General features: G+C 44.5%; 2 protein-coding genes and 1 long non-coding RNA gene across 3 annotated transcripts; 1 reads left to right on the forward strand and 2 right to left on the reverse strand.

The window, feature by feature from the left end:
* Window positions 1-29,407: 29,407 nt before the first annotated feature.
* LOC141089015 (uncharacterized) lies at window positions 29,408-31,411 on the reverse strand. The gene is made up of 2 exons (XM_073575293.1): window positions 31,114-31,411; window positions 29,408-31,011 (listed from the first exon to the last, which is right to left on the reverse strand). Exons 1-2 carry the CDS (start codon window positions 31,368-31,370, stop codon window positions 30,033-30,035), a joined length of 1,236 nt encoding a protein of 411 aa, XP_073431394.1. The 5' UTR covers window positions 31,371-31,411; the 3' UTR covers window positions 29,408-30,032.
* A 1,112-nt stretch (window positions 31,412-32,523) lies between these two features.
* Window positions 32,524-108,955, forward strand: UBTD2 (ubiquitin domain containing 2). The gene is made up of 3 exons (XM_073575219.1): window positions 32,524-32,795; window positions 78,698-78,934; window positions 108,160-108,955. The coding sequence occupies exons 1-3, from the start codon at window positions 32,726-32,728 to the stop codon at window positions 108,555-108,557; spliced, it is 705 nt and encodes a 234-aa protein (XP_073431320.1). The 5' UTR covers window positions 32,524-32,725; the 3' UTR covers window positions 108,558-108,955.
* On the reverse strand, window positions 89,114-89,440 carry LOC141088958 (uncharacterized). The gene is made up of 2 exons (XR_012232108.1): window positions 89,368-89,440; window positions 89,114-89,290 (listed from the first exon to the last, which is right to left on the reverse strand). It is a non-coding gene; the product is annotated as an uncharacterized lncRNA (long non-coding RNA).
* Window positions 108,956-144,179: the final 35,224 nt, after the last annotated feature.

Consider the following 144,179-nt stretch of genomic DNA (forward strand, 5'->3'; position numbering starts at 1 on the left):
TCTCTCCCAGGAAAAGGCCCAGCGGTTTTCCAACCAACATAGGACCATTGGTCCCCAGTTTAAGGTTGGTGATATGGTTTGGTTATCATCAAAAAATATCGCTATAAAGGTGGCTTCTCCTAAGTTTAAGCCTAGATTTATTGGACCTTACAAGATTTTGGAGATTATTAATTCGGTCTCTTTTCGTTTGGCTCTTCCTGTCACATTTAAAATTCATAATGTGTTTCCTTGTTGAAGAGGTTTGTTGAACCAGTTGTTCCTGGGGTGGCACCTCCGGACCCTGTATTAGTTGAAGGTAACATGGAATATGAGGTAGAGAAGATACTGGATTCCCGTCTGGCTAGATGGAGACTCCAGTATTTGGTTATGTGGAAGGGTTATGGTCAGGAGGATAATTCCTGGGTCTCTGCCTCTGATATTCATGCCAAAAGATTGGTGCGTGCCTTTCATCGGGCTCACCCTGATCGCCCTGGTGGCCTGGATGATGGTTCGGTGACCCCTCCTCAAGGGGGAGGTACTGTTGTGAGTTCATTTTCCCCATCACCATTGAGGTCTGATGAACTCCCTCTTCTGGTGAAGGAAGGTAGTGAGGCTGATTACAAAGCACCTGAGCAGAATGATGATGACTGGGTGACTGGGATTGCTGACTGGATATAAGGCAGCCGACGCCCTTCTGCCTTGCGGGTGATTACTCTGAGGGATTCTTGGAGACCAGTCTGATTCCTGCTCCTCAAAAGCTAAGTTTTCTGCTCTACTTTTTGCATTTGTGTTTTGGTTTTGTTTTGCCTTGGTTTTCTGGATTTCTGCCTTTCCCTGCTGGGTGAGCTGAATTCCTTTTTGCTCTGTCTTCAGATAATACCTGAGTACTGATATAGTCTTTTTGAAGCCTAGCGTCTCCAGGGCTTTTTTCCCTATCAGTCTGTTGGCTCTTGTTTTTGAGAGGGTTTTGGCGGATTGCAGACAGCAGCTTTTCTTTTCTGTCCTATTTAGTTAGCTTGGGCTCCATCATTTGCTCAGCCTATCTTTCTATCTGTGTGAGTGTTTTTTCATCTTGCTTCACCGTCATTATATGTTGGGGGCTGCCTATTGCTTTGGGGTCTGCTCTGGGGCAGTTTAGATTTCCCTTTCTGTCTTTAGGCTATGTAGTTCTCCGGCTGTGATCGAGGGGTCTAGGGCACCGTAGGAACCCCCCACGGCTACTGCTAGTTGTTGTTAGGTTCAGGGGTCTGCAATCCGATAGCTGCCAACTTCTCTGGTTTTCTGGACTTAGCTAGTATTTCTGTTTTTGCCTCCTACGGTGACTCATTCATAACAGAAAGCCTGAGGAACTTCCGGATGCTCCTGGAGTATCGAGTGACATACCTGCAGGAGATGGAGCAGTTGAGACTGGACCGACTGCAGATTAATAAAGAGGTGCGGAACATCAGATGGCGGCCGCCTTCAACCCAAGATGTAAGGACCCGAAGGGTCCTTCCAAGTAGTGACATGGCAGGGGGCCGAAGACTGTCAGCAGGGCAAGGACATCAAAAATCTGCAAGGGGCAGTTCTACTGGCGGTACGGAACTGAGAGACCGTAGCTCCTGTGACATACTAAATGGGTCAGACTCAGGTCAGACAGTTGACGCGTCTGAAAGTGGGACTTCTGACTGTACCCACCGGGAAAATGGGCCAGTGAGAGAAAGGTCAGGGGTCGGACAGCACTGCAGAAATATGGAGACAAAGCAGGGTCTAGTGACACGGTTGGACGCTGACTTAAGGCCCAGAGCTCAACGCTGACATAAGAACCGCTGAGGGTGGGGGAGGCCTACTAGTTTAACCCTGAAATGGGAAAATCCAATAATGTATTGTTCACAGAGAGGGACTACGTCTCAGGTGCTGATGCTCACAGACGACTGGTAGGGCAAGGTGACAGGGGTGCCCGGTCTCGAGACCCCTGCGTGAGATCAAGTGTTCAACCCCACAAGTTTGAACAGAGGGGGGGGGAAGTATGTGGTGCAGCGACTGCTGTGACAGCTAGGGGGCGCTGTATGGGTCATGCACACAGGCATATCCATTGTGGTAATGGATATAGGATGAATGCCAGGATGGTAAATGACCGTTATGAATCCCAGAGGGGGTGGCCCTGGGATGGAGGCTTGGTCATGTGCTAATCAGCAGAGGTACTGCTGAGGTTTTGTTATAGTGTCAGGGAGAGACTCCAGGTGGCTGGTGAGACAGGTGGGACCAGTCACCTACAAACCCGCCCAGGGGCGTGTGGCTAAACGCTGTAGTAAGCATGTATGTGTATGGCTGGGTTAGGACCTGCGATGAGGTCATAGCCATGTGATCCGGTGGGCGTGGCTACCGACCATATAAGGTGACCAGAGTACGTCATATGAGAGCTTGCCTGGATCTGATTGGAGCATGTGTGGAAGGTCCCAGAAGGCTGACGTGCTAGTGGGTCTGCTGCCCTCCTGAACAGCACTTGCTGAGGCCACGGACCTGGTGAGGCCTGTGTATATTGGCCTGTTTGTGGGGGACAGTCCCCAGGAAGGAATGGACGTCCTGAATAAAAAAACAGCTAAGAAGGTAACCCGGACAGGGTGAGCTGTGTTTTAGGTGAGAGCCTGCATACCGGACATAGCACAGCCTGTGTGACCACAGGTTTAACAGAGCGGAGCTCTGTCATGAACATTATGCTGTTTGATATAAGCCTGTTGCTGGTTATGGTTTATGCTGCCTAATAAACCACTTGGACTGATTTATGTTGAAAAACCCGTGTCGGCCCTGGTTAATCGGCTGCCAAGCGAGTGTCCCCAACATGAATACTGGGCGCTACCTTACAACGCTATCATATAATTTTCATAATGTTGCTAGTTTAATACTGCCAGGATTGATAGTCCTATATATTGGTCAGTGTGTCTATATGTAAATTTATGATCAATTTTTTGTTGTGTTGCTGTGTCTCTGCACTTTAAGTCCAGCTGGATTACACTTTTCTATGGCTTTTTTTATTACCAGAATTTATATTTAGAGATTAAAAGTTAAGTTTTATATGACTGCATACTGCTATAGCAATACTTATCTTCAGTGGCTACTACATATTTATCTTTTGACCCATTGCTGTTCCTGTACCCTGTGACTCCAACTAAAAGAAAAACACCACGTCTCCTAATAATGACCTTGTGCCTCCTTATAATAGCAATAATAATATTATAATAAGAAGCCGGCATGGGGAGGATTATTGCTATAAGCAGGCATAGGGGTTTATTATTACTATGTGGTGGCACAAGAGGGTATAAGGAGGCACAAAGGCATACTATTACAATGTGGGGGCACAGGGGTTTATTATTACTATGTGGAAGCACAGGAGGATATTATTACGATGTGGAGGCACAGGGGTTTATTACTATGTGGTGGCACAGGAGGGTATTATTACTATGCGGAGGCACAGGGGTGTTAGGAACCCTGAAGGTGAACCCACTGGAACACGGCAACGAACCTCTCCTGGGCGAACGGACCAGGTGGACCACCCCCTATACAGGGAGTGTTAGGGACAGGCCCAGGGGAAACTATTACCGCGGCAGCTGGTACCTAGGGCAGAAGCACAGAAGACTGGACCGGGGTAGAACGGCAGGAACACAAGAGACTGGACCGGGGTAGAACGGCAGGAACACATGAGACTGGACCGGGGTAGAGCGGCAGGAACACATGAGACTGGACCAGGGTAGAGAGGCAGGAACACAGGAGACTGGACCGGGGTAGAGCGGCAGGAACCCAGGAAATTGGACCAGGGTAGAGTGGCAGGAACTCAGGAGATTGGACCAGGGTAGAGCGGCAGGAACTCAGGAGATTGGACCAGGGTAGAGGGGCAGGAACACAGGAGACTGGACCAGGGTAGAGCGGCAGGAACTCAGGAGACTGGACCAGGGTAGAGCGGCAGGAACTCAGGAGACTGGACCAGGGTAGAGCGGCAGGAACTCAGGAGACTGGTCCAGGGTAGAGCGGCGGGAGAACAGGAGACTGGAGCTGTGGGCTGGCAAGGCAGGAACACTGGAACATAGAAGAGAACAGGTAACAAATGTGAGAGAGCAAGCCAGGGGACGAGACGTGGAGGTAGCGGCGGCGAACGTCGGCAAGAGGGGCCAAAATCACAAGGGAAGGCAAGTGACGATCAGGCAGCGTCACTAGGGAGCTCCCGGGTCAGGGTCCTCCTGACCATAGAGAGGACCAGGAAAAGTCACCGGCTCAGAGAGGAGGAAGTGCTCGTGCATGGAGAGAGCTGCGGGGAGCGCGCGCCCGGGAGGAAGCAAGCGCTGTCGTCAGAGCAGGGGAACAGACGGGGACGCGCCGGGAAGCTGCAATCTGGTGAGTCTGACGGGGCACAGGGAGCGGTGGCAAGGCAGAAGGAAGCGGTGACGTGACAGTACCCCCCTCCTTACGCGCCCCCCTCCCAAGGCTGGAGAGAAATCTTGCCAAAATCCGGGGAGCTTGAATGTTCTCCCGAGGCTCCCAGGATCTCTCCTCAGGGCCAAAACCTTCCCAATAGACCAGAAACAAGGTCTTTCCCCTTAGCCTTTTCATGGCGAGAATGTCTGTAACCTCAAAGACATCATCGGCGGAAACAGGCTGGGGGGTGCGGGTGGTAGTGGCATGGAATTGGTTGAGGACCACAGGTTTCAGAAGAGAAACATGAAACGAATTGGGGATGCGAAGCGAGGCAGGGAGCTTTAACTTGTAAGAGATGTCGTTGATGCGAAACAAGAACTCGAAGGGTCCAACATACCGGGGACCCAATTTGTGCGAAGGAATCCTAAGGTGGATGAACTTGGAGGATAACCACACTCTGTCGCCAGGATGATAGAGAGGTGGGTCCAAGCGCCTTTTGTCTGCGTGTCTCTTCATCTGAACCTGCGCTTGTTCGAGAGCGGTTTTGGTCACCTGCCAGATCCTGGAGAACTCCCCAGACAGAAGATCAGCGGCCGGCACACCCGAGACAGGAGGAACTGGTAGAGGCTCGCCTGGATGTAGCCCGTAGACGATAAAGAAAGGAGACTTGGCAGAAGATTCGTTGGCATGGTTGTTATACGCAAATTCGGCCCATGGAAGCAAGTCAGACCAGTCATTCTGGTGAGCGTTGGAGAAGTGACGGAGGTAATTAACCAAAATTTGATTAGTACGCTCTGCTTGACCGTTGGTCTGAGGGTGATAAGTGGAGGAGAAATCCAGCGTGATGTTCATAAACTTGCAGAGCGCTTTCCAAAATCAGGAGGTGAACTGGACTCCTCTATCAGAGACAGTACGTTGAGGGAAGCCATGGAGACGAAAAATATGGTGGATAAAAATCTTCGCCAATTCAGGAGCCAAAGGGAGTCCAGACAGGGGGTGAAAATGGGCCATCTTGGAGAATCTATCCACAACGACCAAAATGACAGTACATCCAGAAGAGCGAGGTAGGTCAGTGATAAAGTCCATAGCAATGTACTGCCAGGGGGCCGAAGGAACTGGAAGCGGGTGCAAGAGTCCAGAAGGTAATTGCCTGGGAACCTTGTTTTTGGCACAGGATGGACACGAGGCTAAAAAGCTACGAACATCCTGGGGAAGAGTAGGCCACCAATAGTAGCGTGAGACCAAACGAAGGGTCTTTTTCAACCCAGCATGGCCTGCAATCTTGGAAGCATGACCCCAATGCAGGACTCGTTTCCGGTTGGTCACTGGGACGAAGGTCTTACCCGGTGGTAGGGTAGACAACCAGAGGGGTGCCACTGTGATGATCTTGGAGGGATCCAGGATGTGCGTAGGGTCTTCCTCGGCATCGGTCGCAAGAAAGGATCTGGACAACGCATCAGCCTTGAGGTTCTTACTACCCGGGCAAAAGTGCAATTCAAAATCGAACTGAGCGAAAAACAAAGACCATCTTGCTTGTCGTGGATTTAGTCTCTGTGCCGATCGGATGTAAGCCAAGTTCTTATGGTCCGTGTAGATCTTAAAAGGATGCACAGCTCCTTCCAAAAGGTACCGCCACTCCTGCAACGCCATTTTGATGGCCAAAAGCTCCCTGTCACCAATGGAGTAATTGCGTTCCGGAGAGGAGAACGCCTTCAAGAAGAAGCCGCAGGTGACCAGTCGCCCGGATGGGGATCTCTGGGAGAGTACGGCTCCGGCCCCGATGGCAGAAGCATCCACCTCCAAAACAAAAGGATTGTTAGTCTCCGGGCGGTGAAGAACTGGAGCAGAAGCAAAGGCTTGCTTCAGGGCAAGGAAGGATTCTTCGGCCTCTGAGGTCCAAACATGCGGGTTTGCCCCCTTAAGAATCAGAGAGGAGATGGGTGCGGTCAAGGACGAAAAATGAGGGATGAATTGCCGGTAGTAATTGGCAAAACCCAGGAATCGTTGAATTGCCTTGACTCCATGAGGTTGCGGCCAGTTGAGCACGGCTGACACTTTCTCTGGATCCATGCTTAAGCCTGAATCAGAAACAATGTACCCCAGGAACGGAAGAGAGGTTTGTTCAAAGGAGCATTTCTCCAGTTTCGCATACAAGCGATTCTCCCTCAGGTGTGAGAGAACTAGACGAACACTCTTCCTATGGGTAGCCAAATCCGAGGAAAAGACAAGAATGTTGACCAGATACACTACCACATAAGAGTACAGGAGATCTCGGAAAATGTCATTCACGAATTCCTGGAACACTGCGGGAGCATTGCACAAGCCGAAGGGCATGACCAAATACTCGTAGTGGCCATCCTGTCATGTCGGACACTGTTCACACCAGGGCGTCCGGCAGACAGCGGTAATACCCTATTCCACTACAGTATTGTCATGTCGGACACTGTTCACACCAGGGTGTCCGGCAGACAGCGGTAATACCCTATTCCACTACAGTATGCTCAGGGACTTTGTTGGGTATTCTGTTCCAGTCGGGATAGGGTTAACCAGGTTGTCATGCTGGCTGAGGGCTGGGCCACACCCTTGGTCTTTAAATAGTCCGTCCTGACTATGGGCGTCGCCGACTATAGCTTTTGCCTAGTGCTAGCAATACCGGTCAGCAGTGGTGGTTTTGGAGCGTCTGATATCTGGTGCAGTATATCTCTCAGTTGTTCTTTCTCCTATCTGTTATATATATATATTTGGTTGCCCTTGCACATTATTGTATTCCCTTGTGTATTAACGGTGTGGTGTTTCTTTTACCCCTGTCCATACGTATTTGTGGGGTCTGGTGTCTGGTCCCCTCACTGGGTGGAGGGTGGTGGGTTCAGCTTAGGGCTGGACAGGAGACAGGGACAGGGTGGAGGCCCAGGCAGGCACACCTTCAGTGTAAACCCTGGGTTGAGGGACAGACAGGGTTTTCCCTAGTCTGAGGGACACTGCAGGGGTCCCGGGGTTTTAGCCTAAAGTAACCTAGGCATACCATGACATTATAGTCGGCCCAAATACTAAAGTAAAAAAAAAAAAAAAAGTATAGATAGGGAATATAGGGGTTACTTACTAAGGATCCTATACTTTCCCTAACCAAGCAGCTGGAGGCTCTATCCATACAGGTCACTGAACTTAGGGGGGCGGTCCAGCAACAAGGCCTGTCAGCTCCTGCGGTACCTGCTGAGGCTGCAGCCAGGGCAGCTGAACCCAAGTTTCCCCTTCCTGAACGATTTGCTGGTGATCATGGTAAGTTCACGGTTTTTCGTGAATCATGCAAATTGTATTTCCGTATGCGTCCACATTCCTCAGGTAATGAGGCTCAACGCGTGGGCTTGGTGATTTCTTTGCTGAGTGGTGATCCACAGGCTTGGGCCTTTTCACTCCCTTCTGACTCACCGGCATTTGAGTCTGTAGATTTTTTTTTCTCTGCTCTGGGTTTGATCTATGACGATCCGGATAGATTAAACTTAGCAGAGTCTAAGATACGCTCACTACTACAGGGTGAGCGACCAGCTGAGGATTACTGCACGGAATTCCGGCGCTGGGCGGTGGACACGCAGTGGAATGACCCTGCGCTTAGAAGTCAATTTTTGCATGGGGTTTCTGGAAGGGTTAAACAGACTCTCCTAATGTACGAGACTCCCGCCTCTCTGGAGGCTGCGATGGCACTTGTAGTACGCATAGACCGCCGTCTCCGTCAGGGGGCGCTGGTTTCGTTGCCTCCGGGAGGTGGGAGAGTTGTAGGTGAGGTTGCCTCGGGTGAATCCGTGGAACCCATGCAGATCGCTGGTATAGCACAGTCACCGAGTAACAAGCCTAAACGTCCTTGGCACAGAAGGCAGGGGGTTTGTTTTTTTTGTGGCAAAGGAGGACATTTTATTAACGCTTGCCCCCTGGTATCTAAGAAGGGCGCGCCGGCGGAAAACTGATAGGCTCAGAGGGTTTGGAGGAGTCTAGTCTGAGCCTTTGTTTATCCTCCGTCATGGTTTCCCAGTGTAAGCTCCCTGCTAGGGTAGCACTTGGGGGGCAAATGCTCTCTATTACAGTGTTTGTTGATAGTGGCTCAGCTGCCAATCTCATTGATGAGAAGTTCGCGCATACAGCGGGATTTCCGGTGGAGAAATTGCCGAACCCCATCCGGGTGGTTACCATCAATGCTTCCCCGTTGTCTCAAGGGGAGATCACAGAGTGTATGTTGGATATACAACTGCACATTGGAGTATTACACTCAGAGCGGGTAACTTGTAAGGTGCTTAGTAACTTACCGGCTCAGATGGTTCTGGGCTTTCCATGGTTGTCAATGCATAATCCTGTTATTGATTGGAAGACCCAGGACATAATTCAGTGGAGCAGGGAGTGTCAGGAGAGGTGCCTGGCTACATGTATTTCCGCTTTGACTCCCAGTATCCCGGAGCCGTTGCTGGACTATGCGGATGTATTTTCTGAGAAAGGTTGTTCAGAACTACCACCGCATCGCCCCTATGACTGTGCTATTAGGTTGAAACCAGGGGCCAAGTTACCTAAAGCTAGAATGTTTAATATCTCAGGTCCCGAGAGGCTAGCTCTCAAGGAGTACATTGCGGATAGTCTGAGCAAGGGTCATATTAGACCTTCCTCTTCTCCTCTGGCTGCTGGCTTCTTCTTTGTTAAAAAGAAGGATGGCGGTTTCCGCCCGTGTCTGGATTTCAGAGAACTCAACCAGATTACGGTTCGTGATCCTTACCCTATGCCACTTATACCCGATTTGTTCAACCAAGTGGTTGATGCCAAGTGGTTCTCCAAACTGGACCTCAGGGGGGGCGTGCAATCTTATAAGAGTCCGTCAGGGGGATGAGTGGAAGACGGCATTCAATACCCCTGAGGGTCACTTTGAGAGTTTGGTAATGCCGTTTGGGTTGACTATGGCACCGGCGGTCTTTCAACATTTCATAAATGATGTCTTCTCTCATTTGTTGGGGAGATTTGTTATAATTTATCTAGACGACATCCTCATTTTCTCTCGCGACCATGATACACATATAGAGCATGTTAGACAGGTCCTGCAGTTGCTCAGAGAGAACAGGCTCTATGTCAAGCTTGAAAAATGTGTGTTTGTCGTACAGGAGCTACCGTTCTTGGGTTATATAATCTCCGCCTCAGGGTTTAAGATGGACACCGCAAAGGTGCAGGCGGTACTACATTGGGATCGGCCTGATAATCTTAAGGCGCTTCAGCGATTTCTTGGCTTCTCCAATTACTATAGGAAATTTATTAAGAATTTCTCTATGATTGCCAAACCACTTACTGACATGACTAAGAAGGGTACCGACTTTTCTGACTGGTCTGAGCCTGCGGTACAGGCGTTGAATTCCTCAAGAATAGTTTTGCCTCAGCGCCCATTCTGGTGCAGCCCGATGTCTCCTTACCGTTTGTCGTGGAGGTGGATGCGTCGGAGGTTGGAGTGGGGGCTGTACTGTCTCAGGGCCCATCTTGGGCCAAGTTGCATCCGTGTGCCTACTTCTCCAAGAAGCTGTCGCCTGCGGAGCGTAATTATGATATTGGCAACAGGGAATTGTTGGCCATCAAATTGGCATTTGAGGAGTGGCGACACTTCTTGGAGGGGGCTGTTCATCAGATTACTGTGATAACCGACCATAAGAATTTGCTTTATTTAGAATCTGCTAAGCGCCTGTCCTCCAGACAGGCTCGCTGGGCATTATTCTTCACCCGGTTCAACTTCATTGTTACCTATCGACCTGGTTCGAAGAATATTAAGGCAGACGCTTTATCCAGGTGTTTTCCTGGTGGAGAGTTATGTGAAGAGCCGGTGCCTATTCTCCAAAAGGGTGTGGTGGTATCTGCCATCACAACAGAAATTGAGGCAGAGATTGCGGAGGCTCAGGAGGAGGTACCGCCGGGGTTGCCTGCTAATAAATCTTTTGTGCCACTACATCTACGCTCTAGAGTGTTAGGCAAACATCACGACACGGTACTGGCAGGTCATCCAGGGGTTAAGAGCACTCTGGAACTGGTATCGCGTTGTTTTTGGTGGCCTAAAATCCGGCAGGATGTGGCCTCATATGTGTCTGCCTGTACCACGTGCGCACGGGCCAAGACTCCTCGTTCCCGTCCCGCTGGTAGGTTGCAGCCTCTCGGGGTGCCCAGTAAGCCATGGACTGAGATTTCCATGGATTTTATTACAGGTCATTTTGGTACCTTGCGTCAGGGGTGCTCGGTTGGCGTCCCTGAGGAGGACCAGTTGGGAGCTCAATTGTCGTCTGTTTGGAGGAGAGTCAAGCAACGCTTGTTGAAGGTGGGTTCCAGGTACAAACGGGTGGCTGACTGCAGACGTGTGCCAGGTCCGGACCTGTGTGTGGGTGATTGGGTGTGGTTATCTACAAGGAACATCAAGCTCAAGATACCGTCACTTAAGTTGGGTCCCAGGTTCATTGGCCCATTTAGGATCTCCGCAGTGATCAACCCCGTGGCATTTCGTTTGGAGTTGCCGGCTGTGTATAAGATTCATAATGTGTTTCACAAAGCATTGCTAAAAAAGGTTGTGGGTTTGGTGGAGGGTTCTCCCGGGCCACCACCTCCCGTCTTGGTGGATGGCGCGTTGGAATTTGAGGTGTCCAAAGTGGTGGACTCTAGGGTTGTGCGTCGCACTCTACAGTACCTGGTCCACTGGCGTGGCTATGGTCCTGAGGAGAGGACATGGGTGCCGGCCTCGGACATTCATGCTGATCGACTGGTTACTATGTTCCATCGTCGCCATCCGGACAAGCCAGGTCCTTGACATGGTGAGGTTCCGGAGGTCCCTCGTAGAAGGCGGGGTACTGTCATGTCGGACACTGTTCACACCAGGGTGTCCGGCAGACAGCGGTAATACCCTATTCCACTACAGTATTGTCATGTCGGACACTGTTCACACCAGGGTGTCCGGCAGACAGCGGTAATACCCTATTCCACTACAGTATGCTCAGGGACTTTGTTGGGTATTCTGTTCCAGTCGGGATAGGGTTAACCAGGTTGTCATGCTGGCTGAGGGCTGGGCCACGCCCTTGGTCTTTAAATAGTCCGTCCTGACTATGGGCGTCGCCGACTATAGCTTTTGCCTAGTGCTAGCAATACCGGTCAGCAGTGGTGGTTTTGGAGCGTCTGATATCTGGTGCAGTATATCTCTCAGTTGTTCTTTCTCCTATCTGTTATATATATATATATTTGGTTGCCCTTGCACATTATTGTATTCCCTTGTGTATTAACGGTGTGGTGTTTCTTTTACCCCTGTCCATACGTATTTGTGGGGTCTGGTGTCTGGTCCCCTCACTGGGTGGAGGGTGGTGGGTTCAGCTTAGGACTGGACAGGAGACAGGGACAGGGTGGAGGCCCAGGCAGGCACACCTTCAGTGTAAACCCTGGGTTGAGGGACAGACAGGGTTTTCCCTAGTCTGAGGGACACTGCAGGGGTCCCGGGGTTTTAGCCTAAAGTAACCTAGGCATACCATGACACATCCCTGGTGTTGAACGCGGTCTTCCATTCATCACCAGGGCGAATGCGGATGAGATACCCCATGGAGATCCAGTTTGGTGAAAATTCGTGCCCCCCGCAATCGATCGAACAGCTCAGGAATAAGGGAAGCGGGTACTTGTTCTTGATAGTGATATCATTGAGGCCCCAGTAGTCGATGCACGGACAAAGAGCCCCATCCTTCTTCACGAAAAAGAAGCCCGCACCTGCGGATGTGGAAGACTTCCGGATAAAGCCTCTAGCCAGATTTTCCTGGACGTACTCGGACATGGCTCAAGATTCGAGAGGATTCAAGGGATAAATTCGGCCCCGGGGTGGTGTAGAACCTGGCACGAGATCGATGGGGCAGTCATAAGGACGATGCAGGGGGCAGGTACTCTGCCTCCTTTTTGTTGAAAACGTCCGCGAAGGACCAAGAGGCTGAAGGCAAACCCACGGGCACCGCTGGAATCCTAGGCGACTTGATTGGTTGAGCGGGAAGAAGACACAAAGAGTGGCACGACTGACCCCAACGAAGAATGTCCCCAGATCACCAATCGAGGACGGGCTCATGGGTCCTTACCCACGGAAGACCTAAGAGGAGCGTGTGGGATAGCGAGGGCAATACCAAGAAGGCTATCTTCTCCCGATGTAGGGCTCCGACTTGTAATTCCACCTCTTCGGTGACCAGGGTAACGACCTCCTGCAGGGGAGCGCCGTCGACAGAAGCTAACTGCTGAGGAGACTCCAAGGATCTGACAGGTATCCACAACTTTTTGACCGCCTCGAGCTGGATGAAATTCCCGGCAGCCCCTGAATCAATATAGGCCAGCTCAGAGACACGGGAGGAACGAAGATTCAATAGGACAGAAAGGGTCAAGGGGGGAGAGGTATCACTAACACCTAGGGAGGCCTCTCTTACCTGTCCTAGGCGGAGGCGTTTCCCGGCCTCACTGGACTGGAGCGCAGAAGATGGGAGGAACTGCTGCAGTACAGAGTCCCTTGTCAAACCTCTCCTGGCGGCGCTGCTCTGCCGGTTTGAGGCGATCTACCTGCATAGTTTCCGACGCCGGGACAGCGGAGGTAGAGCCAAATTGCGGACCGGAGGGGCTGCGGGTTGCTAGGGAAACACGAGGAAGTCTTTTCTCCCTGGCAGACTCGCGGGAGGGCTCCTGGAATCGCAGGTCAATGCGAGTCGCCAGGGAAATGAGATCCTCCAGGGACGTGGAAGTATCCCGACCCGCCAGCTCGTCCTTGATACGAGCAGACAAGCCCCGCCAAAATGCTCCCACCAAAGCCTTGTTATTCCACCCGAGCTCAGAGGCCAGGGTGCGAAACTGAATGGCATATTGGCCCACCGAGAGAGTACCCTGGCGGAGGTTAAAGAGGGACTCCGTAGTTGAGGCCAGGCGTCCCGGTTCATCAAAGACCTTGCGAAAGGTCTCGAGGAACGTGGAAAGCTGAGAAACCAACGGATCGTCTCGCTCCCAGAGGGGGTTTACCAAGGCCAATGCCTCGCCCTCCAAGTGAGATACCATAAAAGCCACCTTGGCACGATCCGTGGGATATTGCTGAGGTAGCAACTCAAAGTGCAATTGGCACTGGTTAATGAACCCCTTGCACAATCGGGGGTCTCCGCCATACCGCGGAGGCTTAGCTAAACGGGGCGGTGGGTGTGGAAGTGGCGCCTGAACGGGCGCAGCCGCGGCAGACTGGAGAGAGAGGAGTCGATTGTCCACCGAGGCCATATAATTTAAATTATGGCCCTGAGTATCGCGTTGCTGGATCAGTTCCTGCTGGAGACTGGCCAGCTGAGAGGCACTACCGGGATCAGAGGGCTGTAGTGCCGATAGCTGGGATTCCATAGACTTTAAGAAAGTCATAATGCGGGCCTGGTTGTCTCGTAGAGTCGCCAGTTCCTTTTGGGTGGCTGCTGAGGCACCAGCGGGATTCATGGCCTGATCGTACTCTTAGGAACCCTGAAGGTGAACCCACTGGACCACGGCAACGAACCTCCCCTGGGCGAGCGGACCAGGTGGACCACCCCCTTTACAGGGAGTGTTAGGGACAGGCCCAGGGGAAACTATTACCGCGGCAGCTGGTACCTAGGGCAGAAGCACAGAAGACTGGACCGGGGTAGAACGGCAGGAACACAAGAGACTGGACCGGGGTAGAACGGCAGGAACACAATAGACTGGACCGGGGTAGAACGGCAGGAACACAGGAGACTGGACCGGGGTAGAGCGGCAGGAACACATGAGACTGGACCAGGGTAGAGAGGCAGGAACACAGGAGACTGGACCAGGGTAGAGCGGCAGGAACACAGGAGACTGGACCAGGGTAGAGCGGCAGGAACACAGGAGATTGGACCAGGGTAGAGCGGCAGGAACACAGGAGACTGGACCAGGGTAGAGAGGCAGGAACACAAGAGACTGGACCAGGGTAGAGCGGCAGGAACACAGGAGACTGGACCAGGGTAGAGCGGCAGGAACACAGGAGATTGGACCAGGGTAGAGCGGCAGGAACACAGGAGATTGGACCAGAGTAGAGCGGCAGGAACACAGGAGACTGGACCAGGGTAGAGCGGCAGGAACACAGGAGACTGGACCAGGGTAGATCGGCAGGAACACATGAGATTGGACCAGGGTAGAGCGGCAGGAACACAGGAGATTGGACCAGGGTAGAGCGGCAGGAACACAGGAGACTGGACCAGGGTAGAGCGGCAGGAACTCAGGAGACTGGACCAGGGTAGAGCGGCAGGAACTCAGGAGACTGGACCAGGGTAGAGCGGCAGGAACTCAGGACTGGACCAGGGTAGAGAGGCAGGAACACAGGAGACTGGACCAGGGTAGAGCGGCAGGAACTCAGGAGACTGGACCAGGGTAGAGCGGCAGGAACACAGGAGACTGGACCAGGGTAGAGCGGTGGGAGAACAGGAGACTGGAGCTGTGGGCTGGCAAGGCAGGAACACTGGAACATAGAAGAGTACAAAGAATTCCAGTACAAAGAATTAAAAAAAAGATTTGAAGAGGTTGGAGATGTGTTTGACAAGCCCAGGTCCGGCAGACCCCACAAGACAACTGCTCAGGAGGAACATTTGTTGGTTAGAAAATCCAAAGCAAGCCCCTCTTCCACTGCAGCAGAGCTCCAACAGGCCTGGTCACCTCAAGTCCCTGTGTCAACTAGAAGAGTTTGTAAGATTCTGTCTCGAAATGGCCTCCATGGTCGAAACAGTGCCCAGAAGCCAGCACTAAACAAAAGGCAAATAAAAAACTGTGTGGCATTTGCAAAGTCCCATAGCCTGCTAAACAGATGGACGCTGGAAAAGTGTCAGAAGGTGGATTTCTCTGATGAATCTTCAATAGAATTACACCACAGACGCTGCAAATACTGCAGGAGACCTACTGGAGCCCCTATGGATCCAAAATACACCCAGAAAACAGTTAAATTTGGTGGTGGAAAGATCATAGTTTGGTGTTACATTCAGTATGGGAGTGTGCGAAACATTTGCAAGGTGGAAGGCAATATCAATAGCCTAAAATATCAAGAAGTATTAGCTACCTCTTATATTCCAAATCATAAAAGGGGTCAAATTCTGCAGCAGGATGGTGCTCTATCTCATGCATCCATCTCTACAACAAAGTTCCTCCAAGCAAAAAAGATCAAGGTGCTCAAGGACTGGCCAGCCCAGTCACCAGACATGAACATCATTGAGCAGGTTTGGGGTAGGATGAAAGAGGAAGCTTGGAAGACAAAACCAAAGAATCTACATGAACTCTGGGAGGCATGTAAGGCTGCATTCTTTGCTATTCCTGATGACTTCATTAATAAATTGTATGAATCATTGTTGAACCGCATGGATGCAGTCCTTCAAGCTCATGGAAGTCACACAAAATATTAAATATGACTCTAATAGCACCACAACTTCATTCACCAATGTTATGCAACATATATTTGTATTTTAAGTTAATTATTTGTTTGAATATCACATTACTTTCTGTGGGCAACAAAACTTTTGTCTTACCAAAATCTGACTATTCAGTGTCCATTAAATGATCAATATTTCTGCATTGATGGCAATTTATTTTCTTAACATAAACCACATTTCGGAGAGTTTCAGCTTTCAAAAGAATAATTTATACAACCAATGGATGAATTTAATGTCAGGTTATAAGCTTTTATTTACATAACATGGATAAGCGACATAACTTCTGTCAGGGAGTGTATATGGCGGTATAATAGCGGAACACATGGGGTTAACTTCACCCAGTGTGCAGAGACGCCTGTTTATGCTCACAGAGCTCGGCAATGTGAGCGCTAGTGTTTAGTCTCAGGACTCTGTCCCAAAGGCACAAGGTTAGAGTCCCTCTAGACCACTAGCGCTCGGCGCTGCAGCTGTGGTGCCAGAGAGAGCAACTGAAAAATAGGCACACTAGGTGCGCGCTGCACGGCTCTGGCGGACGACACTAACCTCCCTGATAAGGGCAAGGAAAGCGCACAACTTGCGCATGGCGCCACTACTGCGGTTGCAGCTGCTTGAGGCGGTACAAGGTGCCTTGTGCTGAATTGCACAATATGGCGCTCAGTAAGGTGCTGTGAGTAGGAAGCACTGGTGCGCAAAGGCTATGCCACTGATAGGCGCTGACTCAACTACAGTTCCCTGTCACATGCCTATCCAAGGCAGGGGAGTCATAATGAGTCAGTCACCAGTTCCATGCATCCATCATCACTCACACATATAACAAGAGTGTATATTAGCGCATGGCAAACCTTTTATAGCAGCGTCCTTTCGGGACCTTCCTGATGGGCCAATCCGAGCTGTTTAAGGACCTGAGCATGTGACCTCCGACCTGCAATGAGAGGTCGTCCCACGGGCATGCTCAGTAGGCTGCAAAAAGGACTTAGACTCTGGAGCTGCTCGCTGCTGGCTAGTGTGGATTGCTAAAGCTGAACCAGAGGTGACAGCAGCAACCAACCTGACAGCACTTGCCTAAGCAAGTCGCCAGGAATGACACCTTTGCTGAACAGCCTCCTCTGCGGCCGGAACCGAATGGAAGACCGCAGAAGGCAAGGCTCTGGATTTCCCCAGTGCAGAGGCAGGAACCCAATGCCTAGCAATGTGGAGGCAAAGGAGGATATTATTACTATGTGGCGGCACAGGAGGATATTATTACTATGTGGGGGCACAGGGGTTTATTATTACTATGTGGAGGCACAGGAGGGTATTATTACTATGTAGAGGCACAGGGGTTTATTATTACTATATGGAGGCACAGGAGGGTATTATTACTATGTGAAGGCACAGGAGGGTATTATTACTATGTGGCGGCACAGTAGGGTATTATTACTATGTGGAGGCACAGGAGGGTAATGTTACTATGTGGAGGCACAGGAGGGTATTATTACTATGTGGAGTCACAGGAGGGTATTATTACTATGTGGAGGCACAGGAGGGTATTATTACTATGTGGCGGCACAGGAGGATATTATTACTATGTGGGGGCACAGGGGTTTATTATTACTATGTGGAGGCACAGGAGGATATTATTACTATGTAGAGGCACAGGGGTTTATTATTACTATATGGAGGCACAGGAGGGTATTATTACTATGTGGAGTCACAGGAGGGTATTATTACTATGTGAAGGCACAGGAGGGTATTATTACTATGTGGCGGCACAGTAGGGTATTGTTACTATGTGGAGGCACAGGGGTTTATTATTACTATATGGAGGCACAGGAGGGTATTATTACTATGTAGAGTCACAGGAGGGTATTATTACTATGTGGCGGCACAGGAGGGTATTATTACTATGTGGAGGCACAGGGGTTTATTATTACTATATGGAGGCACAGGAGGGTATTATTACTATGTGGAGTCACAGGAGGGTATTATTACTATGTGGAGACACAGGAGGGTATTATTACTATGTGGCGGCACAGGAGGGTATTATTACTATGTGGAGGCACAGGGGTTTATTATTACTATGTGGCGGCACAGGAGGGTATTATTACTATGTGGAGGCACAGGAGGGTAATGTTACTATGTGGAGGCACAGGAAGGTATTATTACTATGTGGAGGCACAGGGGTTTATTACTATGTGGAGGCACAGGAGGGTATTATTACTATGTGGAGGCACAGGGGTTTATTATTACTATGTGGAGGCACAGAAGGGTATTATTACTATGTGGAGGCACAGAAGGGTATTATTATTACTATGTGGAGGCACAGGGGTTTATTATTACTATGTGAAGGCACGGGAGGGTATTATTACTATGTGGAGGCACAGGAGGGTATTATTACTATGTAGAGGCACAGGAGGGTATTATTACTATGTGGTGGCACGGGAGGGTATTATTACTATGTAGAGGCACAGGAGGGTAATGTTACTATGTGGAGGCACAGGAGGGTATTACTACTATGTGGAGGCACAGGAGGGTATTACTACTATGTGGAGGCACAGGAGGGTATTATTACTATGTGCAGGCACAGGAGGGTAATGTTACTATGTGGCGGCACAGGAGGGTATTATTACTATGTGGAGGCACAGGTGTTTATTACTATGTGGAGGCACAGGGGTTTATTATTACTATGTGGCGGCACAGGAGGGTATTATTACTATGTGGAGGCACAGGAGGGTAATGTTACTATGTGGCGGCACAGGAGGGTATTATTACTATATGGCGGCACAGGAGGGTGTTATTACTATGTGGAGGCACAGGGGTTTATTATTACTATGTGGAGGCACAGGAGGGTATTATTACTATGTGCCGGCACAGGAGGGTATTATTACTATGTGGAGGCACAGGGGTTTATTATTGCTATGTGGAGGCACAGGAGGGTATTATTACTATGTGGAGGCACAGGAGGGTAATGTTACTATGTGGAGGCACAGGAGGGTATTATTACTATGTGGAGGCACAGGAGGGTATTATTACTATGTGGAGTCACAGGGGTTTATTATTACTATGTGGAGGCACAGATGGGTATTATTACTATGTGGAGGCACAGAAGGGTATTACTACTATGTGGAGGCACAGAAGGGTATTATTATTACTATGTGGAGGCACAGGGGTTTATTATTACTATGTGAAGGCACGGGAGGGTATTATTACTATGTGGAGGCACAGGAGGGTATTATTACTATGTGGAGGCACAGGAGGGTATTATTACTATGTGGAGACACAGGGGTTTATTATTACTATGTGGTGGCACGGGAGGGTATTATTACTATGTAGAGGCACAGGAGGGTAATGTTACTATGTGGAGGCACAGGAGGGTATTACTACTATGTGGAGGCACAGGAGGGTATTATTACTATGTGGAGGCACAGGAGGGTAATGTTACTATGTGGCGGCACAGGAGGGTATTATTACTATGTGGCGGCACAGGAGGGTATTATTACTATGTGGAGGCACAGGAGGGTAATGTTACTATGTGGCGGCACAGGAGGGTATTATTACTATGTGGAGGCACAGGGGTTTATTACTATGTGGAGGCACAGGGGTTTATTATTACTATGTGGCGGCACAGGAGGGTATTATTACTATGTGGAGGCACAGGAGGGTATTATTACTATGTGCCGGCACAGGAGGGTATTATTGCTATGTGGAGGCACAGGGGTTTATTATTACTATGTGGAGGCACAGGGGTTTAAGATAAGATAATCCTTTAATCGTCCCACCATGGGGAAATTCAGAGCATTACAGCAGCAAGGCAGGAACAAGTACAGATACAGATGCATAAAGGCATTACATTGACAGTAGGTAGGTACATATGCGAAAAAAAAAAAAGAGATAACCGGACTATCACAACTTTGGATCTATCAGTTCACTGTTTGGGTCGTTCTCCGTTTAGGACAGTGCTGGTTATACAGCCTAACCGCAGCAGGAAGGAAGGACTTTCGATAGCGCTCCCTCTCACATTTAGGATGAAGTAGCCGGTCACTGACAGTACTGCACATCTTTGTCACGGTCTCATGCATGGGATGGGAATCATTCTGCACCATGTAGCTCACCTTGGCCAGTATCCTCCTGTCGCCTACTTCCTGAACTGTATCAAGGGGGCATCCCAGGACAGAGCTGGCCCTTCTAATCAGTTTGTCCAGCCTATTCCTGTCCCTGGTTGATATGCCACTACTTCAGCACGCCACACCAAAGAAGATGACTGATGCCACAACAGAGTTGAAGAAGGATGCAAGGAGTGCCCCCCTAACTCCGAAGGCTCTCAGCCTTCTGAGCAGATAAAGCCTACTGTGGCCCTTCCTGTACACTGCATCCAAGTGATGGGCCCAGGAGCTCATCAGCTCAAGCTTATTATTGAGGATCACACCAAGGTACTTATAGGTGTCGACTATCTCAATGTCATTTCCCTGAATGTTCACCACTACTGGTGGATTTTTTCCCTTGCGAAAGTCCACCACCAATTCCTTGGTCTTCCCGGAATTAATCCTAAGGTGATTCCTCTGACACCACTCCACAAAAGCTTGGTTAGTATCTCTGTATGCTCTTTCATCTCCTTCTGTGATGAGGCCTACTATTGCAGAGTCATCAGAATACTTCTGCAAGTAGCAGCTAGATGAGTTGCACTTAAAATCCGCCGTGTACAGTGTGAAAAGGGGCAAGAACTGTACCTTGAGGTGCCCCAGTATTGCAGATTACCGTGTCTGACACACTGTCCCGAACCTTTACAAACTGAGGTCGGTTTGTGAGGTAGTTAAGGATCCAAGTGGAGAGTTGGAGGTCCACGCCAACAAGGCCCAGCTTGTCTCTCAGTAGACCTGGCTGTATGGTTTTAAAAGCACTAGAGAAATCGAAGAACATTATTCTCACAGTGTTCCCAGGTTTCTCCAGGTGAGAGAGAGTCCTATCTAGAAGGTGGATAATGGCATCATCCACACCAATCACCAATGCCCGGCCTGTAGGCAAACTGGAGAGGGTCCATATCCTCACTAGAGGACGGAGACGTGTGAGAACCAATCTCTCTAGTACCTTCATCAGGTGTGATGTTAATGCTACAGGTCTATAGTCATTAAGGTCTTTCGGATAAGGTTTCTTCGGAACTGGTACCACACACGATAATTTCCACAGTTGTGGTACTATACCTATTCTCAGGCTCATATTGAACAGATATGTAATGATCTCACTCAGCTGGTGCCCGCAGGTTTTGATTAGCCTTGCACTGATGCAGTCAGGACCTGCAGCCTTCAAAACTTTGATCTTATCCAGTTCTTTTGCAACCTGGGTACTTGTGAAGAACAGACCCTGGCTCAGTTGACAAGTTGCAGCAGGGGGTGAGGTTATTGTAGCAGAGAGGTGTGAATGGTATGCAGGGGCAGGAGCAGCCAGTGTGTGATTAAATCTGTTAAAGAATAGATTAAGTTCATTAAGCCCCTCTTTATCTACAACCATCCTGGAGACAGTCTGTCTATGCCCAGATATAGACTTTAGACCCTCCCAGACTTCATGAATCCTTTTCTGTGACAATTTCAGTTCAATCTTTCTCTTATAATTAGCATTTCCCTGCCTGATTAGATTCTTCAGATCTTTCTGCACCTCTCTCAGCCTGCCCTTGTCACCTGATCTGAAGGCCAACTTCTCTTTGAGAAGAGCCTTTATTCCGGGGCTGATCCATGGTTTATTGTTAGAGAAGCACCTCACTACTTTTGTGGTTACAGTGTTGTCTACACAGAAATTAATGTAGTCCGTTATACAGTGTGTGAGACCATCCATGTCATCACCATAGGAATCTTGCAGCACATCCCAAGTGGTTGTTTCAAAGCAGTCTCTCAGAGCATCATCACTCTCCTCAGTCCATATCCTCACTGTGCGAGTGACAGCAGGTTCTCTCTGTACAAGTGGCTTGTACACGGGTTGGAGGTGCACTAGGTTGTGATCCGATCTTCCAAGGGGCGGTAGGGCTGACTAGGCATATGCCCCTCTCACATTGGCAAAGAACAAGTCCAATATTTTGTTGTCTCTAGTGAGGCAGGTAACATACTGTGTGCAACTGGGTAGTATGGATGCTGGAGACACATGATTGAAGTCTCCCGAAACCAGGAGTGCTTGGGGGTGAAGGGACTGCATCATGCTCACTGTGGATTGTAGGACCTCAGTGGCGGCATCAGCTTTCGCAGAAGGGGGGACATATGCAGCTATCATGATTACATGCGATAGTTCCCTCGGTAAATAAAAAGGTCTCATGCCCACAGCTAATAGCTCAATGTCCTTACAGCATGTTTGCTCTTTGACCACGATATGCCTAGAGTCACACCATCTATTATTCACAAATATCGCCAGCCCTCCGCCTTTCCTCTTACCGCTCTCCCTTGTCCTGTCCGCGCGAATGAGTTTAAAGCCATCCGAGACAACAGTGTCCGGAGTACCTTCGGTGAGCCAGGTCTCTGTAAACAGCAACATACTGCACTCCCTTAATTTCCGATGTCTGGTCAGCGCCGAAATTATTATTACTGTGTGGCGGCACGGGAGGGTATTATTACTATGTGGCGGCACGGGAGGATATTATTACTATGTGGCGGCACGGGAGGGTATTATTACTATGTGGCGGCACGAGAAGGTATTATTACTATGTGGAGGCATAGGAGGGTAATGTTACTATGTGGAGGCACAGGAGGGTATTATTACTGTGGCGGCACAGGAGGGTATTACTACTATGTGGAGACACAGGAGGGTATTGTTACTATGTGGCGGCACAGGAGGGTATTATTACTATGTGAAGGCACAGGAGGGTAATGTTACTATGTGGTGGCACAGGAGGGTATTGTTACTATGTGGCGGCACGGGAGGGTATTATTACTATGTGAAGGCACAGGAGGGTAATGTTACTATGTGGTGGCACAGGAGGGTATTATTACTATGTGAAGGCACAGGAGGATATTGTTACTATGTGGCGGCACAGGAGGGTATTATTACTATGTGGTGGCACAGGAGGGTATTACTACTATGTGGAGGCACGGGAGGATATTATTACTATGTGGCGGCACAGGAGGGTATTATTACTATGTGGAGGCACAGGGGTTTATTATTACTATGTGGCGGCATAGGAGGGTATTATTACTATGTGGAGGCACAGGAGGGTATTATTACTATTTGGCAGCACAGGAGGGTATTATTACTATGTGGAGGCACAGGAGGGTATTATTACTATGTGGAGGCACAGGGGTTTATTATTACTATGTGGAGGCACGGGAGGGTATTATTACTATGTGGCGGCATAGGAGGGTATTACTATGTGGAGGCACAGGGGTTTATTATTACTATGTGGCGGCATAGGAGGGTATTATTACTATGTGGAGGCACAGGAGGGTATTATTACTATGTGGAGGCACAGGAGGGTATTATTACTATGTGGAGGCACAGGAGGGTATTATTACTATGTGGCGGCACGGGAGGGCATTATTACTATGTGGAGGCACAGGAGGGTATTATTACTATGTGGCGGCACGGGAGGGTATTGTTACTATGTGGCGGCACGGGAGGGTATTATTACTATTTGGCGGCACAGGAGGGTATTATTACTATGTGGAGGCACGGGAGGGTATTATTACTATGTGGCGGCATAGGAGGGTATTACTATGTGGAGGCACAGGGGTTTATTATTACTATGTGGCGGCATAGGAGGGTATTATTACTATGTGGAGGCACAGGAGGGTATTATTACTATGTGGAGGCACAGGAGGGTATTATTACTATGTGGAGGCACAGGAGGGTATTATTACTATGTGGCGGCACGGGAGGGCATTATTACTATGTGGAGGCACAGGAGGGTATTATTACTATGTGGCGGCACGGGAGGGTATTGTTACTATGTGGCGGCATAGGAGGGTATTATTACTATGTGGCGGCACGGGAGGGTATTATTACTATGTGGAGGCACGGGAGGGTATTATTACTATGTGGAGGCACAGGAGGGTATTATTACTATGTGGCGGCACGGGAGGGTATTGTTACTATGTGGCGGCATAGGAGGGTATTATTACTATGTGGCGGCACAGGAGGGTATTATTACTATGTGGAGGCACGGGAGGGTATTATTACTATGTGGCGGCATAGGAGGGTATTATTACTATGTGGAGGCACAGGGGTTTATTATTACTATGTGGCGGCATAGGAGGGTATTATTACTATGTGGAGGCACAGGAGGGTATTATTACTATGTGGAGGCACAGGAGGGTATTATTACTATGTGGAGGCACAGGAGGGTATTATTACTATGTGGCGGCACGGGAGGGCATTATTACTATGTGGAGGCACAGGAGGGTATTATTACTATGTGGCGGCACGGGAGGGTATTGTTACTATGTGGCGGCATAGGAGGGTATTATTACTATGTGGCGGCACGGGAGGGTATTATTACTATGTGGAGGCACGGGAGGGTATTATTACTATGTGGCGGCATAGGAGGGTATTATTACTATGTGGAGGCACAGGGGTTTATTATTACTATGTGGCGGCATAGGAGGGTATTATTACTATGTGGCGGCACGGGAGGGCATTATTACTATGTGGAGGCACAGGAGGGTATTATTACTATGTGGAGGCACAGGAGGGTATTATTACTATGTGCCGGCACGGGAGGGCATTATTACTATGTGGAGGCACAGGAGGGTATTATTACTATGTGGCGGCACGGGAGGGTATTGTTACTATGTGGCGGCATAGGAGGGTATTATTACTATGTGGCGGCACGGGAGGGTATTATTACTATGTGGAGGCACGGGAGGGTATTATTACTATGTGGCGGCATAGGAGGGTATTATTACTATGTGGAGGCACAGGGGTTTATTATTACTATGTGGCGGCATAGGAGGGTATTATTACTATGTGGCGGCACGGGAGGGCATTATTACTATGTGGAGGCACAGAAGGGTATTATTACTATGTGGAGGCACAGGAGGGTATTATTACTATGTGCCGGCACGGGAGGGTATTATTACTATGTGGCGGCACAGGAGGGTATTATTACTACCGTGTATCCCCGAAAGTAGGACCCCCCCGAATGTAAGGCAGGGTTGGGGGCCGCTGTGAAATGTAAGGCCCTTACCTTTGGGCCGCCGCTGTCCCCCATTGGGTCCCCAGGCTCCAGAGGTGTCCTCAGGTGCAGCTGGGCGGGTCCAGCGCTCATGGGGTTAACTCACCGTGTTAACCTTGCAATCCGCCCAGCTCAACAGCTCATTGGCCGCCCCTGTTCCCCACGTCACCGCCGGCCCCCGGCTCGAGCACTGATTGGTCCAGCAGCTCGGGCTGTAATTGGCCGCCCCAGCCCCACGTCACTGCTGTTTCCCTGCTGATTGGCACAGCGTTCCCTGCAGCACCGGCCTTCCGCACCCACAGCCGCACCGCAGAGGAAAACGTCCAGCATTTAAAAACCAAGTAGGGAAACATATACTGTATAGGGTATGGGGCTGTGTGCAGTGGGATACGGCACTGTTATGGGGTGTGGGGCTGTGTGCAGTTGGATACGGCACTGTTATGGGGTGTGGGGCTGTGTGCAGTGGGATACGGCACTGTTATGGGGTATAACAGCATGTTAATAAATGTTAATTTATTGGTTAAAAAGAAATTGTCATTTTTTTTCGGCTAATGGTAAGACCTCCCCCGAAAGTAAGACAGGGTGGGACTTTTTGGGGTAAAATTAATGTAAGACAGGGTCTTACTTTCGGGGAAACACGGTATGTGGAGGCACAGGAGGGTATTATTACTATGTGGCGGCACGGGAGGGTATTATTACTATGTGGCGGCACAGGAGGGTATTATTACTATGTGGCGGCACAAGAGGGTATTATTACTATGTGGCGGCACAGGAGGGTATTATTACTATGTGGAGGCACAGGAGGGTATTATTACTATGTGGCGGCACGGGAGGGTATTATTACTATGTGGCGGCACGGGAGGGTATTATTACTATGTGGAGGCACGGGAGGGTATTATTACTATGTGGAGGCACAGGAGGGTATTATTACTATGTGGCGGCACGGGAGGGTATTATTACTATGTGGCGGCACAGGAGGGTATTATTACTATGTGGCGGCACAGGAGGGTATTATTACTATGTGGCGGCACAGGAGGGTATTATTACTATGTGGAGGCACAGGAGGGTATTATTACTATGTGGCGGCACGGGAGGGTATTATTACTATGTGGAGGCACGGGAGGGTATTATTACTATGTGGCGGCACAGGAGGGTATTATTACTATGTGGAGGCACAGGAGGGTATTATTACTATGTGGCGGCACGGGAGGGTATCATTACTATGTGGCGGCACAGGAGGGTATTATTACTATGTGGCGGCACAGGAGGGTATTATTACTATGTGGCGGCATAGGAGGGTATTATTACTATGTGGAGGCACAGGAGGGTATTATTACTATGTGCCGGCACAAAGTCTCATGCTTGTGAACACTCCTGATCCCGCCGGCCTACAATCATTCGGGCGCAGGCCGCACGCATCGGACCGCAGTACTCGGACTGGCTGCGGCTCTCCCGCCCCGATTGTCACAGCCGCATAGAAATAAATGAAGCGGTCGCGCTCGGGCCTTCTGTTACAGCAGCCGCCATTACTAACAGGACCATCTAGTTTCCCGCAGCGCAGCCATAAATCCCAGGTGCTGTACTGCGCCTCCGTATGGCTTCCCATTTCTTTTTACACAGCTACGCACGTGAATGAGCGAGTGTCACCGGCAGACCCTTGTGCACCCTGTGATTTTTTTCGCAAGTAGATTTAGTCTAAGGCTGGAGTCACACTAACCTGCGCAAAATACGGTCAGTATTTTACATGCGTAATACGGATCAATGACCACTAAATAGTGGTCCGCAGGTCATCCGTAAGCAAGGTGAGGTCGCGTATTTTGCGCATGTGTGTCTCCGTATGTAATCCGTATGCAATCCGTATGGCGAGATTTTCTCGCAGCCTTGCAAAATGGACATTTAACGGTTTTGAGGCCTGCAAACAATTTAAATCATTAGCCTGCACCCTATTTAGACACTCAGAAACAGGTGGCTGCCTACATTCTGTACATTTCTCACCTTGCTTTCACGAGGTGTGTTGGTGTTCTTTGTGCAGCATGGCAGAGGGTCTGACATTCAATACAACCGAGCAGGTTCTCTTTACCTGGCTTTTTTCACGGCGCTTTGGCCAACCATATCCTGTGATAGTGGATCCGCGGAGGAGGAGACGCATGTGGGTACATCCACTTTTGAGGCAACGACTCACAAGAGGGCATTTTCACCGCCTCTATTCGTCTCTGCGGGAGCATCCGGACAAATTTTACCAGTACTGTCGAATGAGCATTTCCACATTTGATCGCCTCTTGGAGACAGTGCGCCCTGGGATCACCTTTCAGGACACTAGGATGCGCAAAGCCATATCTGCAGAGGAGCGACTTCTACTCACAATACGGTATGTACTCCACGACCACATTCTCTATGTTCATAATGTGTGTGTTAATTTATGTTTTTTGGCCTTCTTGGACAATGTTTAATACCCTCATCTTACTCAAAATATGTTTCACCTGACACAGCAGAATGTTACATCTAATATGTCCTGCATATCACTTAGTCATTGTGCCACCACATATGTGTGTGTTGTTATCTCTCATTTCCTACCAAGTTTGGTCGGCATGTAACTGATTTTTTTTTACTTTAGCCATTCTAACCTGTACTATTTCTGTTGTTCTACAGCTTCCTGTCCACTGGCCTGTCTTATGCCGCCCTCCACCATGAGTTTCTCATTGGAAAGTCCACCATTTCAGGCATAGTGAGGTCTACATGTGCAGAAATCTGGACAAGACTCCATCAGGTGGTCCTACCCGAGCCCAGGATGGAAGACTGGTTAAGGATTTCAAGGGACTTTGAGGAGGACTGCCAGTTTCCAAATTGTATTGGGGCCCTGGATGGCAAACATATCAGGGTGCGTAAGCCGCCGAACTCAGGGTACCAATTCTTCAATTATAAGCAATACTTTTCTGTTGTATTGTTGGCTCTGGTAGACCCTCAATATAAGTTTATAATTGTTGACATTGGGGCCTATGGAAGGACGGGAGACTCTAGAGTCTTCAATACTTCCATAATGGGTCGGCGGCTACGCACCAACCAGTTGGATCTCCCACCACCACGCCAGCTACCAGGCTCCCCCGAACAATCAGTCCCTTATGTCCTTGTGGCAGATGAGGCCTTTCAGTTATCACGTAATGTCATGAGGCCATATCCCCGGCGCAACCTTGACCACAGGCGCACAATTTTTAACTTGCGCCTATCACATGCTAGGCGACTGGTGGAATGTTCCTTTGGGATTCTTTGTGCCAAATGGCGGGTACTCCAGTCTGCCATTCAGTTGAGTGAGCAAATTTTTAGTTTTGCCTTTTTTTTGTTTGTTTTGCTTAAAGGCAAACATAATTTTGCCAGAACACAAATTTGGCAATGGCCAAAAAGACCTTTTGGGCCTTCTTTAACTTGGTGTAACATTAACATTACGGCAAAAAAATGCACCAAACATTATGCAATTACAACATTGCTGCATGCCTACATTAACCTTGATTAGGCAACAAAGGGTGAGCTCCATCACCAAAATAAAGTGAATAAGATAACACTCACATTTCCTCATAATGTTTTCCAATCATAGAAAGATTCCACCATGACAGGCAAGGCTACCTCACATCTTTCACACAGATATTACCTGTCTGTAGAACAGACAATATTTAAGCATGCTATACTGGAAAGGATGAAAATACAAAACTCACTTGTTAAGACATAGAGAGAGCGTGATATTGAGAATGCTGGTCGCCTCAAATTGCTTTGCTAGACAATGCTAATAACAAAGTTGACTACTTACCGTATTTTCCGCTTTGTAAGACGCACTTTTTTTCCCCCAAAATTGAGGGGAAAAAGGGGGTGCGTCTTACAAAGAGGATATACATTTGCGCTGCCACTGAGGGTACTTGCCGCGGCACTCTGTGCCCTGATGCTGCCGCTGCGCTGTCCGCCACCGCCGCGCTCCTGTCCCCCGGTGGTTTCTTCCGCCCCACCGCCGCCCTCTGTCCCGTTCAGCGTGGGGGGGTCTCTGTCGCTCCATGCCTGCTTTCTTCCTGGAAAATGGCCGCCGCGCATGCGCAGACGGACATCTCGGCACTGAAATCTCGGGAGATGAGATTTCAGCGCTGAAATCTCATCTCCCGAGATTTCAGTGCCGAGATGTCCGTCTGCGCATGCGCGGCGGCCATTTTCCAGGAAGAAAGCAGGCATGGAGCGACAGAGACCCCCCCACGCTGAACGGGACAGAGCGCGGCGGCGGCGGTAGAAACCACCGGGGGACAGGAGCGCGGCGGTGGCGGACAGCGCAGCGGCAGCATCAGGGCACAGAGTGCCGCGGCAAGTACCCTCAGAACGGGACAGAGCGCGGCGATGGCGGCAAACACCGGGGGGACAGAGCGCGGTGGTGGCGGTAAGAACCGGGGGAGAGCGCGGCGGTGGTGGCAAGCAGGCACCGGGGGACAGCGTGGCGGTGGTGGCAAGCACTGGGGGACAGAGTGCGGCGGTGGTGGCAAGCAGGCACCGGGGGACAGAGCGTGGCGGTGGTGGCAAGCATCAGGGGACAGAGGGCGGCGGCAGTAACAGACACCGGCAGCGGCACGCTGCACATCAAAACACCCCCTCATCCCAGCAGCAATGTTCCACTCCGGCCTCCTCCATCACCACCCCTGGAAAGCAATAAGACGCATGGATTATAAGATGCACCACCATTTTATTAAAAATAAAGTTTTTTTCCTATTTTTCTCCTCAAAATTTGGGGTGCGTCTTATAATCCGGAGCGTCTTATAAAGCGAAAAATACGGTAACTAAAGGCAAGCACGCCTTTCCTATGCATTAGCAAGTGATTACTGTATTTTCAGCCTTTCAGGTAACAGTATAGCGCATTTAAATATTCTCTTTTATACACACATGTAATATCTGTGTGAAAGGCGTGAGGTAGCGTTGCCTGTTATGATGGATTGTTTCATATGTTTGGAAAACATTGTTTAAAAATGTGAGTGTTAAATTATGTTCTAAATGTTGGTGAAGGAGAACACCTGTTTTTTTGACTAGATTAGAAGCACCAGTTACATGTCACTGGACATCTCCAAATTTTTGATTCATAAATCCTCATATGTAGGGGAAGGGGATCGGGGAGGAACAGCCTGTGGGTGCTGCTGGACATTGTGGCCAACATCGCCCTGTGTGGGGCCATACTGTTGCCCATGATGCTGTTGTTGTCCAGCCTCCTGGGCCTGTTGGTGATACTGCCCAGAGTAATAATGATGATGGTGAGGGGCTTCTTGTTGGCTCTGGTAGGCCCGTGGCTCATACCCACCAAGATAGCCAGATCGTCCCCAACCAGGTTGGGACCAGCCTCCAACACTGGGTGGGTACAAGTGGCCATATTGGTGGGGTTGGCTTGATGAAGACATTTGGGGCTGCGGAATAGAAGGATGGGTAGGGGGAGGAAGGGGTTGAGGTGTTGGCCCACGTATTAGGGGCTGTTCAGACCCTGCTTGAGCAAGCATCTGTGTGGATGGTCTCATGCGCATTAAATTTCTTCGTGAGAGCTGCCACCTCTCCAGAAATTCAAACACCTCATATGGGGTATTGGGGGGGGTGCTTGCATCAAGCAGGATCTGAATACACCCCCTAATACGGAGCCTGACCTCACGGGTAAGGGCACGGAGATAAAGGGTGAGGCTACGTGCATGGGCCTCCTCACCATCATCTGTAGTGACTCTGGACAAGTAATTCAGCACCCCAGTGTCCACATGGGTCCGGCTCTCTTGAATGGCGACCTGCCGCCTTCTTCTTATTCGCCGTGATGCAAGAGCAGCCTTTGGGGAGGGCCTGATCTGGGCAGTTGGGCTGCTGCTCAAGTTGCCCATCTCTTCCAGGATGGGTGAGGTTGCAGAGGCAGACCGTCCTGGTGGTGTGTTGTGTCGGGCACCCATTGTGTGGTCTTGTGATGCCTCCTCTTCAGACATCCTTCTTGTAGGGGGAGAAGATGGGCCAGCCACCTCATCCCCTACAGGATCAATAATGGGCTCTGCCTCTGAGGCCGTTCCTCGATCCGTAAGGTTGGATTGAGTTCTGTTATGAAATAGAACAGAGGCAAAAATACATCAATATTTTTGTCCCTGTAAAGTATTTGTGTAATGTTTTTGTGTCATGTGGTGTGAGGTATGTACTTACGGTCTCAGAGCCAGAATTGGGGTGAGGAAGTTCAGCCGGTCATAGTAGATATATTTGCGCTTGACATGGCCAGCATCCCCACTCCTGGACCGCTGCTGGCGTTCCCGGCGGTACTGGTCCCGGATGCTTCTCCACCGTTTCATCACATCTTCCACTGCAATGTGACAGGAAAGATTGTCAAAATCACATATTTGAGAGGTCACATTTTCAAACAGTAGTCTAGGCATGGGGCCTTCTGGGGTGTGCGTTCTACCCATGGTGGCATATGTAATTGGGCCGATACCCAGGGTCTCATTAGCTCCCCTGAAACTAATTTTAGTGGCTAGGAGGATGAGGAGCTTGTGGCCTAACCCCTAATTATGGCTGTGTGAAGCCACGTGTCACATCCTAATGTAACGGCCTCATGAGGCTAATAAAAGTACATGCACAGGAAGGGGGGGGGGGCTGATTGTAGATTCATTTTATAGCGCGCGCTAAGGTTAATTATATTTTTATGGTTGCACTTACGAATTTTATGCTGCTCATCACGTGGTCTGTCACCGAACTCATGGTACATCTGGCGACAGATGCGCCCCCATGACGCCTCCTTTCTTGTGCGGTTCGCATAGTTTGCGTCGCGTGGGTCCCATATTTCGGGACGCTCCTGCACCAGCACAATGAGCATCTCTACATTAATATATGTGGACGCCATGCTGCTGCTGTACTCCGTGGAGGCTGACTTCCTGGATGTCTGGAGCGCTTTTTGAGCTCATTTGCATGTCTACGCTTCCTGATGATGGATTGGCCCATTTCCTGTTCACCAGCCAAAAGACCTGCGTATTGCTCGCAGGTCACACGTGTGTTCCGTGTGTAATGCGTATTTTTTGCGCACCCATAGACTTGCATTGGCGTATTACGGGCGTAGTACGCTGACAATCGCAGCATGCTGCGAGTGGCACGGAGCGTAGGATACGGAGGAGAAATATACGGCTGGTGCGAGTGACCCCATAGAGAATCATTGGTCCGTGTCTAATGCGTGCTTTTAGCGCCTCTCACTCCCCCGTATTCCTCGCCAGTGTGACTCCGGCCTATGAAAAAAAATCACTCATCTGCCCATAGAGCAACATTGGTCTGAGCATGGTCTGTTTTTACGGACAGTACTTAGACAAAAATACAGTGGTGTGAACAAGCACTTAGAAGGTGCGGTTTCTCTGCAGTAAGAGTGCATTACATAGGGTTCTGTACACACACGCTTCCTGATTATAGGCCTGATGCTATGTCTGTGGCGCAGAGACTGAGGGAAGCTGCTGACAAGCTCTCGGAAGGCCGGAAACCCCTGGCTCAGGGAATAGCGGCGGCGAACTGCGCCGTTATATAGGCACATGCCGGCTCCCGTCCTCCCCGCACACAGCCAATGAGAGCGGCTGTATGGACCCAGCTCAGTGACGTCATCAGCACGGTACAACGGGGCCGACAGAGAGGGGGTGTGGAGAACAGTGACGTCAGAGGCGCGCGCTCGCGACGTTCTCATCTCTCTTCCTCGTCCCCGCCTTCGGTGACGCGCAGCGTGAGCGCGCCCGCCCGTGAGAAGGCAAGAGGGAGATAACGGCCGAGGCTGCCCCCGCCGGCACCCATGGGAGGGTGTGTGGGCACTCACCACGACTCCTCGGGCAGCTTGAACGAGAACTCGGACGGGACCGGAGGTGAGAAAAGAAGGAAGGATGGTGGGGAAGAGGAGGAGAGCATGAGAGAGGGGGAGGAGGGGAGATGAAAAGAGATTCGCTGCTCTTTTGTCTGTTACTGGCCCGGTGCAGATAATGCCCCCTGAGGGTGCCCAGCATGGCCCCCAGCCCATGAGCAGAGTGGGGGTCTGCACTGGCAGCCGGTACACAGGGCAGCGCCCCCCACACTGCTCACTTGGGGATGGGTCCCTGTCATTCTGGGATGGAGGCTGCTCACCAGGGACAATGGAGGTACTCCTACAACTCCTGATAGCCCACCTGGGTGCCCACCTGGCACTGGCCTGTGCTGGGCTTGTGCCCTACTGCCCAGAATGCGCCGCCTGGGTCAGAGAACCTGTTCGTGTTTCCATAACACTATTTCCACCATAATTGTATCCATGATTTATCCTGGGGGTGAGCGCTGCTCTGCTACCTCTGTGGATGGAGCCCTGCCAATTGCTCCCAAAAGTTTTCCACTTGTGTAGTTAAAAATAGTCATTATGGGTCTGGCTGGTTTGTAAGGCCGGGTACCGCAATGGGGGTGCACAACAGGCCATCTGTCCCGGATCATGAAAGAAATTGGTAGTATTGATATTAGTTTTGTCACGTTTTTCCCCTGGGCCCCAGAATCTTAGGTTACGTTCCCACCATGTGTTTTTGGTGAGTTTTTATGCTGCATATTTTCCCAGAAATGCAATTAACTTAATGGGTGCAGAACATCCGCAATATATCAAAAACTCCTGGTGCGAACGTTGCCTTACAGGTCGGCTTCTGAGATCATTTTTACTTTCACCTAGTAATGCATTTGCAATTAAAGGGGTTTTCCCAAAGTTGACACCGTATCTAATCATAGGATAGGTGAAAAGTAGATGACTGCCAGGGGTCTCACTGCTGGGACCCCACTGATTATGAGAGCTGGTCTACTGTCTCTCCTTTGAATCAAGTGGTAGTCACATTTGTTTAATTTTATATTTCTTGATGCCAAGGTGACTCGACCACCTCTGCTGGCTTGGAGTGGTGGCTGAACCAAAAAAACGCGCTTACAAGCTCTCTCTCCTAATTAGCTGCTGAGCTCTGCTGTTCCGTGGCTGCATAGATCAGCATAAGGAGAGTGTTGTCCAAGCCAGCTTTTGGGCAGGAGCACCCCTCAACAACCAGAAAGTCAGGTGGCCTGGAAACGGAGGCCTGCATGACCGCCAGTATCCTCATACAGGAGACTGATTGCATCACTGGGTGGGGTCAGGCCACGTTCACACGTTCAGTATTTGGTCAGTTTTTTACATCAGTATGTGTAAGCCAAAACCAGAAGTGGGTGATAAATCCAGAACCGGTGACGTGTTTCTATTATTCTCTTCTTCTGATTGTTCCACTCTTGGTTTTGGCTTACACATACTGACCATGTGAAAATGGCCTTATAGTAATGACTCACAATTCTCGGGAGAGATTAAAAATGTCACCAGAAGTTTTATTGCTTGCCCCTCTTATTCCAGCTGTCAAGTGAAGCCTCAGTTCCCTATAAAAACTGACTTTTTGCAAGTTTTGTGAAAGTTGAATATTTATTTTTTTGACTCTTAAGGTACTGTCACACTAAGCAATATCGCTAGCAATATCGCTATAACTTGTGACGTTATAGTGATATTGCTAGCGATATCGCTGTGTGTGATATTTACCTCCGACCGCTCCCCCGCTGATCGCGCGAGAACGTCCAGGACTGTTTCTCGTCGTCAGCTTCCTGCGGCGCTTCTTGTGGAGAGACGAGCGTGGACGCGGGCGGGAGGACATCAGGATCTCCTGGTGTGACAGGTAAGTAGCGACCCCCGTCCCCAGCGATGTCGCTGGTGAGATCTGCCTGTGTGGTGGCTCACTAGCGACCACTTAGCGATGTACCAGCGATCCTGACCGCGTCATATCGCTGGTCGGGATCGCTGGTACATCGCTAAGTGTGACAGTACCTTTAAAGAGGGTATCTGGGACTTTGCAAAAATCCAAAAAACTATGTAAGCAGTAACAGGCGGGTAAATGCAGCTTACCTGCCTCTTGTGCCTGGTGCCATTCTTCCCCAGCACAGAGCGGTAACAGGCCGAATAGCCAAAATCCGGAGCGCCTTGTATACTGTTAACACTTTGGTTAATACATAATGTCTTGTGAAAGTGCTGCTGTCTGTCAGTCCATATTCTAGTCTAAGGCCAGGGTCACACTTGCGAGAAAGTCGCACGAGTCTCTCGCCTCAATACCCAACACTCGGACCGGAGTGTGCGGCTCCATGTATTTCTATGCAGCTGAGTGCTCCTGTCAGAGTGCCGGGTATTGAGACGCGAGACTCGTGCAAGTTTCTCACAAGTGTGACCCCGGCCTAAGGCTGTGTGCACACGCTGCGGATTGTCCTGCGGAATTTTCCGCGCGGATTTGTGTAAAACCACAGGTCAAAAGACCTGCGGTTTATCTGCAGATTTTCTGCGGTTTAGCCTGCGGTTTTCCCCTGCAGTTTGACACCTGTCATGGAGCAGGTGCTAAACCGCAGCGGAATCCGCACAAAGAATTGACATGCTGCGGTTTTGAAACTGCAGCAAATCCGCGCGGAAAATTCCGCACAGTGTGCACTGCGGATTTCTGTTTCCATAGGTTATAATGGTACTGTACACCGCAGCAGAAATTGCTGCGGATCCGCAGGACCAAAACCGCTGCGGATCCGCAGCAGAATACGCAGCGTGGGCACAGACCCTAAGGGTTTGTACCCACTGCATCATTCAGACCCTGGTGTATCCGTATATATATATATATATATATATATATATATATACACTCACTGGCCACTTTATTAGGTACACCATGCTAGTAACGGGTTGGACCCCCTTTTGCCTTCAGAACTGCCTCAATTCTTCGTGGCAGAGATTCAACAAGGTGCTGGAAGCATTCCTCAGAGATTTTGGACCATATTGACATGATGGCATCACACAGTTGGCGCAGATTTGTCGGCTGCACATCCCTGATGCGAATCTCCCGTTCCACCACATCCCAAAGATGCTCTATTGGATTGAGATCTGGTGACTGAGGAGGCCATTTGAGTACAGTGAACTCATTGTCATGTTCAAGAAACCAATCTGAGATGATTCGAGCTTTATGACATGGCGCATTATCCTGCTGAAAGTAGCCATCAGATGCCTGTTCTTAGCTGAGAGGAGTGGTACCCAGTGTGGTCTTCTGCTGCTGTAGCCCATCTGCCTCAAAGTTCGACGCACTGTGCGTTCAGAGATGCTCTTCTGCCTACCTTGGTTGTAACGGGTGGCAATTTGAGTCACTGTTGCCTTTCTATCAGCTCGAACCAGTCTGCCCATTCTCCTCTGACCTCTGGCATCAACAAGGCATTTCCGGCCACAGAACTGCCGCTCACTGGATTTTTTTTCTTTTTCGGACCATTCTCTGTAAACCCTAGAGATGGTTGTGCGTGAAAATCCCAGTAGATCAGCAGTTTCTGAAATACTCAGACCAGCCCTTCTGGCACCAACAATCATGCCACGTTCAAAGGCACTCAAATCACCTTTCTTCCCCATACTGATGCTCGGTTTGAACTGCAGGAGATTGTCTTGACCATGTCTACATGCCTAAATGCACTGAGTTGCCGCCATGTGATTGGCTGATTAGAAATTAAGTCTTAACACACAGTTGGACAGGTGTACCTAATAAAGTGGCCAGTGAGTATATAATTTTTTTTTTTTTTTTTTCTGACTTATTTTTGGACCGCTTTTGGGGCGGTTCTGCAACTGGTCCTTCTTATTCCTTTCCATATATAACATACTGATGGGTTCCAAACGGAAGCTGCTAGATGAATGGACCAGTCACTTCTTTTAGCCGTTGCAGTGCGTGTGTTCAGTCCTTTTTGCGTTTGCTTTTTTGGTTTGCACTTTTTCAGGTGGGTTCCAGGTGTATTCTACCTGAAAATGATGTTGAGTGCCCATACTTTAAATGTTAACTTTTTTTGCATTGCATATTTGTGGCCAAAAAGTATAATTTTTCTCCTAAATTTTGTGACTTTCAGCCAAAGGCTCTCTTTCCATAGCTTAGAGCAGGAGTCCCAAACCAGTAGCTCGAGAGCCACAACGTGGCTTGCGGAACCATTGATGTGTGTCTTGTGGCTGTCTGCCAGCTTGGTGCATTAGCATCGTGACTTGTGTGTAGCCTTGCACAGAAGAGCAGATCCGATTCGAAACCCTGGAGCTTGGCATACTGCCTTGGTGTCATTTTAGTGGAAAAGCTTTTGCTGTCATTACCAGTAATGGGAGCTTTGGGTGTCACTAATGTGAGTGGTGCCGGAGCTGGATGTGGCTTGCGACCCTCTCTGAGTTGGATTTGTCTCGCGGCTCTGTTTCATAGCTGATTGTGGCTTCCAAGGTCAGAACTTCGGGTTGGGAACCTCTGGCTTAGAGTAACCATTGTTTTAATATTTTGTTTTATACATAAATAGTATACAATAAGATGAGAAACATTGTAGTTTGTTTTATTTGATAAATCTCCTTCTCTCTTTCTCTGGATTGTTCCGTTGCTCTCAATTCAGAGTTGAAATCTGTGTTCCGTTATTATAGATTTTCACATTACTGAGAAAGCAAATTATAGTCACTGCCAGTTTTGGACTGGAGAACATTTGGCCCACCAGAGGACTTGATTCTGAGAGCCAACCTTTCATCTATACAAAACCATTGCATTATTTTTTTTAAAGGTTTTTTTTTTTCGACCAGGGCTAACATTTGTCACTGTATCTAAAGCTATTACCATAACTTGCACAATGTTAGGATTTGGCTCTGCTTGTCAGTTTGCTCTGTCATCACTTGATCGCTTACATGCGATAATTGTGATGTCGCCTGTGTGCAGTATGTCGGCCCTCGCAGCCGCCTGGGTGCAGTATGTCGGCCCTCGCAGTCGCCTGTGTGCAGTATGTCGGCCCTCGCAGTCGCCTGTGTGCAGTATGTCGGCCCTCGCAGTCGCCTGTGTGCAGTATGTCGGCCCTCGCAGTCGCCTGTGTGCAGTATGTCGGCCCTCGCAGTCGCCTGTGTGCAGTATGTCGGCCCTCGCAGTCGCCTGTGTGCAGTATGTCGGCCCTCGCAGTCGCCTGTGTGCAGTATGTCGGCCCTCGCAGTCGCCTGTGTGCAGTATGTCGGCCCTCGCAGTCGCCTGTGTGCAGTATGTCGGCCCTCGCAGTCGCCTGTGTGCAGTATGTCGGCCCTCGCAGTCGCCTGTGTGCAGTATGTCAGCCCTCGCAGTCGCCTGTGTGCAGTATGTCGGCCCTCGCAGTCGCCTGTGTGCAGTATGTCGGCCCTCGCAGTCGCCTGTGTGCAGTATGTCGGCCCTCGCAGTCGCCTGTGTGCAGTATGTCGGCCCTCGCAGTCGCCTGTGTGCAGTATGTCGGCCCTCGCAGCCGCCTGTGTGCAGTATGTCGGCCCTCGCAGCCGCCTGTGTGCAGTATGTCGGCCCTCGCAGCCGCCTGTGTGCAGTATGTCGGCCCTCGCAGCCGCCTGGGTGCAGTATGTCGGCCCTCGCAGCCGCCTGGGTGCAGTATGTCGGCCCTCGCAGCCGCCTGGGTGCAGTATGTCGGCCCTCGCAGCCGCCTGGGTGCAGTATGTCGGCCCTCGCAGCCGCCTGGGTGCAGTATGTCGGCCCTCGCAAGTCACGACTGGTAAAATAATGTAGAAAGAGACTACACTCCCCACTACGTTTCCACGACTTGTTTCTGTATCTGTAGCATGTGGAGTTTTTTGTGTGACTATCTGGTTGAAGGGCATAAAAATTCAAAGTTAGAAAATTGAAAATGTTTTAAAATTTTCCGAATTTTCATAAATGCAAAAGGCTACATTCAGACATATACTTTGACACAGACACATCCTAGTGCTGTCCGTTTTGTTCTTTTCGACAGCACACTGACCCATAGTTTCATTGAGTTATAGATGCAGCAGGTTAAAAAAACTGTCTCTCCAGTCTCAGAGACTCGGAGCATGTCTTATTTTCATCACCTTTCATGGCCCAGACTTGGACATTAAAGTCTAATTTTGAGAATGCAAGAAACACATTTAACACACTGGAACATTAAATTCAACAAGAATCAGTAGATGGGACGGGTGAGGCAAAATAGATTAACAGTAAAGTAATGGCTAGATTAGCTATTTTATTTATTTATTTTTTTTAAATTCCGCTCACATAGGAATGCATTGATCCACTTTCTTTCCGCATGTGGCCATGCGCAAAGTAAGCCAAAAATGTGCGGATGGTACCCAGGGTCTGGAGGAGAAGAGACTCTCCTTCAGGACTGGGTACCATATCCCTGTTAAAAAAATAAAAAATCGTGATATTCTCACCTTCCAGCATCCCTCGCAGCCTTCCCAGGCCTTAGCGATGCTCCCTCCAACTCCCGTTCCCAGTGATGCCTTGCGACAATGACCTGTGATGACGTAGCGGTCTCGCATGATGCTACGTCATTTGATGTCATTGTTGCAAGGCATCACTGGGAACAGGACTTGCTGGGAGCCGCCGGAAGGTGAGAATATCACGATTTTTAAATTTTTTTTTCATCATTTTTAACATTATATCTATTTACTATTGATGCCGCATAGGCAGCATCAATAGTAAAAAGTTGGTCACTCTCGTCAAACACTATGTTTGACAAGTGTGACCAACCTGTCAATCAGTTCTCCAAGCGATGCTACAGATCGCTTGGAAAACGCTAGCATTCTGCAAGCTAATTACGCTTGCAAAACGTTAGTTTTTCGCGGGAATCCGCATGCGTATTTCCCGGGGCAGGGAGTTGCGGAATTGCCACGGCAATTCCGCAGGTGTACACATAGCCTAAGAAGCATTTTCTGCAGTTCCAGTTGTAACACAGCCCACAGCTGCTTGGTATGAAGCAGGCTCCGCTCTTGAGTCTGCTTCATACAACTGTTTGTAATGCTTAACAAAAATAAAATGCGGTCATCATTGGGGTGCTTGGGTACACTTTACTTGATCAAGCATGGCAGGTGCTCAATCACCGCTCCACTTGTTGGGGCTGGTAGACAGCTAATAAACATGCTGGGATTGCCTGCCATAACTGTAATGCCATAGCCACGTTGGCTACTGGCATTACAGTGGCATGTAAGAGTTTGGGCATAGGGTTATGGCTTGTTAACTATAATCATTAGGAAAGACCAGGTGATGAAAATTTCCAAGCTTTATAAAAACCCAGCCTCCTCTAACCTTGCAAAAGAACATCTAAACAAGCTGAGGCTAAAAAAGGAATATTGAGAAAAAAGGACACAGAATTTCAGGAACAGACAGTCTTGCCAACCACGAGGGTGGACCTCACACTTTGTGGTTGGGTTGCAGCCAATGGCATGGGGACAATTCAAGGATAGAGGGAAGAATGGATTCAATGACATTTCAACATATTCTTAATGCAAACAGAACACCATTTGTAAAAATCTGAAGTTGATTGGCTTCTATAATGGATAATTGTAAACGCACATCAAAATCCACAATATACTACCTCAAAAGGCACAAGCTGAAGGTTTTACAATGGCCCTCACAGTCCTCTGATCTGAACATCATTGAAAATCTGTGACTAGACCTTAAAATGGCAGTGCATGCAAGACAACCCAGGAATCTCACAGAACTGGAAGAATTTTCCAAGGGAAAATGGATGAAAATCCCTCGAACTGAAAGACTATTGGCTGGGTACAAAAAGAAATTACAACCTGTGATACTTGCTAAAAGGGGTGCTAATAGGTACTAACTGTGCAGGGTGTCCAAACTTTTGCATTGGCCTACTTTTGCTTAAAATACATTGAAATTGTCATTTTTAACTTTAGGCCTTTTAGAGATCATTTTATCTTCAACTTGCTTAACTGTTCACAGTAACAGTAATTTTGACCAGGTGTGCCTAAACTTTTACATTATAAGAAAACATTCTAAATAATGTTGTAGATAAGCCCCCGATCCGACCTGAAAGATAAGAAAAATAAGTCTTATTATACACACTCGAGGGGGCGGTCCGATGGGTGCTCTCAGGTCCGGGTCTGGCGCCTCCAATCTTCTTGCGACGCCGCCCTCCTGTTGCTTCATCGCTCCCCAGCATCGTGCTTCTGTGCAGGCGTACTTGTCTGCCCTGTTGACACCAATCTATGTGTCCCACTCCTTAAAAATTGGGGGGAAAAAAAGTTTTTTGAGGCCCTCCTCTACGTGTCTTCCAGGGTCTATTGCAGTCTCTCCTTCTAATTTTTGGCATCCCTTTCACTTGAGGCATAGCCTCTTTGAATCTAGGAGTCTAACAATTTGAACAGAATGTGTATATGGCCCTCTTTTATGTCTAAGGCCGGGATCACACTACCGTGTGTGATGCGAGAAGCTCGCACGAGTCTCTCGCATCAATACTCGGCGCTGCTGCCGGCACTCGGGGCCGGATCTGCATGTATTTCTATGCAGCCGCAGCTCCGGTCCCAAATGCCAGCGTTAGTGCCGGGTGTTGATGTGAGAGACTTGTGCGAGTTTCTCGCATCACACACGGTAGTGTGATCTCGGCCTAACACAGGGCGTATTGGAGTCTCCCTTTATTTATAATTTTTGGTAGTTCTTTCATTGTTCGCATAGCCTTTGTGTGTTTCAGAATATTTCCTAATGTTGTTTTTCCTGTAAAATCCATTTTTCTTTGGTTTTGTATGTTGTTGTATTGTCAGTCTGTAAAAGTGGGGTAATACTCTGACACCATTGTTACCTGGGAGTCTCAGATTCGTACAGGAATCTTCCCCTTGTGCTCATTCCAATTGAGCACTATTTTTCAGTCCATTTCAGCGATTTTCCTGCCTCTCCAGCCCTCCTTTTAGGGTCCTCCGGAAAAGTGCTCCAGTTTCCCATTGACTTCCATTATACTCGCTTCTCATATCGAGCCCGTCCAACCTGCTTGCCCGTCCACTCGTGCATTTTAGTGCTGAATCGTCACTAGTCGTCATTTCTGACATGCCTAATACTTTCGTTATTTCTAATGTAAAAATTCTGGAGCATCTTTTCTCCCTAAGCAGTGTCCTGTTCCTATGTAATCCCTACTAGGAATTTAGGAAGAATTTCAGGTCATTGCTACTCTTTGTTGGGCTGCCACCTTTTATTTTTGCTCAGCCTAATCCGTTGCTCACTGTATTTAGAAACACTCCTTTTGAAAAGAGGAGAGATGACACCAAACTGTCAGGCTGAGTTCACACGTTGCATTTTTTTCGCTTTTCCGCGGCAGTTTTAACCGCGTGATTTTGCCGCGAAAAATAAGCATTCCATGCGTTCCTGTGGGATTCCGCAATGCTGTGCTAATGCTGCGGTTTTTACCGCGGCGGAATCGCTTCGCGGTAAAAACCGCAGCATGCTCATTAATTTTGCGGAATCGCAGCGATCCCGCACCCATAGGAATGCATTGTTCCGCTTTCTTCCCGCATGTGGCTGTGCACACCATTCGAAAAGTAAGCAGAACAATTGAGAATGGTACCCACGGTCCGGAGGAGAGGAGACTGTCCTCCGGGCTCTGGGTACCATATCCCTGTAAAAAATAGAATTTAAAATAAAAAATATTGTTATTCTCACCTTCCGACGTCCCGCGCAGCCTTCCCGCCTCTCTCCATGCTCTCGTTCCCAGTAATCCTTTGCAAAAATGCCCGCTATGGCGTCCGTTCTCGCGGGATCGCGAAGTCTCGCGGTCATTCGCACGACGTCATCGCGAATGACCGCGAGACGTCGCGATCCCGCTACAACGTACGTCATCGCGGTAATTGTCGCAAAGGATTACTGGGAACGGCTGCGCGGGACGTCGGAAGGTAAGAATAACACCATTTTTAATTTTTTTTAAACATTTTATCTTTTACTACTGATGCCGCATAGGCAGCCTCAATAGTAAAAAGTTGGTCACACTTGTCAAACACTGTGTTTGACGAGTGTGACCAACCTGTCAATCAGTTCTTTAAGCGATGCTACAGATCGCTTGGAAAACGCTAGCATTTTGCAAGCTAATTACGCTTGCAAAATGCTAGTTTTTCCGCGGGAAAATCGCGGGAATTTAAAATTCGATTTTTCCCGCGAAATGGAATTCCGGAATTCTCGCGGTAATTTCCGCAAGAGTTCCGCTACGTGTGAACTTAGCCTCAATGTGATATTTTTTAGGAAGAATAATAGAGGAACAGAGCAATGCCGGAAGTCTGGAGAAGCACTACAAAATTAATATTCACTAAAACAAATATGGCAGGAGAGCCGACTCACCTATATTAACTGCTTCACGACCTATGATGTTACATGTATGTCATATGTTGTGTCCCTGCCTTTGATGTGGGCTTGCACGCTTAGCCAGCATCTTTCCCGGCAGATGATGGTTGATCGCAGCTTCAAGTCCCCTAGAGGGACTACTAAGTTTACGACTTGTTTTTTATACAAATTTCCCAATTTTTTTTTTCTTTCACATCGTATATAAAAAAACACAAACCTAACAAGCTAGACATGTTTGGTATCTTGTAGATTGTAAGCTTGCGAGCAGGGACCTCACTCCTAATGTCACTGTTTGAATTGTCTTAACTTGTATTGAATTTATTGTCTGTACATGTCCCCGCTTAATTGTAAAGTGCTGCGGAATATGTTGGCGCTATATAAATAAAAATTATTATAATTATTATTATCTGCATAATCCTACCGACCCGAAGATAGGTCAGTTTCACTGTTTAGTGAACATGGTAAATAAATATTTCTCAAATTGCAATTTTAGCACATCTGGAATTTTTTTTTTTTTTTTCTGCTTTCCAGTGCGTCACATAATAAAAATAAATGGTGTCATTCAAAAGTACAGCTTTTCCTGCAAGGCCCTCAATTGGTTGTGTCCAGAAAAAAAAAAGTTATGGCTACTAGAAGAGGGGGAGTAAAACGAAAAAATTGGAAAATGGCGTGAAGAGGCTAAAACTTAGTGGCGTAAATGTTGAGAGAATTAAAAACATTAGAATTCAAAACACTAGATATTCCACAACCAAAGAATTCAATGAGATGAATGTGTATTCGGAGGATGATCATGTCCTTAAGTTGTGTAATGTGAATGGGCTCCTGTGTGGCAGGAGCTTTGTGACTTTGTTGGAACTTGCCAAAAATGGAATCCCTTATGTGCGTTACTCACACAATCTTTTATTATTCCCTGTGGTGACCACAAATCTGTTCATCTTAGCATACCTAGTAACAGTACCTTACTAATATTTACATATAATGTGTTGAATTCTGGATGAAAATGCTGGTTAATACTTTTAAATCATGGTTGTTATGTATGGCTGGTGACCTAATAAACCATTTTGAGAAATACATTTATTGGGAACCCATTAGGAAATGGTTACATTGTATTTGGTGAATTTCATAATGCATGTCTTTGGCTCAGTTTTATGAGGAGGAGAGTGGATATGGTTAAAAATGCTGCTTTTAAAGGGAATCTGTCACCCATATTTAGTGATATTATGTAACGATATCACTAAATTGTGCGTCCCATAAGGATTCTATTTGGGCTTTTGACTCCCCCCGACCCCGCACCTTTGAGGCATAAATACCTTTTTAGCTTGTTGGGGATGCATGCAAATCGCCGCGGTCCGGTCCGATGGGCGTGACTTAGTGGTCTTCTCTCCCCTCCCCCCCCCACCTCCTCGGCTTGCTTCACGTAATCTTCTGCGAATACCACAGACGCCATTGGTTTCTGCACTTACGCAGTGTAAAGGCCCCCGGCGCCTGTGCAGTATGCTTTGCCCAACTGTGGGCGAAGCATAAAATTGTTACTGCGCAAGCGCCGGTATTTTCCAGTGCGGTCTATGCCCCGGAAGTCTTCACATGTAGGACACACTTCCGGGGCATAGACCAATTTTACCCCTTTGAATGCTCTCCACTCTATCTGGGCAACAGAATCCGTCCACATCACCCTTCTATTTGTAGCGGTGATGTCTCAAGCCCATTATCAAGCCCTAATAAGAATCTTTCATTTTAGTGATAATCCTCCGGACCGTCCTCAACCAAGAAATAATTAACAATATTACTAATGGCAGGGAATTTGCATTAGTGACACCATTCCGGCGGTAAAATTAAAAAAACACTTTGAGGCCACCCTATAGTCCATGCACAAGAATTTGCCATGGGTAGAAGTTCTTATCTATGCTCCAGTAGTTTAGCCAGCCAAGAACTCTGGGGTTCAGAGTAGCGTTTTCCTTCGTAGTATGGTGCTGCCTTCGTGCCTTTAGTGAAAATTGGCCCACACTCTCCTCAGCACTTCAGTCATCAGAAAATGTGTCCTATATTTGTGAGGAAAGCTGCACGTAATAAATGGCCTTCAGACTGTTAAGTGATGGCAGCAAGTAAAGTACTCTACTTTAACTTGTCCGCCCACTCATGTTGTTACTAAGGATACTACAGTATTTTTTTTATCTAGCGTTAATGCAATGGTGATTGATTACAGAGTAGAGGTCAGATTTTTGCATGATGCAAGAATTATTGCAATTATTAAGGCTAAGTTCATATTCTGCTTGCCTGTTCTTTATTAGCCCTCGTTCAGTATTTGGTCAGTATTTTACATCAGTATGTGTAAGCCAAAACCAGGAGTGGGTGATAAATCCAGAAGCGGTGACGGGTTTCTATAAGACTTTTCCGCTGACTGTTCCGCTCCTGGTTTTGGCTTACACATACTGAGGTAAAATACTGACCAAATACTGAACGTGAGAACGTGGCCTTAGGAACAGACGACTGGGATACATGTGCAAAAGTGATCAGTACCATCAATTATTCAAATTGAAGCAGAGCGGTTCCATTGATGATTATGATGGCCATTTAGGGTCAGTTTTTTTAGAACCGAAGTTGTTCTGCATGCGTGACTTCAAGAAGGAACTGAAGGACCTCTGTAGTGGTGGGGATTTACTAAGTCTGTAGAAGGCCTCACCCGGACGGCCATGTTGCATATAAGTGTTCTATCTGTGTTTTTCACAGATGCAATACGTACCCATTGCAGTCTATGTAGCTGTTCACATGTCTGTCTATTTTTTCACAGTTTGTGCAAAATGTGACTGGGTTTGTGAAAAACATGTACAGCAAACAGATGGCCTCAGTGTACCAGAAAGACTCACCAAAACCGATTACGCACTGATCCAAAATATTGATGACCATCGGTAGTACTAGATTTGTGTCTTGCGTACGTGACGTCTGGATGAGGCTTAAGTTGGCATATTATTTCAATGTGTTCCTCCTTCAACTACACCTTTTTAAAGCTTTCTGTCCTGTGTACTCTGTTGGACATCATGGTCAAGTCTTGGATATAATTTTTGTCTGTATACGCTTTATATGATGTAGACATTGACTCCGTCTGCATCATTACGGTCAATGAGCCTAAAACACTATTTGAACATAGCCTCAAACAATATAGACATGAAGCGGTTAAAGACCCAAGTGTGTGGTCCCACAGTAGGGAAATATCTCCAATGTTAAAAAAAGATTTTTTTAATTAAAAACGTAACGCGTTTTGGCTAAGTTTTTACACGTCAAATTCTTCAAAACTAAATAAATCTTTATATTTGTTTTCAACCTTTTTGCAACTTTTTAGTGCAAAAAGTCATGCTTTGTAAAGTTGTCCAAAAATTGCGCTGACAATTTCTGTTATATATAAAATCGGTTCAGAGGAGAACAGAATCAAGGGAACACATCTAGAAACTCTAAACTTCGCATGTTTGTTTGTTGTTTTTTTTTTTGTTTTGTTTTTTTTTTAATGTTGGCTTGCCATTGTGGGCGAACACGAAGAAAAAATGTCTGATAAGATGACCTCAAATTTTTTGCTCCTACTGTTTTTTTTAGGCAAAGTGTGTTGAAACAAGTGACCATTTAACTTTATCAGAAAGTGCAAGAAACAATACCTTTTTTTTTTTTTCCTACAAATTTTAGAATTGTGTCATTGGATTACTGCCTTGGAAGTTGCAAGACAAACTAAAAATTGATGTAGAAAGCATTTAAAGAATTATAAAGTTAATTTAGGAACAGCTCTGCCAAAGTAGCTGACACAAAGGTCTTTCATCGGTGCAGAGCATCAAATATTAATTGCAAGGTAGAGACTTGGGTGCAATTATTAATTTAGCATGACTAGCTGATTAGGGAGTTCTTCCCAAGTGAATAATTTTAAAAGCTGAAATCTATTCGGCCTGTTGTATAACTAGATGCCTCCAAAAAGCTGCTGACAATGTCAGAGCTCCTTACTATTGCGGAGCTCCATTGAGTAAACCTCTAACCAGTGCATTTCAGTTCTATGTAACCAAACATTTTTTTAAAGACTTTTGCACATTCTGTAGTTTAACTTCCCAACCATTTTTATTGACCTAAGGCTGGTTTCACATTTGCGTTTTTTTTCGCGGTAATTTAGCGCTAAATAGCGCATGCGGTTTTTTTTCCTATACTTTGCATGGGATGCGCTTATGTGCGCATACACATGCGTTTGTACGCGTTTTACCGCGCATGCGTTTTTTTGCGGTATGCGCTCGGGCGCACAAAATGCAACTTGTTGCATTTTTTGTGCGTCCGATTTGCCTCAAAAAAACGCATGCGCGCGCAATGCGTTTTTTTACAGCAAGACACCCATTATAAGTCTGTGGTGAGCATATGTGCGCATTGGCATGCTTATGTATGCGTTTTTTTGCACATGCATTTTTTTTTTACCATTAGTTTAGACAATGGAATTTAGGGGTTTGGGTAAAGTTAGGGTTAGTTAAGGGGGTTTAGGGTCAGGGTTAGGGTCAGGGTTAGGGTTAAGTATGGTTTGGTTAAGGGTTAGGGTCAGGGTTAGGGTTAAGTATGGTTTGGTTAAGGGTTAGGGTCAGGGTTAGGGTTAAGGTTAGTTAGGGTTTGGGTTAGGGTTAAGTATGGTTTGGTTAAGGGTCAGGGTTAGGGTTAAGTATGGTTTGGTTAAGGGTTAGGGTCAGGGTTAGGGTCAGGGTTAGGGTTAGTAAAGTCATGGTTTGGGTTAGTGTGAGGGGCCACCTAATGTTGGAAAAAAACGCAAACGCGGTAAAAACGCACTAAAAACGCATACAAACGCATAAAAACGCTGCGTTTTTTTCATGCATGCTCATAAAAATGCTTGAAAAAAACGCAGCAGTTGTATGCTTTTGTATGCGTTTTTCAATGCGTTTTTTTGCGGGAAAAACGCGCTGCAAAAAAAAGCAAGTGTGAAACAGGCCTTAGCACAGTCCCCATACAAGCAAGCAGAACAAGTGTTGACGGGGAGTTGAAATCTGTTATACTTTTGCCTAAAATTGATTAAAAAGGGTGCCTACAATTTTAAAGGAATACCTGACAGAGAAAAAGTTAAACAAAAAATAAAACAAAAACAGCAATTTCCTAATAATTTCCACCTTTAAACTTATTTTGTCTCATTTTACAATTAAAACAGAAATCCTCTGCGTCTCAGATCATTCATGACCCCCTTCATCCTTAATGCCCAGGTGTAAAGCTCCGGATACTCGGTGGCTCAGTGGTTAGCACTGCAGCCTTGCAGCACTGGGGTCCTGGGCTCAAATCCCACCAAGGAGTCTGTATGTTCTCCCCGTGTTTGCGTGGGTTTCTCTTGGATATGGCCAAACCCGCTGACAACGACTGGTTTGGTCAACAGTAATGAGTATGGGAGCATGTGTGATTTTGGTCTGCAGATTCGGCTTTTGCTCGCCCTCTGATGAGTCAAAGATGTCTTTGCAGTGGCTCTATCATGGGGAACACACATGCGCTCATGTGTAGCGGACAGACAGCACAGAGCGCTGCTGGACAAATCATCAGGGATGGCTCAGTCACCAAAGGAACTCGTGAGCAGGAAATTATCCTACACGTACACAGCAACATTTAGACATGACTGATTTAGGATGATGATAAAAAATACTTCAGAATAAAGCAATTTCTAGACTGTGTTCCTATAAGGAAGGGGTCAAAGAGCAAAAAAAAAAAAAAAAAAAAGGATTGACTTTTTTAAAATAATGCTCTTACAACATTTTTTTAAAATTTTAAACAACTACTTTAAATTCCTAGAAATAAAAGTTTGCTACATACATTTAATGAAGCAATTGTGGTTTCTCGATTCTAAAAACTACTAAATCTGTTAAAGGGCCTCTGTCAGCCAGGATGACTGTTCAAACCAAGTACCGGTGCTCAGTGCACCCTTGGTGTGGCCAAACGTTTAAATACACCCTCCCACCTGCTTGGTTTCCATCTATCGCCACTAGTGTTGATTGAATCGCTTATTTGAATAGCTATAGCGCTAACCTGATTCCTGGTGTGCTCCAGATAATCAGCTGTCCGGCTCCGCAGCTGCATGTGTCGCGGCTGTGTGACAGGCACAATGCATGCACGGAGAGCCTGTGTGTTATGACTGTCACACAGCCGCGACACAAGCAGCTGCGGAGCAGAACAGCTGATTATCGGGAGCGCTCAGGCATCCGGGTTCCCGATGCAGCTATTCAGATCAGGACTTATCCAAAGCTATTCGATCAACCCAAATCTCCGCCCTTCTCTGGCTCTATGAAGTCTCTGCTGTCAAAGAAGAGGGGCGTGGAGATGCAGAGATAACAAGAAGGTGGGAAGGTGCACTATTTTGCCCTGCCACGATGTAACGAGTGCCTGTACTTGTTTTGAACAATCATTCTGTGCCAACAAAGTCCCTCTAATGTCACTTTATGATTGGTAAGGAAGGGGTTGGGGATAACCCAAGGGACACTTACAAACCCTGAAAATGAATGGGGGTGCGGCACACAGCCATGCGCTGTGCAGGGAAACTGCAACAAAACTATTCAAATGAATGCATCTGGTTACAGTTGCCTGATCGGCCCGATTGCTGTCAGCACCACTGTGCAGGGAAAAATGGTAAGGCTCTGTGCACACGGTGCGGTTTCTACTGAGGATCCGGAGCGGATTTGGCCCTCCGGATCCGCAGCAGAACTGCAGGTGATGTACAGTACCATTATAGCCCATGTAAAAAAAAAAACAAAAAAAACCGCTGTGCACATGCTGCGGATTTTTCCGCGTGGTTTTTGTGCGGAAAAAAAAAAAAAAGCAGCATGTCGCTTCTTTTGTGCGGTGTTGCTGCAGTTTTCCACCAGCTCCATTCTACAAATCCGCAGGTGGAAAACCGCACAAAAAAGGATGAAATCCGTAGGAAAAATGCTGGTCATTTGACCAGCGGATTTAGTAAAATCCGCGGGAGGATCCGCACTGTGTGCACTTAGGCTAAAGGGTCTGCAGCAGTCCGTGATATTTTAGCAAATATGCTTATTACTTTATGGATTGGGAAAATGACTCCAAAAAAACAAATTGAGCAGATCACTGGTAAAATACTAGCGAGGAGATGGCCTCTCTCAGGACATTAGCCTCAGTGATATGAACCTGGAAAAATGCCCCAGCATACTGAGTGCTGAGAGGGGTTAATCAGCCACATTAAGGGCTGAGATTTTGTGAACAGCTGAAGAGTGGGTGGGAGGTTGTTCACCATATCTCCACCCCAGGGTGAGGTGCACAAGTTAAATGTGGAGCCTTTGAAATCAGTGTCCGGTATCTATGGAGATGAGACTACCAAAGCTGTGCTCATGTTAGGCTACTTTCACACTAGCATCGTGCGACGCACGTCGCCCTGCATCGGGGCGACGTAGCGTCGCACGTTGTGAAAGTTTTGCCCAACGGGGGCAGCGGATGCAGTTTTTCAACGCATCCGCTGCCCCATTGTAATGTCCGGGGAGGAGGGGGCGGAGTTTCGGCCGCGCATGCGCGGTCGAAAATGGCGTACACGACGCACCAAAAAACGTTACATGTAACGTTTTTGTGTGCGTCGCGGCCGCCAAAACACGACGCATCCATCGCACGACGGATGCGACGTGTGGCAATGCGTTGCTAATGTAAGTCAATGGAGAAAAAACGCATCCTGCGGGCAACTTTGCAGGATGCGTTTTTTCGCCAAAATGACGCATTGCGACGTGCGTCGCACGACGCTAGTGTGAAAGTAGCCTTACACTCAGCAGTCAATATTAACAAAGACCAGCAGTGTAAAGCATAAGGGAAAGGAGAGCAGCAGACTGTAACAAGACAAGTGCCGTAGATGTCAGATCTGCTCTTTCTATTCATATGGAACAGCTTATACAGAAGAAAATAAATATCTGTAATTACCCAACTATACATCTGCCAGAAACGTCCCGCAATTTGCACATTCTAGAGCAACCAAATGTAAGATGTGACCATGAATGTTTTTCCTTCCAATATGTCGTCATTAAAATCTCAATAAAATGTGATGGCGGCTGGAGAAACCATAGTTTGTGAAGCTACTGGCTTTTTTTTTTTTCTGTGTAATGTCTTCTAAAGTCAGGCTTCCATTAACTACTTAACGATATTTGTTGTTATTTCATATTAATGGCCAAGACGTCGATAAATGTGAAGGCTCCACCACCACTGTCTGTTTATTTTCATTGATCATTTATGCATCGATTTGCCAGGCACCAAAATATGATCCTGAAAAACATCTGTTTTAGAATCTGCTAGACAATAGTAAATGTGCAGCTTTTTATGCTGATTCAGCACAGGAACACGATAATTTACAGGCTGTGCCAAACCAAATATGCGGATGAGAGGGTTCTTGAAGAGATGAGAGCACAGAAAGTTATATTGCTGCTTGTCCAGTCCCCCCATAGTGACTACATTCACAATACATTGGCCAACATGACACATTGATTGTTATTCTCAATGTATCCACATAGCAACAGGACGTTTTATCTAGGTCATGGGGCTAGCAGCGAGATGTGTGATGAATCAAAACCTGCTGTTTGATGGCAAAACATAGATGACACACCATACAATACTCTAGTTTCTGCAGATGTTCTCTGCAAGTCTCAGGGTTCACTTTCAGGACACATCTATAAAGGATTTATGTGTATATACTGCGTGTGTGTATATGTAATATATGTGGTGTTACTGGGAGGTATATCACTCTGGTGCACGAGCGCTAATATGTCGTTTGGTGCACCTGTGTCTGGGTTGTGGGTAGCTATGAGAGATGGGAGGGTCTGGCTACCCATATTACCTCACCTCTGGGTGAGGGTGCTCACTGTACCCCTGTTTTCTTTCAGGACCTGCAGGTGTTTGAGGACCTGCAGTGAGGTCATGACCATGTGACCAGCCCATGTGATCCATACATCACCTGTGGGTGTGGCTTCAGGATGCCTAATGGAGCCTGTGTGTTTGGCGGCACATGGTGCAGTGCTGGCTAGTATGAGCCAGAGGAAGGAGGCCTGTGAGACACCTCCAAAGTGGACGGTCTGTTAACCGTGACTGACACTGACCGGGGTCAGTGAGAGACGTTGTGGGATACCTCTGAGGAAAAGAGGTATCCGGGAACTTGTGTGGCTGACGCCAACAGGTAACGGACAGGAATCCGTGGTATGCTGACCGGGGTCAGAAAGACTGTGTTTAGTCTAGAGCATGCGTGCTGGACATGGCACAGCTTGTGTGCCAACAGGCCTGCCGGAGCCAAGCCCTGTCTATAGACAGTTATTTTGTTTTGCCGGATCTAAAGGCTGTTTTACGTTGTGTTTGTGCTGCTGGGGATATGGAGCAGTAAACCCAGGTGAACTTTTAAAGGGAATCTGTCACCTCATTTTTGCCCTATGAGATTCGCCCACCGCCATCAGGGGCTTATTTTCAGCATTCTGTAATGCTGTAGATAAGCCCCCGATTAAACCTGAAAGAGAAGAAAAATTAGTTATATTATACTCACCGGGGGGTGCGGTGGGTGTCGCGGTCCGGCGCCTTCCATCTTCTAGCGATGACGTCCTCCTTCTTACTTCTGCCACAGCTCCTGCGCAGGCGTACTTTATCTGCCCAGTTGAGGGCAAAGTGATCAGCAGACTGAAATCAGTCATGCCCAACTAACATCTCCCCTGACCATCAGTTGGCCGACGACCCATACCAATTGGAGTGGTGGCCGCACCCATCAATATCAGAGGGTGCAGCCAACATTATTCTAATAAGTATTGGGGAGCTGAAGTTTACACCAGCTACTAGTTGGCCTACTCATTGTGCAGACAGTGTCTTAAAAGGGTGTTACCAGGAGAAAAAGAGCCAAAAGTGTCTTTTAAAAAAGTACCAAATTTTATTTTTAAATATATCATAGTAATTAAATATTAATACACCAATACCAGTAGAAATGCAGAGAGAGAATATCCCCGGGTGCCGCAATACCTCTCAGAAATAATTATCAATGACCTAGCATATAAATGCTGTCAGCATGGTGAACTGAGGTAAGCCAGAACAGTAAGTGTTAACTGTGAAAGAGTCACAATAAAAATAGCGCTGCCTGCGCTGAACTTTCAAAGTAACAAAATGAAATCCAATGCTCAAATGAGCCATTAAAGGACTGTAAGACTTACCAGAGAGAGAGGACACCAAGAGGGGAGGTGAGGCACCCCGCCGCGCGTTTCGCGGCCACGCAGAGCCGCTTTCTCAAGGGGAAGTGAAACTGTCTGAGCAGGACCTTCAAATAACCCTGTGACCTAGGTCACCTGATGTCTTAAAAGGGGTTGTCCACTACTAGAACACCCCTTCTTAAATGTTCGGCCCCAATAAAATAAATCTATACTCACTTCCCGTGCCGGCTCCATTCCCGCGCTGTCAGCACTTGCAGTCCTGGGGCTGAGATGTGATGAAATGACACGTGATGCCCGATGCTGAATCAGAGCTGGCGTAACTGTCTACGCCTCATAACGAAATGAAGAGAAAATCAGATCACTTGTAGCCCAGACTTCTGCTTCATGTTCAGTTTGTCTGAAGGAAGAGACAGTGCCGCCAGCGCTGATTGGGCAGCGCGTCACAAAGATTGCTAGGATTACCCCTAGTGCTGAAACCTCAGTGATGAGATGCAGCAGTAAAGAGTGTGGACACCACAATCACTACAGTAAAGAAAATCCAGCAGGAATCCTCAAGGCAGGGGGAGTAAAGGAGCGTTTTATTGTAATCAATTCTTGACTTTCCTTTTATCTTAGAAAACACCTTAATCTCTTATTTTTTTTATCTGGACTACTGAAGAACTAAACCAAATCCGAAATGAACCAAAAGTTCTGGGATAGCAGTAGTAATGCTGGAAAAAGCAGACGCTACTGTTCAAACACATCCTTATGTGCATATTGGCTTCGGTCACACTCATTTGCCGGCAAAATAAATCTGAGGCTTCAATGTCACAGCACGATTGCCTGAAAACTGTCTGGCAATATCGGGCAAAGCAAACACATTAAAATCCTCTGTTTGCAGTGAATGCAATTAATATAAGCCAAGTCAGAGCCTTAAAAGTCGCTGCCTGACATGTAAGGCTACTTTCACACATCAGGTTTTCGGCGTCAGGCGCGATCCGGCGTCGTGCCGGAATGCCGGATCCGGCAAATGTTTTGTAAAACCTGATGTGCCGGATCCGGTTTTCTGCCGGATCCGTCTTGTTCTTGACAGCCAAAACCGGATCCGTCTCATCCGGTTCATCCGTTTTTCTATCCGTTTTTCGACGGATTACGCCGGATCTGGTTTTTAAAATTGACCCTTGTGGCCTTCCGAACGGGATTGGCTACTGGAAAACTATATATAGCATGTTCCTACAGCCCTTCTTTGACAGGTTGTAGTGGGCAGAGCTACTGAGCATGCTCAGACCAAAAAAACCGGATCCGGCTTTCGCCGGATCAGGCGCATTGCGGCGCTCATAGGCTTTCATTGTGTGAAAAAGCCGGATGCGCCGGATCCGGCGTGTCCGGCTTTTTCGCCGGAGACAAAAAACGTTACAGTAGCCGTTTTTTCCAGACGCCGGATCGCGACACATTGCCGGATCCGGCGAAAACCGGATGAAACGCATGGCCATCCTGCGCGATCCGGCGCAAATGCAAGTCAATGGGGGGGAAACCGGATCCAGCATTGCATTTCGCCGGATCCGGTTTCTGTCAAAAGCGCCGGATCGCGCCTGACGGCGAAAACCTGATGTGTGAAAGAGGCCTTACAGAGAATCAAACTAAAGGCAAAAGGTGTGCCGGTTTTGTTTTCAATCAATAGTAGAAGGGGAATGCTTTGGATAATCTTGGAAGCAGACTCCAATACTATGACAATTAACTACACAATGAGGACGTTCATTTTCATGAAACCATCAACGCAACTAAAGGTATTCCCAATGTCAAATCCTTATCTTCTACTTTCACATGTATGATGACACAACTAGGTAGCATGATGAACTCAGAGGCAGAAAGGTGCCAATTAGCACACAGAAACTAGAAAAAAAACTCAAGCTCCATGAAATACATAGAAAATAGGAGAACCACAGGAGCATATAAATATGCAAAATTTATTCGCATCATATAAATGTCATATTTCAAATACAGTCATATGTTAAAGTTTGGGAACCCCTATTAATGTTAACCTTTTTTCTTTATAACAATTTTGGTTTTTGTAACAGCTATTTCAGTTTCATATATCTAATAACTGATGGACAGTTATATTTCTGGATTCAAATGAGGTTTATTGTACTAACAGAAAATGTGCAATCTGCATTTAAACAAAATTTGACCGGTGCAAAGTATGGGCACCCTTATCATTTTCTTGATTTGAACACTCCTAACTACTTTTTACTGACTTCCTGAAGCACTAAATTGGTTTTGTAACCTCATTGAGCTTTGAACTTCATATCCAGGTGTATCAAATCATGAGAAAAGGTATTTAAGGTGGCCACTTGCAAGTAGTTCTCCTATTTGATTCTCCCATGAAGAGTGGCATCATGGGCTCCTCAAAACAACTCTCAAATGATCTGAAAACAAAGATTATTCAACATAGCTTTTCAGGGGAAGGCTACAAAAAGTTGTCTCAGAGATGTAACCTGTCAGTTTCCACTGTGAGGAACATAGTAAGGAAATGGAAGAACACAGGTACAGTTCTTGTTAAGCCCAGAAGTGGCAGGCCAAGAAAAATATCAGAAAGGCAGAGAAGAAGAATGGTGAGAACAGTCAAGGACAATCCACAGACCACCTCCAAAGACCTGCAGCATCATCTTGCTGCAGATGGTGTCACTGGGCATCGGTCAACAATACAGCGCACTTTGCACAAGGAGAAGCTGTATGGGAGAGTGATGCGAAAGAAGCCGTTTCTGCAAGCACGCCACAAACAGAGTCGCCTGAGGTATGCAAAAGCACATTTGGACAAGCCAGTTACATTTTGGAAGAAGGTCCTGTGGACTGATGAAACAAAGATTGAGTTGTTTGGATATACAAAAAGGCGTTATGCATGAAGGCTAAAAAACACAGCATTCTAAGAAAAACACTTGCTACCCACAGTAAAATTTGGTGGAGGTTCCATCATGCTTTGGGTCTGTGTGGCCAATGCCGGCACCGGGAATCTTGTTAAAGTTGAGGGTCGCATGGATTCAACTCAGTATCAGCAGATTCTTGACATTAATGTGCAAGAATCAGTGACGAAGTTGAAGTTACGCAGGGGATGGATATTTCAGCAAGACAATGATCCAAAACACCGCTCCAAATCTACTCAGGCATTCATGCAGAGGAACAATTACAGTGTTCTGGAATGGCCATCCCAGTCCCCAGACCTGAATATCATTGAACATCTGTGGAATGATTTGAAGCGGGCTGTCCATGTTCGGCGACCATCAAACTTAACTGAACTTGAATTCTTTTGTAAACAGGAATGGTGACACATACCTTCATCCAGGATCCAGGTACTCATTAATAGCTACAGGAAGCGACTAGAGGCTGTAATTTTTTGTAAAAGGAGGATCTACGAAATATTAATGTCACTTTTATGTTGAGGTGCCCATACTTTTGCACCGGTCAAATTTTGTTAAAATGCGGATTGCACATTTTCTGTTAGTACAATAAACCTCATTTGAATCCAGAAATATAACGGAATCCATCAGTTATTAGATATATGAAACTGAAATAGCTGTTGCAAAAACCAAAATTGTTATAAAGAAAAAAGGTTAACATTAATAGGGGTGCCCAAACTTGAACATATGACTGTATGTATGCACATAGTGTGCATTTTTATTTGTCTTGGTGTTGTACACAAACGAAGCCTCTTCTGAAACCCATGCACAAAAAAAGCTCGCCTTCAGTTGTGATGAGACCAAGATAAATTTTTCTAAAACTTATGGTTCAAATCTGTAGGGCATTGCAAAAGTGAGGAGTACAAAGAAAAATGTATGGTGCCTAAAGTGAAACATGGTGGTGGCAGTCTCCTTATTTTGGGCTGCATGAGAGCTGCTGGTGTCTGGGAGCTACGTTTAATTGATGGTATCATGAATGCACAGATGTACTGCTCTATATTGAAAGAGAAGTTGCTACCATCACTCCATGCTCCTGGTAGACATGCAGTTTTTTCTAAATACATGGTGGCTACATTGAAACATGGTGGCAGTGTCCTTATGTGGGCCTGGATGAGAGCTGCTGGTGTCCAGGAGCTCCATTTCATTGATGATATAATTTCACAGATGTACTGCTCTACATTGAAAAACAAGTGTCATCACTCCATGCCCTTTGTCATGTTGGAAAAGTGCATATCTACACAATGATCCAAACCACATATCTAAGGCCGAGTTTTGATTTTCTGAATAACCGGGTAAGTGTCACTCAGTAGCTAAGCATGTCTCCTGATCTGAACCCAATTGAACACCTATGGATAATTTTGAAGAGACAAATTGAGCCTCACTCTCCATCCAGCATCCAGGCTCTAACAGAGGTTGCTGCTAAAGAATGGGAAAAGATGAATGATGCTATAATTTTGCAACTTGTTCGTTCCATGCCTAGGTGACTTTGTGCAGTCCTTTAAAAATCATGGCGGTCATACAAAAATACTAGATATAAGAACAGAGTGTACATCCAAGATAGGTAAAAATTACAAAATTTTATTCAAATGTAAATATCATCACATATAACTTACCAATACATAAATGGTTTATAGAAAAAGGGGAAGAGACAAGCATTATAAATATATAAAGCCAGGCCTGACACTAAGCATGTACAGATGTGGGAGAGTGGCAACCTAAATCCATCATGATAAAATACATCATGGCTGCCACAAAAGATACAAGTAACAATATTGACAATAGATGCTACACCCCTAAAGGTTAATCAAATGCAATTGTAATAAAGATTTTAATCCTAAAATCACTAAGACCAATGTTGTTAATTGCAAAAGAGTCCTAATGGGTACAGCAAGCCACTAGCAGCTGTCTGGGATGTCAGCAGTTACATAAAGTAATAGTAAAGCCACTCTTACCCATAGTCCCTCTTTAAAGAATCCCGGAACACGCAGCTTCCCCGAGGATGCCAACGCGAAACGCACGTTGGGGCTGCGTGTTCCGGAACTTGTGAGCACACTGTGGGGTGCTGAGGTGTTGACAGAGGGAGTGATCAACCGTGTGTGTATGTATGTATGTATGTATGTATGTATGTATGTATGTATGTGTGTGTATATATATATATATATATATATATATATCTCCAACAATGTAGACCAGCTTACTCCTGTGAACCACCTGGAACCTCAGCTGACCTGCTTAACTCCGTTGTGCCCGGATCTGGATGTAGGAGTCCATCCATACAAATGTGAACAACGACAAAGCAAAGTCCAGCAATGACGTGAGCAATCCAGGATGCTGTTAAAAAAAATTTTCTTTCTATTCATAAATCCATTAAAATGCAATGGTCCAAGCAGTTCAAAACAGCAATAACGCAGGAAAGTCGTGCAGATAGGACTACGCGTTTCAGCGGTAGAACCCGCCTTCTTCACGGTCCAGAATCTAATCTGCTTTCCAAACATGGAACCTTATATACATCCCACTCCCATCAGGGTAATTATAAACATATGTGAGAGACTTAAAAACATGAGCTATAAAAGCAGATCAAACATATAAACTATCCACATATTGATCAGTATACAACATGCATAAAGATTATAAGGAAAGAATTCAACATATTGGAGAGAAGTACATTAGGGATGTCCGATAACCTGACCATAAGATTTAAGGCCCTGTGCACACAGTGCAGACTCCGTGCAGTTCCGCAGCAGATTTGGCCCTGCAGAACCGCAGCAGAAAAGCAACAGAACAGCACGTAATGCACAGTACCATTTAAGGCTATGTAAAACAAAAAAGGCTGTGCACATGCTGCAGATTTTTCTGCGCAGATCTGGTGCAGAATAAAAGAAGCAGCATATCGCTTCTCCTGTGCGGCTCTGCTGCAGCTCTCCACCTGCTCCATTATAGAAATCTGCAGGCGGAAACTGCAGGGGAAATCCGCACAAAAACTGCACCAAATCTGCAGGCAAAACGCAGATCATCTTACCTAAAGATTTAGCAAAATCTAAGCGGAAAATTCCACAGCAGAATCGGCACCGTGTGCACATAACCCCAGTGGTACAAAAACATAGAATAATAATATTAACCAGCATTATATAATACAAATATATCAATAGTGCATAATGATATCCAGGCGGTTATTAAAGCCCTGTGGCATGCGAGTCCCCAACTCAAATATCCACCTACTTTCTCTTGCAAGCACTTTTTTATGAAAATCTCCCCCTCTCAATGGTTTTTTTACATGCTCTATGCCCATAAAGGAGAAACCGCGTAAGGCCATGTGCACACGATGCAGACTTGCAGCGTTTCCGCAGCGGATTTTACCGCGCAGAAACGTTGCATATCCGCATTGTGATGTACAGTACCTTTAAAATGAATGAAAAAAAAAAAAACGCTGTGCAGACGCTGCGGATTTTTCCGCGCGGTTTTCCTGCGGTACAAAATCCGCAGCATGTTACTTTTGTGCAGTTTTCTATCTCCCCTGTTACCAAATCCGCAGGGGGAAGACCGCAATGGAAAACCGCACAAAAACCGCGTGAAAAATGGAAGAAATCCGCAGGAAAAATGCAGGTCATTTGACCTGCGGTTTTCTTCCATTCTGCACGGAAAAATCCGCAGGGCTCAAAACTCCGTCTGCACTCAGCCTAAATCCCCATTATGTTTTTTTGAAAAATGTCGGGATACTACTGATGCACCAACCATAGGCAGATTACTAGCGTCTGATAGGTGTTTGCGGATTCTAGTTTTAAGGGGGTTCATCGTGCAACCTACATATTGCATACGGCATATATTGCAATTAATTAGATACACTACATTCTCCGTATTACAGTTTATAAGAGAACAAACATTAAACTGTTTTTTATTGGAGATAGATGTAAATATTTTGGATTTATTTACAAAACTGCAGCACTTACAGATATTGGCACCGCATTTAAAAAATCCTGTTGTTTTTAACCAATTGCTAGGGGAAATTTTATCCGGATCTTTGAACATGCTGGGTGATAATAATGTAGCTAAAGTCGGGGCTCTTCTTGCCACAAAGGCAATATCATTATTTTCCACAATATTTTTCAAAATATCATTCTGAGACAACAAAGGAAGATATTTTTTTGATGATTTTAACAATAGAATTAAACTGAGGACTATAATTGGTACTGAAAACCACCCTAGATTTTTTTAGAGTCAAACTGTCTTTTTTTTTTTTTTCCTCAGGAGATTCCAACAGCTTAACCCTATCCATGCCTGCTACCATTTTCCTGGCTCTGTCCAAGGACCAATTAGGATACCCCCTTTTTTTTTAAATTATTACAGGTCATTTCAATTCCTTCCTCCAATTTGTCACTAGATGTAGTATTCCTTTTTAGTCTAATAAGCTCCCCCACACGGTGCCGATTCTGCTGTGGAATTTTCCGCTTAGATTTTGCTAAATCTTTAGGTAAGATGATCTGCGTTTTGCCTGCAGATTTGTCGCAGATTTGGTGCAGTTTTTGTGCGGATTTCCCCTGCAGTTTCCGCCTGCAGATTTCTATAATGGAGCAGGTGGAGAGCTGCAGCAGAGCCGCACAGGAGAAGCGATATGCTGCTTCTTTTATTCTGCGCAGAAAAATCTGCAGCATGTGCACAGCCTTTTTTGTTTTACATAGCCTTAAATGGTACTGTGCATCACGTGCTGTTCTGTTGCTTTTCTGCTGCGGTTCTGCAGGGCCAAATCTGCTGCAGAACTGCACGGAGTCTGCACTGTGTGCACAGGGCCTTAAATCTTATGGTCAGGTTATTGGACATTCCTAATGTACTTTTCTCCAATATGTTGAATTCTTTCCTTATCTTCCTGCATGTTGTATACTGATCAATATGTGGATAGTTTATATGTTTGATCTGCTTTTATAGCTCATGTTTTTAAGTCTCTCACATATGTTTATAATTACCCTGATGGGAGTGGGATGTATATAAGGTTCCATGTTTGGAAAGCAGATTAGATTCTGGACCGGGAAGAAGGCGGGTTCTACCGCTGAAACGCGTAGTCCTATCTGCACGACTTTCCTGCGTTATTGCTGTTTTGAACTGCTTGGACCATTGCATTTTAATGGATTTATGAATAAAAAGAAAAAAAAATTTAACAGCATCCTGGATTGCTCACGTTATTGCTGGACTTTGCTTTGTCGTTGTATGTATGTATGTGTGTGTGTGTGTGTGTGTGTGTGTATATATATATAATATTTTATTTTATTTTATTTTATTTTTTTGATTGCTTGAGGTTACAGGCCCAAAGAATAGGCCTACCAGCTTGTGATTGATGACATTTTTCACCCCATTTATTACATTATTCACACATCAGTATTTGGTCAGTAATTTGCATCAGTGTTTTTAGACCAAAACCAGGAGCAGAACTTATGTCTGAAAGATTGACACCTGTTTTGGAGACGCTCCTGGTTTTGGCATACAAATACTGATCAAAATCACTGTGTGAATAAAGCCCAACACTGGGAGTGGAATTTGTTATACAGAGATCAAAACTAATGTCAAAGATGAGTCTAGAATGGGATTGAAATGGGTTTAATGGCTCTTAAATCTGTGTGTAACCACACTTTAGACCCTCTCACAAATCCCTGGTTAGACCGCACATGGAGTACTGTGTACAGTTTTGGGCACTGGTGCTCAGGAAGGATATAATGGAACTAGAGCGGGTACAAAGGAGGGCAACAAAATTAATAAAGGGGATGGGGGAACTACAATACCCAGAGAGATTAGCAAAATTAGGATTATTTAGTCTAGAAAAAAGACGACTGAGGGGCGAAATAATAACCATGTACAAGTATATAAGGGGACAATACAAATATCCGAGGATCTGTTTACACCAAGGAAGGTGACGGTCACAAGGGGGCATTCTCTGCATCTGGAGGAGAAAAGGTTTTTCCACCAACATAGAAGAGGACTCTTTACAGTTATGGCAGTGAGAATCTGAAATTCCCTGCCTGAGGAGGTGGTGATGGCGAACTAAGTCGAGGGGTTCAAGAGAGGCCTGGATGTCTTCCTGGAGCGTAACAATATTGTATCTTACAGTGATTAGGTTCTTTAGAAGGACATAGATCTGGGGGATTTATTCTAATATAGGCTGATCTGGATGGACAAATGTCTTTTTTAGGCCTTGCTAACTAGAACTATGTTACGAATTTGTAGCGTCAAAATCTTTTTTTCTAAGTACTGACCCCAAGAATTGGCTACTTTCAGACAGCCATAATACTATAGCCTTGCAGCATGTGTATTATAGCCGCAATACTAGGAGCTCCTGCCGTCTTTTTGAAGTATTATATACTATGTATAGTATGTCAAGGGTTCATTAGGGCCTTAAGGGCTACAGACATTGAGCGGGGGCGCCATCACGTCAACAACAAGGGTGCCAACCTCCGCTGATAGGGTGACTCTCGGGGCATTCTAGGGAGAGATTAGTTTATATCTCACATTGGGTCACTGTATTAAGAATGTTGACATATTTCTATTTTGCCTGATGGCCCATGTCTCGAGCACCTTTTTAAGTACAAATTGTTTTTTTCACTTTTAATATATAATTAAAAGTTAAATTTTAGGTATCTATTTTGTTTCAAACATTGTTCTAATATTGATTATGATAGATTAATGTCTTCCAGCTGTTTTTTTTTTTTTTTTTTGAGCGCAAAATGAAAAATCCAGGCTTCTCCTTTCCTTTTGTAGCTATTAGGAAGCACACGACCCCGAATGGGAATGACTAGTTTGGAAACGTTTACTCTGCCAAGGGCTCTGACTCTCATAATGTTAATATAGCAAGAACAATGTAAATTGGTCTCATAAGGCTATGGCGTTCTTTGGGTGCATATTTGAAAAATTCCAGCCCTAAACCATGATGTTTTATAAATCTTGTCGATATTTAATGGGTATAGATTGTTTGTTTGACAGGGTCGATGTGTTTGTTGTATATGTTTCTATCAGGCTGTGTTCACACGTAGCATTTTTTTTGCGCTTTCAAACGTGCGATTTTGCCACGAAAACGCACACAAAAAAAAGCATCCCATGCAATCCTATGGGATTCTGCAATGCTGTGCTAATGCTGCGGATTTTTCCGTGGCAGAGTCACATCGTAGAAAAATACGCGGCATGCTCATTAATTTTGGGGAATCGCGGCGATTCCGCCCACATAGGAATGCATTGTTCTGCTTACGCATGTGGCTGTGCCCACCATGCGAAAAGTAAGCAGAACATTTGCAGATGGTACCCAGGGGGTGGAGGAGAGGAAACTGTCCTCCGGGCTGTGGGTACCATATCCCTGTAAAAAAGAATAAAAAATCGGGTTATATTCACCTTCCGGCGTCCTGCGCAGCCTTACCGATGCTCCCGCCAACTCCCGTTCCCAGTAATGCCTTGCGGCAAGGACCTGTGATGACATAGCGGTCTTGCAAGACCTCTACGTCATCAAAGGTCTCGCAAGGCATCGCTGGGAATGCTGCGCGGGACGCCAGACGGTGAGAAAAACACCATTTTTTCTTTTTTTTATTTTAACATTCTATCTTTTACTATTGATGCCGCATAGGCAGCCTCAGTAGTAAAAAGTTGGTCACACTCGACAAACACTGTTTGACGAGTGTGACCAACCTGTCAATCATTTCTCCAAGCGATGCTCCAGATCGCTTGGAAAACGCTAGCAATTCTGCGAGCTAATTACGCTTGCAAATCGGTAGTTTTTCCGCGGGAAATAGACGGAAATTAAAATGCGATTTGCTCGCATATTTCCCGCGGAATGGAATTCCCACCGGAATTCTGCAACGTGTGCACATAGCCTTAACGTTCCTATAAATAATGACGGGAAAAAGAGAGTAATTTAGATGGCTAAAGCACTCCTAAACATTGAAAGTAACACCAAGAAAGGAAGTGTGGCATTATGGAAATCTAAGGATTGATACACATTAATGACATGCATATGATGAAACAGTGGAAACAAAATTTTCAAAACATCTCGGATGCTTTTTTCAGTCTGAGCGCCACAGGCAGAAATACACACTTGCACACAATGGCATACTGTCAAGGGGGTTAATAATTTTTTTTTTTTTTGTGATTTCCATAATTTCATGACTTTTCCTTCCTGGCTCTTCAATTTCAGGAGTATGTACAGTGCCTACAAGTAGTATTCAACCCCCTGCAGATTTAGCAGGTTTACACATTCGGAATTAACTTGGCATTGTGACATTTGGACTGTAGATCAGCCTGGAAGTGTGAAATGCACTGCAGCAAAAAAGAATGTTATTTCTTTGTTTAATTTTTTTTTAAATTGTCAAAAGTTTATTCAGAGGGTCATTTATTATTCAACCCCTCAAACCACCAGAATTCTGTTTGGTTCCCCTGAAGCATTAAGAAGTATTTCATGCACAAAGAACAATGAGCTTCACGTGTTTGGATTAATTATTTCTTTTTCCAGCCTTTTCTGACTATTTAAGACCCTCCCCAAACTTGTGAACAGCACTCATACATGGTCAACATGGGAAAGACAAAGGAGCATTCCAAGGCCATCAGAGACAAGATCGTGGAGGGTCACAAGTCTGGCAAGGGGTACAAAACCCTTTCCAAGGAGTTGGGCCTACCTGTCTCCACTGTTGGGAGCATCATCCGGAAGTGGAAGGCTTATGGAACTACTGTTAGCCTTCCACGGCCTGGACCGCCTTTGAAAGTTTCCTCCCGTGCCGAGGCCAGGCCTGTCCGAAGAGTCAAGGCTAACCCAAGGACAACAAGGAAGGAGCTCCGGGAAGATCTCATGGCAGTGGGGACATTGGTTTCAGTCAATACCATAAGTAACGTACTCCACCGCAATGGTCTCCGTTCCAGACGAGCCCGTAAGGTACCTTTACTTTCAAAGCGTCATGTCAAGGCTCGTCTACAGTTTGCTCATGATCACTTGGAGGACTCTGAGACAGACTGGTTCAAGGTTCTCTGGTCTGATGAGACCAAGATCGAGATCTTTGGTGCCAACCACACACGTGACGTTTGGAGACTGGATGGCACTGCATACGACCCCAAGAATACCAGCCCTACAGTCAAGCATGGTGGTGGCAGCATCATGCTGTGGGGCTGTTTCTCAGCCAAGGGGCCTGGCCATCTGGTCCGCATCCATGGGAAGATGGATAGCACGGCCTACCTGGAGATTTTGACCAAGAACCTCCGCTCCTCCATCAAGGATCTTAAGATGGGTCGTCATTTCATCTTCCAACAAGACAATGACCCAAAGCACACAGCCAAGAAAACCAAGGCCTGGTTCAAGAGGCAAAAAAATCAAGGTGTTGGAGTGGCCTAGTCAGTCTCCTGACCTTAACCCAATTGAAAACTTGTGGAAGGAGCTCAAGATTAAAGTCCACATGAGACACCCAAAGAACCTAGATAACTTGGAGAAGATCTGCATGGAGGAGTGGGCCAAGATAACTCCAGAGACCTGTGCCAGCCTGATCAGGTCTTATAAAAGACGATTATTAGCTATAATTGCAAACAAGGGTTATTCCACAAAATATTAAACCTAGGGGTTGAATAATAATTGACCCACACTTTTATGTTTAAAATTTATTAAAATTTAACTGAGCAACATAACTTTTTGGTTTGTAAGATTTATGCATCTGTTAATAAATCCTGCTCTTGTGTGAAGTTTGAAAGCTCTAACTTATTTGCATCTTATCAAACCTGCTAAATCTGCAGGGGGTTGAATACTACTTGTAGGCACTGTATATAGAAGTACTTGACGAAACTGAGATGTCTAAAAGGATGAAACGTAATGGTTAAACATTGTAATGGAATATCCTTTTAAAGGGAAACTATAATCAGAAAATGCTATTTAAACCAGGGCTGTGGAGTCGGTAAGCCAAACCTGCAACTCCGACTCCTCAATTTCCCTTACACCGACTCCAACTCCGACTCCACGACTCCGACTCCGACTCCCACACATATTGCTTATATTTAAGTGAAAAATTTATTGTAGTACAATGTGAACCTCAGACATTTAATCATTTCTATGATACAATAATCAAGACATTTAGATAGAACAGAATATATATTGGTGTACTACCCGGTTTTCATTCTTTTTGGTACAGATACGATATGGATAGACAGATATGGATAAATGGATAGATAGAGCAGATTTCTAATCTGCTTTTGCTATTGAAAACATTATCTATGAGCTCAAAAACCTTTCAGGTGATGCAGTTTTTTAAAAAGATGATCAGCTTTTGCAGCTGAAAAACGTATCCTCAAAAAACACAGGAAAAACGCTGTGTGTGAATGTAGCCTTAGATCAGGAATAGAACAGCCATTTATAGGACATTTCATAACTTTCCCAAACTCCTATGAAAAAATATTCAGCACATCCTGCATTGAATTACTGTACCCAATTTATTATATATTTTAGGAGTCGGAGTCGGTCCATTTTATACCGACTCCAACTCCGACTCCACCAAAATGAGCTCCGACTCCACGACTCCGACTCCGACTCCACAGCCCTGATTTAAAGGCAACCTGTCATGGTTCATCCCATATTTGCAGGTTAATAGCACTTTTACATGACAGGTTCCCTTTAAATCTTAGGTTTGTGTGTTGTTGTATTTCATATTTTGGCTTTTTTCATATCATCTGTATTAAAAATAGGAAATAGAAATCTTGCAATTTTCACACTGGTCACTTGGAGCTAATTTTACGCTCCCTGTTTCAGGAAAACATATGTATACTTTAACCACAATGCACAGCCTCTGATGCTATCTTCTGTATCAAAGCATCTAATGAGCATGTGCAAAGGTCATTATGAGAAGGAAGGTTGGGGAAGCTGTGATCTCGCCTATTGTGAATGGTGGATCCTATGTTATCGGCTGTGTATAAGTGTTACCTGTCATTGTAATATGCTGAAAAAGAGAATGCACAGCACCTCCAAAAATCATACATTGATCTAATGCCGCTAGGCAAAAATATATATAACTGAACATGAGGCTCTTAGTTTAGCATTCTGTATGAAGCCCACTGCCACGAAACAGCAAACCTCATAGTTTCACACAGGGCTGTGGAGTCGGTAAGCCAAACTTGCGACTCCGACTCCTCAATTTCCCTTACACCGACTCCAACTCCGACTCCACGACTCCGACTCCCACACATATTGCTTATATTTAAGTGAAAAATTTATTGTAGTACAATGTGAACCTCAGACATTTAATCATTTTTATGATCCAATAATCAAGATATTTAGATAGAACAGAATATATATTGGTGTACTACCCGGTTTTCATTCTTTTTGGTACAGATACGATATGGATAGACAGATATGGATAAATGGATAGATAGAGCAGATTTCTAATCTGCTTTTGCTATTGAAAACATTATCTATGAGCTCAAAAACCTTTCAGGTGATGCAGTTTTTTAAAAAGATGATCAGCTTTTGCAGCTGAAAAACGTATCCTCAAAAAACACAGGAAAAACGCTGTGTGTGAATGTAGCCTTAGATCAGGAATATAACAGCCATTTATAGGACATTTCATAACTTTCCCAAACTCCTATGAAAAAATATTCAGTACATCCTGCATTGAACTACTGTACCCAATTTATTATATATTTTAGGAGTCGGAGTCGGTCCATTTTATACCGACTCCGACTCCGACTCCACCAAAATGAGCACCGACTCCACGACTCCGACTCCGACTCCACAGCCCTGGTTTCACATTTCAGTTATTTGACGTCAGTCAAAATCCGCCAGGTTGTGAAAAACGGATCCGTTACCATTGTGACACAAACTGATGCCACCGGATCCGTTTTTTGACTGATTCGCTTTAGCAGGTAGTGACCGAAATTTAAAGGAAAACGAGTCTGGGGGAGAGAGAGAATTTTCCGCCGCCAGAACGGCATTCGGGGTTTAATTTCGGGCAAGGAAATCATTCCGGGCATGCTCAGTGTAAAAAAGCGGATCCGTTGCCGGATTCCGTCAATTAACGTTTGGCAACGGATCCGCCGCCCATAGGCGACCATGATAACGAATGGTTGATAGTGGCGGATCCATTGCTATCTGCTGTTTTGACGCAGACAAAAAAACGTTTAGTTGTCCATCAACTCAAGACAGCGGACACCAAAATTATGGCGAATCCGTCAAAAAATGGATCCAACGGATGACCATCCGTCAAAATTCGCTGCTAATGCCAGTCAATGGGAAAAAAATGGATCCGTCAGGAAAAAATGACGGATCCATTTTTTTGGCAAAATGACGGGTTTTGACTGACGTCAAAAAACTGAAGTGTGAAACAGGCTTAACGGAGCGGAGCTGTGCGCCGACCACCGCCACAGCGACAATGCATCGGCAGGTCAGACGGCTGCCATACAGCACCAACACCAAATGGAAGGAGTCCCCATCACCCCAAATTAATTTTGTGTTCTACTAAAGATTGTGATATAAAAAGAAAATTGCTGCAAAATTTTAAGACATACATGCAACACCAAAACCTGATTTAAACAATAGATAATTCTCACATGTTCAGTAATTGGTCAGTATTTTACCTCCGTATGTCTAAGCCAAAACCAGGAGTGGAGCAATCTGAGGAAAAGTCTAATAGAATTTTATTGAACTGGACCAATTGTGTATATTTGGCTCAGCGTTAGGCCTCTTTCACACTTCAGTTTTTTACAATCCGTCACAATCCGCCAGGTTTTGAAAAAAACGGATCCTCAATTTTCTTTTGAGAATCCGTTTTTTTTCCCCATTGACTTCCATTAATGGCGGATTGTGACGGATTGCCGTCCGTTGCATCTGTTTTTTTTGAGCATCCGCCAAAAGTTGCTGTCCGTCACCATCCTCAAAGATTTCAAAACGGAGCTTGCAACGTTTTTTTTCTCTGGCGGATCCTCCACACACAGATTTAACCCGAAAAATATATATATATATATATATATATATATATATATATATATATATATATATATATCTCTCTCTCTCGAAAACGGATCCTGTGCCATCCGTTCACATCAGTTGAGAACGGATCCGCTTGTCTGACTTTTTGGCGGATTTGAACTGATGCAAAAAAAACTGAAGTGTGAAAGAGGCCTTAGACAGTTTTGGAGTACTTTAGTTGGCAAATCTTCCCCAATGAACTGTGAGCTTCGGAAGTGGGTTTTTCTTTTTAAAGAGCATTTATTTTCTGTAAATGGACCCTTCAGATTTCGACACTGAAGTGGCGCACAGCCGATTGTTGTGTATGATTATTGGACTGTCATAGCGCATAATTATGCTTAAAAAGCTGTAATTTTTAGTAACCTCTACTCTAACATACCGTGATTGTATGTTTGTATTTCCACTATGATAAACCAAAACACAGGCTTTATTCTCTAAGCACTTTTAGGTGCAGCCACAGCTTGATCACTCCCAGACAAGCGTAGTATTGGATACGTGCACTTAGGGTATTATAGAAATAATTATGGAATCTTTACAATTCTTAATTTTTATTACTGGAATGTTTTGTCACTTCTTTGAGCCTAGCGTCTGGACATTTTTTTTTCAGTTGTAATTTTCTGCTACATTTAGGCTATGTGCCCACGTAGCGTTTTAATCCGGACACTCAAAACCGGACTCCTTCCCTGAAATCGCGCGGTTTTACCGCGATTATGTTCGCGACTTTGCCGCGATTTTCGCGTGCGAAATTCAAGCACTTTCCTAGCGATTTGAAGCATCGCTTGGAAAGTGATTGACAGGTTGGTCACACTCGTCAAACATAGTGTTTGACAAGTGTGACCAGCTTTTTACTATTGAGGCCGCCTATGCGACATCAATAGTAAAAGAATATTAAAAATGATAAAAAAAATAATAAAAAATCGGGGTATATTTACCTTCCGACGTCCCGCGCAGTCTCAGCGACGCTCCCGTTCCCAGTAATGCCTTGCGAGACCTGTGATGACATTGGTCTCGCGTTGCTATAGTGATCTCACGAGACCACGTCATCACAGGACCTTGCCGCAAGGCATTACTGGGAACGCTTAGGCCGGGAATGCAGCGCGGGACGCCAGAAGGTAAATATACCCCAATTTTTTATTTATTTTTTTTACAGGGGTATGGTACCCATGGCCTGGAGGACAGTCTCCTCTCCTCCACACCGTGGGTACCAATCGCACATGAGACGCTTAACTTCCCGCATGGTGGGCATAGCCACATGCGGGAAGTAAGCGGTTCTCATGCATTCCTATGGGTGCGGAATTGCGGCAATTCTTTGCGATTCCGCAAAAAAGAATGAGCATGCTGCGATTTTTTCCACGATGCGATTCCACCGTGGAAAAAAGCACAGCATGTGCGGAATGCCATAGGAATGCATGGGGGGCGTTCTGTACGAGTTTTTTTAAACGTTTTCGCGCCGAAAATCGCAGCAAAAACGATTAAAAATCGCATCGTGGGCACACAGCCTTAGAAGTGATTTTGAAAGTGGTTACCTTCATGTATTTTCTTATACGTTGCTGAGGCTCTGTGCCACATGTGAATGTAATAAAAGAAAATATAAATAACCTTAGTCTCTTCCCTTGTTTCACTTCTTGATTAGCCAATGTTATTTTTGTTACATTTTCTATGCCCTGGATTCCCCAATGTATTCTTCAGTTCAATTTTATTAACTTTGGTTCCTCTTCTTCTTTTTTTTTTTTTTTTTTTTTTCTTTCTCTCGCATACATAATTTTAGTTTGACTCCCTTACCGTATATTTTGGACTTTAAGACGCACCCCAAGTTTTGAGAGGAAAATGGGTGCAAAAATTTTTTTTTTTAATAAGATGTAAGTCCGTCTTCTATAGTCTGAATTTGACGTATCTTACCTGGCGGGTGTTGGTGGTGAAATGGGGTCATAGGAGGCATGGTCCTTTCCTCAGGAAGCCAGTGGCGGGAGAAGTGGGACAGTGCTGCAGGCCATGAGTGGGAGAAGTGGGTGCTACAGTGCAATGCTGCAGGCCTGGTGTCTGCGGTGAGGGGAGAGTGGAGTGCATTGTAAAAACTGGGATCTCAATCCAATGGAGATGTCAATCTGTGCAAGCACTGCCTCCGACGGCCATGTTCCTGAAGCTGTGAGCTTTAGGGAAATGTCCGTTGGAGGTGGCGCTTGCACGCTTTGAGGTCTCAGCTGGGCCGAGATCCCAGTCTCCGCGAGCCGTGGGCCGCCAGGAAAGCAATGCACTCTGCTGTGCCTCATCGTCGACACCAGGCCCGCAGCAACGCAGCCACCTGAAGAAGGCACGATGCCACCTGTGATCTCGTTCCACCAATGCCGCACCCCCCCGGTAAGCTACATTTGGACTATAAGACGGGTGGGGCAGTGTGTTTTATATTCCGAAAAGTACAGCATATAGCGCCATTAACTTCCCAACGCTTTACAGACATTATCAACACTGTCCCCACTGGGGCTCTCAATCCCTGTTAGCAGGGCTGTGGAGTCGGTAAGCCAAACCTGCGTCTCCGACTCCTCAATTTCCCTTACACCGACTCCGACTCTGACTCCCACATGTATTGCTTATATTTAAGTGAAAAATTTATTGTAGTACAATGTAAACATAAGACATTTAATAATTTCTTTGATCCAGTAATCAAGATATCTAGATATAATATATATTTATTGGAATACAACTTCAGAACACAAACTGTAATAAATTGTAAATATGTAATACACAATGTTGTATCGATTACTATGTGTATATATATATATATATATATATATATATATATATATATATATATATATATATATATATATATATATATATATATATATATATACACACACGCCTTATCGTGTCTGTCTGTAACTGAAATCGCGGGCCGCTGATTGGTCGCGGACTGGCGGTCCCGACCAATCAGCGGCAGGCGCTGGCCTTAATCTGTAAAAAAGAAAATTAAAATAAAAAAAGTTATTCTCACCTTCCGACGGCCTCCTGTCGTCTTTCCACGCGCCCGGCCTCGCGTTCCCAGTAATGCTTTGCGGCTTAATTTTTTTTTATTTTTGTACAGGGCCGCGACGCTGATTGGTCACGGCTACACGGAAAGGGGGGTGAGGGGACCATGCATACCAGGATTGGGGGGTGAGGGGACCATGCATACCAGGATTGGGGGGTGAGGGGACCATGCATACCAGGATTGGGGGGTGAGGGGACCATGCATACCAGGATTGGGGGGTGAGGGGACCATGCATACCAGGATTGGGGGGTGAGGGGACCATGCATACCAGGATTGGGGGGTGAGGGGACCATGCATACCACGAAAGGGGGGTGAGGGGACCATGCATACCACGAAAGGGGGGTGAGGGGACCATGCATACCACGAAAGGGGGGTGAGGGGACCATGCATACCACGAAAGGGGGGTGAGGGGACCATGCATACCACGAAAAGGGGGTGAGGGGACCATGCATACCACGAAAGGGGGGTGAGGGGACCATGCATACCACGAAAGGGGGGTGAGGGGACCATGCATACCACGAAAGGGGGGTGAGGGGACCATGCATACCACGAAAGGGGGGTGAGGGGACCATGCATACCACGAAAGGGGGGTGAGGGGACCATGCATACCACGAAAGGGGGGTGAGGGGACCATGCATACCACGAAAGGGGGGTGAGGGGACCATGCATACCACGAAAGTGGGGTGAGGGGACCATGCATACCACGAAAGTGGGGTGAGGGGACCATGCATACCAGGAAAGGGGGGTGAGGATACCATGCATACCAGGAAAGGGGGGTGAGGATACCATGCATACCAGGATTGGGGGGTGAGGGGACCATACATACCAGGAAAGGGGGGTGACGGTGAGCATACATACCAGGATTGGGTGTGAGGGGACCATGCATACCAAGAAAGGGGGGTGAGGGGACCATGCATACCAGGATAGGGGGGTGAGGGGACCATGCATACCAGGACTGGGGGGTGAGGGGACCATGCATACCCAAAAGTAGGGTAAGAGGACCATGCATACCAGGATTGGGGGGGTGAGAGGACCATGCATTCCAGGATTGGGGGGTCAGGGGACCATGCATACCAGGATAGGGGGTTGAGGGGTAGCATGCATATCAGGATTGGGGGTGAGAGAACCATACGTATCAGGATTGGGGGGTGCATTATTGCATTATTATTAAATCTTCAAAAATAAACTGCATATATATTCTAGAATACCCGATGCGTTAGAGTCGGGCCACCATCTAGTTCTACTATATAATTGTCTAATTCTGTCTGTCTGTAATGGAAATCCCACCTCGCTGATTGGTCACGGCCTAACTGCCGCGACCAATCAGCGACAGTTGCTTAGTCGTCGTGGCAACACGGCCGCATCACTTATTGTACAGGCACATTACAGCCGTTAAAGGCATCACTGCTGCCTTGCTCACTACACAGGCACAGTCCTGTACATATTCTGGAGTACAATACATTAGGTAATTAGGTAACAGAACAGTGACTGCAGCTCTGGGTGTAACTGGACTACAATACATTAGGTAAAAGCAGAACAGTGACTGCAGCTCTGGGATTAACGGGAGTACTATATATTAGATAACAGCAGAACAGTGACAGCAGCTCTGGCTGTAACTGGAGTACAGTACATTAGGTAACAGCAGAACAGTGACAGCAGCTCCGGGTGTAACAGGAGTATAATACACTAGATGGTGGCCCATCGGGTATTCTAGAGTCTCTGTTAAAATAAAAAATAGTTATATACTCCCCTTTCGACGACCCCCAGACTCTGTCCCTTCTCTCACCACGCTCCCGGCATCTTCCGGTCCCAGTAATGCTTAGCGAGAAGGGCCGGAGATGTCACTCTCGCGAGAGTGCGACGTCATCAGCGGTGTTTCGCGCTAAGCATTACTGGGACCGGAAGATGCCGGGAGTGTGGTGATAGGAGAGAGAGAGTCTGGGGGTCATCGAAAGGTGAGTATATAACTGTTTTTATTTTAACAGAGACTCTATAATACCCGATGCGATAGAATCGGGCCACCATCTAGAATGTATGTGTGTGTGTGTGTGTGTATATACAGTTGTGGCCAAAAGTATTGACACCCCTGCAATTCTGTCAGAATACTCAGTTTCTTCCTGAAAATGATTGCAAACACAAATTCTTTGGTATTATTATCTTCAATGAAAAAAACACAAAAAGAATTGTCCTAAAGCCAAATTGGATATAATTCCACACCAAACAATAAAAAAGAGGGTGGACAAAAGTATTGGCACTGTTCGAAAAATCATGTGATGCTTCTCTAATTTGTGTAATTAACAGCACCTGTAACTTACCTGTGGCACCTAACAGGTGTTGGCAATAACTAAATCACACTTGCAGCCAGTTGACATGGATTAAAGTTGACTCAACCTCTGTCCTGTGTCCTTGTGTGTACCACATTGAGCATGGAGAAAAGAAGACCAAAGAACTGTCTGAGGACTTGAGAAACCAAATTGTGAGGAAGCATGAGCAATCTCAAGGCTACAAGTCCATCTCCAAAGACCAGACTGTTCCTGTGTCTACCGTGCGCAGTGTCATCAAGAAGATTAAAGCCCATGGCACTGTGGCTAACCTCCCTAGATGTGGACAGAAAAGAAAAATTGACAAGAGATTTCAATGCAAGATTGTGCGGATGTTGGATAAAGAACCTCGACTAACATCCAAACAAGTTCAAGCTGCCCTGCAGTCCGAGGGTACAACGGTGTCAACCCGTACTATCCGTCGGTGTCTGAATGAAAAGGGACTGTATGGTAGGAGACCCAGGAAGACCCCACTTCTTACCCCGAGACATAAAAAAGCCAGGCTGGAGTTTGCCAAAACTTACCTGAAAAAGCCTAAAACGTTTTGGAAGAATGTTCTCTGGTCAGATGAGACAAAAGTAGAGCTTTTTGGGCAAAGGCATCAACATAGAGTTTACAGGAGAAAAAAAGAGGCATTCAAAGAAAAGAACACGGTCCCTACAGTCAAACATGGCGGAGGTTCCCTAATGTTTTGGGGTTGCTTTGCTGCCTCTGGCACGGGACTGCTTGACCGTGTGCATGGCATTATGAAGTCTGAAGTCTACCAACAAATTTTGCAGCATAATGTAGGGCCCAGTGTGAGAAAGCTGGGTCTTCCAGCAGGACAATGACCCAAAACACACTTCAAAAAGCACTAGAAAATGGTTTGAGAGAAAGCACTGGAGACTTCTAAGGTGGCAAGCAATGAGTCCAGACCTGAATCCCATAGAACACCTGTGGAGAGATCTAAAAATGGCAGTCCGGTCCGATGGGCGGAGCTTTTTCAACTGCTCCCCCCTCCCTGTCTTGCTCTACACATTTCTTCTTGTGTAGAGCAAGACGGTGGGGGGGAGGAGCAGTTGAATAAGCCCCGCCCATTGGACCGGACAGCGGCAGTTTACATACATCTGAACCGGTATAAAAAAAGGTATTTATGCATGAAAGGTGCGGGGTCAGGGGGAAGCAAAAGTACTAAGAGAATTCTTATGTGACACACAATTGAATGATGATATTATGATATCTCAAAAAAGGGGTGACCGATTCCCTTTAAAGAGGTGGTCCACTACTTTTACAGTGATGGCCTACCCTTAGACTAGGTCATCAATGTCTGATCGGCTGAGGTCCGACACCTAGCACACCCACCACCGATCAGCTGTCATCAGTGTCGGCAGCTGCCGTCTGGAAGTACTCGCTGAGCTGCTCCATCTGTATATTTTTCCATCACCTTTTTGGCCATAGCGCCTAACTGTTGAAAGATAGACCAAATTGATTTTAATACCGTTCCCTCTTTATTAAAACTGGCATATAAAACGCCAGTTTTAATAAATTTGGGCTAAAATTGTAAAAGTAGCTCTGGGAGAAATTCAGGCCAAATGGTTCGACCACACAAGATCCCAAAACCTGGTTAAAAAAGGATAAATGTCTAAGCTCTGGAGCTTGTCACCTGTTAGAGGCTTTCATGTTGCTGCATTTACTGTCAAGGTTGGGCTATGCATGTCAGCAGGGGAGCTATGGCTAATAAAAAATTTAAAGTACGTGTGACCTTCTCGTGTGGGTATTAGACACGTACTGTAACTCTCGCCTTCTTTTCTAGGTGAAGCCAGGCATCCGGCAAACTCAAATTTCACTTCAAACGCCATAGTGCTGTTAGAAGTTCATACCGATCTGTTAGAAGTAGGATTTTTAAAATGCCTTACACTGCTAAGTCCTTACTGATTTTTAGCTTGATTTACTTACCTGAAATGACCAGCGTTTTATCAATAGAAAATAACTTGTTTAACCCCTTAACGACCAGAGGTATTTTTGGTTTTGCATTTTAACTTTTTGCTCCCCTTCTTCCCAGAGCCATAACTTCTTTATTTTTTTTTTTTGTCAAAATGGCCATGCGAGGGCTTGTCTTTTGCGAGACGAGTTGCACTTTTGAACAACCGTGAGTTCTACCATATTGTTTACTCAGACGGGGAAAAAAATTCCAAGTGCGGTGAAATTGCAAAAAAAAAAAAAAGTAATCCCTCAATTGTTTTTGCTTAGTTTGTTTTTTCACCATGTTCAGTGAAAGCTAAAAGTGACCTGCCATTATGATTCTCCAGGTCATTACGAGTGCATAGACACCAAACATGTCTAGGTTCTTTTTTGTTCAAGTGGTGAAAAAAAAATTCCAGTTTGTTTTTAAAAAAAAAAAAAAAAATCGCCATTTTCCGATACCCGTAGTCTCTCTATTTTTCATGATCTCTGGTTGGGTGAGGACTTATTTTTTGCATGCTGAGCTGACGTTTTTAACAATACCATTAAGGTGCAGAAATGATCTTTTGATCGCCCGTTGTTGCATTTTAATACAATGTTGCAGCAACCAAAAAAAGCGTCTAGCGTTCGCACGCGCATGTATGCGTTTTCGTGCGCATGCGTTTTTTGTAGTGCGCGCCTGACGCAACCTGTTGCATTTTTTGGTCCGTCCAACGGCGTCAAAAAACGCATGCGCACGGAATGCGCAAAAATAACACATTACAGTCTATGGGAGCGCAGGCGTGCGCATGGATATGCGCACGCCTGCGTTTGAAATCGCATGCGTTTTAAGAGTTAGCATGGCTACAAACATGATGCGTTTTTTGCATGCGTTTCTATTGTGCACTAAGCGCAGCTCTAAAAAACGCTAATGTGAAACTAGCCTAAAGGTTACATTTTATTGCCTTTTTGAGTGGAAAATTGTTTTTCTGGAAATTTTGTATTGGACAATCCATTTATCATCTATTTCTGAGACCCACATTGATCTGCAGAATGAGGAACTTTTCTCCCTGATACAAAATAGAGCTGCAGGTCGGACAACTGATTGCCGTGCTATTCATTCCATTTCAGGATTGAAAATGCTGAGCATAGTGCTTTACATCCCCACAGGGAATGAATGCAGTGATGATGGTCAAGCATACGCCCTAATGAGCCATTCTGATTGGCAGAACGGGTACTTTTATCCCTATCGTTGCAGATCTTTGTGGTCGGACCCCCATTGATCAACAAGTTATAGTTCATAAAGCTGTTGTCCAATGAAATACAAAGTACTCTATTTGTCATGTTTAAATGGATGTATTTTAACCTCTAGCTTGCGTTTTTTTTTTTTTTCGTTGGACGAGTTGTAAGTTTAAGTTAACTCCATTCATTTTTCTATGCAATTTCTGGAAAATAGGGAAAAATGTTCCAATTGCAGTGAAATGATAGGGAGAAAAAATGAAAATACTCAATTTTTCAGTTTTCTGTGTTTTCTTCAGTGCGTGGGGAAAAATGGCCTGGGAAAAAAATTTTAGTCATTTTCTGAAACCCGTAAATGTATTTTTCCGTTGATGGAGATCAAAGGTGTGTGTGTTGTCTTAGAGAATAATGTGGCACTATCTAAGTGTTGTAGGAGCAGTTCGCACAAGAAGCAATGGGGTGCAGCCGACCTGGTGTGCTGTAGGAAGTTCCGGCAGTGGTGGAAGACCCTGGTGATTGGCACGCCCACCGTAAATAACCTGGGTCTTTAACCGCAATTTTGTGGTACATATGTTTTGTCCGTTCTTTGTTGCATTTGAAATAAGACATGCAACCACCGTGAAACAGCAAGTCTGGCTCCTTCCCACCCGCTTCCCTGGAATGACTGGTCTTTCCTTATGCAAACACTCAGGATGAGACCTGTCACGTAAGCTGAGTGGGTGGGTAGAATCAGTCGGGGATCTGCCTGTCCGCTGGTCTTCCATGTGGCTATTAAACGTTTTTTTTCTCTGAAATGCTGCAGCGTTTTAAAGTGAAACCTATATGGCTGAAATCATGCAACCAGTGTCTGATACATGCTGCCCTTAGATTGGGCAGCATGTATAAAGAGGTAAGTCTAAGGCAACAGTTTCACTGTCTTAGGGCCCAGATAAGCCCGAAAATTGTCCAGCATATTGTACACACCGCCTACATTAGATATATTTTGTATGTTTATTTTTGGAACTCGTTTTATGCCTTTTTGCATTTGATAAAATATATATTTTCTATTTTTCTTTTCATATTTAGTGGCCTTAGGACGTAATCAACCTTTGAAAAAGGATAAACCCAAGTGGAAAAGTGATTACCCCATGACAGATGGACAATTGCGTAGCAAACGGGACGAATTTTGGGACACTGCACCAGCTTTTGAAGGTCGGAAAGAAATTTGGGATGCTCTGAAAGCGGCAGCACACGCTTTTGAGAGTAATGATCATGAACTGGCTCAAGCAATCATTGACGGTGCAAGTATAACTTTACCACACGGTAGGTTTTAATTAACTGAAATCTAAAACGGTGTAAAAAGTAGGTAAACAGACATACACATATTGAATGCATAACCCAAAACAGGGTAGCTCAAGTTATGTGCACAGGTTCAGTATTTGCAGGTGAAAAATCTACTGCAAACACGCATGTTTTTTATACCTTTAATGGGTGTAAAAGCTTCAAAAGTGATGAAAGAATTGACATACTGCAGATTTGAAACAGATTCAAATCTGCAAATAAAGTATCATGCTAATTCACTTTGCTGGCACAGTAAAACATAACTTTTTTTTATGGGAAGTTATACGCATTTTTTGTTAGTGTGTTTTTTTTTTTTTTTTTTTAGTTGGAAAGAGTGTTTTATAATGTACACATGTAATTTCTTAAAACAAAATTTCCAGTAAAGTTTATTTTGGCTGCTAAACGAAAACTTCCAACACAGGCTTGGTTTGAAATCTGTTTGCAGTTCATTTAAGACGTGGAGGTGAAAAAATGGTGCAGCACCGTTTCTATTCTTCCCACCAATATGATGACCATCTTGTTGGAAACCAATGAACTCTACGATAAATTGATAATGTTTGCTGACTTGCCTTTTTGGTGCCGGTCGTGTAACAGATTCAGTACTGCGTCATGTCTTTTGTTCACAAGAGAAAAGGGAAAAAGAGGCACACTATGCAACTTTATTTTGTTGTTGGTTTTCTTGCTTTTCAGCCTCCTTTCCTTTCAGGTTAGGGTTGTGTGTAGGCCATTCAAGTTCCTCCTTGCCAAAATCTCCCAACCATGCCTTTTTCTAGCTCTTGCTTTATAAATTGGAGCACAGCCATTCTGATACTGAAAGTTCCTACTCCAAACTGTTCTCACAGCTAAGCACATACATTTGTGATAATAAACACAGCACTTCTGAAGAAAAAGGTGCTGAAGTAGGATCCAAATCCGTCAGTTAGGCTGTGTTCACACGTAGCCTTTTTTTCTTCAAACGCGCGATTTTGCCGCGAAAACGCAAAAAAAAAGCACCCCATACAATCCTATGGGATTCCGCAATGCTGTGCTAATGCTGCGGATTTTTCCGTGGCGGAATCGCATCGCGGAAAAGTATGCAGCATGCTCATTAATTTTGCGGAATCGCGGCGATTCCGCACACATGGAATGCATTCTTCTGCTTACTTTCTGCCCACCATGCGAAAAGTAAGCAGAACATTTGCGGATGGTACTCACAGTCCGGTGGAGAGGAGATTCTCCTCCAGGCTCTGGGTACCCATATCCCTGTAAAAAATAGAATTAAAATAAAAAAATCGTTATATTCTCACCTTCCGATGTCCCTCACAGCTTAACCAGGCTTCAGAGATGCTCCTGGCAGGTCCCGTTCCCAGTGATGCATTGCGGCAATGGCCTTTGATGACTTCGTCTCGCGAGACCGCGACGTCATCAAAGGTCATTGCCGCAATGCATCACTGAGAACGGGACCTGCCGGGAGCATCTCGATGATCGGGAATGCTGCGCGGGATGTCGGAAGGTAAGAAAAACAGCCTCAAGAGTAAAAAGTTGGTCACACTCGTCAAACACTATGTTTGACGAGTGTGACCAACCTGTCAATCAGTTTTCCAAGTGATGCTACAGATCGCTTGGAAAACGCTAGCATTCTGCAAGCTAATTACGCTTGCAAATCGCTAGTTTTTCCGCGGGCAATTCCGTATCGTGTGCACATAGCCTTATGATGCAAGCAGACTTGGCACTCGTATTGATATATTCAGCAAAAATAGTATTTTATTGTAGAAAATTCCAGACGAAATAAAGAAACGGCTGTGGTAAAGCTAGACCTTCATCAGTCATATGAAAGTGATGAAATGGCAAAGGGCAGAGTCAGTAGAGATTCTGCGGTATCCACCGCTTAGGCCCCTACTATACTATTTTCGTTGAATACATCATTATGAGTGCCAAGTCTTTTTGCATCTTAATGGATTCATACAATAGTCCGAAATGTCTTGATAGGTTGAAGCATTATGATTTTCCTTCACTGAAGCTAAGGAGCCTAAGCTTACCCTTAAATCATTAGCATCGTCCCTCTTTCATCAAAATTTACGGTTGGCACAGTACAGTCCGGCCAGTAATGTTCTGCCATTTGCTAAGATTTCCAGGTAGAAAAGTGTGATTCATTACTCCACATAACGTTTCCACTGGTTCAGAGTCCATTTGCAGTGCGCTTTATGTCTCTTCATCAGACACTTGACATTGTGCTTGGGTGAAGTAAGGCTTGCATGCAATTTTTTTTTTTGCGTTAAAAAATCCATGCCACGAGGCTTCCAGGACACCGTTTTTGTGCTGATGGTAATGCCGGAGGAGGTTTGGAACGCTACGATTATTGATGCAGCAGAACGTTGGCGACTGTTATCCACTGCGCACCTCAGCACTCAGCAACTACACTACTTTACATTGTCTGCCTCTTCTTCGCTGAGTTGCTGTGGCTCCTAAATACTTTCACTTTAATGCAATGCACAGTTGATCTTGGAATAATTAGAAGGGAAGAAATTTCACAAACTGCAATGTTGGCATCCTATTAAAGTACAGTGCTGGAATTTAGTCCGCACTTTAGAATGACCCATTCATTCACATATGTTAGTAAAGGCTGACTATATGGGCAGGGCTCTGGCGTCAGTAAGTCTAACCTCCGACTCCTCAATTTCCATGACTTCGACTCTGCCAAAATGGGCTCAGACTCCACAGCCCTGTACATGGGTAAGGGCAGAATTTTATACAGCTATGGAAGTGGGGTTGAAAAAAGTGAATTAAATGTTTGAGGTGTGTCCCAATAGTTTTTGTCTACAAAGTGGATCTGATCAAGTGTGAATCATGCGCAAGTTATGTATGCAGTGCATTATAGTAGAAAATAAATTCTCTGAAACGCAAAGACACTCTTTCTCGTTTACTAGAGGGTTACATTCTTGCAAAGGATCTTCATTTAATAATATGCAAAGTAGTGCAAGTGAATGAATTGCACTGAGAAACCTTTACGTGAACATCACTGTCTTTTGTGATTTAACTGTTAGGCTGGAGTCACACATAGCGACTCACCAGCAATCCTGACAACGATATCAATGTGTCAGAAACGCTGGTGAATCGCTATGTGATCGCTGGTGAGCTGTCAAACAGCGACGCCCGGCGTCGCTGTGCACGTTATTAACCAGCGCGCTGATGCAGGAAGCTGGTAACTAACGTACACATCGGGTATCCAAGGGACGCACGTCCCTTGGATACCCGATGTGTACATTAGTTACCAGCAGATCGCTGGTCTCTCGCCTGTTACACGCAGCGATGCATGGTGGCCAGCAGGAGACCAGCGACCAAAAAAAAGTCCTGGCCTTTCCTGCAGCGATACCGGCAGGGGGGCCAGTCGCTGATCACTGTCACACACAGCGAACTCTACTAAAGCCTTAGAAACATATGTAGTAATTGAAAATCCACAATTTATCTCATTCTTGCAAATTGGAACGTAACTGTACGTATGTCTATCTTGTGAGTAGTTTACTGCAATCATGTTCATAGTTATGTTTCATTAATGGCAAGGGTATAGTAGTTACAGCCTTGCCATCAGCTGCAGAAGGTGGCTGTAATACACCGGTGGCCTTCTGCTGTGTGTGCTGGGACCCGAGCTAGCTCCAGCCTTGGCCCTTTTAAATCTTCAAATGCCGCTGTCATTAGTGACTCCAGCGTCTGAGGAATTTGACAAAGGGCGATTGGCGCACTGACAACAAGGTTGCTGTAGGAATATTAACAATGGCCTCAACATAAGACTAAGGTATATGGCAATCAGAGCCAACCAGAGGTGGGATCGAATAGCCTTATCTGTCAGTCAAACACCGACGGACTAGTGCATTGCACTACATAAATGGCATCACATGTTAACGTCTCCTTTATAATAAGCATTGTAAAAAAAAATGTTAGGTGTAAAAAAACAAAAAAAAAAAAGAATCGCATTTCTAATATTCAGATAGGTTTTTCTGGGTCAAAAAAAGCAAAAAAACATACTTTTGGTATTTTATATCCTATACGGTGAAACACTATTTTTTTACATCCTCACAAGACATTGAAAAAGTTACTTAAATATTGTCTGTATTCCAAAATGATATTAAAAAAAAAAAAAACCTGCAGCTCGTTACACTAAAAAAAATTTCTTACACACTCCTCCACATGGAAGTTCCAACACCATAAAGGAAATTAATTATAGAAATGAGCGGATCAGGAGACATGTTAATGACATTGAAATGATGAAAAAAAGGCAATATAAATTTTCCAAGCATCTTAATTTATTCACAATTATGCTCTAAATTATGCTGTAAAAATCTTTTTCCGCTTATAAGCATTGAATCCAGTGGAAAGTTGATAGCTTGAGAGAAAATTGCTTGTCGATTTGTGAGGAGCAAGAAGTGATAGAAATGTGAACTCCAGTAAATTTCATTTTTCACAAAAATTGTCATGAGGTTTGTACTTCGTTTGCAGAGCAGATTTCATTAGAGCAAGTTGCAGCTTGTTTGGTTTTGACAAATCGGACCTAAGTAAATTGCCTACTAAACAATATACTGTATATACTCGTGTATAAGCCGACCCGTCTATAAGCCGACCCCCCCCCCCCCCCCCCCGCCACAAATAAACGAGAGAACTTATTGATCCGGAGACACAGCGGTGCACGGCGATGGAATGAAGACAGGTGAATATTGCTCTGCCCCCGTCATACTCACCCCCTCCTGGTGTATGATCTTCTGCAGCCCCTGCTTCTCCATCGGGCGTCTGCTTACTGCATTCAGCGTTCACGTGGTACCGCTCATTAAACTCATAAATATGCACATATTCATGAGTTTAATGAGCAGCGCCACGTGACCGCTGAACGCAGGAAGCAGATGACCGAGGGAGAAGCAGGGGCTGCAGAGACGTGCCAGGTGGGGGTGAGTATGGTCTCTTCTACCCCCACACACCCCCGGTATATGACTCGCATATAAGCCGAGAGGGGGACTTTCAGCCCAAAAAAATGGGCTGAAAATCTCGGCTCGCACACGAGTGTATATACGGTAATTCTGCTTTTAGATAGCCATTCATTTAGGTCACAAGTTTTAAAGAGCACACGTGGTATATGCAATAACAACCCGCAGCGGATGCAGTACTAGGCAACTGTTCCCCAAAATGTGCACTCCCCCCCCCATCCCCACCTATATCATGTACAGGCTTATTGCCATGCAACCAGTGGGTGAACCCATTTACCATGTTCTTTTGGGCTTTTTGTGTAGGTTGGAAAAGTTGTTTCTATACAGCAGCAATGTTTTGCGAAGTTTGAGAAATTCGTGAAGCGCTATATCAGCAGTAGTGGCGTGAGTTTAAGGTTTTTATTAAAAAGGAAATTGTTAAAAGCATGAAATGGTTGTGAGTCAGCCTCTGAAAACCCTTTCTGTACATGTAAAAAAGAAAATACAAGAGCTGAGTGAAGACATGAGTAAATTGATCCTATGCAAATGAATTTCATATCATTTTTAGGAATTCGCTGAATCTTGAACAATTTATGATTTCACTTTGTGCAAATCTCTGAAAGCTGCTGCTACCATTTTTCACATTTTATAAGGATTACATGACCTCTGGCAGGCTACTCCATAATCCGCAGCTATTACATCACGTTGTGGATAATGAAGAGTGACTTTCATAGCCTTAATAAAAGCAGAAGCAGGAAATGCAGCAGCCATTTTGTGGCGAGTCTGGATAGTGAGAGGTTAACCATAGAGATGGGGGGGAGAAAGCCATAAGACACTGAAGAAGTAGTTCAGACTGTACAACAGCACAACAGTGAAGAATATTAGTGTGTGAGGAAAAGAATAGTGTCAAACATGTTTTTCAGGGCAGTTAGAAGGTTTGGAGTACTTATTAATCACATCAAATTTAATTTCCTAGGCAAATTTGGTGAATAAAATGAAAGTGTTAATTGAAAATTGTGTATGTTATTTAAATATGTATTTTCCTACCAATATTACATTCCACACTATACATTACCAAGCTAGCATGGTATTTCATGTGTTAGGCCTCTTTCACACTTCAGTTTTTTGCCATCAGTCAAAATCCGCCAAAATTTGAAATTGGCGGATCCGCAAAAAAACGTGTAAAAACGGATGCAAGCTGATGGGACGGATCCGTTTTTTTAAGGATCCGCCATACCGATTTTATTGCGGATCCTCAACAAAACGGATCCGGCATCCGTTTTATACATCCGTTGGATCCGTTTTCTTGCGGATCCGTTTTCCACACCTCCAAAATGGGATGCTCCCAAATATGATTCGCTCTTGGAAAATGCTCTCAAATGTGATTGGATGCTGGAAACTAGGGAGAAATATATCTAGGGTGTTTTGATACAATTTCTTTGAAAGGTTTTAGAGCTAGTGGCAGCGATGGAAGGAGTTAGTGCGAGTCTGGAAGGAGTTTTTGCGAGTATTGACAGCTTCAGTGTGGAATTGGATCTTCACTTGAATCAGTTGGCAATTATTGCTCTCGAGACGGAGAAAAGATTGCGAATCCTGCGTATGAGGAGACTGCGCTAGTGGATTCATCCCATTAATGCGCAGAGGTTCACCCGTGGCGTTTTTTCCACATTGTACCTGGAATTGAGGGATAATCCGCACAAGTTCTTCAACTACGTGCGCATGAGGCTGGAATTCTTTGAGATATTGGTGGATCGTGTTGGAGAACAAATCCGGAGAAGGGACACACAAATGCGGTTTTCTATATCACCGGCGGAGCGTTTGATGGTGACCCTTCGGTAAGTTATCTAAATTTTAAAATGTTTCAGATTCTGCAGGATTTTATTGTCATGTTATGGCTTGTAGTTTGTATTAATTTTACTGTTTCAATTTTTTTAACAGATTCCTGGCAACTGGAGAATCCTTCACCTCCCTCCATTTCCAGTTCCGGATTGGGATTTCCACTATTGCTGGAATTGTACAACAGACCTGCCGGGCATTATGGGATTCTCTACAGGAGGAATACATCCCAGAGCCAACACAGGAGAGGTGGCTGGAGATTGCAGAGAAGTTTCAAGAAATCTGCCAGTTTCCAGACTGCATCGGTGCCGTGGATGGCAAGCATATCAGGATTGTGAAACCTATGGGATCTGGTTCACAGTTTTACAACTATAAGAAATACTTTTCTATTGTGCTGATGGCCATTTCGGATGCAAACTGCAAATTCATTGCCGTGGACATTGGTGCATACGGTCGTTCTAATGACTCTCAGGTGTTCCAAGATTTCCACCATGGGCCGTCTCTTGTATGGAGATAATTTTAACTTCCCACCTCCAAGACCACTCCCTGGAACAACAGGCCCACCAATGCCTTTTGTGTGCGTTGGCGACGATGCTTTTCAGCTTTCTAAACACCTACTCAAACCATACGGTAGTCGTGGATTAACACACCGGAAAAGAATCTATAACTATCGGTTAACTAGAGCGCGCAGAGTTGTGGAGTGTGCGTTTGGAATTTTAACTGCCAAATGGAGAGTCCTGTTAACAGCCATGAAAATGAAAACAGAGACTGTGGATGAGGTGGTGAAGGCCTGTGTAATCCTGCACAATTTTGTCCTTTCAAAGGAACCAGTTTCCATCGATGATAATCTGTCTGGAACCACCTTGTGGGATTATGAGCAACAAACTTTTCGGAGTACTGGATCAGTGGCAAGAATCAGGGACACCTTTGCAGACTATTTTGTGACCCCAGAGGGACAAGTGGACTGGCAAGATGACATGATATAATTTTCTATACCAATTGTGAGTAACCTTTTTTTTTTTTTTTTTTTTTTTTTTTTTTAACTGAAATGTTACCAAGTGCTTGGATTTCCCAAGCATTGTTACCATGTGATTTGGTTTACCATTTTTTTATTTTTTTTTTTCTTCAAGTTTTACACTTTACCAGTATTGTTGGGTACCAAGCATAAAGTTTTACCAGTGTTACCAATTGTTGGGTACCAATTGTTGGGTACCAAGCATAAAGTTTTACCAAGTGTTGTTTTGCACTTACAAATGTACCAAGTGTAAAATGTGACACTTTGAAATTTTACCAGGTGTTGTGTACCAAGCGTTTCACACTTTGAAATGGTACCAAATGTTGTGCTACCAAGTGTTTTTTTGTACCTTGTACACCACCGGTGTACTGTGAAATATTGTGTGTTGTGTTACCAAGTGTTGTGTTTACCTTTTACACCACTGGTGTAATTTGTATATATCAAAAGAAAGAAGCAAAAAAGAAACAACACAATAAAGTTTTTTGGAAAAAAAAAACCAGTTTATTTCTGAATTTGTAATATTGTAATTTTTTTTTTTTTGGTATATATTACCTTTTTTGTAATTTTTTTTTTGGTATATATTACTTTTTGTAACTTTTTTTCTTGGTATATATTACCTTTTTTTATTTTTAAATTTTTTTTATTTTTTTTTTTTTTTTTATATATAAGAAAACATCACCGAGTGTGATAATGTTGGGTGGAGATAGTATTGGAGGGGTTAACAGGGTTGACCACATCGAGGGGGGGGGTAGAGGACTGGGGAGGGAGTTGGTGAGGACCAGAAGTGGAAGGGGGGTTTAACACATGTGGTTGGGACGGGAGTGGATGAACAGATGAGGTTTGTGGGTACATTGAAGGTGTATGTGGGGGTGGGTATGGTGAGGGCATTGGGGTATAATGCAATGGGGAAGGTAGGTACTGGGAAGAATGGAATGGGGAACTAGAGAAAGGAGAGGGAGTGGTAGGAGGAGGGACGGCTGTGTGATGGTGGTGGAAGGATGGACGGGGGAAGGATGGACTGTGGAAGGATGGACAGGGGGAGGATGGCCAGGGGGAGGATGAGATGCTTCAGCAAGCACTTCCACTAGAGCATTCTGACAGGCTTGCATCACACGCATCTGCTGGTGAGTACTTAAACCTTCCATTTGCCGGACAACAGATTGAAAAAAGGTATGTCTCGGTGTCTGGTTTGATTCTAAATTCATCTGTTCCATGTATCTTCTGAGTTCCATGATACTTTGATCATGGTCAACCCAGAAGATAACCGTTGTCCATAAGTGTGGAAACCGTGCTGGACAGATGAGTTTAGACTCAAACAGTCAGACAAGGTCAGCCTTTCCTGACTCCTCAGACGCTGCCGGCCAGAACCAAAAGTTGGTCGAGATGTTGCGGCAGTGTCTGAGGGGTGGGGAACAGGGACCAAGTCGTCACCAGCAGCTTCATGTGATGAAGTCTGCCCTGCTGCTCCAGTGCTGGTGGAGGGGATAGAGGGATGAGACAAGAGGGTAGGTACAGAGGGGTCGGATACCTCGATGTGGTCACCGGGGGCGGTCTCACTAGGGATCACTCCAGAGGGACGCAACTCTGATGCAGACTCCCGAGTGCTGCAGATGGTGCTAAAAAAAAGGAGAAAAAAATGTATTAAAAATATTGATATTTAATTTAAGTCTGCTGAAAAAAAAATTGGTTAAACATTTCTACTACAGGAATTGTTTGGGGAATATTTACCTTCTGCCCACCATTGTAGATCGCAGGAACGCCAGGGCTTTGTAGTTTTTGTACTGGGGTCCCCGGCGTCCTCCCGACGATCCACTCGGGGTCTGAATCTCTTTGTTGTAGTCCCTCTTGAAGCGATCCCGGAGCGACCGCCACCGTGTGATAACCCTGTCACCTGTGAAGCAAAAAAAAAAAAAAAAAGGTTTAGTATTCAACACTTCACATGCTGGAAATATAAGTTACTGAAGTTGTAATACTTACGCACAAAATCCCTGGCCCTCGCATTGAGTTCCTCCCAGTTGTCAATAACCTAGGAACACACCTCATCCCAGAGCCGTCGGGTGGTTGGTTGGTCGGCGTGTAGAAGGTTTGCCATGTTCCACAGCGGCTCCCGGTTTTCCACCTTACGGATGAGGTCATCAGTATCAATGACCACACCCTCCTCCAGATGTCTGCGGGGAGCACCCTGTGAAACCTGTGAAGATAAAAAACAAAAGAAAAAAAAAATTACATTCTATTCAAACACATGATGTTCATTTAAACAATTATCCAAATAGGGTTACTTACCGTTTGCCGACCACCAGATGCATCACCTTGACGACCCTGGGATGTCCTGGGAGTCACTCTAGTACGGGCACCGGATTCTGAAGACTGTGGGAAAGAAAAAAAAAAAAATTGTTTCGATGGATGCGTAGTTATGGTGTGTGCACTGTGATGAATGTTTGTGTTGGGTGTAGCATTATGTATCTGTGTATGTGCTAAACTTACACTCTGCGCACCCCCTCCTTGCGTCTCTCCACCCTGCACGTCTCCTCCTGGAAGCTCCTCTGAATCAGCTTCCTGTTAAAACATAATAGGATAGTGTTTTTAACCCAAAAAAAAAAATACTTTAAATTAAAAAAAAAAAAATTTTTTACCTCAGCTCGCTGATGATGTGAGGGGGAGCTTTCAGGAGAAGACATAATGGTTTGTGGCTGCTGCGTTGGCAGCTGCGGTGCTTCCTGAAATGATCTGCAAGTATAAAGACACTTGTTAAGCTACTATACAAAGGATCATAATAAGCTTTCAGGCCTTTATACTTACAGGGAAAATAAAGGTTGGCTGGCCGTCTTCGCTGCGGCCTGTCCGACCATCTCCGCTGCGGCCTGTCCGACTGTCTCCGCTGCGGCCTGTCCGACTGTCTCCGCTGCGGCCTGTCCGACTGTCTCCGCTGCGGCCTGTCCGACTGTCTCCGCTGCGGCCTGTCCGACCGTCTCCGCTGCGGCCTGTCCGACCGTGTCCGCTGCGGCCTGCCTCACAGTCTCCGCTGTGGCCTGGCTGGTGGTGCTTGCTGAAGTCATCTGCAAGTATAAAGACACTTGTTAAGCTACTATACAAAGGATCATAATAAGCTTTCAGGCCTTTATAGTTACAGGGAAAATAAAGGTTGGCTGGCGGTATCTGCTGCGGTCTGTGCGACCATCTCCGCTGCCTGTCCAACTGTTTCCGCTGTGGCCTGTCCGACCGTGTTCGCTGCTGCATTCCTCACCGTCTCTGCTGGGGTCTGGTTGGTGGTTCTTTCTGAAGTTATCTGGAAGTATAAAGATAATTGCTAAGCTACTATAGAAACGATCATAAGCTTTCAGGTCTTTATACTTACAGGGAAACTTGCGTGTAATCTGCCACGGCCTGTGTGTTCCTCTCTGCTGCGCTCTCTCCGTTCCTCTCTGCTGCGCTCTCGCCGTTCCTCGCTGCTGCGCTGTCTTTGACCATCCCTTCTGCCATCTGGCTGACCATCTCTGCTTTTTTGGTTCTTCATTAGTGATCTGTAAGTATTAAGAAAATGATTAAGTGTTTTCATGTTTACATTTCCTTATCTCTCACCGAGTGTAACTAGTGATTGAAGGTGTGTAATATTTTGTGTAAACCCCTTTTTTGCATGTGAATTCCCTGAAAAAGTGTTACCAAGTGTAACCAGTGATTGAAGGTGTGTAAACCAGTGTAGTGTTACCAGTGATTGAAGGTGTTGCCAAGTGTAACCAGTGATTAAGGTGTGTAAACCAGTGTTTGCATTCCCTCAAACTCTCACCGAGAGTGTAACCAGTGATTGAAGGTGTTTATTTTGTGTATACCCACACTGTGTTTGGATGTTTTTGAATTCCCTTAAAAACTCAGCTGTGTATACCCAGATTATTTTCATGTAGCTGTGTATACCCAGATTATTTTCATGTTGAATCTCACTTTTAACCACACTTATGTACCTTTATGGTAACTTAATTTTACCTTTTTTTTAAATGATACAAAACGAGATTTTTTTCAAAACAGTTTATTATTTTTTTATTTTTTTTTATAATTTTTTTTTTTTCCAACAAATAGGAGCTCCTCTGCTCTTTATTTTAAATACCACAATAAATGAAAAATAAAAAAACACCAATTTACAACATATACATTAATAACACGATTGCAAATCTGAAAATAAAATAAAAAAAACCCACACAGCCAGGCCACCCACACACACACACACACACACACACACACACACACACACACACACACTCTTTTGCAGGTGGAAGATTTGCAGCTGAGTTTGATGTCTGGTTAGGTGTCTTCAGTGTGGCTGTTGCCAGATGTCAGGGCCCAATTACACCACATACAATACCAGTTAGGTCAGTTTCACATTTGCACTAATCCCCGTCCCATCCGGTCATCGCCGCCTACTAGCGCACATGGACGCTTGGGATCTGCGCACCCTATGTTTAGTATGGGGTGCGCAGATGGTGCGCTGGCAGGATTTTACTGTGTGCTGCGCACTTTTGAAGGTGTGCCATGCGCAACAAAATGCAACATGCTGCATTTGGCGCACAAGGGCACACCTTCAAAAGTGCACAGCACACTGTAAAATCCTGCCAGCGCACCATCTGCGCACCCCATACTAAACATAAGGTGCACAGATCCTAAGCGTCCATGTGCGCTAGTAGGCGGCGATGACCGGATGGGACGGGGATTAGCGGCGGCCATGTGCGGGTCATCGCTGCGCTATAAAGTGCAAATATGAAACCGGCCTTACACCACACAATCACAGCATAAAAAATACAATATAATTACAGTTGTATGAAAATAAAATGCAGTACACATGCAACAGAAAAAAAAATGGAATAAAAAAAAAATGCATTACAGACACCACACACACACACACACACACACACACACACACACACACACACACACACACACACACACACACACACACACACACACACACGCTCCAAGGGTCTTGCAGGTGGTAGACTTGCAGCTGGGCAGACAGGTTTTATAGCTCTAGTTGAATCTTCTGTCAGGCAGGCTGGAGTCGGATATCTTGCTTGGTGTCTTGTGTTGCTGGTGCCGGATTGTCTGGGCCCAATTACACCACATACCATACACCACTCAATCACAGCATAAAAAATACAATATAATTACAGTTGTATGAAAATAAAATGCAGTACACAAGCAACAGAAAAAAGTATAAAAAAAAAACACAGACATGCAACACTCGCAGACCACACACACACACACACACAGGCAGGCTACACACTAGCAGGCCATACACACACACACACACACACACACAGAAATGTGATAAATAGGTATACTCACACTTGTTGGTGAGCTGGTACTGGCAGGCCTCTTGATAGCTGTGTGGCTGTCTGCAGGCTTGGTGGCTTGTCTGGCAGGCTTGGTGGCTTGTCTGGCAGGCTTGGTGGCAGTCTTGGTGGCTGGATGGCTTGCTTGCTGTCTGGCTGGCTGCTACTGCATGTCTGGGCCCAATTAGCCCACCTTATATAGTTTTGGGACTGTCTGGAAAAGTATCTTTTTTTTCTGGGCATGCCCAGTACGATTTTGCGGATCCTGCCGGCGGATTCCGCAAAATCGCGGATCCCGGCGGATCCGCCGCCCATAGGCGCCCATTCTACCGCATGGCGGATGACGGCGGATCCGCCGTCAGTCATCCGCCATTTTGATGGCGAAAAAAACGTTACAAGCTCCGTCCCCCTCAGACAGAATCCGCAAAGAATTTTGCGGATCCGCCGAATATCGGACGCAACGGACGACCATCCGTCAAAATCCGCCACTAATGTATCCCAATGGGGAAAATGGCGGATCCGCAACAAGAAAAAGCGGATCCGCCAATTTCAAATTTTGGCGGATTTTGACTGATGGCAAAAAACTGAAGTGTGAAAGAGGCCTAAGGTATACAGTACCGTAATTACCTCTTAGACTTACACATGCCACATACTTAAGATACCATGTAGCCGGTGTATTCCTAGCAGGTCATTATTATGACGTACCGTATTTTTCACTTTATAAGACGCTCCGGATTATAAGACGCACCCCAAATTTTGAGGAGAAAAATAGGAAAAAAACTTTATTTTTAATAAAATGGTGGTGCATCTTATAATCCATGCGTTTTATTGCTTTCCAGGGGTGGTGATGGAGGAGGCCGGAGTGGAACATTGCTGCTGGGATGAGGGGGTGTTTTGATGTGCAGCGTGCCGCTGCCGGTGTCTGTTACTGCCGCCGCCCTCTGTCCCCTGATGCTTGCCACCACCGCCACGCTCTGTCCCCCGGTGCCTGCTTGCCACCACCGCCGCACTCTGTCCCCCAGTGCCTGCTTGCCACCACCGCCGCGCTCTCCCCCGGTTCTTACCGCCACCACCGCGCTCTGTCCCCCCGGTGTTTGCCGCCATCGCCGCGCTCTGTCCCGTTCTGAGGGTACTTGCCGCGGCACTCTGTGCCCTGATGCTGCCGCTGCGCTGTCCGCCACCGCCGCGCTCCTGTCCCCCGGTGGTTTCTTCCGCCCCACCGCCGCCGCGCTCTGTCCCGTTCAGCGTGGGGGGGTCTCTGTCGCTCCATGCCTGCTTTCTTTTTGGAAAATGGCCGCCGCGCATGCGCAGACGGACATCTCGGCACTGAAATCTCGGGATAATACCAGAATGGTGTTATCCTTGTCACTCAAAACGATCAGTTTTAGAATTTTCTCAAAAAAACAAGTGGTAGCACTCCAATGCACACCGTATATGGCAGGATAGGATGTAGTCGGCATGCAGCACATGTGCAATAAAGTGAGGCGTATTGGCCTGCTGCCTTTGAGCTGTACATGTAATTGTACCGTTATGGGCTCTAGCTGTATTACAGAGCATCAGGGATTACAAGGAACTCTGATTTTGACTGGTTCATTCATTGGAATCTACGGGCATGACCAGAACATCTACGTTCTTTTACATAGGGTGATGGCCGATCAGCCGCCCCATGATTTGATCCCACAATGATGGGTTGTGTGTAGACAACACATACATTGTCTTTAGTGAGGCAAACCAAATCCTAAGTATGACCACTCTATGCAACACTCTAAGTGGTATAACAGTACTTTCTCTTGTATCAAGACCAGTTATTATTGCAATGAAATATCTGGTTTACCAGATCTTGTTATAATTCATTGAATTTTAATCCTTTTTGAAGAGAAAAGCTGGAACGTCACCAGGAAGCAACACAGCTGATTTGCTTGAGATTGAATCTTGCTACAAAGGAAGGCGCCTGGTTATTTATTTTTTTTTTTTCTTACGATATCTATATTTGATTTTGAACTATGGAAGTTCAATCTTGAGTCAGCGGAAAAATTTTTTGTTGGAAATTGTCCAGCAATTTAAACATGGCAATATGCTATGATAGCGGTGTAATCTACCAGTATAAATTGGTAGACCCAATACAATGGGTGCTTATGCTTTCTTACATACATTGCTTAACAAGCAAAGGCATCAAATGATAAAGCCTTTTGGAATATGCTGGTTCTCCATGCTGAGCTCCAACTGGTGTAGGGATTCTTTGTTTTTGTGATCACATTAATGGATTTGAACCAGAGGTGCACAGCCCACTGACCACAGGCTGCCTTTAGTATTGCCAATTGTAGCCTGCGCCGTGCTGAATGCTGGCCTCTGAGGATCAGCATGGTCGCTGTTGAAGAACACTAGTGTGCCACTCAGTAAATTATCGGCACGTTCCTTCACTGCAGAGGGTAGTTCATTGGTTATTACAGGCTCCTGTTTGTGACCATGACAAGACCCTGCCGTAAACCGCTTTTCTCAACTTCTGAAACGAGTAAAATTTTAAAGTGCTTGTAAATATGAGCAACTTTACAGGTTACCTCTATCTAAAAGTCCTCTTCATTTTCTGGAATCTAAGGATTTTTAATTCTATTGTTTAATTCTATTGTACGTTGCTCGTTGGCCATCAGTAGTGGCCTGTTTCCTCGGCAAGCAGCAAGCACACGCAGGCATTTCTTTGCAGCTGGCAGGATCTAGCCAGCTTCACAGCCTATGTAACACTCCAACGTTGCATAGGCTAAGCTGCCTATCCTAGCGTCATTTCAGAGAGCACAGAGTGAGTCAGCCATGCTGACAGTCCAACCTTGTTAATCATGTGAAGTACACCAGGCCCTGGCTATAGAGCATTCATCAGGTGAAATGATCGTTTTTGTGCTGCACAAAAAAATAATCATTCTCTGCAGTGCATTGTCCTGTTCAAACATGACTCGTGCTGCCGAGAACAATGGCATCTTATGCGCACTGAAGAGTCTCCACTGGTCAAGAAAATAAAGGAAACACTAAAATACCACATCCTAGATATCACTGAATGAAATATTCCAGTTGCAAATCTGAACTACATGGTGGAATGCGTTGAAAAAACATAAAAATGATCAATGTAAATAAGAGTTAATATGCCTTGAAGGTCTGGATTTGGATTGAAACTCAAAATCAAAGTGGAAAATCAAATAACAAGCTGATTCAACTTCAGTGGAAATGCCTCAAGACAAGGAAAATTATGCTCATTGTGTGTGCCCTCCACGTGCATCTATGACCTTCCTGTGATGCCTGGGCATGCTCCTGATGAGGCAGTGGATGTTCTCTTGAGTGATCTCCTCCCAGACCTGGATTAAAGCAATCAGTCAGCTCCTGGACAGTCTGTGGTGCAACATGGTGTTGGTGGATAGAACATGACATGATGTGCTCAATTGGATTCAGGTCTGGGGAACGGGTATGCCAGTACATAGCATCAATGCCTTCATCATGCAGGAACTGCTAACACACTTCAGGCACATGAAGCCTAGCATTGTCATGCATCAGAAGGAGCCCAGGGCCCAGTGCACCTGCATATGGTCTCACAATGGTTCTGAGGTTCTCATCCTGGTGAATAATGGCCGTCAAGGTACCTCTGGCTAGAACATGGAGGGACGTGCAGCCCTCCAAAGAAATGTCTCCCCCACACCATTACTGACCCACTGCCAAACTGATCATGTTGGAGGATGTTGCAGGCATCAGAACATTCTCCATGGCGTCTCCAGTTTGTCACATGGGCTCAGTGTGAACCTGCTCTCGTCTGTGATGAGCACAGGGAACCATTGTCGAATATGCTAATCTTTGTGTTGGCTGGCAAATGCCAATAGCCCTGCGCGGCTGTAAGCAAAACACCCTCTTGGGAATATTTGGCCCTCATACCACCCTCATGATGTCTGTTTCTCACAGTTTGAACAGACACATGGATGTTAGTGGCCTCCTGGAGGCCATTTTGCAGGGCTCTGGCACTGCTCCTCCTGTTACTCCTTGCACAAAGGAGGAGGTAGAAGTCTTGCTGCTGGGTTGTTGCCCTCCTATGGCCGCCTCCACATCTCCTGGTATCTGCTCCATGCTCTCGACACTGTGCTGACAGACACAAGCTACCCTTTTGGCACTGATTCATGCAAAGTTTGTCGAAGTGACATTGCCATTTTTTAAAGTAGAAAAATATGACAATGCGAGCCTCCACCAAAAAAAAGTGCATTTTGCATGGTTTAGATCAGGGGTGTATCTTGAATTTGTGAGGCTTAGCTTCCTATATTATCAAACTTATGCATAAAGTTATTGAAGAATTAAATTGAGTCTGATTTTAAGTTACGGTAATTCTGTGATGTGTTTAAAACATGAAATGCAATAGAGTGATCATAATTCCAATTTAGTGTAAGTAGAGATGAGCAGCCCTGTGGATGTTTGGGTTTGTCAGTTCGGGTACCAGAGCTCTTACCCAAATATGAACCCGAACCCCATAGAAGTCAATGAGGAATCATAATGGGGGTAAAAGGAGGACAATTGCCCTGAAAATAAATGTTTATAGGGAAATTGCTTAAAATGACAGAATAAAAAAATTAAAAAAAATTGAACATTGAACTAGGATCCAGGAGGTTCAAGGGAAGGAGGGGGGGGTGTAGGTGGTAAAGGAGGACGTTGCAAACGCTGTTTTTGTGTTATTGGCAACCCAGTAATCAGCAGTGGCAACAATCCAGCACTCGGCGGTCGTTGCGCAGGCACTGCAGCATGTATTGGCTCATGTGTGCCAGAATGTCTAGAGGCAACGACAAGCTGTCCTCTGTGCGAGGCGTATTGTCTATGTCCTCCGTATTCCCCCCCATCCATGCCCCAGTGATGCCCGTGAGCTGCTTTGAGTGCCACCCTGCTGTGAACACTGTTTCTCATCCTCTAAAACTGTCCCTTGCCTCGACAGTTGGGTACCTGACCACTGTTTGTACAGTGTCCCACGCTCTCAGCCGTGTGTGGATGACTGGCCTGATGATGATGTGAATGTTCCCTGTTACTCCTTCTCTTCCTCCTGTGCCACCACCTCATCCATCATCACCAGAAGCATTTTTTCAAGGAAGTATTGACGTGGGGTAGTAATGCTGTTGATGGCGTCATCAGCACCGGCCATGTTCATGGAGTATTGGAAGCAGCTCAGCACTGCACACACACGTCTCGCATGGAAGCCTGTGAGTGGTCTGTGTTCAGGTTTCAGTACCTGACACCAGGTGTCTGGTACGATCGTAAAGTTCGGGGTTAGTTCATCTCTGTGGCTATCTGCCCACGATCCAGGACTGTAATCGCTTTGGACGCAGTGCATGTTTGCTGCGTCCAAAACGCTGCCGTCTATTGAACACTAGTGATTCTGCATGTGTTCACTGAACCGTGCGGAATTACCGCGTCCAATACATTGTACGGGTGAAATATCTCTTGCCAGAGACTCGTGTCTCTGCAAGAGAAATTGAAATGCTGTGGTCTTGAGAGACTCGCCACATGTCCGTCTCTGCGGGTGAGCTGTGGGAGTCTCTGGACGCCTTAGTGGACATGGAATTTCTTTAAATCCCATCCACCATGCTGTAACATCTGGATGCTGCGGGTTGAACGTTGTACAAGTATGCAGCATCCAACCCCCAGCGTTTACTGATTAGTGGGACTGACCAGGACTTTGAAAAGAGAAGATACTAAAGGCCCTTTTACATTTAGCGATGCACCAGCGATCCAACCAGCGATCCGACCCGGTCAGGATCGCTGGTGCATCGCTAAATGATCGCTAGTGAGCTTTCATACAGAAAGATCTCACAGCGATGCAGCAGCGACGCAGCGCACGATACTTACCATTCACACACAGCGATCCAGACGTCCTCCCGCCCGCGTCCAGCGTCGCTCGTCGTCACAGCAGGAAGTCTCAGCAGGAAGCGCCCGACGAGAAATGGAGCCGGACATTCTCGCGCGATCAGCGATGGACAGCGGGGGAGCCGGTCGTTGGTATCACACATAGCGATATCGCTAGCAATATCGCTATAACGTCACAAAACCAGTGACGTTTTAGCGATATTGCTAGCGATATCGCTTAGTGTAAAACCCCCTTAACTCAAGTTTGCAATGTGGCAGTGCTAACCACTGAGTTTCGTACCATCTAGAAAGCGGTTTGTTACATATACCATGCCATATCTGCAGCAATCTGCAAGCATTTGTAGATAATTTGTCACAACAATATATTTTTTTTTTTTTTTACTCAGTTTGGAATAGAATCTGGTTAGTCTATTTTTGAAAAGTGGGAACACAGGAACAAGTACTATACTATATGCCACGTTTTCTATCCTTGCCAGGCACAGTAGGTTTGATGAGCAGTAAGGCACTTTGAACAGCATGAATGGGAGGTGTAAATGCAACAGCTGGAGTTTCCAGATGCAATGTGGAACAGCAAGGATGGCGGATTTCAGCAGAGCTGTAAGTACAGAGACAAATGTGCCAAAGGCACAAGAAAAGCAGAGCGGAGTAGGTAATCAGACATGAGTGCAGTAGTTCAAAGGAAAAGCAGACTAGGTTGGCAGATGTCTTGATTCAGTGAAGTTGCAAGTGTGTACTCTACAAGTAATGGCAGGGCTGAGCTAGTAATAGAAACTGATTGCTAGGAGCAACAGAGAAGATAATTGGGCTTCTAGCCAGTTACGAGCCAAGTAGGAAGTGTGGCTTGACCTCTGGAAAACATGATATCAACATGCACTACTACCTGGATAGTCAGGCGCACAGGTCTTCAATGTCAACATCAGAAGTGCATGATTAGCCTACTAACCCAGCTCTTGCATAGCACAGGGTGCTGGCCATAGGGGAAGGAAGCCAGGCTCATTGAAATTTCATTTGACCCACAATCTTACCAATAATAGTATTATTAAAGCATTGCTGCATTTATAAGATGTACGAGTATAGGAGATTGATTGCAGCGGCTGCACTTGAACTATTCCCAGTTTAATTGTTGTGGATGACACGTGCTGCGTCATCCACACAGCACAGTGAGATCTCGCGTTAGCGCAGCAGCATCTCAGGCCCAGAAAACAACGACTTGATCCACCTCAAATCTCTCTATATAACAATTTAAATGCCGCTCCTCCAATCGTTGGGTTACCATGGTAGTCGGGGGCGTGCCGAAGGTCACGGTCTGTCATATTTATCCACCTATATTCTGCAATACAGCAAATCATAGTAGAAGCAGTCATACGATTGCAGGTTCAAGTCTCTTATTGGGATTAAAAGTTCATTTTAATATGAAAAATAAGCATACAAGTTCAAACTATCAACATATAAAATTATTTACTCCATACAATAAACACTGAAAATAGTGAAACCTTAGAATTGATGTTTAAAATGCAATAAATTATCAAAACACATCGTAACTCAAAATTGTATCGATGCTGGCAGCTTAGCACAAATATAGGGAATGTCTGTGCTTAGCTGACATTTTTATTGACGAAACACAAGGCTATTGACCGAAAATAGAAAGATTACGGGTCTCTCAAAATGCAAACGTTGGCTTTTTTTTTTTTTGTCTAAGTTGAATTTTTTTTCTACTGAAAAAAAAAAAAAAAAAAAATATATATATATATATATATATATATATATATATATATATATATATATATATATATAAAATATAAATTTGGGTATCGCCATAGACTAACTTTATCACTTTTTTTTTTTTACTGTACAATGAACAAAGTAAAAACAGAAACCCCCCCTGTTTTTCAGTACATTTTTTTGAAAAAGTGAATGTTGTCCTTAAAAACTACATTTTGCTCCACAAAAATCAAGTCCTTGTACAGGAATATCGGCCAGATACTAAAATTAAAAATTTTAAGAAAAAGTTATAGATTTTGGAAAGCGGGGAAAGTAACGCTGCAATCACACAGCCAGTGTCTGATGCACAGCTTTCTTGCGCCTGGCAGCATGAATCTCATGACATATGCACATTGTACCCTCAACCCTTCATGACTGGGTGATTTTCCAATTTTTTGGGCACTGAAATTATTTGACTCTTATCACGTTCTCTTTTAAATTGTGGACCATGGGAGATATTTATCAAGCTAAATGAAGCAGAATTTTGGCATTACATGCTCCAAAAAATGTTTTTCATAATTTGTGTTTTAGACACTTTGTACCACTTACTCAACTTGGGAAGGGAACATGACTTATCTTGGAAAGGGGGTGGCGTGACTTAGTGAGTGATACCCTGCCTTAATTTTGTGGCACATATTTCCTTTTAGGAAGCCAACTAATAGGCATTGAAATTTTGGAACCAGTTCATCAATGCCTGAATTACTCACACTGGTTTTGATGAGGAGGTATTGCCACTACATTATTCCAGAGCATCAGATGAGTGGCTTGCACCTCACCACAAATCCTGCCTGTAATGTTAAGTAAGATATGATTTTGCGGAACATTCCGGAATCTCCCATTGCTACACTACTGATGAGACCAGCCTGTCAAGTAGCTGCGACCCCCCCCTCCCCCAAAACACACACACCAGTCTCTCTGCTTGCAGCTCTGTGAAATCTGAGATCACAGGGAGGATTCTCTTCCCTTCCCCCTGCACTGAATGATAATCAGCCAGGAAAGGATTCCCACTTTTGTTCTCAACCATGTGCTTGGATCAGTATACGTGACAGAGGTATAAAAATCACATCTCTGCGTAGGGCACGAAACCGACGTTCTGACCCATAATTTTCACGGTTCCAGCACCCCCAGAAACCAAGAACTTGGATTACTCCTAAAATGTGTGATACAACCACTGCATGTTTGGTCTTTAATTATTGTATTTGACAAACTAAAAAGAATGAGACCATGTGCGTGTCTATCCGAGGTACCCTCGGCGAGATATAGTTATAAGTCTTGTAATTAGATTGTAACCTAGAGGAGAGGGGGAGGACCGACCCCAGACGACCCCTTTTATGATGTCATCAATCCAAACCTATAAGGTACTCCCCCCCCCCCCCCCCCCCCCCCCATTCGAGCTGCAGAGTCCCTGCTGAAAGGACCCTCAGATGAGTGGAGACGTGTGGCTGGCTGCCCCTCCCCCGCCACATGGTTCTGCCTAAGACCAACTAAGCAACTGTAAGTTTGATTTCTGCTTTTAATCCCGTTTATTTTATATTTGCATTGTACATATCTAATGTCTCAACTTTGTAACAACTTTTATCTGTGTAATCACTGACCACCCTTTGGAAATAAATGATAAAATTTATTAGTCTGTCTTCACACTCTAGGAACGAACGTACACGTGCCTTTAAGATAATTACGCTACTGATTAGGTTGGCTTCGAACCCCTCTATTAAGTGTATAACTTAAGCAGAGAAATCTGGAGCTGGTGGCGGCGTGGTGTGTTTTGGTTGGTTGGGCTAGCTGGCAGTGACGGAAGGGTCTTATATGCTGATTGGGTGGCTGCGGCCAAAGCATTAATAATTCCCTCACTGCAACGGTCTAATTGCCCGTGCACAACAAGCATCCCGTCCGGCGACTAATTATCCTAGGTGTAGTTCTCTGACTGACCTGAGGATAAGGGGGGCACCGGAGAGCTGCGAGTTCCAAAGTGGAACTGAAAAGTGGGATATCCATAAATCCCCGCAGTTCATGGAAGAATGTTAGCAGTGGTGGGACATCCAAAATAACCCACCTGCGATAAATTGGTAGGGCAAGACTAGCTTGCTGTTTTTTGTCACGTGCCGGCGGTGGGATAACTAAGATAAGCCTCCCTGCGCCTGTGATAGCTGTGTGCCAGCAGTGCGTCGCATCCCTCCGTCTGTGACATACCGGTGTCAGCGGCGGGATCGTGACACTGCCACGTAAAAATAATTCAGAATATCATTAAAAAAAGACCCATGACCTTTTTAAGTGTGTAATTGGACTTACCTGGACAATCATTTTTCCAGGTACGCTAATTATCGCACAATGAACACTGAAAAAACAAAAAGGTGGACTTGCAATTTTTTTTCCAGCATATCGTCCCACTTTAAAAAAAAAAAAAAATTCCCCTTTTTTCAGTACCTTACATAAAATCAATGGTGACATTCAAAATTACAACTCTTCCTGCAAAAAAAAAAAATCCTTTATGCATCTGTCAACCGGGCAATAAAAAGACAATGGCTCTGAGTGTCGGAGAAAAAAAAAGGAAAACAAACTCCTTGGCCCTTTTAGGGGTTAATGAATTAAACATCATACGTTGGCTGTGCGCATTTCCCGCGAAGGTTACTCCAGCGAGGGTTGACGTACATTTCCAGCATAATTTATGCCACTTTACTGATGTAAATGATGATGAATTTGTCAGGTAGACTTCGCCACAACTTGAGCTGCCCCCGTTTCTGCCCACTTCGGTGGCGCTGGCTGAGACGGGCATAAAATTAGAGATTACAAACTTCATGCACAACTCCAAGTTTTACAAACATTTTGCGGTGAAAACATCTTGTTAATGCGTGCACCTGTTTAGGAGTCGGGAACGTCTGACTCCCGCACATCTCAAAGAGCGACGTGAACAACTCTGGTCTTGATGAAACGGGTCCTATGTTTCTTAAATTGGTGAAATTACCATTTGTCTGCCACAGAGCTCCAAATGGCTATTGTAGACATGAACTTGATTGATAAAATCTTGCATCTTTCAGATGCCACATAAGAACCCCTAGCAGAATTTCTGACTTTTTTTTTTTTTTTATAACTCTATAACACAGTATGCAGTAAGCGCCCACTACTGGCTAGTGCAGGGAGGTAACATTTTATCATTTAAAGTGAACATCCCCAGGCTTCCATTACTGTTGGTGCAAAATTTCTTCTCAGGACCCAGTCCACCTGCCACGTTCCTAATTTGTGGTCACTGGGCGGGAGAACGGCTTCTTACTTGATTGCATTTACAGGTCTTGTGAGGCCTATTGTCACATATGTCCTTCAAACCACAATGATGAAGTGGCCCCAAGCTGGCTAATTCTTGGGGTTCCCAAGAGGCGATTCTTGGTGTTCCCATCCAGCGGATACATTGGGTCCTGCAAATCAATTCGCTCTAACTCTGTTTTCCATAAGTATATGTGAGACAGTTACCAAATATCCATCCTATTTCTCGCTGGTGGTGTGTAGACTCTACTTTTCAAAAGTTTTTGGTCTTGAAATTGGCTGCCGCAGAGCTTTAGAAAAGGCATAAAGCAGCAGCCTGAACGAATGATGATCTGAGGTGTCTGACACTTACTGTAGGCACTGTCGAAAAACGTGGTCACAGATGAAACTAGAGGAAAAAAATAAGGGTCAAATGGCGATCAATGATCACAGGTAATCACCCCCTACGTAGCATTTTCACTCTCCTGCATGGACAGTTGTCTTAGTACTGTCCATGTAAGACATTTGTAGATTTTTTATTTTTTTTGTCTTTTCAATATGGAATGGTTTAAAAAAAAAATGTTTTAAATCTCCTTCTGAGAGGTGGTCTTTTCAAAGAACATGGCCAGTTTGCTTGTTATGTGGTGGGGACTGGTAATATGTCACAGAAAAGTTGTCCTGGCCAAAAAGATGATCTTTGCGTGAGATGTTACTGTATTTAGGATCATGTTGTGCTGCCCTATAATGTGGTGCTGGCTTCCGTATTAAGTGTAAATTTGTGATAGAGATTGGGCTGACTGTTTTTATAAACGTTCAATGACAAGTAAAACTGACAAAAATCAATCGCCCCACAATATAAGCAGTCAGAAAGCAAACAGCTGCCCATCAGCTCATTTATGGAGCACGTCAGAATGCCAAGTACCACTGTCTAGGGACCCCCACTCCTAGTCGTTGTCTCATACACTTGGCTGTAGTACGGGTTGATGCTTAAAGGAAGAACACTTGAGGGCTGGATTCAGTCATTATTGGCACTCAGTCTCTGCATCAAAAGGCTGGTGCCAGATTTAAGAGATGCTGAAGACTCCCTGAAGTAAATCTAATGCTACATTCTGTTACTGTCAGATGTCATAGAGCAAAAATAGTGCTGTCATATTCATTGCTATGAAAAGATTCTAAACACAAAAGAATTATTCTATATGTTGGCTTCTGCTGTACACAATGGAAGCATTAGCTACAGGTTACTTATGCTTTAGGCATGACTTTAAAAGTTTCTAACCTGTAGTTCTGATCATAATAATGGTCTCTGCTTGGGGTGTACATCAGGGAGAGTAGTGTTCTTTTGTCCTGTTTAGGTTAGCCTGTATACCTCAGAACTTATGGATCACTGTTGGTAAATGTAAATACCATAGTGGAAGCCAGTAGTGCATTGTTGGTAAAAGGCCAAAGGTGGGGATTAGCTGTGGAAGAGCTATGGGTGATACATGTGAAACCCCCTGACTCCCCATGTATTACCCATAACACCTTTTTTTTATTTCAACCGTGCTGTATGTTAATGAGTTGGGTCCGGTCCGATGGGCGTGCTTTGGTCCTTCATTCCACCCCTCCTTGGCTATTGTATGCAATAGTTCTTGGAACTTTTGTAGTTCACGGCCATATTTCGCGCGTGCACATTGCAATGTGTTCTCGCATGTGCTCAGTATGTGCCCAACTGTGGGCAAAGCCAAAAAACAGAATTGCCCTTATGCCATGGCTTTCTATGGCCCGGAAGTATACAAGTATACTTCCGGGCCATAAAGCACAATCGCATATGCCGGCGCATGCGCATTACTTATTTACGGCTTTGCCCACAGTTGGGCAAAGCATACTGCGCACATGCGAGAACACATTGCAATGTGCACGCGGGAAATATGGCCGCGAACTACGAAAGTTCCGAGCACTATTGCGTACAGCAGCCAAGAAGGGGTGGAGTGAAGGACCAAAGACAACGCCCATCGGACAGTACCCAACTCGTTAACATACAGTGCGGGTGAAATAAAAAAGGTATTTATGAGTGATACATAGTGAGTCAGGGGGTTTCAAAAGCATTTGGGCAAAGCATAGCTGATACTAAATCCAATGATATGATATTTTCATCTGATAAGCCTAAAATGTAAAGTTAGGGATGAAAAGGGAATTTTTAATGCACGCATATTCGAAAATAGTTTAGATCATTGCACTAAATAGACAAGGATTTAAAGTCCAAAGTAATTTGCATTTTAAATCCTTGTCTATTTAGTGCAATGATCTAAACTATTTTCGAATATGCGTGCATTAAAAATTCCCTTTTCATCCCTAACTTTATTTTTCCCTTACTTTTTTTTTATGCTTTTGTTTGAGAATCTGAGAGCCTGCTTGGTATACTCAAAGGCAACGTCATCAGGGGCAGAGGCTGCGGTCACTGCCGCAGTCCCTTGTGGTATTATGAAGTATCCCAAAGGGGAACACAAATCTGGGTCCCCATCAGTTGCCATTTAGTGGGGGTGCATCGTGATCGATCCCGCGATTGTCTGGACATTTCCTTCTCTGGTAGCATGGAGTCTTTGACGCTCTAGGAATAATTGATGACATGATGTGAAATAGTCATTACCCAAGGTTCTCTTCAGAAGAGATTGTGGCTGGTAGCCATTTCTGTGGTTACATCTGTGGAAACATGACAGCGATGCTGCTCTGGAAGCTCTTCTTTCCCAATAGGTCCCATCCCATGGCTTTGTCAGAAGTGTACATCAAAAGCCAGCTGTTCTTAATTGGGACCTTCTGCGCCCAGATTTCACATGTCTCTTATAAATGGCACACTGCACTTCCAGTTATTGCTGTGCGCTGCTTTGTTACAGCTGATGAAGATGTAACACAGGAACGTAGCTTTCATTCTGCAGCCATACAGCTTGTTACCATCGTTAGAAATGGTAAGCTTTAAGGTTACTTTAGCTATTATCGCCTTAAAGCTTTAGCTCATATTATGAAATGGTTTTGGAATCTGTAAAAGGTATCAATTTCCCAAATTGTCAACAGAATTTGATCCGGTGATAGTGGATCCATTGCAATATATAAATGCACCCCCCTATTTTTTTGTATATCCTTCCAAGGAGGTACACATAGGGATGATATACTTAGGTATGTATTGTTGTTATATACTAGCTACTTACCTGAGATCAAGACAAAGCCAAATGTTGTATTGTTTGAGAGGAGTTTAATTATATGTAGGAAGCTTATTCTTTTATCTGTCTGACTAGTGATAAATTCCACAATCTAGCTAAACACACCACCACTAATGACTAGTTTACCTCTTCAGTACACACACCGACCATAAAATGTTCTGCTCCAGGCAGATAACGTATCCTCCAGAGATAACCCAACAGGTTGTGATCTCAAGATGTTGACACTTGGTGTTCTTTTATCTATTGTGGTGTTTGCATGTCTTTATTGTAGTTTTGTATTGAGAGTTATGATGGCTCGATCCATTATAGCCAATTACTTTAGTCAAGAATTAGGTCACTAAATACAAATATTGCAGTGTAATCACAAAAACAACCCATAACCTACCTTACCTCTGTGCCATGCAAGCTTTGCCAGCTGACTGCAATAAAAAATAAATAAAAGTAAAGCGAAACACTCCTACATTTTTAATGAGGACCAGCTGAGAAACGTGCAGCATTTTAGCCGAAATGCCATCTAATGTGCTTTCCTGTAAGGACTTGGCTCCTGTACAATGACATAACTGCTTAGTGTTTGTGCGCCACCTGTAGGTATCATGAGAAAATCTGTGAAGCTTTTTTTTTTTTTTTTTTTTTTTTTTTTAAGCTTTTTATTGCGGTGTATATCTGTGTTTTATAATGCATCTTTTTTTAACCAGATTTTTGGATAATATTGAACAAATGGTACAGTCTTAACTTTTAATTGGACACAGTTTTTAAGCACATAATTGTTGTCATTATGTCATATTTAAAAATCTGAAAGCTAGGTTAAAGCCGTGATCCTAATCCTATAAAGCCCTTTATTAATTTCTATCTTTCAGCCGTAAGCATTTTTATAATTGACTTTATTATTACATTTCGTACCATTCTCTCTTTTCTGCTATTTCCATAGGTTGTTTTTTTTTTGTTTTTTTGTTTTTTTTTTTTTTACTTCCTGCGACGTTTCATTTGAGAGGAGTCTCAAACACGATGTCATGACGCCGGAGCTGCACTCGCTTCTCTGCAGTGTCTATCACACCTCCTGAAACAGGATGTCATTAGGGGGCGGCGCTGTGGTCACTTAACACAGCTACTGTCACCACCGTACCCTGATCAAGTCTTGGTTCAGTTTAGGTGATTTGAGAATTTGCCACATCTTCAGTCACCATGGCTGTCAGTCACCATGGCTGTCAGTCACTGCTTCTAATACTGTAGTCTTTCCCTGAAATTAATCCTCATCAGGGGGAGGTGCTACAAGCCGTGTGGGTGACACCAGGGCCACCCCTTGACGACTGTTCGTTTGAGGGCGGTGATGGTAGCAGCGTGAATGACAGCAGCACTGCCCCACAGTTTTAATCACCATCCCCAAATGAATCGTCATCAGGGGGTGGTGCAGGTGTCACTCACCCTGCTTCTACCACCACCCCCGATGACTATTTGTTTTAGGGAAATAGACTGTGGTGTTAGAAGCTTTGACCCTGACTGCAGCCACAACTGAAGATGTGGTCACTTCTCGATCACCTCTCCTGAAGCAGAATGTCCTCCGAATACTTCGGTGACAGTAGGTGTGGTAAATGACTGCAGAGTTGCCCCCTGATGTTGTCCAGCTGGAGGAGGGGTGATAGACATTGCCGAGTAGCGAGTGCAGGCCCGGTCTCCTGTGATGTCCGGTGTGAGACTCTTCTCAAACAAAATGTCACATGAAGTAAAGAAAAAATGCGCATATAGCTAATAGCAGGATAGTGAGAAGTGTGGGGAATTTTATAATAAAGCAATTACAAAAAGTGATTTAGGGCTTAAAGATAGGTATTTATAAAGGGTTTTTATTGGTATCTAATCACCCCATTAATATTAGAACTCCCCTCCAGGCTACTTTTTAAACACTTTTTAAGGCTGTGCTTGGTCTTTGCCACATGAATGAGATCCTGTATTATCATGTAGTTTACTAAATAAATGTTTTCTTTATTTTATTATTCAGAATATTATTTTTTTTTACATATGTATTTTTTTTTTTTTCTCTTTTAAGGTGCCCTTACTGAGTGCTACGACGAACTGGGAAACCGCTACCAGCTACCAGTTTACTGCCTTGCCCCTCCCATTAATATGATTGAGGAGAAGAGTGACACAGAAACTTTAGATATCCCTGAGCCTCCTCCAAATACCGGTCATGAATGCCAGCTACGCCTGCGCCTCTCAACAGGCAAGGACCTCCGGCTCTTAGTGCGCAGCACGGACACTGTATATCACATGAAGAGGCGCCTCCACACTGCAGAAGGCGTTGAACCTGCCAGCCAGCGTTGGTTTTTTTCTGGCCGGCCACTCACAGACAAAATGAAGCTAGAAGAGCTCAAGATTCCCAAGGACTATGTAGTACAAGTAATAGTGAGCCAACCTGTCCTAAATCCCACACCAGTAGAGAATTGACCATCTCAAAGACAATGCTCACCATCCTTCTCTTTACTTAAATCACTCCTTGCTATGTTTGTACGCAGCCTGTATCTTTTCTTTCTTTTTTAATCTTCTGATGAGTCCTGAGTTGTCAAAGCAATGTAACCCATTGCAGGCCTCTTTGGCATCCCAGGACTTTGTAGCTGGTTCAGTGGACATGTGACTACAGAAGGAAGAGCCGGGCCTTCCTCTGAGTTTTAAAGGAGGGTGGGAAAGGGGAATCAAGACGTATTTCTTAATAATGCAACAAAAGACTTTTTATAACACCAGGAAAACTATCTTTTTTTATCTGTTCTATAAAGGTTTGGACTGTATGTGGAGTATTTAGCATTGCACTTTTAAACAACAAAATAATGAAAATTTGAAACAATGAACTGTTTTGTCCTGTTTTATGAAAACTGTGGGGAAGGTTATATATTCCAGGAAACCTAGCCTCAATGTAATTTTGGCTCTCCTCCAGATCAAACATATAAATATGTCGAACTTCAGCATTACCTTCTGGATATTTAGTACACCATTATTTTGATCAGTTACCATCGTTTCTCAGTTCAGTAAGGAGCAAGTTCAATGTGAACCAGGTCGGATTCTGCAAATCTCTCACCTCAATTCAACAATTGTTAACACATTAGCCCAAGGGTATGACCGCACCATTCAAAATTTTCAGCATCCTGTCGCTTCCTGCTATGTATGATGTGACATGTTTTGGTTAATAAAACATGTAGCCCCTGAGTCATCAAAGCAATTATGTCACAATTCTGCTTTAGTTGCTTTGAAAAGCCTCAAAAGCTGGGTTGTGCAAAAATCTAGCAACTTTTAGCATTTTCACACTTCATTTGCCCAGCTCTGCCAAAATGGGAAGAGGTGTGACACCACAGCTCATCTAAATCAAAACAAGTTGTGGCATCCATTACGCTAGAACTCTTACTCCAGTCTCTGACTGTAGCAAGAGTAATGCCGAGTCACATGCCACCTTTTAGATGCTTCTGATCCATACAGGGACATCATCTGCTGGGAGTTTTTATGTTCTCCTCGGGTTTGTGTGCATTTCCTCCGGGTACTCTGGTTTCCTCCCACACTCCAAAGACATACTGATAGGGAATCTAGATTGTGAGCCCCAATGGGGACAGTGATGATAATGTCTGTAAAGTGCTGTGGAAATAATGGTGCTATGTACAAGTGCATCTCACTAAATTAGAATATCATCAAAAAGTTAATTTATTTTAGTACTTCAATAAAAAAGTGAAACTCCTATTATATAGTCATTGCAGAGTGATCTATTTCAAGTGTTTATTTTTGTTACTGTTGATGATTATGGCTTACAATGACAACCCAAAAGTTGTTCTCAGTAAATTAGAATAATTAACAAAAAACACCTGCAAAGGCTTCCTAAGCGTTTAAAAATGTCCCTTAGTCTGTTTCAGGAGGCTTCACAATCATGGGGAAGACTGCTGACTTGTCCAGAAGGCAGTCATTGACATACTCCACAAGGAGGGTAAGCCACAAAAGGTCATTGCTAAAGCAGTTGGCTGTCACAGAGTGCTGCATCCAAGCATATTAATGGAAAGTTGAGTGAAAATGAAAAGTGTGGTAGAGAAAGGTGCACAAGCTACTGCGATAACTGCAGCCTTGAAAGGATTGTTAAGAAAAGTCCACTCAAAAATTTACTGAGCACACATTTCAGTAAATTATTTTTCAAGTTGGCGTCATAAAGTATTCTAATTTACTGAGTTAATGAGTTTTGGGTTATCATTGGTTGTAAGTCATAATAATCAACATTAACAGAAATAAACACTTGAAATAGATCACTCTGTTTGTAATGACTTTAGATAGAGTTTCACTTTTTGTATTGAAGAACTGAAATTAACTTTTTGATATTCTAATTTAGTGAGATGCACTTTTAAGTGAGTAAAATAAATACATCTTTTAATGAATCGAGAGCATCGGACTTCAACATGCACCTGTGAACAATGCCTGCCTTGATGAATCGGAGTGATGGTGGAGCACACCATATAATATGTTAACTAAGTAGAAGTTTATTGGTTATATTGGCAACGCCTTTTAAAGGGACTCTAGAAGAAAAATCATAAACAGCATGTTAGGGTTGGCGGATCGCACTATATAAAATAATAAAGTGCGATCTCAACCCCCGGCGTCCACCGTGCAGAGATGTAAAACTGCTGCTAATGTGAACAATGATGAACTTAAGACAGCGAGTGAACTCCTTAACGCAGTCTTATTGTCAGGACCACCGCACTGCACTTGCTCACTGAGCCAGGGTGTGTGTCCTGAGTACAAAGACTGTGCACAAAGATACCTGCGGAGCGAGCAGCAGTGGTGACAATGCATGCTCCAGGACCTGAATCACGTGACTGCTGGGGGCGTGGCCTAAGCTCTACAGAGCTAGGAGCTGCAGGGAAACTCCTAGAAGGGTAACTACAGGACAATGTTACCAAGGAGCATAGACAGAGACAGATACCAGATCAAGCCGGGTCAAAGCACGAGATAGCAGGACAGTACCAAAGGGCTTAGACAGAAAGAATAGTCAGGACGTAGCAATAGATCAGAAAACCAGAACAGGTATTAGACGGTACAATAGGGGTAAACTGTAACGGAGTAACGATAGCCAAGCCAGGAGGTCAGAACCAGAAAAGACAATGGCACCAAAAACGAGAGACGGAGTACAGAGTGAAGGAACAAGCCGGGTCATACACGGGAAGCAAACAAACTATGCAGAGTACACACACACCAGGGGTCAGACACACCAGAATAGCAGTATAACTGACAGAGAATGCCAGTATGGCGTGAGCATAAATACCCCTCCCAGATCCAAAGAGAGGCCGGCAATGTTAACCCTGTCAGAACAGGACATTAACCATGTCCTAACCATGACACCGGCAATGTTAACCCTGTCAGAACAGGACATTAACCATGTCCTAACCATGACACTTATTATCTCCACGCAGTATGAACAGAACACACAATAATCTGCTCTGTTAGTGTGACAGAGTGGTAGAGCTAAAGGGTTGGGCTCGCTCTGTAACTGACCCGCAATCGCACACGTGGCTGAAACAGATGCTAAATACAAAAACCGACACTAACTGCAAACCCTGTAGAATTCACAGGGGAGCACAGCTCTTTGGTTGAAACTTGCTCTGTACGTCCACTGTGCTAACCGCTCACATGTAGGAAACAGATGCTAAGCCAAGTGGGTACAAAAAGCCCTAACTGGCTAAAACTCAGGAGGAAACCTAACACACGTGCATACAGAGTGGCAGCGTATCCACTCACACACACCAGCCATAAATGATACTAGCGCGCCCACAGGCGTCGCTGGCAGCCTTTTCTACATCAGGCGCTTGTCAGATGGACAGGGCCTTGCCCGTGGACCAGTCTGGAACTGCCACATTACCAGAGCAGCTGACGTTCCGACCTCCAATAGGAAGACGCCACATCACGGACATGCTCAGTAAGGTGATCTCTGGACTTTACCTCCAGAGCGTAAGGCTGCACCTGTATGTCACTGGTTACTAAAGGTTTGGCTGCAGAGTCAGCAGTAACCAAACCCATGGCATGAACCTGAGCTAAACACGCTCGTGCTGAGCAGCAGTCTCAGCGGCCGGACCCGAATGGGAGACTGCAGGGCCAGACAAGGCTTGGCATCCATTCCGCGCAGTGGAAAAATCCCGGCGCCTAACAGCACTCCGGAGGAGATAGATGAGGTGCCCGAGTAGGGTTCCAATCTGTACCAGTAGTAGTAATGATGCGCTGCACTCAAAGGATATGTTGCTAAACTAAGTGAATTTATTTACAGTCTGCTGATCAACAGCTAGTGGATAATGTTTCGGTCTGCATTGACCTTCATCACGGACTGAAGGTGATGAGAGGTATGATGACTGAGTGCATCCAGACTGTGTCTTTCAGCTACCCTACCCCAGCACAGGCATACCTCTCACCACCTTCAGTCCATTTAAAATGTCATCACCTATGAGTATTGACTACTCACCTTCCACTTCAACAACACAGCATCTATCTGATGAAGGTCCATGTGGGCGAAACGTTATCCACTAGCTGTTCAGCCATTCACCTTGTTTAGCAACATATCCTTTTGATCGCCAAGTTTCATTGCTACTACAGTGCTGTGCAAATTAATTGGGACAAAGCATTTTTTTTAAGTAAAATCGTAAATTGGTTACCAGTCAGTGATTCAAACCAGTTTTAACTGCTTTGAACAGGCACTCACACCTGTTCAAAGCAGTTAAAATGGCTTGAATCACTGACTGGTATCCAACTTACGATTTTACTTAAAAAAATGCTTTGTCCCAATTAATTTGCACAGCACTGTACTTTTAAAGGGACTCTGTCAGCACAGAATTACTGTTCAAACTCAGCCCCGCCGATCGGTGCCTCACGGCGTGGCCAGTCATTTAAATGGACCTTCCCTCTTGCTTGTTTTCCCTCAATCTCCACACCCATCTTCTTTGATAGGGCAGAGATAGATGGAGCCCAAGCAGGTGTGAAGATATATATAAATTATTGTCCACACTGTGAAGCACTGAGCACCTGTACTTGGTTTGAACAATCATTTTGTGCTATCTAAATATTTAGGATGCTTTGCTTCCAGTTACCATGTGTATTACAGTGGGCTACCTCTTCATCCACTTCACTCAGCTGTTTAATCATCTCTCCAGCAAACTCCTGCCTGCAATCCCAATGTTATCTGAGCACATTAACTTATCAGTAACCACCATCCTTTCCACATCTCCATGAAGGCTGGTTTCTGAGGCAAGGAACATCCCCTTCTACTCTCTGGCTGTGTGAGTTAGATGAACCAGAGGGAATTGCACACACACTGTGTGAGGCTCTCTACAGTACTGTGTGTCTCTTGCATTATGGAGCCAGTGACAGCATCAGCACTGAGAGAAGAGGAAGGGGATCCTTTCCAACATTTGCAGAGCAGGCGCCCTTAAGCAGAGTGGGCCCGCCCTCCTCCGCTGCAAATGACTAAAGAAAGGGTATCATCCTCTTCTCTCAGTGATCATGCTGCCACTGGCTCTACAGTGGGCTAATTTCAACAGTTTTGCTTCCCAGTGCAGTGGCATCGGCAATATGTCCACCCCTGTTTTTCAGCTTTATCACTGTATCTGGTGGATATGGTTGAGTTATCTGAACAGGTTATGAAATTAGCTGTGAGCTAATTGGAGATGATCAAATCTGCATATTGAAGCTAGGCTTGTATCCAAATACTTGTGCAACCTCATACTGTTAGACCACTGGCTCCTCAAAACTTGCCATAGCCGTCCTACAATCTGGAGGATTGCTGGCACCTTTCCAAAATGGTAGTTAAACAACTTTATTTCAAGCATGTGATGCTCGTTTAAGCTCACCTTTGGCAAGTAACAGGTGTGGGCAACATGAAAATCACACCTGAAACCAGATAAAAAGAGGAGATGTTGACTCAGTCTTTGCATTATGTGTCTGTTTTGTCCTTTGTTCACGGTGCGCAACATAAGAAGTTTAAAAACCCTCTCTGTGTATGGCAGAGAAAAATTGATGAAAGGTTGCGATGCAGGACAGTCCGGGTGGTGGTTAAGCAGCTCCAATAAAGTTCAAAAGAAATTCAAGATACCCAAAATCCTTCGGTAATCTTCAGATTTCGCACAGTGAAGGCACTCACTGCACTCACTGCCAGAAGCAGCTAAACAACCCCAATACCTCTTTGATCCTCCACTATATTTGACTGTAGGTACTTTGTTCATTTCTTTGTAGGCTTCATTCTGTTTTTGGTAAACAAGAATGATGTGCTTTCCCAAAAAGCTCTTATCTTGGTCTCATCTGTCCACAAGATGCTTTCCCAGAAGGATTTTGGCTTATTCGGGTACATTTTGGAAAACTGCAGTCTAGCATTTTTATGTCTGTTAGCAGTGGGGTGCTCCTGCAATAACATTTCATTTTCTTCAAATTTTGACTGATAGTTCATGCTGACACTGATGCACCCTGGGACTGTAAGACAACGTGAATTTCTTTGGAACTTGATTGGGGCTGCTTATCCACCAAATGGACTGTGAAGATCTGAGGTGCTGGGTTGTAATAATCACCTAGGCAGGTTAACAATGCAGCTCGCTTTATTTCTCTGTCCATGGTTATACAGCAATTCCAGTAGGTTGCCAAAATATAATGTCCTCAGTCCACAAGTTCCCAACCTGGGATCAGTAGTTCCACGGCCCTACCAGGCGATATCCACTGTCTCCCAGCTTTTGGTTGGCTCACAGATTTTTGCATTCCCAGACGATAATAGTGTGCATACACAGCCTATGTTTCTCCAGATGATGGATATCACAACTGTAGCTCATGGATACCCCTTCATCAAACAACAACATTTTCTTGTATATCCTCAAGCCACTCCTGCCCCCTGAAATTGAGCCTGGCCCACGGGAAACATCCCACTCCCATAGCTAACTGCATTGATGAGGTGTCTCACTCAGGCTGATCCCCATTGCATGTGAGACTCCCTGTGGTGACGGCTCCCCTTAGTCTATCACCATCCACACAACCAGCCTAGTTGCTAGGAGCACAACACTTTGAGACTCTGAGATACTGATGAGATTAATAGAATGGCAAGTAAGCAAATCACTAATAAAACACAAAGGTAGAGGATCATGAGGAGGGGGAGGTTTGAAAGCTTACCACGTTGTTAGATGCTGGATCAATGTTTTAACTGGAGTTCATCCTGAGGGTGCTGCATCCACTGGTGATCACCATGAAATAAATGGTAATGAAAAATGAAAGTTCATCTGCACATCCATCCAGGATATATAAAAAATTCATCTTTATTGGAAAATAGTTTAAAACAGTAAAATGAAACCTCAAGAAACCTGAGGCCTTTCTGATAAACACCCTAAGGTCGGGATCACACATGTGAGGAATATGGCCGGGTCTTACCTGTTAATACCTGGCACTGCCGCCAGCTGCCGGGTATTAACATGCGAGACTCGTCCGTATTTCTCACAGGTGTGATCCCAGCCTTATTCATAGGACAAGTGAGGTAAAAGATTGTGAGCTGCAGTTTATAATGGACTACGCCAATTAGCAACTATGATTAATTAGCAATCAGTACAACAGGTGTAAGTTGCATTCAATATAGGTACATAGCAGCCACAAGATGTGTGAATAAATGATGCAGAAATGAAACACTATCATATTGTATTGCCTCAAATAGTTTGTTTCAATTACACTTGTGCATTAAAATTAGTCACCTGAAGATCTATGAAAAAAGTTTGCACAAGTGAAAGCAGAATGAAACAAGCAAAAAACATTGAAATTGCAAAGAACGCTATCCGAATGTAGAGGTATCAACCATCCACGGCAGTGGACTCACTGCAAGGAGAAAATGGTACAAAAATGGCAAAACATGAATTGACTAAAGGCCCCGTTACACGCTTCAATGTCCCACCGATCCCACCAACGATCCGACGTGGATGGGATCGCTGGGACATAGTTAGCTGATTGCTGGTGAGCTGTCACATAGGCAAACTCACCAGTGATCAGGACCAGCGAGCAAGCTGGTAAACAGCGGGTAACTAAGCGCCGCGTGGCCCTTAGTTACCTGCTGTTTACCCTGGATTCCTGATCAGGACCAGCGCGCATGCTGGTATCCAGGGTAAACAGCGGGTAACTAAATGCTTCGCAACGCTTAGTTACCCGCTGTTTACCCTGGATACCAGCTCCCAGCGTCTGCTGTATGGCGCTGGGAGCTCGCTGATCGTTGGTCTGTCGCTGTCACACGCAGAGATGTATGCTGCCCAGCGGGAGACCAATGATAGATTTATGGCCCAGACCATTAGGCAACGATTAACTGTCGGCCAACTGATCGTTGCTACGTGTCACACGCAACGATGTTGTTTTGACATCACTGCAACAACACCAAACTGGTGACGTTGCAACGATATCGTTCACAATATCGTTGCCCTAAGTCCATAGTGGTATCCTGCGTACCGACATATGGAGTAAGTGATAGAATAAAGTGTTGTAAACACCCTTGTATTAGATTCAAGGGCGGCATGTAGGAGCCTCGCTAAAAAGCAAGCAATTAAATATTTCTGTGAAAAAAAGAACATATGTAAGGGCCATAAGAGTGGATGAACACATGGAATTCAACAGTCATTTTGGATGTCAGAACCAAAGACGTCGTGCAAGGAAATCAATAAAATGAAAGCGATCAAACTACCAGGCAGGTCTGAAAAGGGAGGCAGCTGAGGAAATGCTGACAACGAAAGTAATGTTTGGGAAAGAACCAAAAATATGTGAGCGTAAAATAAAAATGGTTAGGCGCAATGAAATCAAAATATTTTGAAAAGTATGTGTATAATTTAGATCCAATCTAGTTATTCATTGTTGAAAATAATTATAACAAGCCAAAGAGAAAAAAAAACTATAAAAATCTGTTGTCAATGTGTATTCTTAATTTGTAGTAATCACACGTACTCTAGACAGAATTGATGGAGAAATAATCAAATTGAAAAAACAAAAAAAATTAACTTGCATATAAAAAAAAATATTTTTTGTATAAATAAAAAATAATTTCTGAAATTCATACTGTGGGAATATTTTGTGTCCAGGGTTAACATTCAGCGGGCTTTCCTTAAACCCAAGAAAGCAGAAAGCAAAAAACATAAATATCTTGAACTAAAAAGTAAAAAATAAACTGCAAATAATGCATAAAGGTAATAATAAGGGTATTTAGTAAACATAATTTTGATCAAAGTAATGTACTCATTCATCAATTGCGAAACAACCTATGTGGTGTACTGTGTTTGTTGCAATATTTGCCATTTGCAGTACATAGGGTACACTACACGTAAACTCAAGAAGAGGATAGCCGAGCACAGTGGTCTGAAACATTTAAGTGTGACAAACATGCAAAAGAACCTTCGGGGGCCTGTAGGGAGCTGACTTCCTCACTGCCTGCAAAGTGCAGGCATGAGGAAGTTTGCAGAACTGCCTGTGACAGATTGCTGATCTGTCACAGTGATCTGTGATGTGACGACAGATCAGCGATCTGTCACAGGACAGTGATGTCCCACCTGGGACTATGTAATAAAGTAACAAAAAAGTGTAAAAATAATTTTTAAAAAATCGCTAAATAAATTAGTAAAAAAAAAAAAAATATTCCCCAATAAATTCATTTCTTGAAAATAAAAAAAAAACAATAAAAGTACACATATTTGGTATCGCCGCGTCCATAGCAACCCGCCCTATAAAACTGTCCCATTAGTTAACCCCTTTAGTAAACCCCTTAAAAAATAAAAAACGAAGCAAAAAAAAAAGATTTATTATCATACCACCGAACAAAAAGTGTAATAACTCGCGATCAAAAAGATGCATATAAATATCCATGGTACCGCTGAAAACGTCATCTTGTCCCGCAAAAAACAAGCCACCATACAGCGTCATCAGTGAAAAAATAAAAAAGTTATAGCTCGCAGAATAAAGCGATGCAAAAATAATTATTTTTTATATAAAATTGTTTTCATTGCAAAAAACCGACAAAACATAAAAAAAGACCTAAATGAGGTATCGCTGTAACCGTACTGACCCAAAGAATAAAACCGCTTTATCAATTTTACCGCACGCGGAACGGTGTAAACGCACCCCCCCAAAAGAAATTCATGAAACGCTGGTTTTTGTTCATTCTGCGTCCCAAAAATTGGAATAAAAAGCGATCAAAAAATGTCACATGCCCGAAAATGGTATCAATAAAACCGTCAACTCGTCCCGCAAAGAATAAGACCTCACATGACTCGGTGGGTCAAAATACGGAAAAATTATAGCTCTCAATATGTGGTGATGCAAAAACTATTTTTACAATAAAAAGCGTCTTTTAGTGTGCGACAGCCGCCAAACATAAAAACCGCCATAAATAGTAAATCAAACCCCCTGTTATCACCCCCTTAGTTAGGGAAAAATAAAATTAAAAAATGTATTTATTTCCATTTTCCCATTAGGGTTAGGGCTGAGATTAGGGTTAGGGGTTAGGGTTGGAGTTAGAATTGGGGGTTTCCACTGTTTGGGCACATCAGGTGCTCTCCAAATGCAACATGGCGTCTGATCTCAATTCCAGCCAATTCTGCGTTGAAAAAGTCAAATGGTGCTCCTTCCCTTCCAAGCTCTGCCATGCGCCTAAACAGTGTTTTACCCTCACATATAGGGTATCAGCATACTCAGGACAAATTGCAAAACAACTTTTGGGGTCCAATTTGTCCTGTTACCCTTGGGAAAATAAAAAAATTGGAGACTAATTAATCATGTTTGTGGAAAAAATACAATTTTTTTATTTTCATGCCTGGGCATTATAAACTTCTGTGAAGCCCTTGGGGGTTCAAAGTGCTCACCACACATCTAGATAAGTTCCTTAGGGGGTCTAGTTTCCAAAATGGGGTCATTTGTGGGGGGTTTCCACTGTTTAGGTACATTAGGGGCTCTCCAAAAGCAACATGACACCCGCAGACCATTCCATCAAAGTCTGCATTCCAAAATGTCACTACTTCCCTTCCGTGCCCCGACGTGTGCCCATACAGTAGTTTTCTCCCACATATGAGGTATCAGCGCACTCAGGACAAATTGGACAACAACTTTTGGGGTCCAATTTCTCCTTGTACCCTTGGGAAAATGAAAAAATTGGTGACTAAAAGATCATGTTTGTGGAAAAAATACGATTTTTTTATTTTCATGCCCGGGCGTTATAAACTTCTGTGAAGCACTGGGGGGTTCAAAGTGCTCACCACACATCTAGATAAGTTCCTTGGGGGGTCTAGTTTCCAAAATGGTGTCATTTGTGAGGGGTTTCTACTGTTTTGGTACATCAGGGGCTTTCCAAACGCAACATGGTGTCCGATCTCAATTCCAGCCAAAAACGTCAAATGGCGCTGCTTCCCTTCCGAGCTCTGCCATGCGCCCAAATAGTCATTTACACCCACATATGGGGTATCAGCGTACTCAGGACAAATTGCACAATAACTTTTAGGGTCCTGTTACCCTTGGAAAAATAAAAATTGGGGGTGAAAAGATCATTTTTGTGGAAAAAATATGATTTTTTAATTGTACCGCTGTACGTTATAAACTTCTGTGAAGCCCTTGTGGGTTCAAAGTTCTCACCACATATCTAGATAATTTCCTTGGGGGGTCTAGTTTCCAAAATGGGGTCACTTGGGGGGGGTTTCCACTGTTTAGGTACATCAGGGGCTCTCCAAACGCGACATGGCGTTCGATCTGAATTCCAGCCAATTTTGCATTGAAAAAGTCAAACGGCGCTCCTTCCCTGCTGAGGTCTGCCATGCGCCGAAACAGTGGTTCCCCCCCACATATCAGGTATCAGCATACTCAGGACAAATTGCACAATATCTTTTGCAGTCCAATTTCTCCTGTTACCCTTGGTAAAATAAAAAAAAATTGAACCTGAAGTATTTTTTTTAGTGAAAAAAAGTTAAATGTTCATTTTTTTTTTAAATATTCAAAAAATTCCTGTGATGCACCTAAAGGGTTAATAAACTTCTTGAATGTGGTTTTGAGCACCTTAAGGGGTGCAGTTTTTAGAATGGTGTCACTTTTGTGTATTTTCTATCATATAGACCCCTCAAAGTGGCTTCAAATGTGATGTGGTCCGTAAAAATAAAATGGTGTTGCAAAAATGAGAAATCGCTGGTCAATTTTTAACCCTTATAACTTCCTAACAAAAAAAAATTTTGGTTCCAAAATTGTGCTGATGTAAAGTAAACATGTGGGAAATGTTGCTTATTAAGTTTTTTGTGTGCCGTATCTCTGTGATTTAAGGGCATAAAAATTAAAAGTTGGAAAATTGCGAAATTTTCAAAATTTTCGCCAAATTTCCATTTTTTTCACAAATAAACGCAAGTTATTTGAATGAAATTTTACCACTAACATGAAGTACAATATGTCACGAGAAAACAATGTCAGAATCACCGGGATCCATGAAAGCGTTCCAGAGTTATGACCTCATAAAGGTACAGTGGTCAGAATTGTAAAAATTGACCCGGGCATTAACGTGCAGACCACCCTTGGGGGTGAGGAGGTTAATAACTACATGTTGTGTTTACTTATGTTATATTTGTCTAATATTTACATTTATTTGATGATCTGAAACATTTATGTGTGACAAACCTGCAAAAGAATTACTTTCGGGGTATGTCTTATATTAGAAAAAAAAAAATGACGATTTTTGTTTAACCAAAAAATAACATTTATTAACAAGCTGTACAGTGTGGTGTTCACCACAAAACAGTTTTATTAAACCAAGTGCCCAAGAAAGTGCCAAGAATGTCTTGTTACAACCGTATCATGACGGTATTTCCATGTATAACATGTAAAACATTTAAAACAATGAAAAACGGTAACAATGAACAGTCTGAATAAGTTATACTGGAAGATAAAACAAGATTTATTCGATGACAGCCATGTCATCATCTTCAGGAACATCATCGTAAACATCCACACTCTGAGGTTCCTGTGGATTTTCTTGGGACTCTCGGGAATCCATTTCCGCCTGAATCATTGGCCCATATCTCTCATGGGTAGCAATGGCACTGTCCTGAAATGAGCAGGCCTTGTCCAGGTAGCCAGCTCGCAGTGCATTTTCAATGCAGGTGTCACTGATCTTATCCCATGAATTCTTCACCCAGTTCACAATCTCAGGCAGTTTTGGCTTAACAAAGTTCCCATGTACGTTCCTCTCCATACGGTTTTCAATGTAGTCATTGATTTCCGCACGCAGATTGTCCTTGAAGGGCTTGTTTATGGCGATATCCAGAGTCTGGAGATAAGCCGTCATCCCTGCCGGAATCATGATCTGGTCGATACGTCGCTCATGAAGGAAGTTTTTCATGTCTTTAGCCTGGTGTGTGCTGGCTGCATCCCAGATCAGCATCCCTCTTTTGCTCCCTCGCATAACAAGCGGCAGCATTAAATCAAGCCACTTCCTTATAACCGCTTGTGTGGCCCAGGCTTTTTCCGTTTCCAGCACATAAATACCAGAAACCCGCTCTATCTTGTCCTTCTTGCCCTTTGAAATCAGCAAAGGTGTGACTTTAGTGCCATCCAGACGAATCGCCAAAATGCAGGTGACACGTGCACTTTCATAAGCGGTGGAGGGAACGTACACTGAGGAGGCACCTCGTTGATCAACGGTGGTTTGAGCTGCTTGGCCCATGAACACAGCAGTTTCATCCATGGCGATCATGTGGCAAAGATTGTATTTGGAGAAGTCAGTGTCATCCACAAACTTCTTGTAGGCAAATGCACGTTTCACAATCTCTGCATCTTCCAGCCTAAAGAGGGTCGTGGATCTTCTCAGAGACAGGTCATAGCGTTCCATGAAGTTATCCACCCAGTGCTGTGACGCCTTGATTTGTTCAGGGGTAATGTCAAACTGTGGTGCCACAGCAAGGGCATACTCCTGAATCTGAGCCCTGGTCACCACCAATGTCTTCGCTCTCCTGTCAGCAACCCACTCACACACCAGGCTTCCCAGCTCGGGATACATTGGCTGCCGACTACATCCAACCTTACGCCTTTTAGCCATTCCACTCTCCGCTTTCTCACTCAGGTTAGTGTATTCTGCACGCCATTTTTGGAACAGTCGGTGATCCAACATCTTCTCCTTGCAGAACTCCACTACATTTTTGCCCCAAGATTCTTCAACCATGGCTTTTTTATACTCCACAGAGTAGCTCTTCCTTTTACTCGGACCGGAACCACTCATGTCTGGGGGCAAAAATATAGCGTATAAGCATTGCTTATGGTTCCGTATCACAGTCACCCATACAGTCCCATACAGTATCCCACAGCAGCCTGCCATACAGAAGGGTTGCTGCCATTACAGTACGGTATCTCACAGCCTGCCATTGTACAGTATCCCACAGCCTGCCATTATTGTACAGTATACCACAGCCTGCCATTGTACAGTATCCCACAGCCTGCCATTGTACAGTATCCCACAGCCTGCCATTACGGTATGGTACAGTATCCCACAGCCATTGCTTACCGGATGGCGATTCCTCTGCGGTGCGGGACAGGGCAGGGCAGGCTTCTTCTTCCTCGTGCAGGGGGACACTGGCCAATGAGCGGTGACGTCAGGGCGGCCGGCGGGCGGGCTCACAGAATCCGCTGGGCCAATCAGAGAGGCCCTGACTTCTGCCCGGGGGACACAGGGGGACACAGGCACCGGTACCGGTATGTTAAACCTAATGCATTATACCGGTACCGCACAATGTCTTACTTTCGGGGCACCGCTGATCCGCTATGTCTTATAAACGGGGGATGTCTTACATTAGGCATCCCCCATTATTCCCCTAGTACGTCTTACATTCGGGGGTGTCTTATATTCGGGGAAAGACGGTATGTGTGTAAAAAATAGGAACAGCATAAAAAACCTTAGAGCAGTGCACGCTTCTCCAGACACCTCAATGTCCTTAGATAATAGAAAAAAAACAAAGCAGCACCAAAATAGTAGTGGTGTGAACTGTTTAATAGCCTAGTGGCGTGGCCATGTTTCGGATATGGCAATCCTTTCTCAAGCAATGAGTCTGTTACAAACACAAAGTCTTATAGGGTGCACATACAATGAACATTAATCAATCAATTTCACATAAAATCATACATTATTCATCTACGTGATTCATGGATTCATTAAGTGCTAAGTGCTGCACCATGCATGAAACTTTCCATATACACACATGGTTTTCACGTATCTATATAACAAGTATAAAGTGAAATGCAGTGCCATAAAGTGCTAATTGCATTTTAAATTAAAAATTTTCACAGGTGTGTAATCTTATTTCAGGAACATGTGCACTCACATTATAAAGCTCCTCCATGGCCGCCGCTACTTGTCAGTAAGCCTAATGCTTCACTGCACATGTCTGTGTCAAAAAGACTACATATCCCACAATCCTTTGCGTGCCCACACATGTGCAGTAGCGCAATAAGGCTAGCGGTGCCATTTTACTCATGGTATATACAGGAAGTGGTCATATGATGCATTTCCGGGATATCCAGTTGTGGAAATGCTCAGCCCAATAATCCAAACCGCTTATCCCAATATCCATATTAATAAATATTATAATAAAAACCTTAGTAAACAAGATAATACTTTACTTTACTTGTGGATAGATAGATAGATAGATAGATAGATAGATAGAGTGCCTTGCGAAAGTATTCGGCCCCCTGGAACTTTTCAACCTTTTCCCACATATCATGTTTCAAACATAAAGATACCAAATGTAAATTTTTGGTGAAGAATCAACAACAAGTGGGACACAATTGTGAAGTTGAATGAAATTTATTGGTTATTTTAAATTTTTGTGGAAATTCAAAAACTGAAAAGTGGGGCGTGCAATATTATTCGGCCCCTTTACTTTCAGTGCAGCAAACTCACTCCAGAAGTTCATTGTGGATCTCTGAATGATCCAAAGTTGTCCTAAATGACTAATGATGATAAATATAATTCAACTTCTGTGGAATCAAGTCTCCGGATAAATGCACCTGCTCTGTGATAGTCTCAGGGTTCTGTTTGATGCACAGAGAGCATCATGAAGACCAAAGAACACAACAGGCAGGTCCGTGATACTGTTGTGGAGAAGTTTAAAGCCAGATTTGGATGCAAAATGATTTTCAAAACTTTAATCATCCCAAGGAGCACTGTGCAAGAGGTCATATTGAAATGGAAGGAGTATCATACCACTGCAAATCTACCAAGACCTGGCCGTCCCTCTAAAGTTTCATCTCCAACAAGAAGACTGATCAGAGATGCAGCCAAGAGGCCCATGATCACTCTGTATGAACTGCAGAGATCTAAAGGTGAGGTGGGACAGTCTGCCCATAGGACAACAATCAGTCGTAGACTGCACAAATCTGGCCTTTATGGAAGAGTGGCAAGAAGACAGACATGTCTCAAAGATATCCATAAAAAGTGTTGTTTAAAGTTTGCAACAAGCCACTTGGGAGACACACCAAACATGTGGAAGAAGGTGCTCTGGCCAGATGAAACCAGAATCGAACTTTTGCCAACAATGCCGAACGATATGTTTGGCGTAAAGGCAACACAGCTCATCACCCTGAACACACCATCCCCACTGTCAAACATGGTGGTGGCAGCATCATGGTTTGGGCCTGCTTTTCTTCAGTAGGGACAGGGAAGATGGCTAAAATTGATGGAAAGATGGATGGAGCCAAATACAGGACCATTCTTGAAGAAAACCTGTAGGAGTCTGCATAAGACCAGAGACTGGGACGGAGATTTGTCTTCCAACAAGACAATGATCCCAAACATAACGCAAACTCTACAATGGAATGGGTCACAAATAAACATATCCAGGTGTTAGAATGGCCAAGTCAAAGTCCAGACCTGAATCCAATCGAGAATCTGTGGAAAGAGCTGAAAACTGCTGTTCACAAACGATCTCCATCAAACCTCACTGAGCTCGAGCTGTTTGCCAAGGAAGACTGGGCAAGAATTTCAGTCTCTCGATGTACAAAACAAAGTATTAAGCTAAAGGGGCTGAATAATATTGCACACCCCACTTTTCAGTTTTTGAATTTCCACAAAAATTTAAAATAACCAATAAATTTCGTTCAACTTCACAATTGTGTCCCACTTGTTGTTGATTCTTCACCAGAAATTTACATTTGGTATCTTCATGTTTGAAGCATGATATGTGGGGAAAGGTTGAAAAGTTCCAGGGGACTGAATACTTTCGCAAGGCACTGTACATATAGGTGCTTCTCACAAAATTAGAAAATCATCAAAAAGTTAATTCATTTCAGTTCTTCAATACAAAAAGTGAAATTCATATATTATATGGAGTCATTGCAAACAGTGATCTATTTCAAGGATTTATTACTGTTAATGCTGATGACCCAAAAGTCACTATCTCAGTAAATTAGAATACTTTATAACACCAGCTTGAAAAATAATTTCAAAATCTGAAATGTTGCCCTACTGAAATGTATGTTCAGTAAATGCACTCAATACTTGCCAGTGTGGACAGGTGCCAAGTCCTGCTGGAGAATGAAATTTCCATTTCTAATAAGCTTGTCGGCAGAGGGAAGCTTGAAGTGCTCTAAAATTTCCTGATAGACGGCTGCGCTGACTTTGGTCTTGATAAAACACAGTGGATCTACACGAGCAGATGATATGGCTTTCCAAACCATCACTGATTGTGGAAACTTCACACTAGACCTCAAGAAGATTGGATTTTGTGCCTCTCCACTCTTCCTCCAGATTCTTGGATGTTGATTTCTAAATGAAATGCAAAATTTACTTTCAACTGTAAACAACACCTTGGACCACTGAGCAACAGACCAGTTCATTTTCTCCTTGGCCCAGGTAAGACACTTCTGACGTTGTCTATTGGTCATAAGTGACTTGACACCAGGAATGCGACACTTGTAGCCCATGTCCTGGATACGTCTGTGTGTGGTGGCTCTTGAAGCAATGACTCCAGCAGCAGTACACTCCTTGTGAATCTCCCCCAAATTTTTGAATGGCCTTTTCTTAACAATCCTTTCAAGGCTGCGGTTATCCTGGTTGCTTATGCACCTTTCTCTACCACACTTTTTCCTTCCACTCAACTTTCCACTAACATGCTTGGATACAGCACTCTGTGAACAGCCAGCTTCTTTAGCAATGACCTTTTATGGCTTACCCTCCTTGTGGAATGTGTCAATGGCTGCCTTCTGGACATCTGTCAAGTCAGCAGTCATCCCCATGATTGTGGAGCCTACTGAAACAGACTAAGGGACCTTTTTAAACGCTTAGGAAGCCTTTGCAGGTGTTTTTTGTTAATTATTCTAATTTACTGAGATAATGACGTTTGGGTTTTTATTGGCTGTAAGCCATAATCATCAACATTAACAGAAATAAACACTTGAAATAGATCACTCTGTAATGACTCTATATAATATGAGTTTCACTTTTTGTATTGAAGAACTGAAATAAATTCACTTTTTGATGATATTCTAATTTTGTGAAGAGCACCTGTATGTGTATGTCGATAGTTTTTGATAGCTTTACAAATGATTTTTCAAATCTATGAGACATAAAGCTAAGAAGGTTAATAATTTGGTTTGTAAGGCTAACATGCTAATGGGTAATTAGAGTCTACGCCTTCATTAAAGTAATTAGTTCTTTTATTTTCAGTGTGGAACATCACAAGCTGTCAAACTTCCTTAATGATAGAATAGATCTATAAAGTCATCTCATTTTAAGGAATAACTGCTTTACTTGACATATGGCTCCCTTTGCGGTCTTTCATTTGTTTTGATATAAAAGCCAATCTTCCGAGTACAAGATGAAAAACATGTAAATGAAAGCTGCATCAACTAAAGAAAATGGTAAAATAACAATGAAATACTTGTTTTAACCTGTGGAAAGCGAGTAGCAATATAGATAAAATTGTGTGCTCCTCATGAACTTACCGTATATGAACAAAAATAAAATGTCATGTTTTTCAAACAGTGAATCAACATTGAGAAACACTCCTGCTCCTGTAGCAATAATAAGTTGAAGTAAATGTTTTGTGTGGGAGACTTAGGCTGCATTGACACATCCATTTTACCAGTCCGTTTGCTAGCCATGGTTGTTTTCTTCTTCTTTTTTTTTTTTTTTTTACGGACAGCACACAAATCAATATAGTTTCACTGATCCACACTCATTACTTTTAAAAATGGATTTTTTTTTCCAGTCCATGAGACTCGGAGCATGTTGTATTCTCAACCATGATGCAAATTAGACTCAGCCATTAAAGTCTGGTGGGATCTAAGAAAAATGAATTAAAAATACAAGACATTTTTTACTTCAGTGTTTTATCAACTTTTAACTGAGCAATGGATAAAAACAAGTTCAGACAGTCAACCTGCTTCAGTTTTTTTTTTTTTTTAAAGATGAGGAATGTAGCCTTATGACTAGTGATGGGCGAATCTGAACAGTAAAGTTCAGATCTGTACCAAACACATATTGTCCTGGTACAGACCCTGAACACTGACTTTTCCAGAACATCTGTGTTACTGTTTGGGTTCAACACCCCGAACATCAGGTGTTTCCCATGCTCTTATCTGCCTGGCAGCATGAGAAACACTGGTGGTTCTGATTGGTATTAAGATTATTACTACCGGTCATAGGGCTGTGGTTTCCACACTGTCACATGACAATGTGAGCCAGCAGCTGTGACCAGCAGTAAAAATGTTACTGCCAGTCACTGGGGGGCGTTAGCTGTTGTGAGTACTGCACGCAGGAGCCGGATGATGGGAGTGTCCATCAGCCGGCACCTGCGCTATAAATAAATATAATAAAAAAAATGATGTGGGGTCTGTTCTATTTTTGATAACCAGCATGGCAAAATTGACAGCAGTGGGCTGCAATGCTCAGCTGTCAGCTTTATCATAGCTGGTTTTCCAAAGCCCCAAAACTAGTGGAGAAACTAAGGGCTGAGCTAGAAACCGGAGGTCGCAGTATCTTTAAGTGCTGCAGCCAACCCCACACTCATTCGCCGAAAAGGCAGCCAGATAGGATCCAGGGGTCTGACCAACATCAAGATCCGAGTCTGCTGGCTTGGGACACTGTGTGTAAAGATGCAGGGCAGGAGAAGTTGTAGCCAGCGTAGGGAGACGGCCAGGAAACGAACATCAAAGGGAGCCCTGGCAACGTACGCCCCAAGCTACCTGAGAGCTGTCTGGACCACAAGCCTGGAGGACACATCACCCCGGCTGGAGACTGTAACAAGTGAACTGTGAGTGAAAGTTTGAAGACTGCACTCTGCTGTGTCCTCAGAATCATTTACTGCGTCATCCACCCTGTACTGCACTACTACCACTACCACCAACTTAAATCATATCACAACTGCCCTGGGGCCCAGCTCTGCCTGTGGAGAGCTGAACCAACTGTGTTGCATCAACAACGGCCCCAGCGGACTGAATCTGCAGCATCGGCTAACACCTTATTTGCCAAATACCACAGGTGGCATCACAAATTATCCCTTATAAACTATTATTTCCCCTTTACATCATTTTTATTGGACACCCAGGGCCATGGACTGGGTCACTGCTGCCGTGACACATCCCTTTGAGAACTGAACCGGCCCGGTACCATGTACCCCCACGGCCCTGGCGGGAGCGCCAACATCAAGCCCACAGGTTAGTAATGGAGAAGCATCTATAAGACGCCTATCCATTACTAATCCTATAGTTATATTGTAAATAAAAAATACCCAGAATAAAGTCTTTTATTTGAAATAAAAATCCACACAGTAGTACTCTCTCATCAGCCGAGTCCGGTAGTAAACTTTTTACTGTCGGCCACAGCTGCTGGCTCACACTGTCATCTGACAGCATGGGAACCACAGCTCTCTAACAGGCAGTATTGATCTTACAGCTGATCAGAGGCAGTGTTTGCAGTGCTGTCATGCAGATGACAGTGTGGTAAACAACGGATGTTCGGGCCCCCCATTCAAATGAATCCGGCTGGGTTCGGGTCCGGGTACTGTTCTGGGACCCGAACCCGAACTTTTTTTTAAATGTTCTGTCAAACCCCCCGGGCCCGAACATCCAGGAGTATGCTCATCTCTAATCTTCGGTAATCACAAATGCGGTTATTGTAGTTTTTGTAATTTTCATCTCAGAACGCATCCTATAAAAATAGGGACTTTGCCCTTGTAAAAGAAACTACATATGAAAGACCATAAGGTTTTCCCCACTATGTTTTTTCGTGCAGATAACCTACAGAATTTAGCAGTTCAAGCAAAATGGATGTGATATCAAGAAAACTCTTGCTCACTGTGTAGTTAAACATGGTGTTGTATTTTGCAAGGTTTTATGTGTGCATTTACTTCCTAAAGACATCAATAGGAAGCCTGAAAAAAACCCACATGTAAAAAGCGCAGTTGTGTTTTTAAGTGCTGAATCTCCGCATACAGACAGATAATTATGCAGTAAGCAATACCATCAGAGAGGCATTTCATTGGTGCCAAGTTTATTCTGCCGTAAGGTAACAACCACAAACATATTGCCAATGTCACTAAGAATTATCTTCAATGCAAAGAAGAACAAGAAATCTTGGAAGTGATGCCATGGCCCCACATAGCCCTGATCAAAGCATCATCAATTCTGTAACATTACATGGAGAGACGGAAAGATTTGCACAAGCCTACATCCAGAGATCTGTGGTTAGCTCTCTTAAGGGCCTGTCACACTAAGCGATATCGCAAGCAATGTCGCTATAACGTCACTGTTTTTTGTGACATTATAGCAATATTGCTAGCGATATCGCTATGTCTGATACTTACCTCAGACCGCTCCCCCGCTGGTTATCGCTGATCGTGTGAGAACGTCCTGGACTGTTTCTCATCGTCAGCTTCCTGCTGGGCTTCCTGTGGAGAGACGAGCGACGAGCGTGGACACGGGCAGGAGGACGTCAGGATCGCCTAGTGTGACAGGTAAGTAGCGACCCCCGACCCCTGCGATGTCGCTGGTCAGATCTGCCTGTGTGGCAGCTCACTAGCGACCACTTAGCGATGTACCAGCGATCCTGACCGCGCCATATCGCTGGTCGGGATCGCTGGTACATCGCTAAGTGTGACAGTACCTTTAGATGTTTGGAACAATCTCCCTGCTGGGTTTCTTCAAAAGCTGTGTGTAAGTGTAAAGCCGGGGTCACACTTGTGAGTGCGATGCGAGAAACTTGCGCGAGTCTCTCGCATCAATACCCCGCACTGCCGCCGAAGCCGGGGTCACACTTGTGAGTGCGATGCGAGAAACTTGCGCGAGTCTCTCGCATCAATACCCCGCACTGCCGCCGGCACTCGTGACCGGAGTGTGCGGCTGCATGTCTTTCTATGCAGCCGCACACTCTGGTCCCGAGTGCCGGCGGCAGTGCCGGGTATTGATGCGAGAGACTTGCATGAGTGTCTTGCATCGCACTCGCAAGTGTGACTCCGGCTTTACTAGAAGACTTATTGATGCTGTTTTGAAGGCAAAGTGAGGTCACACCAAATATTGATTTGATCTTCACGTTTATTCATTTTCATTTTTGTTTTCATTTTAGCAAGTGTCCTACAAAACCTACAAAAGACAAAATGAAAATGCACTTTTGCTTTTTACTTATTTAATTATAGCAGGGTTTTTTCATTTTGTCTTTTGTAGGTTTTGTATGCTTTTTGGCCATGTGAACATACATTTATATGCTGCATGTGTACCAACTCAAACCAAGCTCAATTTTTGTGTTTTTTTTTGGGGGGGTATAAAGTCAGTGTTAGATGTGATCATATTGTGCTCTGGTTGCAGTAATCTCTTGATTATCAGCAGATTTGCTACTCTTGAGGACCCTATTCATCGGGACTGGCATTTTGTACACCAGTTTTGAAGAAGTCAGTGTTGCAGAAAGATGTGCTAAATTCATTATGAGCCTCTTAATAAATATGATGCATTCTTAATCAATAGCCATCTGCTATGGCCAAAATTGTTTCTCCAATCATGGACTCTAGTACATTTTGGGTGTAATTTATGCCACCTTAGGCTAGTTTCACACTAGCGTTTATTCGACGCAGCGCATGGCGCCGCTAAGCCCCGCCCCCTGCCGGCTCCCTGCCCGCCCCATCCGGTCATCGCCACCTACTATCGCACATGGACGTTTGCGATCTGCGCACCCTATCTTTAGCATAGGGTGTGCAGATCGTGCGCTGGCCGTGCGCTAGTAGGATTTTGGCGTGCGCTGTGCACATTTCAAGGTGCGCCGTGCGCGCCGAAATGCAACATGCTGCGTTCGGCGCACACGGGCGCACCTTCAAAAGTGCGCAGCGCACGCCAAAATCCTACTAGCGCACGACCAGCGCACGATCTGCACACCCTATGCTAAAGATAGGGTGCACAGATCGCAAGCGTCCATGTGCGATAGTAGGTGGCGATGACAGGATGGGGCGGGCAGGGAGCCAGCAGGGGGCGGGGCTTAGCGGCGCCGTGCGCTGCGTCGAATAAACGCTAGTGTGAAACTAGCCTTAGTGGTGTAAATTATCATGAATTAATCTGGCACCCTGGGTCACACACTGTCACGCTATAGCCCACCTAATTTTCTAAAAGCTGACTGAGAGAGGTAAAAATGCAAAAAGTCACAACATTTCTACTTAACTACAAATTGCAAAAATGTGTTGCAACATTTCATAATGAATTGGGCCCTAAGTTTACACCCATTTACAGAGGTAGATAGGTTTTCCATAGTGATCGGCACTGTTTACTTGCATCTACAGTATGTTTCTATAATCATGATGTTTTCGAACTATCGCATGTTCATGCCATCTTTCATTACCCCCATTGTATAATTTATCTTTAAAGAGAACACACAAACTATCATTTCGCAATTGTTAACCCCTGTAAAAGGGCCTTTTAAAGTTTACCACATACTTCAGGCCTATGTATGTGGGGTGGTGATCACTCAAACAATGGTTCCAAATCATTCTCCAGTGATCAAACAGCAAAGCATTACTTAGTTGTTGATCCCATTTATTTAAAATACATTAAAATCACAATTTGATGTAAATCTCCTCGTATAGACATGGGATGTGCTGCCAACAACAATTAACCCGGGGGTTAATTAATTAATCAAATAATTTTAGCATACAATGAAACTGTAACAATTGTCAGTGGATGTACTTTTAATAGGAGCTTTTTGTTTTTAGGCAGATCTACAGCTCAGGTAAATGGCCCTCTACATTAAAATGAGAGAACCAAACGCTACCATGTTCTGGTTGGTGCAGCTCCAAAATACATTGATCAACACTGGATTTGCACACCAAGAAGGAAAAGTTATAGAATTATGGAAATTGCAGTATTGTTAGCATGTTAGTGATATAGAAATTCTGAAAAAAATGGAAACTACATTTTCAAAACATCTCCATTTATTCAGTGTTGAGTTTGAGCCCCAAGCACAGAAATACACAAATTTATACTTGATCTCTATCAATGAGGTTAATAATAATAATAAATTTTCTTTTTATAGCGCCGACATATTCCGCAGCACTTTACATTTCAGAGGGGATTTGTACAGACAATAGACATTATAGTTATGCTGTAATCACATAGATTATAACAAATACCAAGAGGAAAGAGGGCCCTCCTCGCAAGCTTACAGTCTATGAGGAAAGAGGTAGACACGAAAGGTGGGTGGTAACAGTTGCCCTCATTGTATGGACCAGCTATAATGTTAAGTGTGTAACAGTACAGACACAGAGGGCTACTGGATGCATAAAGTATGTGGGAACATGATGCGGAGAACCTGGTTATGGTAAAACTTTTGGCTGTGCCACACAGGGATAGATTAGGTTAATGTGTTGAGGCGATAGGCCAATCTGAATAAATGCGTTTTCATGGCACGCTTAAAATTGTGGAGATTGGGGACTAATCGTATTGACCTGGGAAGTGCATTCCAAAGAATTGGCACAGCACGTGTAAAGTCTTGGAGATGGGAGTGGGAGGTTCTGATTATTGAGGATGCGCAAACCTCAGGTCATCAGCAGAGCGGAGGGCGCGGGTAGGGTGGTATACTGAAACAAGGGAGGAGATGTAGGGTGGTGCTGAGCCATGGAGGGCTTTGTGGGTGAGGGTAATAAGTTTATACTGAATTCTGGAGTGGATGGGTAGCCAGTGTAATGACTGGCACAAGGTAGAGGCATCGGTGTAACGATTGGTGAGGAATATGATCCTGGCTGCAGCATTCAAGACAGATTGGAGAGGGGAGAGTTTTGTAAGAGGGAGACCAATTAGAAGAGAGTTACAATAGTCGAGACGAGAATGAATAAGAGAAACAGTAAGAGTTTTTGCAGAGTCAAAAGTAAGAAAAGGTCGAATTCTAGAGATGTTTTTGAGGTGCAGATGACAAGAGCGAGCCAGTGATCGAATGTGGGGGCGAAGGAAAGCTCGGAGTCAAGTATGACACCAAGACAGCGGGAATGTTGCTGGGGAGTAATAGTGGAACCACACACAGAAATGGCAATGTTGGGTATAGGTACATTTGTAGAGGGAGGAAACACAAGGAGTTCAGTTTTTGACAGGTTCAGTTTCAGATATAGTGAGAACATGATGTTAGACACAGCGTTAAGACAATCGCCGGTGTTTTCTAGAAAGGCTGGCGTGATGTCAGGAGAAGAAGCGTATAATTGGGTGTCATCAGCATAGAGATGGTACTGGAAACCAAATCTACTGATTGTTTGACCAATAGGGGCAGTGTACAAGGAGAAGAGGAGGGGGCCTAGAACCGATCCTTGAGGAATCCCAACAGTAAGGGGAAGGTGAGAGGAGGAGGAGCCAGCAAAAGATACAGTAAAGGAGCGGTCAGAGAGATAGGAGGAGAACCAGGAGAGAAGGCGTTCTTGAGGCCAATGGAACGGAGCATAGTGAGGAGGAGCTGATGATCCACAGTGTCGAATGCTGCAGAGAGATCCAAGAGAATTAGCATGGAGTAATGACCATTTGATTTAGCTGTTAGTAGATCATTAGGGACTTTAGTGAGGGCAGTTTCAGTAGAGTGTAAGGAGCAGAAACCGGATTGGAGAGGGTTGAGAAGAGAGTTATCAAAGAGATAGCGGATAAGATGGGAGTGGACCAGGCGTTCCAGGAGTTTAGAGATGAAGGGAAGATTAGAGACAGGTCTGTAGTTAGCGGCACAGTTTTGGTCGAGGGATGGTTTTTTAAGTAGTGGATGTATGATGGCATGCTTAAATGAGGAGGGAAAGATACCAGAAGAGAGAGGTTAAATATTTTAGTTAGGTGAGGGGTGACAGCAGGGGAAAGGGACTGGAGGAGATGTGACGGAAATGGGTCACTGGTGCAAGTGGTTGGACGAGAAGATGCAAGGAGCCTGCTTACTTCTTCTGTGACTGGTTCAAAATCAGAGAGTGAGCTAGATGCAGTGGGGGAGGGAGGACAGTGCATGGTATGAGGTGATTGGGAGATAATTTCCTGTCGAATCTGGTCAATTTTTTCTTTGAAATAATTGGCCAGATCGTCAGCTCGGAGCTCCGTGGTTGGGGCCTGTACTCTTGGATTGAGTAGAGAATGAAAAGTGTCAAAGAGATGTTTCGGGTTATTGGACAGTGAGGTGATGAGGGTGTTGAAATAGGTTTGTTTGGAGAGGTGAAGGGCAGTGTTGTATGTTTGACGCATAAACTTATAATGGATGAAATCTTCGTGTAGATTGGATTTTCTCCACAGATGTTCGGCGCACCTGGAGCACCGCTGCAGGAAACGTGTTTGCAGGGTGTGCCAGGGTTGTCGCCATCTGTGTTGTGGTGTTCTATTTATAGGGGGTGAAAATTCATCCAGGGCACTTTGGAAGTGTTTCGTTGTAATGCTTCAGTGCAGAATCAGGACATGAGAGGGAGAAGATAGGGGCCAATGAAGACTGCAAGTTCTTCAAAAGTTTCTGGGTGTTAATGACCTGTATGTTTCTATAAATATGGACAGTGGGGGTGACCTGAGCAGCCTGGCAGTTCTTGATAGAGAATGAAAGAAGATTGTGGTCACAGAGTGGGAGAGGGGAGTTTGCAAAATCATCCACTGTACAAAGCCGAGAGAAGACCAAGTCGAGGGAGTTTCCGTCTTCATGCGTTGGAGAATTAGTAAGCTGTGAAAGGCCAAGCGAGGAGGTTAGAGATAAAAGGTGAGTAAAAGATGCGTAGAGGGGAAGAGCAATGGGGATGTTGAAATCTCCCATGATGAGGGTAGGGATGTCACAGGAGAGAAAACGTGGAAGTCAAGTGGCAAAATGATCCAGGAACTGATGGGAGGGGCCGGGAGGACGATACACCACCACCACTCGCATGGAGAAGGGGGTGTAGAGTCTGACGGCATGGACCTCAAAAGAAGGGAAGACTAGTGAGGGTAGTTGAGGGATAACCTGAAAGGTACATTTTGGTGATAGGAGCAGACCAATGCCTCCACCTGCTCTATTGTCTGATCTTGGGGTATGAGAGAAGTGTAGTCCCCCATATGAAAGAGCAGCAGCAGCAGTAGTGTCTGACTGCTGGATCCAGGTTTCAGTAAGAGCCAGGAGGTTAAGACAATTAGAAAGGAAAAAGTCATGAGTGAAGGAGAGTTTGTTACACACTGAGTGAGAATTCCAAAGTGCACAATTAAGAGAGACAGATGGCAGGCATGGAATATTGATAAGATTAGAGGGGTTTCTGAGTGTAGCAGTTGGGGGGTTGACTTTCTATAACATGGGGGACCAGGGTTGGGAGCAATGTCTCCTGCGACTAGGAGAAGGAGGATAGAAAAAGAGTGAGCAGATGGTTAAGTGATTTGTGAGAGCGTCTCTTATGTTGAATGGTGGGACTGACTGGATCTGTGCAATTTAACAATGTGAAAAGAGCATGAATGCTATACATAGGAGAGGAAAGGAGCGTGGGGCCGATATGGATGGAGTGTAGAGAGTTAATGCCAGGGTGGTGGATGTGTGTGAATGCAGCGGCCAGGACATAAATTACACAAATGCATATGGTATATATTTGTTGTACTCCTATTGTACAGGGAGTAGCTATATATGAAGGTCTTACTTGTCTCCTGCCCTGTCTAACTGCCATGCTATAACTGCCAGTACTTTGATACATGTACTTAGATTACATGTGAATAAATGCCCCCTGCATACATGCTTCCCCCAGCTATGTCTGAATATATAGGAGGCTAAGACTTAGAACTTTTTTTTTTGGCCTCTCTCTCTTCTCATTAATCAATCAAACTAAATTGAGACAGCAGGACCCAATAAAATGTTGTGGTCAGATAAACAGATGTCAAGCACTACATGGATCATAAAGCACTTTGAAAAGTTTCTTGACCTCACAACATAAGGGGACAAGCAGAGTAAGTTGAAATAACTATATACCAGATATAAGCTTGCATAGTTGAAAACACATATATAGCATTCAGGATTAACTGCTTGCTGACATTGAATGGAGTGGAGAAACACAGGTTGATTCAGAGCAGAGATTGAAAGAGCTGGTTACCAGATATAAGCTTGCATAGTTGAAAACACATATATAGCAGTCAGGATTAACTGCTTGCTGACATTAAATGGAGTGGAGAAACACAGGTTGATTCAGAGCAGAGTTTGAAAGAGCTGGTTACCAGATATAAGCTTGCATAGTTGAAAACACATATATAGCATTCAGGAGGTTATTAATTGTTGTCTGAGAAATGTTCTGCCACCCTGAATTCACTTGGACACACAAATCATCAAGATCCCCTGCTGGCAGCTCTCTTTGTTAAAGCCAACAAATGACATACCAGAAGTGCTCAAAGAGAACAAAGATGCTGCAGGACATGGTAGCACTTTTATGTCACATAATCTGCTTATAGCAACATGAACAACTTGTGATCTGGTGTTGTCATGTTGAAAACACTTTGGGAAATTGCCATAATCCTGGTGCCACAACCAAATCAATAGAATGTCAATGTACTGGAAATGCAGACTAGATAGGTCCGGCTACCTTACATTATGCCACCACAAACCATTATCCTGGGAGTAGAGCCTGTGTGATGTTATCCCTCGTGAAGGCTTTGTGGTCTCGTCAGATTAGAACAATAGCGCATAATAATCTATTCTGTACTCCAAGTGAAATTAGACATAACAAATCAAACCTAATAAGTCAAACAGTGTCTATACAAACCATCAGAAACCATTGGCACAACCATGGGCTACAAACCAGACATCTAGCTACAAGTGTTGCATTGAACGCCACTGCTCTCAAAGGCTATTATGGTGGACAGCAAGATGGAAAAGGAGTCCGGAATGTAGTTCTAGCCTCTTCAGAGATGAGTCCCGATTTTGTATTGGATGCAAAGATGTTTAAATGTACATAAGAGTGAGGATATAAATAGACACCAGTGTTAAAACAGACTTATAAATGCAGACTATTGCAACTGCTGAGGAAACATTTCTTTTTGGTGGTGCAATGGCCGACAATGCAATGAATATTAATGAGAAAAAATGTGAAAGGCAGCACTCACCAGTTTCCTCTGTGATTTAGAAGTCATTTATTTTAAATAATCTGGACATCCATTAAACGGTGGTCCGGCGTGTAAGGGGAGACATGCGGGAAGACAGGTGGACGACGGCCGGATGGCCGTTTCGCACTCAGGTAGCGCTTCTATAGGTCCAATTGTAGGAGGTGAAACACAGACATTAATTTATATTTACATATGTAACAACTCAGATGCAGCATAACTTACAAAGAAATTGACATGTCTAATTTTTCATTTAAGCCTAAGGGTCCTGTGCTTCAGCATTTAAAATCTATTTTCCCTCTCTGACTAATAGTAGACGATTATGATCCCCTCTTTATATGAGGTACTTGACATATTCTAGCCCTGCAAATCACAATAAGTGTGGATCGGCATTATGACATTGCTGCAGGCGTCTAACCAATCAGGGTTACCCTTTTCCTGATGTGATAGATATAAAATGTTCTCAAAAAGAGATGGGCAAACTCAAACACAAAAGTTCTGCGTCTGTACCGAACACCTACTGTTCGGGCACGGACTTCACCAAGAAGTCCGTGTTACTGTTCGGGTTCAGCTGCCCAAACATTTGGTGTTTGTCGCGCTGTCAAGTGCATGACAGCGCAGCAAGCACCGCTTCTGAACAGCGGTGAAATCATCCCCACCAATCAGAGAGCTGCGGTTCCCATGGTGTCAAAAGACAGCGTGAGCACGCAGTTGTAATCGGAGGTATAAAGTTTACCTCTGGTCACTGTTGCCAGCTGATGGGTCACCGCTAGTCACTGAGCTGATGGGCCATGCTCGCAGCTGCTCAGTCACCAGTGGTTCTCAGCCTGGATGGTTGCATCTTAGCACGGTCCAGGTTGAAAACTTTTTATCCCCCAGACATGGATTACAGCGTGGGACAGAACAACAGACAGGTATGGTATATTGTTGTTTTATTATTTTAGTTTTATTACAGGAGATCGAGGGCTTCGGTGGAATTAGGCGAGGTCGTAAGTATGGTTTAATTAAGATTATTAAAGGCGTCTGTGTCATTCTTTCAATTAAAGGACTTTATTCTTGGTGTGTGTTTTCTTACAATGTGACTATGGGGTTAGTAATGGGGGTGTCTTATTGACCCCTGTCCATTACAAACCTCGAGGCCTGATGTCACCTGACAATACAAAGTTGACATCAACCCCACAACTATCACCCCACTTGCCACTGCTACAGGGCAAGTAGGAAGAGCCGCGGAAAGCACCAGAATTGGCACATCTAATAGATATGCCTTTTCTGGGCAGCTGCAGGCTGCTATTTTTAGGCTGGGGGGGCCAATATCCATGGCATGGCCATGTTTTAGAAAGTTTTCATTTTTGTTGTTAATTTTTCTTAATCTGAAATACTGACTATATGGAATGTTTTTTTAGTGTGTTGCAGGTGTGCAATATTGAAGTGCAGCAGCATGTTATTTGATTTGTGCTTTTTCTGAATGTTTTTGCGTTAATAATTCCCTCAACTATGTCAATTTTAACATCTAAAAATTCTAATGAATCCTTCCTGAACATCGTCGTAAATTTCAAATTAAAACTGTTGTTGTCACATTTAAATACTTTACAAATTGTTGAAATTGTTGTTCTGTTCCGTCCCAAATAATAAAAATGTCATCTACATAGCGATAATAAGTTTCAATGTATTTGATGAATTTATTATTAATGTAATGCAATTATTTATGTATATGATTTCAAATTCAGACAGAAACAAATTAGCAAAAGGACGTGCGATTGGTGTACCCATCGCTGTGTCGGTGGTTTGCAGGAACCAGTCCTCATCATATTGAAAAGCATTATGCGTAAGAATGAATTGTAAAGAATCTAAAATGAAATCATTGCTCCTCTCGTTTGTCTGAATTTGCTAAAACATTTTTAATAAATTTGTATGCTTGTTGTTTGAGGAATGCATGTATTTAAACTATCTATATCGATTGATGCCAGATACCATCCTTTTTACCAATCAATCTCTCTTAGTATCTTCAAAAAGTTCCGTGTTTGTAAGATAAGCTGGGATATTCTGCAGCAGTGGTTTTAACTATTCCCGATACTATCGGGCACCCGGGGGAGCCTCTAGTGATTTATGTACCTTGGGTATGTGGTACCAGTGAGGTCTATTGGAAAATCAGGTATGAATTTTTCTGCTGTTTTGATAGGAACTGCTCCAATAATTACCTGCGTTCTTAATATAGTTCTTAATTGATCTTTGTATTTATTATTTGGATCACTGTTTAATTTCATGTAAGTTTTTTATCTCCTAGTTGTTTTAATGATTCATTTTAATATTATTCTTTTGTCAAAATGACTATATTATTGTAATTATCGGCTCTACGATTACAATTAGAGATGAGTGAATATCATCGTCTCCCTTCTTATTCGGCAAACTATAGCACTTACCGAACAAGCTGCATCGGGAACCCGGATACCTGGAGCGCTCCCGATAATCAGCTGTTCGGCGCCGCAGCTTCATGTTTCGAGGCTGTTTCACAGTCAAAACACATGCATGGAGAGCCTGTGTGTTGTGACTGTCTTAGTTTCCTTTTCATCTAGTTCACAGATTACTGTCTTCTCTATGATATTTGCTTTCTTTTGGTTCCAGTGGGTATTTCCAAAACGCACCTCCTCTCCTTGTTTGTTTCCTAAAGGGATGCAATTACTGTTGGCTCCATCGGGTGTGGCATTTTTATTCAGATCTGTGTTGTTTGATTCCTCGAACACACTTGAGTCTGAATCTGTTGTCCAGCCGTCTTGATCTTTTTTCTTTGGTAACTGTTTTTCTCTGCATTTTTTTGTGAAGTATTGATTTTGGTAGGTTCTTTTATTTTGGATTTTGTTCCATTCAAATATTTTATTGCTGTCATATTCTTTTTTTTACCTCTTAAGAATTTTTCTCTTTTATTATCTTTAATTTGTGCTTGCAGAGGAGTTAATTTTTGTCTAATTTGTTGAGGAATGTCTTTTGTTGATTTTAGTCTTGTTTTTAGTTCATTTTTAGTTTAGCTAATTTTTCATTAACGATAGAGAGCTCTTTTTCTTTTCCTAATAGAACCAGGTTGAGACGTTTTGATGAGCAATCCAGCTGGATGCGGTCCCATTCTGTTAGGAAGTCTTTATCGTCTTTAAACTGTAATATTGGCTTATAGATGTGTAGACCTCTTGGGACTCGATTGCAATCCACATAAGATTTCAATGATTTAACAGTCCAAAATAAACAAATCTCTTTTTCAGAGATGGATGAGATTTTATTTTCCAGTGTGTTAGTGCCCATGATTTGTATTTCATCCTTTATTTTGCATTCAGAGAAGAATAACACAAAAAAGACACGACTCTAAACAACCTGATAATTAACAAAAAAAAATCATTTTTCGTTTCAAGCATAATGCGAATACAAGCTTAATACAAAACACTATTAGAAAAAAATGGCATTTAACCACTTCCGGACATGCGCCGTCCATATACTGCTCTGCGGGATGTGCGTTCCCGCAGAGCAGTATATCTACGGATATGCGGCCTCACGCTGAGTGCCGTGGCGATCACATGTGGGTGTCAGCTTATGGGACAGCTGACACCCTGCAGCAATGTCCATGATCTGTGCTAGCACCAATTGCGTGTATTTAACCCCTCTGATGCCGCTGTCAGTAGTGACAGCAGCATAGAGAGGCATTATGAAGGGAGGGGGCTCCCTGCACACTTCCATCAGGCTAATGTGATGCAATCGCATTAGCCTGATGGTCTCCATTGAGACCCCCCTGCACCAAGATGGCTGCAGGATCCTTCCGGGTCCTTGAGGAAGGTGGCTTGTGGGCGCCAAGAGCAGGCGCCGGCATGTCTCCTTCCCTGCCTGTCAGATCCTGATCTGAAACTCTGAAAAAAAATTACAAAGTATAAAACAATTTTTTTTTAAAAAAAATCGCTAAATAAAGAAAAAATAAATATTTTTTTAAATACTTTTATTTATGTAAATAAAAAAACAATAAAAGTACACATATTTCGTATCGCCGCATCCATAACGACTCGCTCTATAAAACTCCCCCACTAGTTAACCCTTTCAGTGAACACTGTAAAAAAATGAATAAAAAACAAGGCAAAAAACAATCCTTTATCATCATACTGACAAACAAGAAGTGCAATAAAATGCAATCAAAAAGACGTATGTAAATAAAAATGGTACCAATGAAAACGCCATCTTGCCCCACAAAATACAAGCCATGATACAGCTCCATCAGCAGAAAAATAAAAAAGTTATAGCTCTCAGAATAAAGCGATGCAAAAATTATTTTTTTCTGCAAAATTGTTTTTATTGTGTAAAAGCACCCAAACATAAAAAAGATATAAATGAGGTATCACTGTAATTGTACTGATCCAAAGAATAAAGATGTCTTACCAATTTTACTACATGCGGAACAGTATAAAAAAAAACAAAGAACAAAAACCATTTCCCGAATTGCTGGTCTTCTCAAAAATCAGAATAGAAAGCTATCAAAAAATGTCATGTACCCGAAAATCGTACCAATAAAAACGTCAGCTCGTCCTGCAAAAAAACAAGCCATCATATGTAACCTGTGGAAGCGTCTTTTCAGCGTGAAACGATTGTCGTTGCTATCTACTTTTTGCACCCATTCTCCTGCTGATATGCTTTTACAATAAAGCCTTGACTACACTACCCAGTGAGTGCCGCTCTTCTCTGCTATTTTTTGCTATGTGGGTTAGCTTATTTTCCATGAATGTGCACCTAAGGGTAAAACAGTTGTATTGCCGGCTGCGTCTCTTTTATACACGTATGATGGTTCGGATGTGTGGACTATTGTGATGGTGCTCGCCTTCTACTTCTGGACTTTGTATTACATCATATGGCTCTGTCGACTGAAATATAAAAATATTATAGCTCTCAAAATTTCGTAAAATGAAAAAGTGGTTTGGTACCGTGTTAGCCAGTAGAAAAAAAATATATAAAGTGCTCTCAGTGAGAGAAACAAAATAGGAATCTTGTGGGTGTGATACCTTTTAATGGCTAACAAATTATAGTGAATGATGTTACAAAGCAAGCTTTTGGGTCTGCTTACGTCCCTTCATCAGGCTGATAGAACAAAATATTTGAAGAAACCTTATTTATACAGTTTACAGCACATGCATGGTGTGATGCATGGACATTTCAATAAACAAACACTGAGCTTGAAGAGAGAATCCTTAATTAGGTACGATTAGATAGGTGGTGTGAAAGTTCTGTGAGATCAAAGGGCTATTTGGAGGAAATAGCTCAGATATGGTAATAGGCCATAAATCCTTCTGACAAATTGAGTCCTGTGTGAATAGAATCAAAGATTGTAATGAATTTGTATTCCCACACCCTCTGATGTTTCTGTGATTTAAAATTGCCTTTTAAAATGACAACTTTCATATTGTCTATGTTGTGTCCTGGACCGCAGAAATGTTTAGCCACAGGTAAATGTTTTTTTTGTCTGTATCACACCATGCATGTGCTTTAAACTGTACATAAATAAGGTTTCTTCAAATATTTTGTTCTATTAGCCTGATGAAGGGACGTAAGCAGTCCCGAAAGCTTGCTTTGTAACATCATTCACTATAATTTGTAAGCCATTAAAAGTTATCACCCCAACAAGATTCCTATTTTGTTTCTCTCACTGAGAGCACTTTATATATTTTTTCAAAATATGGTGATGCACAAACTGTTTTCGTAATAAAAGCCTCTTTTAGTGTGTGACAGCAGCCAAACCTAAAAACCAGATATAAATCTGGTATCGCTTCAATCACATTGAAGAATAAAGTCACATAATCACTTATACCGCATGAGGAATGGTGTAAAAAATAGATCAAACCAATTCTTCACATGCTGCTGATTTTTTTCATTCTGCCTCCCAAAGATCGTAGTAAGGCTCGGCTCACATTTATCCTGTACTCTACACTGAGCACTTACACCGGGGTTCCGTGTAAATCTCTGAAATATGTGATTCAGACAGAACCCCCGGTGGAAGATTCCCTATAATGAGGCAAATGGAGTCACTGTGGGTGCCATGTGACCTGTAATCCAGTGGTGTCCATCTTTTCAGGATTGCATAAAACTGCAGTCGGCCACGGTTTTGTGCACTTCTGAAAAGAAAGACACCGCTGAACAGAGGCAAGATGGAGTCCAGAGTAACTCTGCTGCCTCATTATAGTGAATGGATCCCTCTGGGGTTTCATCTGAATCATGTCACTCGGAGATTTAGATGGAAACCCCGAAGTAAGTGGTCAGCGTAGAGCGCCAGATAAATGTGATCATAAATGTTACGTAAAATGTTCCCAATAAAAGCTAGAAAAATATTCAGAATTGAGAGTCCTCAGTAGTTGATACCTTTTAATGGCTAATTGAAAAGATGGTAAATTGCAAGCTTTCAAGACTACTCTGGTCTCTTCATCAAGCATTGACTAATACAAAATCAGAAGAAACACATATTTAAGCACAACACAGCACAGAAAAAATGCAATAGATAAGACAAGTGATGTGAAGCAGAACTATCATTAT

The sequence above is a fragment of the Dendrobates tinctorius genome, unplaced genomic scaffold (genome assembly GCF_039654945.1).
Source record: "Dendrobates tinctorius isolate UK_male_01 unplaced genomic scaffold, ASM3965494v1 ptg000043l, whole genome shotgun sequence".
NCBI classification, from domain to species: Eukaryota; Metazoa; Chordata; class Amphibia; order Anura; family Dendrobatidae; genus Dendrobates; species Dendrobates tinctorius.

Bases quoted from the DNA above. Each gene is read 5' to 3' on its own strand.
- LOC141089015 (XM_073575293.1), bottom strand. From the start codon at position 31,370: ATGGGTAGAACGCACACCCCAGAAGGCCCCATGCCTAGACTACTGTTT. The intron at 31,012-31,113 runs GTAAGTACATAC...ATTTCATAACAG, and splicing joins CCAATTCTGGCTCTGAGACC to AACTCAATCCAACCTTACGG.
- UBTD2 (XM_073575219.1), top strand. From the start codon at position 32,726: ATGGGAGGGTGTGTGGGCACTCACCACGACTCCTCGGGCAGCTTGAAC. The intron at 32,796-78,697 runs GTGAGAAAAGAA...TTTCATATTTAG, and splicing joins GAACTCGGACGGGACCGGAG to TGGCCTTAGGACGTAATCAA. The intron at 78,935-108,159 runs GTAGGTTTTAAT...TTCTCTTTTAAG, and splicing joins AAGTATAACTTTACCACACG to GTGCCCTTACTGAGTGCTAC.